This window comes from Taudactylus pleione, unplaced genomic scaffold (assembly GCF_031769625.1).
Source record: "Taudactylus pleione unplaced genomic scaffold, aTauple2 ptg000627l, whole genome shotgun sequence".
NCBI classification, from domain to species: Eukaryota; Metazoa; Chordata; class Amphibia; order Anura; family Myobatrachidae; genus Taudactylus; species Taudactylus pleione.
Window position 1 is genome coordinate 5,258,787 of NW_028285029.1, and position 144,179 is coordinate 5,402,965.

At 39.0% G+C, this 144,179-nt stretch overlaps 1 pseudogene; it reads right to left on the reverse strand.

Moving 5' to 3' along the window:
- Positions 1-26,929: 26,929 nt before the first annotated feature.
- LOC148479278 (extracellular calcium-sensing receptor-like) lies at positions 26,930-88,180 on the reverse strand (annotated as a pseudogene).
- Between the last annotated feature and the right edge of the window lie 55,999 nt (positions 88,181-144,179).

Here is a 144,179-nt window from a genome sequence, read left to right on the forward strand (position 1 = left end):
CTCCCATATGTTGTATTTCTATGATAATACAATGGATGATCTCTATGTCTTCCATCCTTTTTGTTTTTCATTAAAGTTCTTATAGTTGGTGTGTAATCGGATCTGGGTGTATGAATTGGACATGTTCTGGGGGTCTCCACTTCAATGTCACTGTGATTCTTTATTTCTTCCACTTCTAATATGTTGAGAGATTCTCTCTAATCTCTAATATATTTCTTATGCGGTCTGTTAATTAAATCCTTCTCTTTACATAATACTCTACCTTCCATTTTTTTCTCTAGATCCTTATATTCTTTTAATTCCCTTCATGGATCTATGAGGGATGTGAATTCATTTAATTCTTTCTTGCTTTGTTAAAGGTATGTCCTCCTTTCTTTAATTATGAGACCAATTAATGAAAAAGCACATCTATTCAAAATGAATTACCATTCTTTTTCAAAATCTTCATTCTCTGTTTTAAAAGTACAATGTTATGGATTTGTAATCCTTTGGGAATTAACTGCTCTGCTATGTATCTCTCTAGTGTTGCTAATTCTCACCATGCCTTACTTTCATTTATCAGAATTTTTTCCAATTTGTTCATTATACTCTCCAAGTTTTCATCATACACAGTTCTGTGCTCTCATTATTTAGATGTTTATCATCTACCATGAAAGTACAGAACTGTACGACGAAGACTTAGAGTATACTGAACAAATTGGAAAGAATTATGGGTATCTGGAAATTGGAAGGGAATTGGCGCACTAAGGGGGTAGAAACCCTCTTAGCCAAAGCTGAAATGAGAATAATTTATAATGCAAAAACCCTTGAACCACACAGATTAAATGCCGACTTTGAACCCAAGTGGTTTCTATAAACACTACATATACCATGTATTACCTACATTTTAATATATGTTGTAACATATGTTTTAACACATATTTTTAATTTTTCACCTATTTTTATATACACTGTTATGTACATTGTAATTTTACTGTGCATATTATGTTATCATTCTTATTTGTATGGTTTTACATGTTGCCTGGAAGAATTATTTTTGTTTTATGGGTGGGAACCTAACCACAATATATATCAGTCGTACCGCTTGATATTGTGAAGTATTTCTTCACTCATATACTTACCATAACCTCATCCACCTTTGTTAATATAAGATGGCAATTCTCATTTTAGATTTAGATACTGCATTTAAAATAGCATATCTAAGTTGAATATATAAGTAGACATGGCCATAAGAGGAGTTTTTCATATAAAACACGTGTAAGTGGAATTAAATCACAGCAATATCAAGGACAACAGGTAAATATACTTGTTGGATGAAATAAACCATAGAGTACACTCCTCTGTCCAGTTATAGTTTGAATTGTAATTCTATAGAATAATGTTATTGAGAGAACAAGTCTCCCTAATAAGAATATGGGAGGTGATTACAACACTGTCTATAAATACCTGGTTAAACATTACCTCCACATTCACCTTGAATTAGACCAGTGAATGGTTGAAACATGTTGGTGCAGGAGATTGAAGTGCTGCAATCTAGATCCATCCCAGGGAAGGTACTGCTCTATAGGGGGAGCATTATTCCCCTATATGTGTTTTATTGTATCTTTCATAAAAGGGCTCTGATGGTATATGGCCATTTTATTGTATTTTATACATTGAATAAATGTTTTTGGTTTTACACTATTTTGTGTCCCCATATTGTGTTTTACATATGCCATCAAGAACACTGTGTTGAAATTGAGGGGCTGTAGTGTTGAACCTTATTCATGTGATTGGAGGAATCAGGTCATTTCCCCTTTAGGGACTTAATACTTCAACAGGAACATTATTTGACTTCAAGTGAAGGACAGACTATCTTCAGAAAAGTGACTATACTCATTTTATTTATCTTGGGACTAATAATCCGGTAGACTGTACCTAGAAAGATCGTTTTTACTGTTTTATAGCTTGCATTTATTTAAGGTGAATGGTCAGAGTCACATTTGTTTCAAGCTGCCTTTTTGAATTGTGGAGCGCAAACAAGTATTTTAATTGTATGATGTTGATAACTGTTAGTTTTAATTCGTTTTGAAAATTACAACAAATCAATGCTTATTATATTTAGCTCTAATAGCCTATAAATACTATACTACTAAATAAACAACCTGGAAGGGTTGATTTCAGGGAGGCATGATATACCATGTGTGATGGAATTGACCCATTAACCATGGACCATGGCATGAGGATTATAAACTTAATAGGAAAATATAGAAGGTGGGCCTAACTGGGTTTTCATTATAGACATAATGTCTAAACATTCTACAAAGCTTTCCCAGTGCAGAGCACCTGCAGAGATTTTACCAACCATGCCATGTCTGTTAAGAAGCCTGTCAGGTGATTATGTGCCACTGGCTGTTGGCTAGCTTTCTGCTCTCAACTCTGTACTATATACTTGCCTGATTCCCCATGTTCTGTGTTCTAGGGGCTCCATACCTCTCCAAACCGTCAATCACTATCTACCACTGTATCTGTGCCCATGCTCACTGGCTCCCAGAGGACCAGGCTCACCCTCCTCATGGCTTTTTACTACTGGTGTGATCTTCTTCTGCCTACCTCTGTGGGTGGGCCATGGACTTGATTTGTAGGCCAAGACTTGTGACTCCACAATAACAATAATAGAAGTGTGGCTGATGTGACAAAAGGTGAGCTCCTGCTTATTGTGTTTGTATAGCTGCTCTGCCCTGGCTCAGTCCTGGTTCAAAAAACACATCCAGCTACTTTTTTTTATATATTTATTTTATTTATTATTTTTATTACTTATTTTTCTGGGCATCTGTGTGAGGTGTGGACTCTAGAGCTGGGTGATTGACTTTACTCTCTCTGAATGGCAGTTATAAAAACAAAGTTGCAATGTAACCGAATTTACATAGTTCAAACCATCAGAGTTTATAATGTATCTGAGAACCACCTGAGAGAGCCTGCATAAGTTATAGTTATTCCTCAGATAAGTCGGCTGCTGGGACTGGTTTTGATTGCTTACTACTATATCCCTGCTAAGCTGCTGTTATTTATTTATTTATCACCTGCTTGATTGTTACCCGCTGTATTGTTACTGCACTGTGACTGACCTCTGGGCCTCATAAACCTGCCCAGCTGGACCAATGCTGCATGGAAAACTCATGATCTCAATACTCTTGTGACAGTGGTCCTGGGTTATCTGAATTAACGGATTCAATAGTGTTAGGATGTGGATTGTGATCGGCAGCTACTCAACTCTGCGCTTGCGTCCTTGGGCTGAGGTGTTCAGTTGCTGGGAGAGGAGGTGAGTGGTGGCTGAGTTTTTCCCTGGGGTCTGCTAGGTCTTCTGTTCATGCGTCCTTGCTCCAGTGGTGGCAGGCATGGGCACAGCCATTTTGTTCCATATCACCTGACAAGTCTCTCCCAATGGCAGTCCAAAGGTCATTCAGCTGATCTCCTGATCCAATGACCAACTGCCTAGGGATATTTAGATCTGCAGGAACAGGATGTTGCCTTATCAACTTCATTTCTTCATTTACTTCATTTCTGCTGTGTTCCAGTGTCTGAGTACGATTTCTTCACTCCAGGCTCCCTGTTTTCTTCAATTTCCAGAGGTTCCCAGTAATTGTCTCTGCAGTGAGCAGTTCAGCTCTCAAGCTGATTCTCTGAGTTACATGTTTCTGCTGTTAAGATGATTACCAGTGTTCCAAGTTCACCTCTCATGCTGATTTCTGGTGTACAGTTCAGCTCTCAATGCTGATTTCCTGTATTACATGTTTCAGCTATTAAGCTGTTACCAGTGTTCCAAATTTTACCACTCCTGCTGCTTTCCCTAAATAACATGTTCAGTTCTCTCACTGTTCTCTAGTGTTTCTTGGAGCAAGTCTGCATATTGATTCCAGTATTTCCCAGAGCTAATTTGTTGCAGGATATCTGATATTTCATACCACCTTCTGTGTTTGTACTTACTATACATTTTCACAGCAAGTCAGTATCAGCATTTCCCTGTGTTTCCCAGAGCAAGCCTGCATCTGGCTTTTACCAGTATTTCCAGTGCCAATTTGTTTTAAGTGTTTCCCAGTGTCGTCCCATTTCTAGTTATTTCTACTACTGCCTCACTGCTAGTATCTCCAGTGATATAAATTTTTTTAGTAACTTTCACTGTTATTACATTTCAAATAATTCTCAATGCTTCTTAATTTCTACTATTTTACTGTATCTCTGTCTTTTGCCACTCCCAGATACCTGTCCAGAGGGCCAGGATCTGCTCACTTGGTGCAGCAAAACCCAAATCCACATAGGATGGGTCTCTGGAGAAGACCATCAAGTGGTTTAGACTCCGCACCTCTGGGCAGGTCTAGCTAAACCTGGGTTTTGCCACAGTAGGAAGATATTATCACTGACACCCCCATCAGTTGCTGCTCTACCACCCTAACTCCAAATTTCCTGACCAATACAGAGGTAACCCTAGTACCTGGTTGTGACAACAAGGGTTTTTCCTCTCTACTACCTGTTATATAGCCATGATGGGAGAGATGTAATTGGTATGATTCCATTGTCATCCACCAATGTTTTCTAAGTATATAATTTCTATTTCCACATGGGGTAATGATACCTAAACAATATTGACTCTACCTCAAGCCATCTTTCAATTTTACAGCAACATAAATCTCCAGAATTAACTTTCTGGATTTGTGGAGCATTCTGTGTTGCTTTCTCAGGTCCCTTCTTCCATCTCCCTTCATGCCTCCCAAGAAGATTAAGAAATGTGCTCCTCCTAAACTAACTTTTAGCAAACCAAGCGCCATCCAACCTATAGGATTTTATCCCCAGCTGCTGAGTTAAGAACATTGGCTGTAGCTAGTCCTGGATCCGAAGGCACCTCTATCCTTTTCTTGGACTTTGATGTAAATCAAGACTCTAATGCTTTACCTACTGTTAAAACTCTCTGCCCAGTACTGTCAGCATTCAGAATGAATCTTAACAAGGAACTTACAGCAGCCAATAGGGAGGTTAAAATTGATTTATCCACTATTGGTGCCTGGACCAACAATTGAAGCCTAATATGGATAAGTTGGTCACATTCTATTTCAGCACATGATCATCTGCAGTCAGAAATGGAGGCATTTCAGGAAAAAGTGGCAGATATGCAGAGTCGCTCAAGGATAAACAACATTAAGATTAGGGGAATCCTTGATTCAGTCTCCAACTCTGTACTAAAAGATTATGTTTTATTACTTTTTGGTAAGCTACTTCCAAATGTCAAAGACAAAGATCTCCTGATAAATTGGATACATCATCTCCCCATGCCTTGTTCAATCCCAAGCTCTCGTCACAAGGATACTCTGCTTTGTATCCATTTCTTTATGGTTAAATAATGTATCTTTCAAGCTGCATGGATGGCTTGGAAGTCCAATATTTTAGGTGACCTTCAACTATTTTTTGACTTCACCATACCTGACCATCTCTAAATGCAGATCTTTTGCTCCTATTTCTTTGGCACTCTGGGCCTGATTCAGACACGCTCGCGAGCACTGAGAGCTCGCAACGGGCCGATGGTGCCCTAGTGCACATGCGCACAATGGAGGGAGCTCTGCCGTGCGCATGCACGAGACCCGCATAGCGACGGCCAAGCCGTCACTATGGGTCTCGCACCAAAGGTGGCGTGCTGTCGATGGTGAGTGACAGCACGCTGCCCAGATGGAGGCATTCCCATGGGAATGCCTACCTTCTGGGGCCGGCCCCACTGACATCACAAGTGATGTCAGTGATAGTGCTTTTGTCTCTGATAGAGCCAAAAGCACTACTGGGCTTGCGGCAGCAAGACCCTAATGCAGGGTATCGTCGCAAGCCCGATGGTCACGATGGTATTGACAATCGCGACCATCTTTTTGGTTGCTTGCATAAGCTGTGGGTGGTCACCCACAGCAATGTGAGCGGCAAGGTGGCTGCTCCAAATTTAGGTAGGAGGGCCCTGATTCAGAGCGAGCTCTCTTGTCAGAGCATCCGGCTCTGAATCAGGCCATCTGTTCTCAAGAGAGCTCTTACTGATGGGGTTTCTTAATAAAAACTGATAGTTTAATACAATTGATCAACATAGATGATCTCCTTGTTCGATGGCGAAGTTAGATTTTCCAGTTCAACTGCCATTACTTGCAGAGAAGGAAGCCAATATACAACCAGATTGTTCAATCCAGTTGTTTGTTATTCTCTATTGCAGCTTTTATCTATGATTTTTAGTTTTTTATATGACATGATAGCATATTGTGACAGATACAGCAGCCTGAGGTGTGTTTGAGTGTGCAGGGTTGTTGCTGGAAACAATCCACGCTATGTGTTTCTTTTGGCTAGTGTTGAGAAGCAACTGATTGCAGACACCTGTCAGATTGTTTTAAAACTGTCTTAGGTAGTGTGCTCAGGGCTTCTGGTGGTGGTTTAACTGCCCAGTGTCATGTCCAGAGTGGGAAGTGGACCCGGACTAAGGCCCTGATTCAGAGCCGGATGCTCTGACTGGGCGCTCGCTCTGAATCAGGGCCGTCCCTCTTACTTTTTGGTGCGGCCTCCTGGCCGCTTGCATAGCTGTGGGTGACCACCCACAGCTATATTGAGTGGCCAAAATGATGGTCATGATGGTGAAGACCATTGCGACCATCGGGCTTGCGACGAGACCCTTGTGGCAGGGTCTCATCTGCCGCAAACCCAGGAGTGCTTTTGGCTCTATTAGAGCCAAAAGCACTCCCACTGACATCACTAGTGATGTCAGTGGGGTCGGCCCCAGATGGTAGGCATTCCCATGGGAATGCCTCCGTCTGGGCAGCCATGCCCCCGGCATGCCAACCAAAGGGGGCGTGCTGTCAATCACCATCAACAGCACGCCCCCTTTGGTGCGAGCCCTATAATGACGGCTTGGCCATCGTTATTCGGGTCTCGTGCATGTGCACGACGGAGCCACCTCCTTCGTGCGCATGCGCACTTGGGCAACATCGACCCACTTGCGAGCGCTCAGCGCTCGCGAGTGGTTCTGAATCAGGCCCTAAGTGCATTAAAGTCCTTGATAGTAGTTTCTTCATTTTCAAATTAAGCTAGATGTAAGAAGTATTTGTTTATGAATGTTTCAGCAATCGCAGGATAATGCGGAAGATCAAGATCCAGGTGAAACCAGACAACCATCGGGTATTCTTTTCATGGCACCTGGAGACACTGTGGTACAGGAAATAAGTATTAGTGCTGAGTATGGTTACTGGTGTAGGGAGGGCTCTATAACATAGCACTGTAGTGGTTAGGATACCAGAACTGAGATGGCTGACCAATTGGCAGAGGCAAAATGAATCATAGCAAGTAGCAATGATTTCTGCAACTGAATATTGCACACTGTAATCTAACGGGACAAGGGAGCACAGAGAACTAGCACACATATTGCACACAGATGTGGATAGTATTAACACTGCAACATGATGGTCTGCACTTATACTTCAGGCTACAAGTAGAGAATGAATTATACAATTTTCAAACAAATGTCACCATTATTTTATTTTTTAAATGGTGCATCTGTTTTATATGTCACATGAGTACCTTAACACATTACACATTATTGTGGCCTCCAAGATAGACGTTTTCAAGATGGACGTCGTTCTCAATAACAAACATTTTTTTTCCTTCAATACTAAATCATATGTGTATACAATGCAATCATATTTTCCTAGTGATTTCCCTTTCAGAACAGTGTTGCCACACTTATGTACTGTGTAATGAGTGAACTAGGACAAACAGTTGTTTATTGAACTGACAAGTAACAAAATCTTTAAGTTTATATGACAGATGGGCAGACTTCAGATTCCACCTAAAAAAATAGCTGCAAGGAGGAACCATGTAAGAAGAACAGTTGGTGGGACCTTCCATCAAACATTGGAATACACCCTAATAGAAGAACTGACATTGGTTTGTATAGAAGAGGAGGTAAAAAGCATGGCTCACACTGACATGCCAATGCATGACTTTGCACCTACTGTTGAGGTCCCAGATGCTGTTTCAGGTCTTTGTATTGTATTTTTGCAAAATGTACTTTCTTCATCATGGTAAAGCAAATGTAAACAAGCATTATTTATTCCATTTCAGATGTTGATGATGCTGTTCTTGAAGAGATTTTGGCAGAAGATAGTCCACCAGCTGCCCCACAAGGACCATCTGGGCTACCCATTCTTGCCAATGAAGATATTTTTTACCTCATGCATGAGGAATGCCAGAGGAATGTGGGAGTCTTAATGTGCCCATACACAGTGCGATTTGCATACGATGCAATCTTGTATGAAATCACCCTTGAACTCTCTCCGGCAGCAGAAGTGGAGAATGTGCAGCAAAAGCTGCATGATGTTCACCCAATTTATTGTGCAAGATCTAATGATTTGCATAATCAATAGTTTGAGTGTGATATGACACAGATGCACATGTAGCATGGACCAGGGAGATCCATGCTACATGCATCTGTATCATTGACACAGAAGCATGGGCGGGATCAGTGAGACCCATCGGTGCTACTGTGTATTTCCATGACACAGATGCATGCCCAGACAAGGAGATCTGTGGTACATGTAATTGTGTAATTGACACAGATCACGGATGGGATCAGAGAGACCCACCTGTGCTGCTGCAGTAAAAAAAATCCCTTTGTTAAAAAAGAAAAAATATGGTGTGCCCACTTTCAAAGAGAGCAACCAGCCACGGACTTTAAGTGATCCAGTGGTGGTTGTGCTTAGATACAGGGTACAAATGATATAGGCATCTCATGTACTTAAGAACAACCAGCACTGGGCTAGTCAGAACCAGCCCTAATTGCCAAAATATTTCACAGCAGCAGAACAATCTAGTTTCTCAGATCCCGTCTGTGCTGTGTCATGGACACAGATGCATGTAGCAAGGATATTCTGGTTTGTGCATGCCATTGTGTCATTGAAATACACAGCAGCACACACATGTCTCACTGACCAATCCATGCTTCTTTGTCAAAGACCACCACTTTTTACATGATTGGTCATTAAGAATGATCGAAAATGGCCAAACCATGTGAAAAAATTGCACCGTGTATTGGCCTTTTTAACCTAATTGCAGCATCATTGGACCTGAAAAATAAGCTCATGCTAAGGATGATTTCCAACCAGGAACAGCAGAACCTCTTCTTGCATAACAGCATCCAGGATGTGTCCACTGTTCTCGCCCTAATGTTTGAGGGATATAACAGCCAGGTTCCCACTAAAAATCCCTATACCACAAATCCCCATTAAAGCCACAGCCACTACCACAAGTGTAGTATCCCCCAGCCCTGGCCAGGTGTAGTCCAGGACTGGGCAGGCTACTTGCAGATCGAGTCAGCGATTGGCCTCTGTCACATTTTCTAGTATACCTGCCAAGAAGTGGTCCTTTAATTTTTTTTTTTTTGGTGCTATATTCTGTTATATATAGTATTTTGCAAAGGTCATAATTTAATTTAAACATTTAGTTCTGACTCCTTTGTTTTGACTTTGTAGCAAGATTGTGTGCTTATTGCAAATTTGTTTTTGTTCTGTTGATGTTTATTATTACATTTCATGAATCTAAATTGTTGTTTATGAAAGATAATTATTTCTAAATACAATATATAAATGGTTCAAAGCTTTAGTTTTGCAAAATATTATTTGGACATGATAGTGAAAATCTATACAAAATCAAACACTGTAAAAAAATTAGAGATTGCTTTTGATAAAACACATATGTGCATATTTGAGTTTAATATGTGCAAAAAAAATGTAAGACCTTATTAGTTTGTTTCACCGATCATACTTAACACATATTATATGTAACTAAACAAACAATGATGTAACATATTGGTTGGTTCACTGAAAGTGTAATGTATACATACTGTATATTCAACATACAGTGCATCCAGAAAGTATTCTCAGTGCTTCACTTTTTTCACAATTTGTTATGTTACAGCTTTATTCCAAAATGGAATAAATTCATTTTTGTCCTCAAAATTGTAGAAACAATACCCCATAATGACAACATGTAAAAAGTATAGATTATTGCAAATTTAATAAAAAAAAAATGCTAAGAAATCACATGTACATAAGAATTCACTGTCTCTGCCATGAAGCTCAAAATTGAGCTCAGGTGCATCCTGTTTTCACTGATCATCCTGTGGTAAAATCAGTTGATTGGACATGATTTTGAAAGGCATACACCTGTCTGTATAAGGTCCCAAATTTGACAGTGCATGTCAGAGCACAAACCAAGCATGAAGTCCAAGGAATTGTCTGTATACCTCCGAGACAGGATTGTCGCAAGGCACAAATCTGGGAAAGGGTACAGAAAAATATCTGCTGCTTTGAAGGTCCCAATGAGCACAGTGGCCTCCATCATTTATAAATGGAAGAAGTTTGGAACCCCCAGTACTCTTCCTAGAGTTGGCCGACCATCTAAACTGAGCGATCGGGGGAGAAGGCCCTAGTCAGGGAGGCGACCATGAACCCGATGGTCACTGTCAGAGCTGCAGCATTCTGTGGAGAAAGGAGAACCTTCCAGAAGGACAACCATCTCTGCAGCAATCCACCAATCAGGCCTGTATATTAGAAAGGCCAGACGGAAGCCACTCCTTAGTAAAAAGCACATGTCAGCCCACCAGGAGTTTGCCAAAATGCACCTGAAGGACTCTCTGGTCTATTGAGACAAAGATTTAACTCTTTGGTGTGAATGCCAGACATTATATTTGGAACAAACCAGGCACCGCTCAACACCAGGCCAATACCATCCCTACAGTGAAGCATGGTGGTAGCAGAATCATGCGGTGGGGATGTTTTTTAGTGGCAGGAACTGGGAGACTAGTCAGGACAGAGGGAAATATGAATGCAGCAATGTACAGAAACATCCTGGATGAAAACCTGCTCCAAAGTGCTCTTGACCTCAGCCTGGGGCGACTGTTCATCTTTCAGCAGGACAATGACCCTAAGCACACAGCCAAGCTATCAAAGCAGTGGTTTCAGGAAAACTCTGTGAATGTCCTTGAGTGGCCCAGCCAGAGCCCAGACTTGAATCCAATTGAACATCTCTGTAGAGATCTGAAAATGGCTATGAACCGACGCTTCCCATCCAACCTGAAGGACCTTGAGAGGTGCTGCAAAGAGGAATGGGCAAAACTGCCCAAATGTAGGTGTGCCAAGCTTGTGGCATCATATTCAAAACACTTGAGGCTGTAACTGCTGCCAAAGGTGCATCAACAAAGTATTGAGCAAAAGTTGTGAATAATTATGTACATGTGATTTCTTATTTTTTTTTTAATTAAATTTGCAAAAATCACAAAAAACTTTTTACACATTGTCATTATGAGGTATTGTGTATGAATTTTGAGGACAAAATGAATTTTTTCCATTTTGGAATAAGGCTGTAACATAACAAAAGCCCTCATTCAGAGGCGATTGCAAGAAGTGATCGCTCTCTCTGAATGAGGGCGACTGCTTCCATTTTTTTAGTGCGGCCTCCTGGTCGGTCGCTAAGCTGTGGGTTACTACCCACAGCTTAGCGACCAACCAGGTTGATGGTCGCAATAGTAAACAGTTCCGTTTGTGAAACCACCACCCCATCCCCGCCTACAAAACAGGGCAAACTGTCGATCAACATCGACAGCCGCCCTTTTAGAGAGATCCGGAGCGAGAGAGTTTCTCTCTTGCTAAAGGGCTTGCGCACGTGGTGTGCGGCCGCTGCGCGTGCACAGGGCTAACCATCGACCTGGTTGCGAGCTCAGCGGCACTTGTGACCAGGTCTAAATGAGACCCAAAATGTGGAAAAAGAGAACACTTTCCGGATGCACTGTATATAAATATGAAACAGAGTTCTGGCCAAAACATACACACTGTGTAATGACCATACTGTGGGCCTGATTCAGCCTGAACAGCAACTGCAGATGGCCGATTGTCATGCAGAGCGCATACATTGCAGTGTGCGTGTGAGAATGCAGCTCGGTGACAGGTCTGCGATTATGCAGAGCAATCACAGAGTTAGTGACAGATGGAGAGCATTTGGGGGTGGCAATGAGGGGGTGGTCAGAGAAATGCAGGCGTGCCAGTGAGGGTGAACACCATTAGAGGGACGTGCATAAATTAGCCACAGCATCAGCATACTCAGCTTGAGTCCTTACCGCATGCAGGAAAGTTAGCAATTTCTGAGTAAGGTCTGACCTGCTGTCAGGGCAGGATTAAGGTCTGTGGGGGCCCCTGGGCAACAAACTTGTGTGGGCCTCTATTTAACATATATATATATATATATATATATACATACACACAGTATATCTGTATATATAACTAACTATACACACACTCATATATAGGTGTTAGTGTGTGTATATATACATATACTGTGTGTGTCAATAAAATTAATTTTGAACTACCTTTTATTACACTTGTGTGTGATGTGCTTATTAGTACCAATCTATATTGCTGATAAGGCTGATACCATAAATGTATCTATCACATTAATGTCTGGTTGCTAATACTAATATAGCGGTGTTTTGGTCCGGCTTTTATCTCAGGATTTACCAGTTAATTTATCTTATCTTCAACTAATATATTCACCTATCCTATTACATTTAGCATAAGATGACAGCATATTATTGACTAATTATAGTCCGTCTGAAACCTATTTTCCTTTATGCTGTTTATGCTCTTCACTAAGATAACAGCATAAATTAATGACTAATTATAGTCTGTTTGTAATTCATTTTTTTCCTATGCTGTTTATGCTCTCCATCAATATCTAATTGTTTGGATTTATATGTTTTATGTTGTGTCATGTCTTGTTAGTCCTAGTCTTACGAAATATATTAAAAGTTAAGTTTTAACCTACTCAGGCAGATATTGTGCCCCGACACTAGAGAGTACTTTTCTCCTTTTTTCCTATAGCTTTACCTTACTCTCAAGGGTGCACCTCCCTTGTCTCTATTACATTTCGGAAATTTAATCTCCGTATTTAACTTTTGCCTATTAGTGGAGTTATATCTGCCTATGATATGTATCTATAAAATAGCACCAGTGCTCAGAGTTTCCCGTTACCCTTTTCCCTTCACATGTACCTGTGCCAACCTGCCAGCACCTTACTGAGTCACTCCCAGGCCATCTAGCTGTTATCTGTGCTGCACATGGCAGTTACTCTGGCTATTTGCCAGTGGTTATAAAAACTCCACTATATTTAAGAAGCCAAATATCTACGAATAATTTGTTTGGGGAGAGAAAGATGAATCAAACACAGAAACAGACCTAAGGAGTCCCACTACATCACAGGGGCAATAAGCTCTGCTGTCCTCAGATTTAATTAACCTAACTCAGTGTGTCAATCAGTACCACTGTAAACAGGCACAATTTGATCTGTATATAAAAATATATATATATATATATATATATATATATATATATATATATACATACAAAAAATTTGGCACTCCAAGGTATAATCCAATTGTACTCTTTTGACTGATGTCTGAATAAAAACTTCAGTATTTACATTACACCCTGGAGTGCAGTTTATTTAATTGTTATATTGCCTTATCCTGGCACCCTCTTTTGCGTTTTTGTTTGGCATGCCCATTTCTCCTATGACATATAAAGTCCAACTAAGCCTGGCACTCTGGATATCAAGTCGAACGGTTGGGTGCCCTCCTGCAATAAAGTATACTCTCCAAGAAGTCCTTAATTATGAGACCAAGGTGGCACTCCAATGCACAGCGTAGAAAAAAAATGTATTCAATAAAACATCAGAGACATAATCAACGTTTCAAAGTCCGCAGACTTTTTCCTCAGTATATGTCACAATACGTGACGTAATGTTTGTTTCACGTATTGTGACATATCCTGAGGAAAAAGTCTGCGGATTTTGAAATGTCGATTGTGTCTCTGATGTTTTATTGAAAACAATTTTTTCTAAACTGTGCATTGAAGTGACGCCTTGTTCTTATGATTAAGGACTTCTTGGAGAGTATATATATATATATATATATATATATTATAATATAACAAAGCCAATTACTCAGCAGTCCCCAAAGTTGTTAGGTAGTCATGCTTGCTGGGTGCCATCTAATTCCACCAGGAAAAAATATACAGTAATCCGGCAGCGCTCTCAGACTGAAATATCTTGGTCACAGCAACCTAGAGCTATAGTACAACTATTTCTGTTTATTACAACCTTCGTCAGGAACATACATATAATGAAAAAATCATACCTTTAATAGAAACACCATACAAGTGTCATCTGTATTCCCTCACCCACATTTGGGTGGCAAGATAAAAATAAAACATACTTTAATTTGTTCATCAAGATATGTCATCCACTTTATTAGATGCCCGTGCAGACAACTTTATGTGGGCAAAACTATGCGTAAATTTAAATAGAGAATGGCACTAGATCAGCTCTGAATGGTAATCACAATGAACAGCCAGTAGTGAGACATTTTTATGAGTACAAACACTCACTGGCAACAATGAGATATAAAATAATTGACTTTGTCTCTGAGGACCCGAGAGGAGGGGATAGAGAACGTAAATTTTATAAAGAGAGGCATGGTGGATTAATTATCTTAATACCGTAAAAACTTTTGGATTGAACAACTATCTTCCTTTGTCTTGCTTTTTGTGATATGTATAGTTAGTGCGCTTGGATACAATGTATAACTTGGATTAAGATTAATTATTTTCTGCATTACAGGCATAGCCTTGTTGTCATTGTGATGGTATTCACAATTGTTTCAGACCTTTACTCCCCTAAGCTGACATCATTTCCACACAGGTGTGCTGTGAGTGACGCTGGAGAGGAGGGGACAGTTTGAATTCAGCATTCACTTGTATGGTATTTCTTTACAAGGTTTGATTTTTTCATTATATGTATGTTCCTGACGAAGGTTGTAATAAATAATTAATAAAAAATTATTTTTATGTTCATAGTAAGCAAATTATGAAAATTGAATCTTCATTTAAACAAAAACCAGAGTTCAGTGTAAAAGCATGCCAATATATTTTTCTATTTTATTGTATGAACTTTGATCTATGAAAACTGACCACATTTCCTCCTCTTAATATGTGCCTACCATTTATCATGGATACATCTCTGCATATGGTTCTGATGAGTCATTTTTCATGTAGATATATTGTACTATTCAAAAGTTATTATAATAAGGGAAATTGGGTATATACTGTAACCGAGATTTCAGTTCCACATTAACAATACTGATGGAGTCATCTAAGTGATTATAAGATTTGGCACATGGGGAATACTGTATTACAGTATTTCTGAAGTTTACAATTAAAATTTGGATGAATGTACTAAAGTTTAAAATGAATATCCATTAAAAAAAATTATGTCAGTGCTACATGACAGCATACCGTTTCATTTTTCCATTGTATTTTCCATGTCTCAACATGTAACTGTGTATCACCTGAAACAGATCCATCATATTTTCCACATTTTGTTCTATAAATTGTAAATTTTGTTTCATTAAATGTTACCCAATTCTCGAGCTCCAATGTTGAAGATAATTCTCCATTTTCATCAAAAAAGGTTTCATTACCATATTCATCATTATAATGAACCTTTTTTATGTAGTTGTGAAACTTTCAAAGGAAAAACAAGAGAGAGAGAGACAGGACATGAACAAATATAATCATTTATGAGCATAATAAAATAAAGGATAAGTGAACTAATAACGCAGACTGATATAGAATTAAGACATAGCAATGATGGAGGACATTATTCTACAGATAAACTATTTATATTTATTATCTGTTATATTATCTGCTGTGAAACTGGGTGACAGCTCTTATACTTATTTCCTCTATAAAAGGACTGTTTAATAGTCCAATTGTTTTTTTTTTTTAATTTACTACTAATAATATTCTTCTTGGTCCCTTTCTTGGATAAAGATCCACCCCCAGCAGCAACAATAGGCGTAGCACTCAAGGATCCTTCTGAGGAATCACATATAGGAGAGGAGTCAGTCATGCTTATGAAATTGGATGCAGTACTACTTCCGATCACGATTGAGGATGTTGATGATAATGCAGGTGTTGGTGGTAAAGATTGCAGGCGCTTATATCAAGAGAGAAGGGAAAAACTAATTGACACTGGACAAATTGTTACTTTTTTTTAGCCAAAGTTTCTAAATTGGAAAAACACTTTTCAAATTAATGACTGCGCTGAAAGTGACATAACAGGGAGGAGGTTCCTAGATGTTTAAGGTCCTCACCTCTACTCACTGTTACTTGACAATGGTTGCAAATGGCTTGGCAAAGACTGTCCGGATTTGGGTGGAACTAATTCTACACATGAGAAATAGATTTTTTGCTCCTTTGCCCAAGCATGTCAACAAAGGGATTTTTACTACCGTGGGCTACAACTGTTGCCTGATTAACTGTTTTTAGACACAAATCTTCTGCATAAACATCCACATAATTCTTGTTGTTATCACCAACTACAAAAATATCCTCCTCATCCTCCTGGTGCAATTCCACATAAGCATCCTCGATTTCTACTTCAGCATTTTGACTTGTGCTGCTCATCCCCACATTTCCAGAGGGCACACAAATGGTTGATGGAAGATCCTCTTCAAGTACAATATTAGAAAGGTCAGGCTCACACATGGCAAACGCTGACACACTTGGACTTTCCTCGGGGGTCTGTGACTTTTCGGAGCACACTGGTGATTCCGGTGTCTTACTCTTCTTAACAATTTTATCTTTTTTACCTATCCTACAAGCAGAAAGGCTTAAATCATCACAACAAGACCCACCAGTCATAAATAAAAAGCCAAGGCCTTATCCATTCCTTGCCACTTCATGTAGTGAATGGAATATTGCCATTTTTTTGTTTTAATAAAGCTAACTTAGCTTTAGATTTATTTTTTCTTTAACAGGGTAACAGTTGATTTTACATGACTTAAGCCCTAGTGCATCGGCCTTCACAGAATATGTTGATAACCTTGTATCATCATCATGACTACTGCCAGCAGCTACAAGACTGGTATGTGGATCCGGCTCTACTCTCATGTGACCATTCTCCATATGCACTGCAGTCCTACAACAGTGTCAAAAAGCAATTATAGTGCAGCTAAGTTGTAGCTAATTCACACAACCATACAAAAAAATAATAATGTTTCAAAACTGTGGAAGGGCACCCCGGAATGAGGCAGCAGCCCCTTGATAAATGACACAGGCAGCACTCCTGCACAGCTACATTGCTGATAAGTGTGGCTAATGCACACACACACACACAAAACACTTTTATAAATTAATTTTTGGGGGGGAACTTGGGGGAGAGAGCACCCATGAATGAGGCAGCAGCCCTGCACAGCTACACTGCTTATAACTGCAGCTAACGTGCACACACACATACACAGAAAATAAACACTTTAATTGATTTATTAATTTTTGGGGAGTAACTTGGGTGGAGAGCACCACTAAATGAGGCAACAGCCCCTTTATAAATGACACAGGCAGCACTCCTGTGCATCTACGTTGCTGATAAGTGTGGCTAATGAACACACACAGAAAAAAAAAACTATTTCATTAATTAGTTTTTTTTACATTGCTGGGGAGAGCCCCACTGAATGAGGCAGCAGCACCTTGATAAATGACAAAAGCATCTCCCCTGCACAGCTACATTGTTGATAATTGTGGCTAATGTGCACACACACAGAAAAAAATAACTTTTTTATTTTTTTCACACTTGGTGTGAAGAGTACCCCTGATGGTCAGAGCACCCCCTGGACAACACAGCAGGACCACTTTATGGACTGCAGTGATATAGGAGCCATGGAAGCCCCCCCACAGCAGCCAGCCTCTATGGACAAAAGCAAGCCCCTATGGACAACAACCAGCCCCTATGACAACAGCAGTCAGCCCCTATGCAAAGCAGCCAGCCCCTATGCACAGCAGCAGTTCAGCCCCTCTCCTGCATCCTCTTCACTCAGTCTCCACAGCCAGAATGAAAATGGCAGCAAGCTTGGGGAACCTTTATACAATCCAAAACACATGAGAATCCAACACAGGGATGATGAAGTTTCGCTTTGTGATCTGAGTCAGGCAGTAAAACCCGAGCCAACTTAGGCCCTCATTCAGAGCCACTCGCTAGCGGCAGTACGCTCGTTCCGAGCGATGTTCGCACATCTGCGTACGGATCGTTATACGCATGCGCGAACCAGTCAGTGCGGCCGAAATTCATGTGCTCGCAAAATAGCGAATGCCTGATAATTTGAGTGACAGGATGAGGCGTATGTGGGTGGTAACAGGGGAAGGTGCTTGAAAACGGGGAGTGGTAATCAGAACGCAGGCGTGCTTAAAGGTCAAAACGGGCGTTTTATGGGTGTGCATATTTAAAACAGCAGCGTCATTGACCACGTCACTGGGTTTTTTTTAAGCCAGAACTGTTCGCAAAATTGTGGTAGCAAAAACCAACCACAAGAATAGCGAGCAGTTCATACGCTGGTCGATGTACTCGATTAATCTAATAAATAGCGGACATGACGTATGGTGCGAGCGGCCAGGGGGCGTTTTTAACAAATAAACGAGCGTATGTTTTGCTCGCTCGCTCAGACTTAGAGGTGTGAACAGACTGCAATTTGCGAACGGATCATTTGAATAGCCACCCCTTGTTTTTGAACGAACGACCGCAAATAGCGAACGGCTCTGAATCAGGCCCTTTAAAATGACTAAGTTTGGTTGGGTTTGGTTCTCAGAGACCCGGACTTTCTCATCCCTAATATATATATATATATATATTTATATATATATATATATATATATATATATATATATATAAAACCAGGTAGTATTACAGTTAGTAAAGTGCTTCAGTTTATATTCCATTGTGTTATCAAATTAATGGAAATATCATCTGTTGGGGTGTGCAAATTTTCAGATATTGCGATGTCCGCATTTAGAGAATCCTTCAGATTTAACCATGGGGTATTGAATGGTTCCACTATCCTTCTCCTTACACCTGCTAGGGGCTAGAAATTCCTTAAGGTTTCTTGGTTTCTTGAAAATGATGTCTGGTTTATTTGGGAGTATATTGGCCAGAATGGGATACGTTTGTAGAATATTTACATTTTTGTTGCGGGTTTTTCTAATTCTATTTTCTTCACAATTATATTTTGTAAAAAAGGGAACAAACTCATCTGTCTATTCTTTATCAATCTGAGTCCTAGTTTTGCAGAGTAATTGCTCTCTGTTCAGTTTTTCACTCCTGTAGATGGTTTTAGAAATATTCTCTTAGATTCAGAAATAGAGGATATTCCTATCAGTATATATGTTCATTTGTTCTTTGTATATTTCAGGTTAACTGCAATGAATCTTAATTCTATAGAATTTAGAGTAGGGGATTATATTTTTCCAGGGTTTTGCATGGCCACTTTTATAGTAAAGACTAAAGGTGCACATCCCCTTGCCAATTTTAATGAGAAATTGAATGATAGTGATATTGTTATCATTCAATCACTCATTAATTTGTGCATGAATCGGGCACTAAGATGTCTGAAATGATCAGCAATGCACGCTCCCGCTGGCCAATTCTGACATCAATCATCGCTCAAATCTGCTGGTCAATCTGCCGATAATGGCAGATTGAACATGTTCAGGGATGATAGATGGTGCATACACTAAATGATTTATCATTCAATGTAGGTACTGCAGGGTATGGGGAACAATGGTACAATTACGATGTCGTAATCATACTGTCTTTCTTGGGTCAGCAAGTGCATGTGTGCCTTAAGATTTATGGTAACCTCTTTGATGTAAATTTGGGTGATTATTTAATTGCCTTCACTTGTGAGGATCTAATCCAAAAATTCTACCTAAGAACTGCTGATTTGATACATCAATTTAAGATTATAATCTTTGTTATGGATTGTGACCGGACGCCTTTCGCCTAGGCCGTCCCTGGTCACAGGTTAGCACTTTTGGACTCCCACTCACCGTCAGTGACCGCCTGTCACTGACTCCGCCAACTGCATCGTGGGCATATAGCGATGCTGCCACCACCAAACTCTACCATCGGCATTTGGAACCTCTTTTTATGTACAATCAGGCTCCTGCCTCAGCACCTGGAACCGCTTCTGCTGCATATGTGTTTGACTAACTGCGGACACACCTCCTGTTTGGTGTCGGCTGTATCCTCCTGATCCCTCGCAATGGACCAGGTCTGCACGGTAGCTTGGCAGAGGGCTTGAACTTGGAGTCACGGAGCTCTTACCCTGAACAGCAGGAGAACTGAATAGCATTTTCCGCAATTCTGTTGGTCGCAGGATTGAGATACAATTGGATTCAGGTCATATCATAGGTCAGGACAATTAACATATCACTTCCTATATCAGGAGGTGAGAATCTCTCATAACCATTTTACTTAAATGTTACAGCCTTCTTAATCAAAACAACTTATACATTCCTTATAAGTGCATTTTCTCTTCAAAATATACATTTAAACCATATAGTGCATAGCCTATTAAATATATGTTGCTTCATGCACTAATGCATTGCAGATCAGCTGCAGTGCATTACAGCAATACATATATACTTTAATACAGTTTATTATAAACCATGTACAGTGTGCTTTTACACTGTCCTTTTAAAAATGGCGCAATGGCATGAGGGTTAATCCCCTCAGTGCCTTGGCAGCCATTTTAATAACGTGTAGTCGGCCTCCGGCCACACTTCTCCCCCCCTCAAGCGGGACACCAGAGGGCCATGTCCCAAAGATTTGGCTCCTGGTCCCGCAGTCTCTTGGGGGGTTCAGGGAAGCTACATGGGTGGCTTTGGCTCCGGCCCGGACAGTTCATCCATATTGCAGTGTGCCTTTCCTTGTCTGTGCACAATGTCAAAATAGTCACACTGAAGTCCAAGCCTGCACCAGAACAGTCTGTCAGTTTCCCTTTTGGGGGGCAGGTCGCACACATAGTGCTGAAGGTGGTCCAATGCTCAAACAATGGCCAACCACTATGTTCCAATTTTGCCATACCCCACCTCCCACCGTAGCAGTATCCTGCTCAAACAAGCCAAAGGGTGCTCCTGCCCATATGGCTCCTTATGGCTCCGTACTGCTCCCAGTCCATGCAATGACGCATTAGTTCATACCACAATGTCCTGGTCCTGAAATTGCACCATCTGCACTGGAGCTGGTATCAGACCCTCCTTCAATGACTGGAATGCCAACTCACAAGTGGGTATCCAGTCCACTGACTTGGGAAGTCCCTCCCTGGTCAATTCTGTAAGGGGTGTCACTACAGCACTAAGGTCAGGGACAACTCGTCCGTAGGGCCGGACAGTTTCTAAGGTCAGAACCTGTCTTGGGGTTGTGGGACGGGGACAGTTTCTGGTTGCCTCCACCCCCACTGATCTGGGTCTACCCCTGTCTCCCCCCACTCTGTACCCCAGGCACTGCACCTCTGTCATCTCCACCTGGCATCTGTCTGTACTACCTGTCAGACCTGCCCTACCATCCTTCTCCAATGACCTATGACTAAGGGAACCTACCCTGTCACCTAGGCCTTCTCTCACCACCTCATCCACTACCTGTTCCACAGTGATGGCGGACAGATCACCAGCCTCAGAACCCCGTGTGGCATTCACCACGGGTAGGCTGTGTGTCTTCCTCAATCTACTTGGCACAAGCAGGGGACCTTGCTCCATAACTGGCCTATCCCCTTCTACTTTCCGGGCTACCCTGTATCTTAACCCTCACCGCCAGGTCACACTCACTGCCGCTATCCCTGAAAGCCCACTGCCAGCTTGGCACGATATGCCTTCCAGATATGGATCAGCAAGCTGAGCTTCCCTGAACTTCTGTTGGTGGCCCTCACCTCCTTCTAAGTAGGGACAGTCTACAGGGGGATATGGGTTGGGATCGCTAGGGTCAGTTTGGTTGAGGTCAGTCAAAGGGAAGTCAGTGTGGTCACTCATACTCACCGTTGGAGATGGCACTAGGGACAGGCGCATCACTAGGCACCCTCACAGGATCCACCGAGCCAGAACCAACATCCTCTGTGTTGCTAGGGGACGTAGGCATACCAGAGGCAAAAGGCATGCTTGGTAGATGTGCTGATCTGGCCACTGTAATCTTTTCCTCTGGGCTGGTTGATGCTGTGGTAGGCTGTGCTGGCAGTTGTCTAGCTGCTGTGGTCTTTTCCTCTGGGCTGGGCTGTTCTGGTGCAGTTGATATAGACTGTGATCTGGAAACTTGACTCCAGGCAATGGCGTCAGCAAATGTGGTAACGATTCCACCACCAAGGTCATTCCCCAGGACCACATCTTTTGGAAGGCTATCCATGACAGCAACATCCCTCAACTCTGGGCCAGCTCCCCAGTCCAGGTAGACTCTCGCCACAGGTACCTCTCGCTCCATTCCACCTGCCACAGTCACTTTGGCACTGCGACCTGGCAGTACTGTGGCAGAATCAATTAGGCAGGGGCTCACAACAGTGATTGAGGCCCCAGAGTCTCTTAAACCTTTTCCCAGCAGGGGCCCCACTTGGACAGACTGCAGGTGCTGCCACATATTTTGGGGTGGCCCCTTGGCCATGCAGGTGACTCTCTCCGTAGAGTTCACCTGATTCTCTCCACACTCCATTGGACTGACTGGAGGAGGAACAGTCTCTTTGAGCTCATCTCCCCAGGTCAGGAAAAGCAAGCCGGGCTCCAGCACTCGGATTTGGGGCACGAGTCTGGGGTGCTTGGGGTGTGGGACAGTTCATTCTCAGATGTCCGATTTTACCACAATCATAACACTTCTTGACCAGTCGGGGCCCCGGTGGTCTCTGATGATTTGCAGGAACAGGGCGGGGCGATTGCTGGCCAAGAGCACCCGGGTTGGAGGATGCCTACTTTGGGGGGTGATGAGCAGAAGAGGGGTGTTCCCCTGGTTGTACAGTCCATTGGGGTCAGCTACTAGTCAGGCGCTTCTGCCCTTGTGGCCAAATTGCCACATACTTGTCCGCTAACTGGGCCGCCATCTTCAAGCTTGGTGGCTCCCGGTCTAGAACCCACTCCTTCACTCTGGGGCGCACTTGCGGTAGAACTGCTCTTGGCATAGCAGATCAATCAGTGTGTCCCAGGTAGTGGCACCAGATCCCTTCGCCCACTTCACCACATACTGCCTCAGCTGGGTGGCAAACTGTTCATGGGTGCTGGTACGGTTCTTGGGCAAGTCCCGGAACTTTTTCCTGTAGGACTCAGGAGTGACAAAGTATTGCTGTAGGAGGGCCCTTATGACTTCATCATAGTCACTGCAGTCCTCGGTGGCCACTCCTTGATAGTCCTCCAGGGCCTCTCCATGCAGTGTGGGCACCAGGTGTCTGACCCACTCCTGTTTGGGTAAATCGTGTAGTTTACAAGTTATTTCAAATACTTGCAAATGTCCATCAATGTCCCCATTGCTGTCTGCAAACTTGGCAAACTGGATACGATCTGATCCCGGTACAGCAGTCTGCAACTGTGCTTGGGGTACCATGGCCCGTGGTGCCTGCTCGTCATGCCACATCCGAATGATGAGCATACGTTCTTGTTCCGTTGCTTTTTCTCCCAATTCCGCTAGCTGATCTGCTATGGAATCCATTCTGTCCCCCCTGGGACGTTGGGATCCCTGCCATGCTGGGGAATGCTGAGAAACATAACTGCTGTGAGAGGGTGTGGGACTTGTTGCTCTCACCAGGTTCTGAGGGGCGTCCGTTGTTGCGCCGGCTGCACTTTCCACCTCCGTCTGATTCAACTCCATTCCACTGTAATCAGTCATCCTTCGTGTTCTCCTGAACTTCAGTTACTCCTCTCCTGAGTAACTTGGCTTCTCTCGTTGGGTGACCGAAAAGCTGCCTGGGATTATCCCACCGCTATGCCACCAGATGTAAATGGATGCCTTTCGCCTAGGCCGTCCCTGGCCATGGGTTAGCGCTTTTGGACTCCCACTCACCGTCAGTGACCGCCTGTCACTGACTCCGCCCACTGAGTCGCGGGTGTGTAACGATGCTGCCACCACCAAACTCTACCATCGGCGTTTGGAACCGCTTTTTACATACAATCAGGCTCCTGCCTCAGCACCTGGAACCGCTTCTGCTGCATAAGCGTTTGACTACCTGCGCACAATGGACCAGGTCTGCACGGTAGCTTGGCAGAGGGCTTGAACTTGGAGACACGAAGCTCTTACCCAGAACAGCAGGAGAACGGAATAGCGTTTTGAGCAATTCTGTTGGTCGCAGGATTGAGATACAATTGAATTCAGGCAAGATGTTTATTGCTCAAAGTCTTAAAGATGACCCTCCCTTCAGCCTGAAGGGGAATATCACACAGAAATCAAACAGCAATTCTCCACAAAGGATTTCCAAAGATGTACCACATACAGGAATCTTATCAGCAGCTCTTCTCCTCAAAAAAGTTACAGGGTTGTACACATACAGAGGCTCACATTCCCTGTATATATAGTCAGAACACATAATACAGCATGGTGACATCCACCCACAGTTGGTCTTGTAACCCAATCAGACCATCTATCCCAAAAGTAATTACAACTCACATTCCACAGGAACTGGTCATTTACTTTCATCCTTTGATACATTTATCACACAGTGACAAAATACCTATGTAGGATGACCAGCAATAATATTCGCTTTGGTCTTCCTGCAATAATCATGAAAAAACAAACACTTCTCTCCCCCAGAAGTGCTCACACACACACAAACACAGGAGAGATAGTCTCAGGCCATTTCACCCTCTTCACACCACACAGAAAAATTCCAGCCAGGTCTAATCTGGAATGCACTTCAAAGAAAGCTTTGTTACACAATGGTCTGACCACTATCATAGGTCAGGACAATTAACATATCACTTCCTATGTCAGGAGGTGAGAATGTCTCATAACCATTTGACTTAAATGTTACAGCCTTCTAAAATAAAACAACTTATACATTCCTTATAAGTGCATTTTCTCTTCAAAATATACATTTAAACCATATAGTGCATAGCCTATTAAATATACGTTGCTTCATGCACTAATGCATTGCAGATCAGCTGCAGTGCATTACAGCAATACATATATAATTTAATACAGTTTATTATAAACCATATGCAGTGTACCTTTACACTGTCCTTTTAAAAATGGTGCAATGGCATGAGGGTTAATCCCCTCAATGCCTTGGCAGCCATTTTTATAACGTGTGGTCAGCCTCTGGCCACATGGATCAAGTCAATTAACTTTTTAAAATGTCCTCATCCCTCTCCCATATAATAACAATGTCATTAATATGTTGTTTATAGAGACATATATTATCTATGTATGAGTTATTATAATAAATATAATTATTCTCCTACATCCCATCAAGATGTTTGCATATATAGGTGCAAAGACTGTGCTCATGTGTCCCACAGGTTTGAAGATAGAATTAATCTAAAAACTTACAATTATTGTGGGCTAGGATAAAATGTATTAATGTACATATAAAATCTTTAAGGAAGTTGTTTAGTTCTGGGTCCCTTTCCAGGTATTCTCTGCAGGTTTAGATACATTTTCCATGTGTTATTGAGGTACAGATGTGTCCTACTACATCATTGCTGCACCCATTAGCGGATACTTGCACTGCATTTGCACCAACTCTTCCATAGGATTGCATGGTGCGAATGCTGTTGCCATAGCGTATGCTGCTGTGGCTAATCACATAGCCTGATTTGTGCACACATTTGTAGTGAGATCTGATGCACACCGCACATCCCTGCCCCAGGAGAAGAATTCATGGCAGGGAGGAGTGATGCAGTGAATTCAGTTACTCCCTGCAAGCACTGTGTGGAGAACTGTACAAAGCACTTCCCTGATTTAAAGATGGTTCCCAAACCCAAATAGCAGAGGAGCTATATAAAGCCCATACAATAGGGGGTGGCCCAACAGTCTCTTCACGTCCTTTGAAGAGGTACTGAAGCAAGTCATTCCCTCTGAAGCCCTCCCAGGCAGCCATATTGATAACACAGACCATCCATCCACTCAAGAAGCAGCTGGTGAGTTATAAACAATATTTTCATGTTTTAAGGGTAAAATCATAATTCATTCTGAACATACACTTACCCATGTTGTTACAATTTGATAAACTTATACTGTAACAATTGGAGGTAATTTCAACACAATACCCTGATGAGTTTGATGAACCAATGTCAGAGTAACTGCTATTTGCAACTGTGTACAATGTTTATCAAGAATATAGTGGTTTGATTAGTGTAAATGACCATCTTGTATATTGATTTGCCTCAGATACTGATTTACATTAAACTCGCACATTGAACTCCATCCTAGATCAGTCTATTATTTTATGAGTTTGTTTCTGCAATTTCTGCATGAGTTTAGGGCTCGCAGCCTATTACATCTGGAGAGTTGTATGTTTAACATGGAAAACATCTGGATGGCATGTTTGTCCACAGTGAGAAGGGGTGATGAGAATTTATTGCAAATTTGCATGTTCTCATAGACAATTACATTGGTTGAATGGAAACTCACATGTATCCCACAAAAAAACTGGCATTTTTTTACAACCTTGAATCCTATTACATTTACCCCAATGAATACTAGTGCCTTATTGGATAGTATAAATTATCGCATACTGTATTTTGCTCCAAAGTGCAATGTTAGTGAGTCCTTCTGAGTATGTTACTGTTACTTATTGTCTATAAGTGATCATGTCTTTCTATCAGCTTCAGTCAATTTAAACTGCATCTCTTCCAAACTGAAGATTAGTTGATCCTTTTACCTGAGACCCTTTAAAAATCCATATTCATATATACTCCAGATTTAATAAATAGTGACAATTACTGTATGTTGATGTTATTCAGTGCAATATAATAATAATAATAATAATAATAATAATAATAATAATAATAATAATAATAATAATAATAATAAAAAATAATCACTCATCATATAAACTCACATGGTTCTGAATTACTTTATACTTGTTTCTCATTCCATTATTGCTTAAAAATAAATACATATCATGCAAAGCTTGAGCCAGAATTTAAACAGCACTATATATGTGGTAGGCCATAGGATCTTCATAATAATAGTCAAGACTTTTAAGTTTCTTGTTAGTGCAATTTCTAAGGGTTTTGTCAGTTAATATTGGAAAAAGCAAATTCTTTTTAATATTTTTAGACCAACATTGAAATTGAGTTATCCAGATATCCTCCAGTAATGGATTATTTGATTGATTGATTTGATTGACTGACATTATTTAGAAATATTTCTACCTCAGGGATAATACATACAGGAAGTGAAAACACAAGGCAGCCATTAATGGGAATTCCATATTTCCTGTCAAAAGCAATGTTGAACAATGATGACCATGAAGCCGTAAGAATAAAAGTCTTATTGACAATAAATTGAGCTATTTTGTGGATAAAAAGTAAAAAGTACATCGTATATGTGCCACAAATTATTATAATCTCAGCAGTAAAATGAGAAATATTCTCCATTAATGAAGTTTTAAAATTGTCATCAATATCAAAATGTTTTAACCTAAATTCAATACATATCCCATGAGTGATTAACTCCCAGCTCAGCTGTTGGAGCTCCCGCTCTCCAGTGTCATCATCTGATGAAATTATCACAACCCAGTTCCAGCCAAACAGTTTCAATAACCTGACAATTGCCAAAAATTGCATCTGGTCATTGGGAATTGTTTGAAAAAAATGTGGATAAATCCTTCTGTCACTCTGCAGAGGATCTTTTGCTCCATAACTGATCTAAAATTAACATTAATTTATATTTAGTTGACATAATAATCAATTAAAACAAACTGTTTTATTTTCATAATAGTGTTAAAACTGTAATATTGTTTTTTAATACTACAGGGGAACATGTTTAAACAAATAAAGGTTCACATTTTAGTTTTCACATTTTCTCTGCACAAATACTTGGTACATCCACTTCTGGGATCAGATTTGTTCTATGCATGTTGATAATGGTAACATAAGACAGTCACTACAAAATATTCATACTCTTTTAATCCTGGGTTATAGCCAACTCTTTATTATTGTCTTCACTAGTGCTAATTGGACCAGATGTGATATTTGTAAATTGTCAAAGTAAGAGGACATTGGGATTGTCTGTGTCATATGTTAAATTTCAAATTGCTTCATTTCTTTTGATTTTCAGAATACAAGTGTACTTTTACATATTCAGTGCATCTTGAATGGATCATAATAGTCTGTGTCTTTATGCTAATGTCATGGTCTATCTTATGAATAATGAGATGCCCACTTGCAGCATCTTGTGGCAGTACAAATTTGAATATACTGTTTGCACATAATTCACAACCATAATGGTTCAGAAGTGGCAGTGTAAGTGATAAATGATTGCCAGGTTATAAAAACAATGTAAATAAAAATCTTATCTAACTGAAGCCAAATACATAATAAAAACCCAAGTGCTGTAGATACAGTTTTTCATAACTTTCCAATGGTCATAGGAGGCAGAAAAGAATTGTAATCAAAATGGAACAGCTGAGAAAACATCAAGTTAAGCAATTCATTGAACCAGAGGTGGCAAGGCAGTTAACACTGTAGTAGGAACAATCACTGGTGTAGAGATGGTCATTGACCATCAATGATTTCAAAACATCAATAGTGGCGACCCAATGTTAACTAGTTTTGCCATCAATGGTAGAGAAACAATTGTTCTCCATCATCGATGGATAAGTGGGTGCTAATGTTTTTTTTCCCTTGACAGTATGGAGCTTAGCCCCACCCCCTTTCAGCCACTAAGCAACATATCCAGGTTTGATTGGCCCATGGCCCACCGTCACCCCAGTAGTGATGGCCATCGATGGGGTGCAAACAATTGATAGTTCACCATAAATAGTTTTTGTGCCATCAATGGTAATAACCAATTGGTCTGTAACCCACCCTCTGGGGAAATTATATAAGTGCCTCCACCCAAGCTAGTTTGTATATGTGTTCATGGGTCAGCTTGGGAAAACAAAGAGGAATATGGTGTACAGTTGTGAATTGATATATAATGATTTATCAATAATAATACCCATTCAATCACAACCTGTCATTCATTTGCAGATCCATGGCCACTAACAAACAGGGCTCTTCATCCTTAGGAAAGTAACTACTCTATGCTGATAGAAGTATAGGTTAATTTGTATATCTTGTACAAAGTGTAATAGACCACACAATTGAGTAAATGAAACATACAATACTAAGTTACAATGGAAATCAATATGTTAATACTGACATTGCAAGATATCTAATAAAATACAACGTGTACATAAAACTACCCTATCTCATACAATGTCTTGCAGTATATACTTGCAAAATGATAATCACAGTTGTGTGTGTACAATGTCTATATTAGTGAGATTAGAGTTGGCTATTCTCACTCGGAAAAGGAGGTCTAATTCTCCCTATTTAAATTCCTTACAATACTACTTCACTGTTTGCATAGCTGTTGAGCTAATTCAGAAGAAATAGTATAACTGATCTCGTTATCCCATTGCTGAAAAATATTCCCAAAACTTATAATGTAAGTACTGTATTGATCTTGAATTTGGCTAAAATGAAATGTCTTCCTCCAGTAGATGATGTAATCATTATATTGTGGATGATAGATTGGATAAACCGGGAGATAGTCAATTCAAGACCTGACAGTCTATAATAATATACATGTAGTGCAGGATTGGCAGAATAATAAGTCATTACATTTCTGATAATATAATTTACATATCACTCTAAGGTGATTGGTAACAGATTAATAAATTAGTGGTAGGCAACACATCATAATATAAATATCTTATAATTTTCTCTTGGCTTTTAGTGAAAGTATCGATCCACTCTCTTTAAGAACTGGCCCAAAAATCTTCCAACTCCCTCTGCTCCCTCAGTGTATCGACACTGGAATGAGGTAATATGATTTCTGACAATGTCTTGAAGGTGCTATGTCCCTCAACTTCCCCTCTTTGGCAGAAATAATTTCCTAGTAATGTCCTAGTAGCCTCTTCTGATTGACAGTAAACAATGCTTGCAATTTGTAAATATGCCAACTAGAATAAGCCCTTATAGGTCTGCGATCACCTCCTCCTCTAAGCTGAATATCTACTCACACAACTCAGCTGTTTAATTCAAAAGTGGCAGACTAGTGACCTGCTGCTGACTTGACTATGTTAATCGGCTTCACTGACCATCCTTGCTTTTAATCAGAGCTGAGGTTCTGTGATGCCTGCCAGTCTCACCTCAGGCCCGCCTCCTGTCAGTACTAAGTGGCTGCAGCAGTGCTGCCTGGCTGCTCTCACTAGACCACTGGAGGGGTCTGTCTGCTGCTGGTTGTTTATTTGGGTACCCCTCTGATCGAGTACCTCCCACTGCCACTATGCCCTCATTGGCTCAAAAAACCTGTCCCCTCAGCACTGCTAGCCAACACTCATGTAATCTGGTCAGTAGGCTCTCAAGGGGAAACCAACCGCTCTCCAACTGCCACAGCATTCCATCCTCCTTTGTCCCCACTGACTGCACAGACCCCTTCTCCCACTTTAGGCATGAGCCCCACTTTGTGCCATTTCTAGATCATTATACATGCATCCAGAATAATACCAACAATATCCCATTTAGTGCACACTGCTCAAATATGTACAGAAATGAGTTGCCCCACCTCTTTACAATATAAAGGCTTTCACCAAACAAATTATCTTAGTGGATAACAATAATACAAATCAATTATATATATTCCATACTCTGGCCCCTCTCATTTCTGCTAACACTAATGAGCTCTTTCTGACCTGGTCGCTAAGTTGTGCTCACTCACTCTGGGCAATGGTCGCCCGTCTGCGCATGCCTATAAGTCGCAGTGTGCATGCGCAAATTAGTCACTGCAATGTGCAATCATGCACTTTTTGTACACAGACAGGACACTATTTTGAGTGACAGTGCAGTTTGCGGTTGGTAACAGGGAAAGGTGCTTGTGAACGGGGGAGTGGTGCTGTGAACGCAGGCATGTATGACTGTCAAAACGGAGTTTAATGGGAGTGCATAATTAGCAAAGTAGCATCATTGTACACATGACTTGGCTTTATACTAAGGCGTGCGCTCACTGTGGTTGCTCTCTAATACATAGAGGGCATCCTTAAGCCTGACATTGCGATTGTGGGAATTGCTTGTCCAGGCCCTTTAGCCAGTGAGACAGCACAGCTTAGCTTCAGGGGTCTGAATGAGCTCATAAGTGTGTTACATGTTCATAGATGGTAAAATTTGATGGACACCACACTGATGGATATCCCTACACTGGCATGGAGTCTAACCACTCCCTGTCTAATTAAATCCTCCAGCTAATCACAGACTGAGCTATTATCATATGACCACTGCAGAGTTCAGCTTGTTCAATGAAATATTTATCTATACATAAACACAGTTGCAGTTGTGGCAGTTGCAGCATATTCTACCAACATAGATGAAACTTTTGGGGTATAATTTTACATTAATACTGATTCATTTTAGAATGAGGCTCTACCATAGAACTATTTTATAAATATATGTTCATGGGGGCATATCCAATTAGCCACAGGGTTTACCCAGCGGCTAATTGTCGCACTGGACGGGATCCAATTAGCGGGAATTCCATGCACGGGTGTCCCTGAGACCCACACGCATGAGTCCTTGCTGTTTGACTTTGCCTCGCACCAAATGTAGGTGTGAGGTAAAATCAGTGTGAGGCTGCCCTATTCAGCCTAGCACGAGAGGGTATTACACACTGATTCAGCAGTTCTCACAGAAGTAGTGTGTTCTTGCACAGGAGTCCCTGTCTACTGATGCAGGGAAATAGCTGTCTCATTGAATAGCTAAACCCCGCGTTGCGGGACTTTTGCCTGTCAATTAGCCACGGGGGAAATCCCGTGGCTAATTGGATATGCCCCATAGTGTTGAACATGACAAAAAGTAGTTTCAACAATTAGTCATTTTGCTCTGACCTCCTCAATATTGTATGGTTAAAAGAGTGTCAATTATATACTCATTGCTTCTTTGGACTTTACGCTGTCTATTAACTTCCTTTGCCTAAAGAGTCTGCACAATACTATGAGGTGGCATAATAATAATAATAATAATAATAATAATAATAATAATAATAATAATAATAATAATAATAATAATAATGTTTATATAGCACTTTTCTACTAAAGGACTCAAAGTGCTTTACATTTGCCTTTAAAGCACAAGAAGAGGACAGAAACATCTGGCAGCAGGTAAGTATGTGTGAGTGGTTAGGTGTATGCAATAAACTTTTGCTTATCACGGTGTGTGAGTTTTATATTTGTTTAACTATTTTTTTTACAAATGGGGTACAGGTGTTGCTCGTCTGCTGGCACTTGTAGTTCCACAAGTGCAAAAGGGCATGCATGCTGGCACCTGTAGTCCCACTGTAAAATACAATAGTTTACTAATATTTCCCACTTTGTTACCCCCATACCCAATGCTCCAGGGGTGTGGGGAAGAGACCCAGCCTTCAGACCAGGCCTGGGGTTAAGGGAAATGGGTTACCCCTTTTTTTCAGTGGTCCCCACCTCCCCTGGGATCCCCAGTTTGTCCTGATTGGCTTGGCCTGATAATTCTTTGGCCCAGGAGCCTCAGTGAAAGGTTCCCCCTGGGCTGTGGCATTACAGCCCAGCCATTTTGGGTCCAGTGTTGGTTTTATATATAGGGTGTACCCTATGCATTGAGTTTCCCCCTATAATTATAACTAGTACTGGCCCTGCAGCCTGGTGCTGGTACCTAAAATACAGTGGAACCCTACTCATTTTGTTCCCTGTAATCTTAGGCACCAGGATAGGCTGACAGGTCTGGGGCTGGTTAGGCTTTTGGGGGGACCTCACATTATTATTATTTTTTTTAATTATCCCTTTTTTTTTATTTAGAGGCAGAAACATACACGGATCACAGTGATCTGTGTATGTTTCTGCCAAACTCACAGGTCACAGGCAGGTACATTTTTTTCATGAGTTTTTATAGGAGAGTTTAGAAACTTTCTGCTTGGTTAATTCCCACTAGTGTAAAGTTTCTCGAGTTTTGCCGATGGTGAATTGAAAAGAGTTTGCTAACGCTCTAGTATTTTCCCGTAGCAAAGGAGACTTATCTCCCAAGTTTGACATTTGTAAATTTGTGAGTGGGAAAAAATGCCCAAACTCTCCAGAGTTTGAAAACTCTCCCAAACTCAATTCTTAGTAAATTTACCTCCTGAAATCAAGTGGGATAGTAGAGCTCAGAAGCTACTACAAGTACCTTGGATCCTGGTCATGCAGAGCTTTGAAAGACAGTAAGCCAATCTTGAAAACAATTTGCCATCTGAAAGGCAGCAAGTGAAGGGAGTAGAAAATTGGTGTTAGGTGGCTGGAACAGGGCTGGTTGGTTAGTAGCCTAGCAGCTGCATTCTTTTTCCTTGGAGAACAAGGTAGAGGTCATTGCAGTAGTATAGGCATAATGATATTAATGCATGTATGACTTTAGGCAGATTTAATGAGGGAATTAAGTGCTTGATTCTGGCTATGTTCCTTAGATGAAAGAATGAGGATTTGATTGTGGCTGATACATGATGTTTAAATGTCAAGCCACTATCCAGGACAACACCAAGCCTCTGCACATGTTATTTATTTTGTAGTTCTAAACCCCAAAAGTGTAAGTCCTTTTGGTTGGCTGTGCTGCAGACTTGTCCTGTGACATATCATAAATCATAAGGACCTCTGTTTTATCAGGGTTCAGTCACAGCCAACTGGCACTCATCCACTCCTGGAGGTCAGAGAGGCAGTCATTTAGAATTGCTATTGGGATCTCAGTACCTGGAAGAAAGTACATGTACAGTTGTGTATCATCTGTATAACAGTGGTAGACAAAGCCATGACTTCTGATTTTTTCACACAGAGATAGCATGTATACTGCAAAAAGCATGGGATATAGTATATAACTTTGCTGGGCACAGCATGGAAGTGGCACTGTTGCTGAACAGTTTACACCAGAAGAAACTCTCTGTGACCTGATAGTGAGAAATGATTTGAACCAGCTCTGGACTATGCCATACAGTCCACAGAAAATTTTAGGCACTCAATTAGAATCCCAAGATCCATGGTATCAAACTCTGTAGAGAGATCCAGAAGGATTAAGATTGAACACCTATGTCTCTTGCCATCAGAAGGTATTTAAGCACACACACCAGGGCTGTTTCAGTGCTATGTCTTCTCCTGAATCCTGACTGGAAAGAATCATAAATATCATGGGTAGACAGGCAAATTTACAGTTGCATTGCGACCACTTTATCAATGCCCTTTCCTAGAAAAGGAAAGTCTGATACCTGTCTGCAGTTGGTAATGCAGTCAGGGTCTAAATAATTTTTTTTTAAAGTGGTCTAACAATTGCTTCCTTTAGTGGTTCAGGAAAAATGCCTGCCTGCAAAGAGCATTGGACTATTTTTTGCAATTACAGGGCCAATCATGTCTATACACTCTATGAGAAGCTAGGTTGAGGCAGGGTCCAGATTACAGGTGGTGGAATGCAACATTCAGATAATGCACTTGAATGAGTGAGTAATTTTCCTTGGGTGGAACCTAAGTTTAAGTTATTTTTTAAAGCAGATGGTCATTCGCCCTCCCCTGCATTTAAGTCTTAGGTTGTGAATGACAAAGTAATTTGTTGAAAATACAGCTTCCAAGATATGTGCTGCATTTTCATTTAGCCAAGTCTCTGTGATATAGGCAAGATCTGAAGATTTAATAAGGTTAGCAATTGTATCAATCTTGTTTCTTATAGATCTAGAATTACAAAAATGTACCTGACTATGCATACCAGAGGACCTGTAGTTTCCTTTATATTGAGTGTTGAAGCTCTGGGGATGTCAGTCACAGAGCAAGAATTTACAGAACTGTTCTTCCAAACATAGGGCCATCTATACCACTTCTATGTGACTCCTATTTGAAATTGGTGGGCCTGAAGGCAAGGAACTTAGGTGGTTACAGCATATAAAATATTTTTGACCTCTCTTCCCATGACTGCTCTGCTGAGTGTTGCCAAGAAATTTAAGAAAGGAAGTTTGTGTTGGATCAATAGGAACTGCCACACAGGGTGGGTGGAGTAAAATCATAAAGCTGGATATGTAAAAATACATTGGGTCATCAAGGAGAAAGGAAGTATGAATTGCATTTGATCATGAGAGAAGATCAATAAAAAAAATATTTTACTTTTTTTCTCAATTCCGTGTGAGCTCCAAAAGTTATATTAGGATTCCTGCACAGTCTAATTTATTTTGGCTATTGCTATGTTCAGTTGCTTCCCTCTTGTAAAAAAAAGTATACTGTTAACAAGGAGTTTCTAAATAAGCTAACTCTTTTCAGTTGCTAATTTAAAGTCATACAAATTATTTCAGAACAAAGCAGGCTTGTGGAAAGGTTTTAGAAGTCATTACTATTGTGTAGGTGGAAAAATCCCAGTGTGAGATTCCTTTTGAAGTGGATATTCTGTGCAATGGTAAAGATAACATGTCTGCAGGGAAAAAGATGGGATCCTTTGTTTTAAAATGGACAGACCTCCAGATTTCAGAGGCTGGGAATATTGTATTTTAGATTATTAATGCAAGAAATCTTAGTAATTTGCTGAGCAGAGTACAGAAGTTAATGATGTATAAGGGGGAGCTGGATGGAGCCAATGATAGTTTGATGGCAATAAATGAGAGCAGAATCACTCAGTAATATATGGAGAGATGACAATTTTTATAATAACTGCTGTGATTGGTTAAAAATATGTTCAGTGTCTTAGTCAAATTGTGGGGGATAATGACAAAAGGTAATATTATATCTAAAATCTAAGGCAGAAGTTACAAATGCATTGAGATTCTGTGTGAAGTGCAAAGACAAGGTAACCAAAGTGGCTAACACACAGTATATTGCCTATACAACTTAGCTGTGTATAGTCAATATCGAACATCCCATTCTTTAACTGAATTGAGAAGGAAAAGCTTAGACAATGTTGATGATTTGCTTGTAGTGAACCTGCTGCTGCTATTAAACATTCTAGAATGCACAGTGCAAAAGTGTGCCCCCTTCTGGTCATGTAGCTTCAATAGCTTTGCATCTGAGAGTAATGTCACCTACTTAAATTGGGATATATAAATATACATCTTGTTGGGCACCACAATACCAATAAGATGTAAATACAGAGAATAATATAGATGAATTTACCCACAAATAGATCACATAAATAACATTAAAAAAAATCCAAACTTAATCCAAACAAATAAAATACTTCCCAAAGCAATGGAATATACATATACTGTATGATAGAGAACAAATGTACCAAGGACTCCAAAGCCTCTCACCCTATAAAGTGATTGCAGTGGGCTCATGCACTAGCAAACACCGGTCCTGGGTGGAACACCTCAGCACCACGCAACAAGTTTAAGATGAAAATAGGTGAGGATACAGGTTTCATATACCATCCTTTCTAGATTTAATCATGCCATCCAAATGATGCTTTTCGGAGCTATGCTCCTTCCTTAGGCTTGAATGACATGACTGTATGGTTCAAGGCTATTTATACCCCTCTCTAAGGATAATCAGGGCAATAATCCTTCAATTTCCAGATTCCGTCAACTGGAAGTGATGCTTGTGCTCCATTTATCAACTTCTGGTAGTGTTCCACATGAGAGAGACGTATGCGTTCCATACACTCAATTTCCGGGTGCATACCAAATGGCGACCATTTTGTTCAATACTTCCGCTTTGCATCCCGGAGCTCTATGAACTTTGATGCAAATTATGATGGCTTCTGGAATGACTTTTTACATGTTCCCAAACTTCCATTACCCTTACACTAGGCTGTACTTAGTATTCCAGACTAGTCCCTCCCAGTTACCAGAAGTAGGGAACTCTCCATAATTTCCATATGTAACATGGAAATATAATAAAGAGAGCAAATAATATGCAATATTAATTTAGTAAATATTTTATATTTAATAAAAAAACAAAATAAATATCAAAGGGATAATAATATCTCTATGAATTTGGAACAGGACATAGAATAGAAAGATAAAGAAAAAGTCCTCCAAAAATTGAAAAATATCACATTAAATACCCCTTTAAACAAAATGGGAAGTTGGAGACCCCCATATAGGTCAGAAAAAAGTAAACAACAAAGACTAAATAGATGGGGGTCTAAACAATGGAATTATTCCCAAAAAAGAGAGTATAAACCCACATATAGGAGGGAATTTGGGGGAAATTTTACCCCTAGATGGAATAGAAATGAAAATCATCCAAAAAAGGAGTACAATGTCCTTGTCAGAAATTGTTTTGCACCCTTGAGAAATGCAAGAGTACCTTTAAGGGAAAATAAAATGTCTTCTTTGAGATGAAACCAGTGGTCCCCGATATGGGATTATAGATTGAGAAGAAGAAAAAAAACAATTAGGGGGAATAGAGGAGGTATAGAAAACAAAAATAAGTATAAAAAGAGAGCTGCTGTATTTTTACCTATAAAGTAAATAATAAAGGAGAAACCACAAATTAGGGTAAAGTCTTCAATCAAAGTTGTTATGAATTATTAGAAGATTATTGAAAAATACTTGAAAATTGTTTAAAATTCACCCCACAGCTAATGTGAATCATTTTGGTATATATGTGGATCTTCAAAAATTCATAAGAAAACTCTGTGAAGAAATTCTTTCTGACGAAAGAAAAATCCAAAGAGCCAATAAGGGAGGAGAAAAAGAGAGCCACTTTTAAGCTCCAGACTAAATTTTATCCAAAGTATGTAAAGGGAGGAAATCTAGATTGTTTTAACTCAATTGTAACCAATGTATTAAGAAAGCTCACCAGTAATAAAAAGAAAACTATAACTGGAAAAGAATGGAAAGCAATTCAAACCTTACAAAGAATTAAAGTGTGATAAGTAAACTGGCATACAAAGGGAGGAGGTGGTTTTAATGAATAAATGTGATTACAAAGAGAAGATAAATAGGCAGCTGGGAGACCAGCTGACCTATAAAAAGCTTAGGGGTGATCCCACCGCAAGTATCATAAAAAAACCTCTTGGAATTCACTAATAGGGCAATTCAAAAAGGCACCATCTCCAAGGATGATGGAATTTATTAATGTGTCAAACCCTTCCATCCCCACAATTTATGTCTTGCCAAAAATCCACAAGGATCTCACCAATCCCCCAGGTTTCCCCTTTAATACTGGAATCAACACTATCACATCTAATTTATCTGCTATGATAGACTTCTATCAACAAACCCCTGGTTTCAAAAACTAAATCTTTTTTAAAAGATACATTGGAAGTTTTAAGGAAATTAGAAGGTTTTAAATAGGACACAAATTGTTTTTTTTTGCCAGTGCTGATGTGAGAAGTTTGTATACTATGATTAAATGGGAAAAAGGAAGAGAAGCAGTTACATTATTTTTAAATTGCAGTGAGTATTCTCATGATCTTAAGAGTTTTTTAATAGAAGTGATTGATTTTATTCTTAAAAAAAATAATTTTATTTTAATGACACTTTTTTCTTGCAAATAAAGGGTACCGCCATGGGCACCATGTTTTCCCCAATTATGCCAATTTATTTATGGCCTACTGGGAGGAATCCACAATTAACACCTTGTTGGTGGTGGGGGCAAACCTGGTGTGCTGGTGGTAGTTTATAGATGACATTTTTTTTTTTTGGAGAGGAGAAAAAGCCTCTAGATCGATTTTGTATTTTTTAAATAATAACTCTTTTAATATTCAATTGATTTTTAACATTAGCAATAAAGAGTTAGTGTTTTTAGACTTGGTCCTATATATGGAAGGAAATATTTGCACAAAGACACATAGGAAACCAACAGATTTTAACTCCTATATTGATATAAGGAGTGAACATCACAGAAGGTGGCTAGAGAATATTCCCTTTGGATAATATGAGGTTAAAGAGGAACTGCACTAAGGAAGGCACTTTAAAGGAACAAATAGAATAGATGACTATATGTTTTGAACAAAAGGGTTATCCAATGGAAGTATTGGAAAAATGAAATGTAGGGTCCATGAAATAGAGAGAAAGGATCTGGTAAAAGATAAAACAAAAGAACAAAGAAATTAACACAATGATAATACCCATCTGTGGGCCTTTATTACTGAATATGGGGACACTATAGAAGGATAGAGGGTATCATCCAAAAGAACTGGCAAATCTAAGAGATGACCCAGTTCTAGGAAAAGTGATACCAGAAAATCCGAGATTCATATATAAAAGGGCCCCTTCTTTAAAGAAAATTTTTGTAAAGAGTGCACTTCAAAATGATAAAGGTCCTAGTGTGAGAACAATAGGATTCCACCATTGTGGATCCTGTCTGATGTGCAGGACCACTACAAATAAAGATGTGAATAGGAAAACCACTGAGTTTCATGTTAATGGCAAAAGATATAAAATAAGAGATTTCATCACATATCACTGTAGGAATGTTATTTACCTTTTAGAATGTAAATGTGGAAAAATTTACATATATAAAGCTTCGAAAAGTCTGAAATGTAGGTCAGCAGAGCATATATACAATTTTAGGAAGGGGCTAACCAGACATCCCCTCTCCGAACATTTTTCAACTACTCATGATAAATGTGAAGGTGCCATTATAAGATTTTTAGGCATCCAACAGGTGAAAAGCAATTGGAGGCATAAAGATGTAGAAACTAAGGCCCTCATTCAGAGCCACTCATAAGCGGCCGCTCGTTCGTTCTGACCTATGTACGCACATCTGCGCATGCGTACAGATTGTAATACGCATGTGCGAACCAGTCAGTGCAGCCAAAAATCGTTTGTTCGCTATATTGCGAATGCCTGTTATTTTGGGTGACAGAAGGAGGCGTATGTGGGTGGTAACAGGGGAAGGTGCTGGAAAATGGGGGAGTGGAATTAGAATGCAGGCATGCTTAAAGGTCAAAACGGGCATTTTAAGTGTGTGCATAATTAAAACTGGAGCGTCATTGACCACGTCACTTGATTTTTTTTTACTCAGAACTGCTTGCAAAATAGCGGTTGAAAAAACCAGCCACAAGAAAAGCGAGCAGTTCATACGCTGTTCGATGCACTCGATTAATCTAATAAATAGCGGACATGATGTATGGTGCGAGCGGCCAGGGGGCGTTTTTATCAAAATTACAACCGCAAGTTTTGCTCGCTCGTTCAGACTTAGAGGCGTGAACAGACCGCAAAGAGCGAACGGTTCATTTGAATAGCCACCCCTTGTTTTAGAACGAACGACCGCAAATAGTGAACACCTCTGAATCAGGCCCTAAGTTGGCTCAAAATGAAATGAGATGGATTTTTAATATAAATACTTTACACCCGAATGGACATAATTCCAATTTTGAGTTAAAATGGTTTTTAGATTAATTTATAATGTATTTAGTGATCTAACACATTTATTCATAGTGATATAACATATTTATTTATATTCATATTGTATATAGTGACCTAATATATAGTGACAAAATATATTTTAATATTTTAAAATATTTTACTATATTAATATTACATAATAATTTCTCTCTTTTTTATATTTGCATGTTACATATGGAAATTATGGAGAGTTCCCCACTTGTGGTAACAGGGATGGACTTAATATTCCTACCAAGTACAGCCTAGTATAAGGGTAATGGAAGTTGGGGAACATGTAAAAAAGTCATTCCAGAAGCTGTCATAATGAGTGGCATCAAAGTTCATAGAGCGGAAGTATTCAACAATTTGGCCACCATTTGGAACGCAATCGGTAGTTGAGTGTATGGAACGCATACGTCTCTCCCATGTGGAACACAAATTAAAGTAGACAAATGGAGCTCACGCATCACTTCTGATTGATGGAATGTGGAAATTGAAGGATTATTGCCCTGATTATCCTTAGAGAGGGGTATAAATAGCAATGAACCATACAGTCATGCCAACTAAGCCTGAGGAAGGAGCATAGCTCCAAAACATGTCATTTGGATGGCATGATTACATCTGGAAAGGACGGTATTTGAAACCTGTATCTGCACCTATTTTCATCTTAAGCTTGTTGCGGTGGTGCCGAGGTGCTCCACCCAGGAATGGCATTAGCTTGTGCATGAGCCCACCACAATCACTTTAACGGGTGAGAGACTTTAGAGCCCGTGGAACATTAGTTCTCCATCATATATATATCTTCCATTGCTTTGGGAACTTTGTTTTTGTTTGGATTTTGTTTGGAATGTATTTTTAATGTTTTTTTAATGTTTGTTATGTGATCTATTTGTGAATAAATTCATTTATATGATTCTCTGTATTTACATCTTATTGGGATCGTGGCGTCCATCATGATGTATTATTATATCCCATTTTAAGTATTTGTATAAGGAGTGAGGTGTCCCCTTATTTATATGACTTGGGAAGCCTGATCCCTAATAGATGTGCACCAGAAAGGATACTATATTTTCTACTCTATAGTAATGTCACCTACAAAACAGCTCCAACAGTGCATAAATAGAGCAAAATATGAAGCAAAAATGGGTGTTCTTAGAAGAGGAGAGTTTAAGGTTGTCCAGGAGATCTATGTGTGATTCTTATATTTGAGATCCTCATACTGAAATAGAGCAGTTCCTTCCACAGGTTCTCAAACATTTGTATAAGTGAAGATAAGTAGAAATGATTATGTTGATTTATACTCGAACTTGAGGATGCTGTTTTGGAAAATGCTCAATAGTATGAGGGGGATAATTGTGGTTCTAACAAAAATAAGGATACTTATGATGAAAATGTTATTGTTGAAAAAAGCCAATGAGTATGATGTTGATTGAGTAGTATCAAGGCAAAATCCAGTGGTACCATTTCAGGACCATAATTATCATGCTTAGGAAAAGACAAAAAATCTTAGCATGTGGAAATATTTTATAATAACCAAGACAATATTAGTCATGTCTAAGTAAGTAGGGGTTAGGATGGTAACAATATATGCATCTACTCACTGTTTGAAAATTTGCTGCAAATTCATTTCAATGTTTCATGAAATGCTGATAAATCATGTGTACTGTAGTAACAAGGAGTCCAGCATCATTTATGGTTAGCAGCGATTGATACCACAAGCAATCTTCATGGACAAAACCTTCATTAGCAACCTCCTCATTATATTTAGAATACATTTTGTGCTAGGGCTGCTTTAGCTGCTGGGTATGAAAAATCATTACTAAATGGGACCAAGACTAAGAATATTTTTTGACTATTGTCTGATATAATAATTTGCAAGATAAATCATTATATCAGCACCCTGTTGCACAGTGGATCACTAAACCCATGACATCCATGTAAGCCTTAGCACTGCATCCAATTTATGACATCAATGTATCACAATGTGCCCATGCTATGAAAATCCATTTCAATTCCATTGCCTCCAAAATACTAATTTTCTGCATTCAGCAACTGCATGTAGAAAATTGCTGGAGCTCAAAATTAAATATGATGCCATGGCATCAAATGAAGTAAAAGTGACTGATATGCTTCAGTGACCTATAAAGACATACAGGGCCTGGTTCAGTAATGATCACTGATGTAATTGCGGCTGCAATTGCGTACACAGGTTTGCTGCAAAAGTATGCTAATATGTGTAATCGCAAAGGAATCGCAAAGGAACCGTGCAGACGCCCACTTCCCCTCTCGTACATCCATAATACCTTGCAATCCAGCCAAAATATCGGTAACATCAAAGTACATCGGAGCCTTTAGCACATTTACAGCAGGTCTGACCTCACTAATAAAATGCTATCTTTCCTGCACGCAGTGATTACTTAAGCTGTGTATGCCATCATAGTGGCTAACTTATGCATGCCCCTGTAACGGTGTCCCAATGCACTGGCATGCCTGCATTTCTCCAACCATGCCCCGTCACAATCCCCAAATGCTGACAACTCACCCTGCAATTGCTCTGTGTAGTCTCTGTCATTGCAGTCCAATCACAGTGGAACATTCACTCATGTTCATTGTGAAGCATATGCATGCACCCTGAGCAACAATTGGCCATCTGCGTGCACGATCACAACATCAATCCTTGCTGGTTCAGGCCCATAGTGCAGTGTTTTTCAACCATTTTTAACTAACAACACAAGATTTTAAAATTGCCAAGGCACACCATCAGTCCTCCATGGGAAAAAAAACAACACATATACATTGGCCTCCACATAAACACAAACAATCACATTGCTCCCCACTGAAAAAACAAGATTGTTTGCTTTTTTCCTTTTTCTATGGGGAAAACAATCCCATTGCTCCTTACATAAAAAAATCACATTGGCTACCACAGAAAAAGAAAAAAAAGTTAATGAATCCTATCAGTCAGTAGCTGCGATTGTCGTCAAAGGGCGGCTCCAGGGGTGGGGCTGCAGCACAGTCCAAAATTCAAACAGGGAAACCAGACCAACAGGCATTTCAAATGCTGTCAAACATAGATGGCTGAGACTCAATGGCAGTTGGTGTGGCTCTCCTATTTGAATTTTGGACTGTGCTGCAGCACCACCCTCAGAGACATCACTGCTTTAAACCCTGTCTTGTCCCTCATTGGCTGGGGTTGCTGCTGTCACACTGAGCTTGGCACTGTGTACTCAGTCACTGTTTGGGCAGCTTGCAGGTGGGCTGGTCAGCAGGTCTGCATGCGGGCTAATGAGGCGTGGGTGACCTATGATGTCATGCCACCACATCTCTGTAGGTCATGGCCCAGGCATTTCTGAGCCTCCCAGAAGAGCCCAGACCCACAGTACAAAGGAAGGCAGCACTGATTGCGCTGACTAAAGTGTGCATGGCACATTTGACAAGCGCTCACAGCACACTACTGTGTCCCCATGGTTGGAAAACACTGATATACTGGATAGCCAGCCATGACATAGTTAGATTATGGACATGTTATCTTACTGTAGGACAAAGAAAATTATTGTGTTTTAATGCAAGCTACTTACAACAATTAAAAATGTAAAAAATAAAAGTTATTTGAGCAGTGGCATAACTAGGGTGTTTGGAGCCCAGATCAAGATAAGAAATAGAACCCCTCTACTATGTGCATGCACCCAAGGCATGCATGCTGATGTAGTGGGTATGGCCACATACTGCAATGGGCATGGCCACTGAAAAATTGGGACATGTCAACATTTCGCACCACCATTTCTCATCACTCTGGGAACATTCCTTTCCATTCCATAAGAACATTAATGCCCCCAGTAGTAGTGCCACTTATGCAATGTCACTAGTACTAATGGTGCCCCTCAGTAGTGGTATTTGTTTTTGTGTGTAGTGCTGCATACAGTATGCAAATGTTGCAGACACAGGAAGAGGCACTAAGAGGGGGGGTGAGTGGGTACTAATTATCCAGGCCCAAGCTTTCTGAAAGGGCCAGGTGGGGGCCTGGGTCTGACGCCACCGCATCCTTCCTGTCAACTGAGCAGCCCAACACAAGCTGCTTTTTGTTGGGCTGCAAAGGGAGACTGCTTGCTGCTGCAGTCTCCTCTGCCTATGGTTGGGAGCAATCAGCCTGATCACGGCCCCCATGGATATGCACTGGGCTGAGGGGCTCACAGTACCCCCTCCACAGTGCTCAGCACCGCAACATGATTTTTTTCTTCTTAAGTGGGTGCGGCCATGCCTCCCAAAATTAGGCCATGACCCCTTCATCTGGGACTGGCATGGTTCTTGGCAGCCCTGGCCACAGGAATTTGTAAAGTACCTGTGGCTGCAACCTCTGCCCACTGTATTTTTATTTTGTTTATTTTTTTACAGGCAGGAATATACAACACTACAATTATCAGAGTCTCCTTTATTGAAAGCTGAAAGTGCATCTTTACACCACCACCAATTCCATGTTATACAGTATGTGTACTGATTAGCATCATTTTGAGCAAGCTGCTAGCACCAATGTCTATAGTAGTTAGCAGCAAAGCTGTCTATGTGTCTTTGCATGGAAATGAAGGCTGGGGGATTGTGTGTAGCCACAGTATGCAGTTAGCTATGCAGCAATACCCTGCAAATGGTCAGCATGAATGCATCTCATTTTAATGAAAGATCAAAGTGCATATTTGCTGCTGGGGTGCATTGTGACTTATGCTGTGTGTTTGCGGCTTACTCTGTGTATTCAAATGCACAGTAAGTGTGAGTTTGTGTGCACCTGTATGCGTGTGGCTTGGGCAAGATGCTTTACAGTGAAGTAGCAAAAAGAGAAGTCACATGGTGTGTCCTCCATTTCCACTCCCCCAAAGAAAGCATAAGATAATTATATACAGTCATTAAATAACATAAGGCAGACATGTTTTGGGTAGCCATACATGCAGTAGACAAGTGTGTATTGAAGGTGTACATGTTATGAGCCACCATCATGGCTCATTACAGGCATGGGTTTCAGCTGTTAATAGGTAACCAGAATGCTGCATCTCTTAAGCCACAAAAGCAGATGGTCTTGCTGTTTGCAAAGCAACCAGGGAATGCCATGTGGTTGCAGAGTATTGTGGTCCTGGTTAAGACAGAAAGTCAGGATGCCGGCTGTGTGAAGCTTAGAAGCTGCACAGAATTATCATTTTGGGGGATGGGCTCATTGGAGATCTTTGTGCAGGTTCTTATTAAAAAGCAAAAAAGGGGAAAACGGGTGTGGGGGAGACCCCAAGCACTGGTACCAGACAGTTTATCAAGCAGATTTAAATAGAAAAACTCCAAAATACTATAAAGATTCTTAGGTAATATATTCTCAGAAGAGACGTGTGTCGTTCTGTCGGGAGCCTCCAGAGTGCACAAGGAGACTCCCCTCTCCTGGACACACTGCAGTTGGATGGTATCAGGTACTCCTATTTACTTTCAAGGGACACAAGGACTGCACCTCCTCATCCAATGTTCCCACTGCACTGTAGCAATACATCAGTTGGGTGAGAGCACTGCTTGCAGATCCTTTTGTTGTTTTTCCCTTCTATCTATTTTCAGGTGTGTGTAGGTTGCTATTGATGTCTGCCGTCTGCTTATTGAGAGATATCTCTTAGTTTTTTGGCACTGACATCTCTTTGATTATCCTACTATCACCAATTATCTGTTGACTATAATTCTTTTCTATAGGTACTCTTATTCCCCCACTGTCTTACTGAAATAACCTGCCTGTCTAATCGGGCTTACAGTGGATGCATACAGGGGAGATTAGCAGATACCACTTATTCTATATTATACCCTCATGATATATGCAGTGGGTCAGCTCATGTACTATTCACTACATTTGCACATGGGATACAGTAGCCACCTAACCCCTCACCTCAAATGATTGGTAACTTTTATATCATACCTGACACCATATCCAGATATTGTATATCCTCTCTTGGCACAATTTGCATATAGAGAAACTTATTTACCACACAGGTCATTTATAAAATCAGTACCCTGATATATGTTGATGTGTGAAGTTTGTTAAGTATCAATGTCATCTTGTGCTATACCATAATATCTATTTTGGTGTTATACATCTATAACATGCCCCTTGGTTGGGGGAATTGATATATTATCATTTAAAGAGGACATCTGAGGATATGCATTGAATTATAATTGTTCATAATATTGTCCTATTGCGGCATATGGATGTTCCACTGTTTATTTTAGGAATATATCCATCCATTCATTTAATAGCCTATTGAGATATTTCACCTTGAATTGTATGTTCTCAATAACAGCATACAGTTGATGAGATTTACAATATATTACCAAAATTATTTATTCATACATGTGATTATCATGACTATTAAGATATTTCACCTTGAATTGTATGTACTTTAATACCACATATAACAGCATATAGATTACATGATTTACAGCACACTGCTGAAATGATTTATTTATATATGTGATTTTCAATTAAATATTCTATTGATTGATCACTTTGATAATCACTAAATGATGTCAATCATCATTTAGCTATTTTTATCAACAGGATATCTATGTTTTGTCCCTGCTGACACTATATATATTTTTTTGTTTGTCTCTTTTTCTTTCTTTCATATATTTATGATGTTTTCTTAATTGATACTTAATAAAGGTTATATTTTATTTTATAATATAATTTGTGCCCCAATCAAAGAGAGTATTTTCCCTGCCCCTTTTGCTGTCTTATTAAAAGGCAACAAGACATGCACACCAATGCCAGTGATAGTTTTAAACTCCTGTTTAAACCTCTGGTCTGTTATTGATTCCTGTGTCCTGGTGATTTTTCCTGCATGCACCTTGCATGATCTGTGTATTTGGAGACCCCCAGTCTGCTTGGAAACTGTATAGTATATTGTCCCTACATCCATGGGCCACTGAATATTAATCTTTTTCATTCATATATATTATTACTATATGCAAGATATATATCCTACTCCTAAGGGTTTATCACACTGCTCTTGTATATTATTGCAGGTTACACCTGCTAATTAGTGTTATCCACCTCTGCTATGTTACCATTTGTTTGTAATCTATATTACCAGCACTGCTCTATAGTTACCCTGCAGGTACTTTTAGCATCTTGTCCTATTTTTGTCTGTTTATTTTCTGGTTTAGACTGCTCCAGCCAATTGTTCTGTGATAACCATAATATTTTATAAGTTTCTACTGTTCTGAGTTTTAAGATCTGGCAGCATCCTAAGTACGGATGAGAGTGCTTTACTCTAAGGGATCAATTGGCGGCTGTTAAAGGTGATCACCTCGGTAGTGTTGCTCTAGGAATCTTATACAAATATACTGGTGTTTATAAACAGTACATTCACTAAAAAAGCAGTATGTGAATAATGCAGAAACTATTATATACTTGTGGACATATAAAAAATAGTACCTTCACTGACATGTTTGAAGTGCAAAACAATGGTTATGATTTAACTGCCTATTGTGCATAAAGCCTCTTGGACAATAGCTTAGGGTATCCACCTATAACAACTGCCTTTACTCCATTAGAGAACAACACTCTCAATTGTTCTAAGATGCTGTCAGGTATTAAACTCAAAATAGTAGAGGTATATCCAAAAAGGCAGGTGATAACATGATTTAATTGGAACACTGAATAAACACTTTTATTGCAATGTTATAGAATTGTTCAATGATGTGTAAACAATCACTGCAGGTGTAACAACAAATGACTGTCACAGATGATAATAGTGAAAGCAATCCCAGAAAGTGTTGCAAGAAATGACTTTACAGTAGCAGATGATGAATAAACCAAAAAGTCACTGTGTAAAAGTAAGTAAATATATACTTAACACTAGAAATATTAGCAGAATGCTGGAGAACCAGACTGGCCAGGCACAAAGCTATAAGGAAATCCAATTGTTCCAAAGAGACCAGGATAAGTAAGCTACTGTAACTCCAATGCAAAAAGCTATAACTGGCAGGGAGTCTAAGTCTGCCTTTTATCAGAAACTAAAGCCAATTAAAGCAAAGGTCTCCACATATAATAGCAAGGTGTCCTGGCTGCAATCAGACAGCATGGACACAACCAATCAATTTACCATGGATCCCCTTGGTAAAAGCCAGTCAGGACCATCATCCTTTGTATCCTTTGGTACACAGTGTCCTGGTCACCTAACAATGGCCAGGACATGCTGAGATCTGACATGGCTACTAAAAGGTACCCTCCTTGAGGATGGGTTAAAGAACCCCGAAACCCAGGCTTATCTGTAAATGTTTTGAAGAAGTCCTGCTTCAGTTCTTCAGTATGAAAATTTATTTTGGGTACCCACGATCTTTCTTCAGATCCATAGTCCTTGCAATGGACAAGGAAATGTACCTGTCCTTTAACTCTCTTGGAATCAAGAATCTTTTCCACAATGAATTCCTGCTAACTTTGAACCAGGGCTGGAGACGCTATTCTTGGGCATACAAACTTGAATTTTTTTAAAGTAATGATAGGCTTAAACAGAGAGCAATGGAAGGTGTTAGAAATTGTAAAAGGATTTGAGCAGCTTAAGGTGAGAAGCAACATAATGCACGTATTTTACAATCTGAAAAGAACCAATGTACTTAAGCCCAAACTATTTTGATGGTTGACAAAGTAATGTTACAGGTGGATTACCATACTTTGTCGCCCACTTAAAACATACAAGGTCTATAATGAAAAAAAATCAGGAAAAAGAGGCTTTGCTGAGGGTGAAGTGCACTTTCTTCCAATGGCTCTGAGGTGAGAAGCAGTGTTTAAATTTAATGGCATAACAACAGGTACTAATTAGGGAAACAGTGTAAAATACAGACGGGATACTGATTGTCAGAATCCCGATGCCGGCAACATAAAATGATTAACATACCAACACTTGTTGGTCGGTATGCTAACCATTCCCCTCTCCCTACCATAGCCCTCCCTGCCTGAAACTAACCTCCCCGCACCCTACACTAAACCCTCCCCCCTTAGTGTATAACCCTAACCATAAACCTAACCCTCCCCACAGCCCTGTTAGTTACCTTCAGCATCCCGACAGTCGGGATGCTGGTGACAGGGTTCTGAGAGGCATCATTATTCTGGCACTGGTAATATAAGCATCAGCAATCTGACCACTGGGATGCAGAATGCATGTTCAAATGAGGACAATAATTATGCTTTGGGGTGATATCCAAATATAGTATATATACAGACAGAAGAATATAGTGGCAGAGTTTCACGCATTTGTATAAGTAAATTCCAATAGCGGCAAGTATACTTTTCAGTTGTTAACTTTAAAAATATAACAATGAAGGTATTGTTTCAAAGATTGGTTGACTCATTCTGTCTAACCATTGGAACTTAGATAATTTCCAGAAGACATACTAAGGTTAATACACAATGAAGAGCAGAAAGCTTTCTAAAAGCAGGCTGAGTGTTTCTATTGGATACAATGTCTGAAGGCAAACCATGCAACCTGAAAACATGTTGGATGAATGATGTAGATAGGTCTTTAGCACTGGGAAGCTTGGTCAGAGGAATAAAAAGGTCCGTCTTGATGAAATGATCCACAAGCACCCAGATTGAATTACAACCAGAGGAAACATCCACAATAAAATCCATTGAAATATGTGACCATGGCTTGGTGGGAATGACCAAAGGCAGGAGTAGACTAGTTGATAGAGTTTGAGGAGTGTTATTCTTGGCATAGACTCCACAGGCCTGAACAAATTCTCTGACATCCTAAGTGATAGTAGGCCACCAAACAGATTAAGACAATAATACCAGAGGCATAGAATGTCATGGATGCCAGGACACTTTATTATAATGAAAGTCTGATAAAACAGTACCCCTTAAATGTTCATGATGTGTCTCAGAAGGAGACTGATTTTGCAGAGATTGAAGCTGAGTGGAGAGATCCAATACTAGACCGGCATGAATGGATGCTACAGATATTATATGCACTTTAGAATTGGTGGACTCATGCTCCCTAAGGAAATTATGTGATAAGGCATTCACTTTGACATATATTTAGACCCAGGTATGTAGGTAATGTTAAAATCAAAATGGGTAAAGAACAGTGCCCAGCATGCCTATGTGGAGTTAAATCTTTGGCTGACTCAATGTATAATAGATTTTTATGGTCTGTAAATAATGTGTGCTTAGCACCTTCTAGCCAATGTCTCCAGTCTTCCAAAGCCATTTAGATGGCAAGTAGTTAATACATTTCCTACATTATAATTAGCTTCTGCATCAGATTATTTCTGTGACATGGAAGCACAAGGATGTATCTGATTATCCACAGAGTCCTTTTGGGAGAGAATTGCTCCTATACCTACTTTAAAAGCATCCACTTTGATGATAAAAGGCAAGTCAGGATTCAGATGGCAAAGAATTGGAGCTTAGATGAATGCTTGTTTAGAAGCTTCAAATGCTTGAATAGCTTGTGAGGACTAAACAGAAGTTTCTGCTTTCTTGTTAGTTACGTCAGTGTTTGGAGCAACCAGCACAGAAAATGAACAAATTGCCTATAACTGATGAATCCCAAAATCCATTTAATGGCTTTTATGTTAGTGGGTTGTTTTCAGTCAATAATGAACTTAAGTTTACTAGGATCCATGGAGCACCATTTAGAAGTGATGATGTATCCCAAAAAATAAACTTTTTTGACCCTAAACTCACATTTCTCGAGCTTAGCATAAAAATGGTGCTCACAGAGTTTTCCCAGAACCTGATTGACCTGGCTTTGATGCTTCTCCAAGTGCTGGTAATAGATCAAAATATTGTCTAAGCAGACAACAATACATTTTTCTAATTCATGAAGGACATCATTTATCTTTTCTTGGAATACAGTGGGTGGTGTTTTGGAAGAAAAATATGGCATAACTAGGTTTTCGTAATATCCAGAGTTGGTATTGAATGCCATCTTCCATTCATATTTCTCTCATTTCATTAAGATTATAAGTACACCACAGATCTATCTAGGAAAAGATTGTTGCTTCATTAAGGTGGTCAAACTATACCTAGATAAGAGGTAACAGAAGTGTTTTTAAGGGCCTAATAATAACCATATTGTTATTTACATCCCACCATAAGATCTATTACATGTAACCTGTCACAGATGATAGACTACTTCCTCCAACCCATTGACTGTAAAGGCAAAGCATATCTGAGATATACAATAGCTGCAATTAACAAACTGAGGGAGGTAGAATGGCAGGAAGGGGAATATGTTAATAACGGCTGATAAAGGGTCATTATATACATTTATTAAATATGATGAAGGTCTCCAACTGGTTAAGGAGACACTTTTGAAAGAAACATTGTCTAAATACACAAGTATTTATTTTAGAAGGCAAATAATTTATTTTAAAAAATAATCACTTTGCCATTAAGGACAAATATTTTATGCAGCACTACGGAACTGTGATGGACACTGGGTTTGCCCCCAGTTTTGCCAATATTTTCATGGGCTTGTGGGAGGAGCACCATGTTTGGCAAGAGCTGGGGGTGTGCCTCATGTCTTATCATCGGTATATAGATGATGTTAATTTTGTATGGAGGAGTGGTTTAAATACCATCTCCAAGTTCCAGGAGTATCTGAATAATGATTATGGGATTGTCCTTATTTACACCATTGATAATTCTTTTTTTAATTTACTGTGTATATTGCTCAATCTAAATTCTGTACCAAAAACTTTTTTAAACCCACAGATAGCGGCCATCATTACCTATAAATTAATTGCTATCATCCTATTTGGCTGACTAGAGTACCCAATGGGTAATTTTAATGCATAAAAATAAATTGCACTAATTAATTGATATATAAAAAGCAAGTATGCCCTTTAAAATAATAATTTTTAGATAAGGGATATAAAGAAGAATTTTTAGACAAAGCCCTTCATAATATTGATTCCATCTAGAGAGATGACCTTCTTGAAGAGAAAATAAAAAAACAATAAAGTTTTAACCTTTAACAGAGATTTTTAAGTTTTCCCAATGTTTTAAAAAACACTTTGGCAGTTTTAAAGCTGACCCTATTTTAAAGAATAAGCTTCCTGAAAAACCTATAGTGATATATAAAAAAAACTCCAAATCTAAATAACTTTTTAGTTAAAAGTTCTTCTTCCCTTATAAAAAGAATAGATGGTAGGATAAACACAAAAGGTTTCTTCCCTTATTGTCTGTGCTTTGCTAGCAAAAATTGTTACAATAAAGAAGGTAAAAAATTTATACATTTATTTCTTCTGTGACAAAGAAGGAGTATAGAATACATATTTTTTTAACTTGCAACAGTAGCAATGTCATTTACCTGATACAATGCAAATGCAATAAACAATATGTCGGAAGAGCAAGCCATCCTTTTAAAATATGTATGGGTGAACACCTATGAAATATTCGTAAAGGGGTAGAAAATCATTGTATGGCATTACACTTTAAAACAAATAAAATTGTTAAGTAAATGATATAATGAGCTTCAAAGTAATAGAACAAATTAAAAAAAATGGAGAAAGGGAGATTTTAATGCAGTTTTTAGCACGTGCTGAAATAAAATAGATTTATGAGTTAAAAACCCAACAGTCATGTGGTTTAAATGGTGATTTCAAATTGAAGTGGTTTCTTTAACCCTGGTCTTTTATTTAATTTTTTTGTTTTGTACATTGTTCTAATGGAAGATAAATATATGTGTTTGTATTATTTATACACCCTTGCCTATATTTTTATTACTTATTTTTTACTGATTCTTGATTGGTTTTTGCAGGATATTTTTTTTAAATGGTCCAAATATAGGTATTAGCATATATCTATACTGTATGTAGTTATGTACTATACATATGTGTGTGTATATATATATATATATATATATATATATATACTATTCAACTTATAATACACATTGGAATACTATTTTAATCATATGTCTTTTTTTTAGTATAATGTGTCTTGGGAATATGGATTATGTATAAGCATGTAGAGAATGAGCACACCGGAATTGTGGGAGGTATAAATTGATTACCCTGACCCTATTAAGCTATGCTTTGACAAAGACCACCTTAGGATGGCAATGCTTTGGAAGCCAGCTTATTGAGTCAGTGAAAATATTCTATATTGTTTCCCTGTCACACTCTGTAACAGTGACATTATAAGCATGGTAATCACTTGGGAGGTTAGGAGAGAGCCAGGACAGCTTTATGTTTGGGAAAACAATGGAAAATTCCTGTTACTGAGGCAGTAGACCTTCAGGTGCTGTACCTGCTGCAGAATCCAAACTGGCAAAGACAAACAACCAGCAGCACATTTAGACCCTCACTGGATTATTTCTCCTGTCTCCCAGTTAATCACAGGATGATAAACTTTAAAACAAGGATGGCTTAATATCAGTGAAACCATGGGACAATGAACCAGAAAGAACACTAATATATCAATATGCAAAGAAGCTTTGGCCACCAGAACAGAAGTAGTTTGGGATTTAATTTGAATATTCAAGAGTGAGATAACATCGATGACTGTAGATGGTAATTGCTGGTGTTTATTCAAGACAGGGAATGCCAAGACACTGAGTAAAACTAATGTAAAAAAAATTCCCTGCAGCTCCACTGTCCAAGTAAGCAGATACATTGTCCATTTGTTGGTTAAAAGAAATCTTGGCTGGAAGTAACATAGAATTTTTGGAAGATATTAGTTTAAGGCCTATATGAACTCCTTCCTCATCCATTAGGCCCTGTACTTTCCCAACTTACAAGTACAGTCAAGAGTAAGATGACCTTTGCCCCATAGTATAGCCATAGCCCTAAAGTCTGTCTTGTAATTTGATTCTATTTAACATTTATCTAGCACACAGGTTCTCAAACTTGTTCCTCAGGACCCCAAACTGTGAATGTTTTCCAGGTCTTCTCACAGAATCACAAGTGAAATAATTAGCTCCAACTGTGAATCTTTTAAAATGTGTCAGTGAGTAATGAATACACCTGTGCACCTGCTAGATGACCTAGAAAATTTGACCTTTGTGGTGTCCTGAGGACTGAGTTAGAGAACCACTGATCTAGCACCTTCTAGAAGATAATAGCTAGAATCTGATTGGTTGCTATGGGCAAAATATCCTGTTCTAAAAACCTACACTTTAGTAAATATACCCCACAGTGTGATTATTTCCAAACAAACTCAATTGTTTCTTAGATTTTTTGCAGCAGAAAAAAAGGTGTGATCTGGCTAAAAAGCACCATATTTGTTCCTCTATGTTTTTACTTGGTCTTGTTAAGTTTGGGTTTAGTACAGATTGCTAAGCACAGGCTGCTAGGAAAAGGTGTATCTGTGTTAATCTGTAGTGCCACATGAAGAAATGCTTTGAATTTATTTAAACAAAAAGACAACATGGTACAAGTAAACCAGGGAAGTATGTTCCTGTGTGTATTGTGAACAAATAATTAATTTGCAAGACTGTTTAAACCCACTTTAAGGTGAAGTTTTTTTCTTGGTGTTTTCTGCTTTTTTTGAAGGTAGTTTGCAGTGGCCGTTGGCAGCTAGATTACATCAAAAGCGGTGGAAGAAATTATAAGAAGTGAGAGATCTACTCTCATAAACGGTCAACAGAACCAGAAATATAAAGAAAAAAAGGAAGGGGCAAAAGATAAACAAAAATGGGCTCTAATAACGAGATACCATGTACAACATAAACAAATTGAAAAATGATTTAAGAAAAACTGGTATCTGTTACAAAAGGACCCCATACTGAAAAAAATAATCCCGGATAGACCCACCTTCATATATAGGAAGGCCAAATACATAAAAGACCATCTGGTGAGAAGCATGTTACCGGTCGCTTCTAGGCAGTTGAAAAGAACAAAAGGATTTCACCGGTGTGGCTTATGCATAGCATGCAGAAATATCATGGACACTCAAAATATATATAATGAAATTCAGGTGAATGGAGTAAATTTTAAAATCAGAGACTTCATCACATGACACACGTCAAATGTGGTTACATGGTGGAATGTTCCTGCAGACATGCATATATTGGACGGACTACAAGACCACTCAAGACCCGTGTAGCTGAACACATAAGAGACATTAAGAAAGGACTAAAAACATACCATTTGTCTAACCACTTTCTAACATCCCATCAATGTTCAGTAGGTCATGTCAATAGATTTATAGGCCTCAAGCAAGTTAAAGCGACATGGAGGGATAAGAATACAGAGAGAAACCTAGCGGTTGCAGAGATGTAACTTATTTTTAAACTAAAAAATCTCAACCCTAGAGTCCTGAATCAGGACTTGAATTGAAGTGGTTTTTATAGAGATATTAAATAATCAAACCCTGGAATCCATAATTTTATGGTTTTATTATCATTTAGTAACCCCTCTTCTTGCCAATTGTTTTAAATTTAAATTATTCATTTGTTTGTAATATGTCGTTTATGATAACATTATCAACCAGGTTTTATAATTTTAACAATTTTTGCAATGTATATTGTTATACCTATCATCCTCCAGATCGCAGTAAACTATACTAAATCCTTTATAGTTTGGAGTAATTATCCCTATTTTATTTCAGATTATTGGTCATTTAGGAAACTACAAATCCCATCTTTCCTGTGATACACACAATAGAAGTAGTAATGGACTTCCTGTTTTGAGACATTAAAATGGCAGAGAAAAAGAACTAAATTTCTCTACTGCCTCAGCGCGTGCTGAGAAAACAGGAAGTCCTTGAAAAGACTGTTTATAAGACAGCCAAGGGCTCCACAGGATAAAAGAAGAACCTTCTACAGCATGGGCAGCAGTATTAAGAATAAAGGAAAGAGCTATGTTGTCCGCGAGTCCCGGAATGCGGTCGCGTGCACACTGGTCGGAACCTGAAGTGCCACCATCTTCATTCCAGCATTAGCCCTTATATAAAGAAGCTTCATAACAATACTCCCTGGACCTTGATAAAGACGTGATACACGTCGAAACACGATGGTTTGGGAGTCTTTTATTCGGGGATCCTGTGCTGTACCCTCACTTTAAGGTAAGTGTTTACACATTTTTAATTGGATGAGAACTGGCCCCATCTGCTTATCAGAATCTTTGAGTTTGCAGCACAGACCCCTATTTTTTACATGTGATGCAGTATTTCCCTAGCTATATGTGGGATGATATGTAAAGACATTTTTTTTTTAATATTAAAAGTTATATTTTAATATGGAGGATCTCTTCAGCTAAGAGCGATTACCTACATAAAGAAACTGCTATGTGCTTGAAAACATCTACCCTAACGTGAGTACGGGTACGTCACTCCTTTCAACATTCCCTGGGGCTGCGCTTACCTGTAATAGGAATCATCACCTGTAAAGAAACCCATATATATGCATATATATTGCAAAAGGTGTAAGTACGGGTACACTATACCCCTTCTTCCGTTAGGAATTACTGCTAAGTAAACAACACAGAATATATTTAAGGATACCTTTAGAAGTTTAAATATGCACTCTTATGTGTAAGTGAGGTGCACTGACAATGATCTCATACATCTTTATGATTACATTCTGATCCAAAACTATACTAGACATGTTGTGCTTTGTTTTATCCCCTTTTTCCACATGTTATGAGGGAACATCTGTGTGAGAAAATCACTTTATAACAATGAAGGAATAGATACCTACATATAAGTATTCCTTAAATATTATTCACATATTTTCTGTGCACAACCGGATACAGTGCTATCACATTTTACTAATCCCCATTGTTTACATCAAAACAATGGCTGGCCAGTCTATAATAAGAGAGGCCCAATTTTTCTACTCAGATAGATTAGACAGCAAGATGGAGGAAATCCTCTAAACTTTAACTAATCTAGCTTCATCACAACATGGCTAAGCAAGCACAGATGCCACCTCCTCAATGACTAGTAAAATAAGGTCTAAGGAGCACTTATTAAGTACCACACACCACCTTGCACAAAAGACAGGTATGTCCTTCCTATTGCGGGAACATTGTGTAATCCATGTGTAATCCATGTGGGGATTTTTTGGATCTGTGATAATTGCTAAGAAATTGCCCATGTAATAACAGATCTGTCTCCTTGTTCTTTTATCTTAATAATTTGTGATATAGGTGAGAAGGAGGCTTAGTCAGGAGATTAGCAAACTCTAATTTGTCAAAGTAAACCCTCTTTGCATCAACATCGGTCAGTTTTATAAAGAAGGTTTGTGCAGCTGACAGGAGTTAATCATCAAGGATAGAGAACATTTGTTGAAACATAGTGTAAAGAACAGGTAAGTTGCTATTTAAATAAGTTAATTTATTAGTTAATGTGTTATGCAAACACAACATAATAAAGCAATAGTTGACATATGAATATAAAGCAATGGTTAGCAAATGAAACATGTACAGTGAGTGGATCAATGTATCAACTTATTAGACAGTGTAATCACATATTTTGTCAGCATGTATCCACAATTCCCAAAAGATGCTTTAATGGAAAAAACATTTTTAAGGTAGTTTCTGAGGTAACGTTTTTGATGGGTGCAAGACAAAGTAGTCCACAGCAAGATGGACACAAGATATGCAAAAATAAGTAATTTTCATTCACAACCAAAGCCTGTGCAGCTGCAATGGGCTTCTCTATGGAACCCAGGAGAGATTCCTTTTATTTGTCCATAATTGGCTTTAAACAAGCAATGGAGGGTTCTTACCAATTTTCATGCAAAAATGGTTATTTATTTGTTCTGACATCATCATACAGGTGAACATTTCAAATCTCTGGGGATCTTTGTTAATACAGGTCACAAAGAGAGATACATCACCAGTAGTACCAATAAAACACCATAGTAAATCTAGGACAATAGATGTGTTTATATAGTTTTCAAACTATTCAGTCTTGTTACTAAAAGATAAAATCCAAATGTACCACAGAACAAAAATATGTTAATTAAATATTATTTCTTGAGCAAAGAAAACGTGGACTCCTCTATGTATCTTTTTATACTTCTTGCATCAGCCTTTTGATCATAAAATCATATGACCAAGGGAAATAACAAAAAAGCCAATCTCATGCAACATTGTAAAACTCTTAATTATTTTTTCTGGATTCACTAGGGTGTTTTATTGGTATATAACCTATTGTTGTTTTTTATTTATTTATTTTATAGGTTATGTAGGAATTATCACAAAATTTCACAGCACCAACAGATTAAATGTAATATAATAGAAGGGATAGTTTTAGGCTATTATATTGCTCTATGGCTGCAGTGAAAAGGTTCTCTGAGAATCTTATATATTTTTCTATACTATGGCAGAGATTTTTTTACCTAAACATGTTTCCTCCTTTTGTGAAGGAGATCAGGGAGTAAATTAATTAAGATGGGAGTTCTTTTTAAGAAGTGATGTTGCCCATAGCAACCAATCACATTCCAGGTATTATCTTAAAGAAAGTTCTAGATAAATGAGAAGTAGATTCTGATTATTTGCTATGGGCAACATCACTTCTTAAATAGAACTCCCATCTTAGTAAATTTACCCCCAGGAGTATTCAGCACCTTAGTTGCATCTGGCAAATATGCCAAGTTTATTTGAGGTAGTTGGGCAAATAACCTATATGGAGCTCTGCATTTCAACCATCCAGCTATGCAATTCCATCCATGCTATCTCAGGTAAAAGGATGGGATAACCTTTGCAATCATTGGTCACATTGGTGGATGGCACCAGCCAGCTGAGTAAGCCTCGGCTTATGCATACTGGCAGGCGTGTAAGGCCACGAAACTGTGTGCATGGACACAAATCCTAGCCTTGCCACTCGCAGAAAATGAGGCAACATGGGGCATTAGGCAACCCACAGGAAGAGGGGGATATCAGACTCCCACAGGGGGAGGGGGGCCAGATCGGACACCCACTGTGGTTGGAGGGGGGGCCAGATTGGACACTGGAGGACACAGGGGGGAGGGGTTGTAAGACAGTGGGTGGTAGAGAGGGGGAGACATGCAGCAGTGCGGAAATACTTGTAGATAATTCAGCTGCAGGGGAAAAGTATCACTTTTCCAAAAACCTGACTCTCCAAAAAGAGCAGTTTTTTGGAAGTGAAACATATGTTAGGGAGGCATGATGAATGAGGCATGATGAATGAAGCATTCTGAATGCCTCCAAAATATTTTTTTAAATAACAGTTAGTTTAAAACTTAATTATCACTATTTATGATTATGCCATGATGAATAGGCCCCTGTGACTAGCTCTCTGCATATATACAGTAAGGATCTCTGCAGTGATTCTAGACTATTCGTCAAGCACCCTCAGACTGTTAAGCCTGATAATTATATCAGAAATCCTGTGGAATGCAGGTACCCCCGACAGTGCATTTTATTTAATTAACAAGCTTTACTCACTTTACACTTATGATTGTATCATGCCTATTAAATCTAACTTAATAGTTAAATATCTTGATGACACTATTGTTGTTGGTTTGATTAATGGTGTCGATAAGTCTGCATACAGAGATTAGATTGTGCTCCAATCCCAGAGGAGTGAAGTGAATCCTCTGTTCGTAAATACTACTAAAACTAAAGATGATATAATTGATTTTAGCTGTTCAAGGAAAAACATCTGCAGCCTCTAATCTTACATGGTAGCAAGGAGGAGGCAGTGAAAACTTTTAAGTTGCTGTGGACATCGCTGCAGATCTTTCATTGTCTACTAACAACTTTTTTTTTGATAACTAAGATGCAGCAATTCCTCTTCTTTTTGATATGGTTGAAGGCTGTAGATCTGCTGAATTGTTGTACATGTGCTGTAGAGAGTATTTTTTTTCCAAATATATCATGGTGTGGTTTGGAAAGTACATTCTGGGCCTGATTCAGCAAGGAAAGCAGCCACAAATTTGCATGCATTGGGTGATTGTGTATGCATTGCAGTGCATGTGCAGAAACCGGCCACTGTGATTGGGTAGTGATCGCAGGGAGCACACATTCTCAGCACACATTGATTGACAGGAAGTGACCATTTGGGGGTAGTGACAGGGTGGCCAGTGAAATGCAGGCATGGCAGTGCATTTGAATGCCATTACAGGGGCGTGAATAATTAAGTACCCATGATGAAATATTCTGCCAGAGCTCTAGATGCAAACAGGAAGTTTAGCAGTTTGTGAGTGAGGTCTGGTAAACCACATTTGTTCGTTTGGGTCCAATGGTTTTCAATGTTACTGATGTTTTCACTTTCTAGCGAGGTATTGCAAATGTGAGTAATGGGAAGTGGACGGCATTATGTATTGCTGGGTGTCGGCTTATCGTGCTGTGTCGGCATCTTGGTTGGATTTATTAGCATATTTTTGTGGTGGCCGGGTGTATGTGCAAACTTGTGATCTGTGCTGAATCAGGCTCTCTGTCAGATTGTAACGTGCTCCAAAGGGTAGTTACTTTGTTATCATTCAAAGTCTATCTATGATGAAAGACATTTCAAATAAAAAGAGTGTAGGGAATGTAAATTGAATTATTAAGGACAATAACAAATGTAGTCATGGCCTTTTCAAATGGCTGCTTTTTAAAAAAACACTTTAGGAATATTAAAGTGCATACTAGTTGTTTAAGAAATAGTTTTTACTTATCTGTTATAGCTACTTTGAACTCATGGTTAGTACTCTCGTTTTTAGAATTATTTCCTTTCCTGGAACCTGGCAAAAAATTTAATATGTAATCCTTTGAATTGTTTGATGTTTTGTAGTGTGAAATATAAATGTTGATTGATAAAACTTTTAGGTGGAAATGTTATACCCTCTGAGGTGCAGGCATCGGCGAGTCTGCCCATTTTTTTTAAAGTGCCAATAATATAAAATTCAAAACCATGTTTGTTTTCTCTTTTTAATTATTGACACTTAAAAAAACAGGCAGACTCACAGGAATCACACTTGATACCAGCATCTCGTAAATGTTATGATCACTTGAATAATTCCTCTAGAGTCTTACTGGTGATGTATTCAAGCCAATAACTGCCCCACATTGTTAATTTAGAGCTAAACATGCTCACCGGTACTTAGATTGCCACCTGGACTTATGCTCAGGCAGTAGTGGATTACATAGTAGTTCAAAAGATCACTATCAGTTTATGCAACTAATGACTGGATGCCAGTACTGATGAGAACCAGGAGATGCTAAACAATATTTGTATAAATGAATAAGTAAGGCTGAGTGGTTAGACCGCAGACAGTGACTTGGCTAAAAGGTGAAATGACACAATGAGGCTGATAACTGAGGACACTGTATATGGGTTGATTATGTGGCAATGCCAAGGTCAAAGCAAGCAGCTTCCAGCTAGTATGGAGTAGCAAGGCCACAGCACAGGTCACAATAATCAGATGACAATGGAGCAACAAGGTCATGGACAGATTCCTCAGCACTGTGATAAAAGTGGAGCAGCAAGGTTGTGGGCAGAATTCACTGATAACACAAAAGCAAGGCAAAATCCAGAGGGTCTAATATAATTTAGACTGTTAGAGATTTTTCAGGAGTATGGACAATTACCAGAGTCTACACACCCGGTATAAACTATAACGGGCAAGGTAGAGCAGACCTGACATTAACAGAGAGCTCCACTAATCAGTGTGAAGACAATCAAATTCCAAATTAGCAAGCACTGCAGTATTGTACAGCTATCTGGCAATTCCTGCAGTACACATGGCCGCTCTCCATCTTAGTCTCCCAGCATCTTCAGGTGCCATCCCAGCTCAGTTTTCATGACCAGTGAGAGTATCAGACCCTGTGTCCAGAAGACATCCTGATTGCCCAGTGACTGGCAGAACCTGAGAAGGTAATAACCCATGGCATTGGCTTGTTACAGCAGACATTTACATTTATCCCTTCAAGTCATATTGGAATACATGTAACAATCCTTTCATTCTTGTTGGTAATCCAAAATGGTCTCAGTGATACTCTGCATGTTTCATTAAAAGTGAGTTCTGTGTTGCTTCAACATTCATACAAATAAATAACTAGATTGCATCAATATTTCTAAATAAGATGTGATGGCACTTACCTGTGTATAACCCAATACATTCAATGTGTCTGCCATTGGAATGGTGGTGTGAGAGTTGAGATCTCCAATAAAACCGGCTACTGTGCTTTGCCCTGTACGCATGTAATTTGGAAAACATTTTTTATGTCCAGACAATATACATAAAACATCTTGTACAGCTTTATTCTCACTTCCACAAGAATCATACAGATGATAACCCAGAGTCATATTAGTTAGGATGTCTGAGTTCCTGTTAATCTGATCAATTGCTAAGAGAAAAGCTCTGAGATGTCTGTATTGTCTTTGTAGTATACTGTTAAAAATAATATATTGTCTTCAATTAATAATAATAATAATAATAATAATAATAATAATAATAATAATAATAATAATAATAATAATATTTATTGTTTACACTGTTTTTCACAATATGCAATATGATTATCTCAAATTAAAAGAACATAATAAACTTACAATACTATTCAAAATTCATGTTTATACACAAAACCCACACTTTAAAAAAATAATCAGTGCCCAGACTTAAAAAACAGACAATATCATTCCTCTCTCACATTCTTGTGACACAGTCAATTATGTCAGAAAGACCTCTCTCCAGATCATCACATGCAAGTGGATAAATATACTGTACCTCTCAGGCAAATATCTACATATTTATTTGAATGACAGATACTGCCATTTGTGGGTGGTAACAGGGGAAGGTCCAGGAAAACGGGGGAGTGGATGAGTGAACGCAGGCATGTCTGAGCATCATAATGGCATTTTATGGGCATGCATAATTAGCATGGAAGCATTATTATACATGTCACCTGGTTGTATTTCACACTGCAATGAATGCAGTGTTTGCCACGAAGTAGGGTCTACCTCAAGGGTTGAGAGCAGCTCCGATGAGACTCGATGTTACTGATAAATCATACACTTTCTTGAGTTGATGTGTGCTAAGTAAAAAAAGTAGGCATCATTACACCACCGTACAATTGCTCTGTTATCGCTCTCTAAGACATATAGGGTGTCCTTAAGCCTTGCCATGTGATTTGCATACCCTGCCCCTGATGGCTGTGAAAGTGCACTGCATTGTGACTGGGTCTGAATCACCCAATTAGTTTAAATGTAATTAACACACTGTATATGTCAGAAATCGGTCTTAGCCTTGGTGTTGTGCTGATTTGTCTTTGAGGGAGCCTGGCCTGGGTGTATATGGAGTATGCTGTCAGGGAGTTCAATGCATGGAGGTGGTCCCAGGGATCTGGAGCTCTGGTAGAGTTCCTTCTGGCTATGGGCACTGGATGTGGCCATTGTGGCTTCTGTTTAGCTAGGTGAGTTGCTTTTAGATTCTTGGTGTTGTGGTGGTCTCAGTGGACATGGGGTACTGAAAGGCATCCCTGCCAACCATGGACACTGGGCATCACCATGTTGGTTCTTGTCAGCTGATTATTAAGTGTCCAATGCTAACTAGGCCAGTGTCCAACCGACTGCACACAGGGTATATATTCCTGGTCCTGACAGCAATAGGCAGCCTGAGCTTTGTTGCTGATACTTCTCCTTGGCTCCAGCTCCCATGCTAGTTTTCTTAGATGCTCAGAAGAAATCCACTCCAGCTCCAGTTGCTAAGTCTAGTCCAACTATGGCTTCAGTTGATAAGTTTGGTCCAACTCTGCTCCAGTTGCTAAGTCCGGTCCCACTCCAGCTCCAGTTGCCAAGTCTGGTTCCACTCTGGCTCCATTTGCTAACTTTAGTTCCTGTCAAGTTCCATTTTGGATCTAGTTATATAGAAAGTTCAAATTAATTCCAGCTGCTTTGTGAACTCTCAGCCTGGCTCCACTCCAGATCTCATTTATATTTCAAGTCCTATTCCTTTTCAGCTACTTTGTATGTAGGTAGTTCAATCCTCGGCTGGGTCCACAGGTTACTTAGTGCTGACTGCATTAGCTTACCTATACTATACTACTGCCTACTATTTTTAATCTTTACATCTATGAGCAAGAGTTATATAAAACCTTCTTTATTAAAGACCTCCCAAGCTTCCCTCAAACTGCTATCCAGCTATTCCTTGGGGAAACCAGTGTCCCCAGCCTTGACAGTATAATAGTTACAATTATTGTTTAATAACTGATTTTGTTCATGAAGTTCATGAAAATGTCTATTATAAATAGGATGTGAAAGAGAAAATTTATGGATCCTTTCTATGCTAATGACATCCTAACTGGAGATCTTCTCTAACATTAGGAAACCCTTACTATTATTATTATTATTATTATTATCCTTTATTTATATGGCGCCACAAGGGTTCTGCAGCGCCTGACAAAGTACAGAAACAAATGAGCACACAAGACAACAGCTATTAACAGTACAGACAATGCAGTGCAAGTACATGATTTATATACATTGCTGCATAACACCTAAATAAGCAGCATGGTGTCAGTAATCAGTTTTAGGTGCCATTGTGAATGAAAGTAAAAGTAAGGCAAGAAGAAGCACGTGAGGAAAGAGGGCCCTGCTCGCGAGAGCTTACATTTTGAGGGGAGGGTCAGACAAACAGGGGTGACACAGATGGGCTAGATAGTGAGGAAGGAGCATAGAGTAGTGGGTTAGGATGAGCGCTGGAAAGCATTGAGGAAGAAATGGGTCTTGATGGCCCATTTGAAGATTAAGAGCCAGGAAGCCAAGTGATGAAGGAATTTTGCAGGAGCAGTGGTGTCAGAGGGGTAAATCCAGGGTTTGGTGATGGCTAGGAGAATCCAGGCATTGCAGATGAAGTGCTCATGAACGGAGACCAGTTTATTATAGACAAAACTGGCTTTCCAGAGGGAACAGGAGAGAGGGACAGAGTTAAGAGGTGAGAGGAGAATGAGATTATTAGGGTTGATGCAGTGTGGAGGTGATACTGATCTAGAGAAGGGGAATAAGGAGTGTGGGGTTATGTGGCTGGCTTCTGAATGAGGAAGGGTGACAGCAGGTGGTGGGTCAGGTGGAGGTTTAGTGTGGTGTGGGGGGGGGGGAGGATAGGTAACTTGGAGAAAAGAGAGGGTGCAGGGTTTAGTGGTGGTGCAGCAGGACCATGGTGGAAGAGAAGTGAATAATACTGGAGTTGTGGGAGATGCAGTTGAGAGAATTATATGTGATGAAGAGAGACAGAGGAGGGGGAGAATGTAGAGGGGACTATGGATGGAGAAAAGAGGTGAAAACTGGTGGTAGAGGAGAAAATAATGTAGCGGCTGAGTGAGGGTGGAGTAGAATAAAAGAGACATCGTGTAGATGAGGCGGTTGGGGGTGAAAAAGTCAGTAGTAGTAATGAGTTTGAGATGAGGGAGCAGTACAGGTCAAAGGTCAAAATCAGAAAAAAGAAAGAACAGTGCTGGAAGATGTAAAGGCACAACTACAATAGTAAATTATAACCAAAAAAGGAGAGTAGAGCTGTTAAAGTAGCAAGACTTGAGAATTAGTCTAAAGTATGAATATATATATATATATATATATATATATATATATATAAAGGTATAGGTGTGAAACAATGGTAGATACTACAGTAAAGATAAATTGACAGTGGTATTGGAATGATTTAAACAATGTAGAGAAGAAACGCAAACATACAAGTATTAAATGTTCAGTAAGCAGGTAGTTGCTTGCAATGCTGAAGCAGGGTGTTGTCAAAAGGTGTGTCCAGGTTATAATGGAAGCTGGTTGCTGAGTAGCAGGGTTTCCAGAAGCTCAGAAGATCCTTTGCTTTTTTCCAAGTTATAGAGAGTTCTTTTAAAATATTGTCCTCCTGTCTTCCTCCTGCTTAACTCCTGACTAACTCTTGAAGTTATGCTGTACATGTAGTCCCACTTAGAAAAAACCCACTTTGAAATAAAACCTAGCAGCCTTGTACAAGCCTAAAGCCTTGTGACCTACTGATTATATAGTTAAGCATAACATGTGTAGTCACTGATGACACCCACCCTCATTACCCTCACCCACATCAGATACAAGTCATAAAATTCTAATACAAACAAGCAAGGCCAAAACAGCATCCCATGAAGCTAGGAGATAAGATCTGACTATATAATTAAATTTAAAGTTACTCTGGTGTTTACAGATATTAAATAAAGACAGTATACCCAGCAAATCAGAGAATTCCAAACAGCATTGGTTTTTCTATAATAGGTGCCTGGTGCAAATATATGATTACCCAGCAAATCAGAGAATTCCAAACAGCATTGGTTTTTCTATAATAGGTGCCTGGTGCAAATATATGATTACCCAGCAAATCAGAGAATTCCAAACAGCATTGGTTTTTCTATAATAGGTGCCTGGTGCAAATATATGATTACCCAGCAAATCAGAGAATTCCAAACAGCATTGTTTTTTCTATAATAGGTGCCTGGTGCAAATATATGATTACCCAGCAAATCAGAGAATTCCAAACAGCATTGGTTTTTCTATAATAGGTGCCTGGTGCAAATATATGATTACCCAGCAAATCAGAGAATTCCAAACAGCATTGGTTTTTCTATAATAGGTGCCTGGTGCAAATATATGATTACCTGCAATGAAAGAATGGAAAAATCCGTCAAATCATCATCCATCACTGATCGCAGAGGATATAGCTAGTAAGAACTCCTGACTAACTCTTGAAGTTATGCTGTACATGTAGTCCCACTTAGAAAAAACCCACTTTGAAATAAAACCTAGCAGCCTTGTACAAGCCTAAAGCCTTACTACAATTGCTATTCGTGGTGTTAAATTGTGCTGAGTAGGTTTACATGTAACATTAAAGCACTCAGATTTAATTGTCCTATACCCTTTAAAAAGATAATGCTAAAGTGTTGAAAGTTATGGGGAGATCTTTTATAGCCTATTTGCACAGCTTTTGTGGTATTTATTTGATGGAAAATCACAAAGGCAATTAAAAATGATAGACACAACTCCAGTGACTTACAGTTTCTATTCCACAGACAAAAGTGATTTTTGTTTGAATTCTTCATAAACATATTGTCTTCCACTTTGGCAAAAATGTAAAGTAAAATAACTTTAGGGTGTCATAAAATTAACAAAATATAGTGAAATATACTGTCACAATATCCCTGAATTGCATTTTCAAAAGTAGGCAAGTATGGATTATAAATAGGTCAGCCTGCTCTACTCTCCAATTGTTCTTATATGATTTTTTTTTATTTGTATCAATATATTGTTAATTGTACAATGGTGGTAATTATATGCGATTATAGTAGAGGTATATAGGTTAGACTATGACACTTCAGAGTTACCTTTGATAAAGCTGCCATTTTGGTGCAGTGAAATGCGTTAGCCACTTTATTTTTAATGCTTTATCTGCTGGATGAACTTCTGGCTTGCAGTGCAATACCATGACCCACCTTTGCTTACTTTACACACTATATGCTGCTAGAACAAACTCCTTGGCTCACAGGTGATTTACACATGCATGCTCACCGTACTATTTGAGGATACAGTGTGGATTTACCATCTCAACAGCAGGAGACCATTCCTATATCAGTGCACTGACAGGTAATTGTAAAAACCAACTTGAATATTGACTAATAAAGTAGGAGCAACAGCATTACTGTTTGGGACTTACTACAGCAGGGGGGTATATATAGGAATGGGAGTGGATATCACATCTGCAAAAATATCCAGCGGGGTTGCTTAAATGTTTTATATTGTGTGTATTATTTTTATTGCTTACTAAAAACAAATTTACTAATATTATATTCACTTGTAATTGTGATATTCTGTTACTTCATCATAGCTCTACCACTATTTCCTCTATCAGACACACAGGATGATCACAGAAGTTTACTCTGGGATCTGCTTTCCCTTTCAGCAGACAAGGAAGGGTTGAGCTAGAGTAGAAGAAATAGGGGGGCCCTGCATAACCCCATTTCCACAATTATTATCACAGGGTTCCCTACTGGTAATATTTTACTTTAATAAATTTGAACAGATCACATTTCCCAATAAAATTTTGGGAATTATGATCTTCTTTAGTAAAAAATGTGATAGTGAGGGCTTTTAGGAGTTTTTTACAAAAGCTCCTCCAATTACCCTTTCATACATTTAAGTGATACTAGAATATTGTTACATGGGTGTGAAAGCACCAATTTCACATTATTTTAGTAAAAATAATATTTATAAATGTGACCCTTAGTGATTGTTAGTCTGCTAATGCAACCTAGAACATAACTGCAAATGATACTTTTTTGAATCTGCGGAAATAACTAATGTGCCATTAGTTTTTAATAAACTGTTAAGTTTAACTCTTAAGGTTCCATTTCCTCTTCTTCCAAAGCAGACCACATTGGTATTACAACCAAAATATCCTAAAGATGTCATGACCATTGATATATCTGCTCCTCAATGACCTACTGTATTCATATTTGCACAATATCTCTCATTTCTTCAATTGAAAGCTTGCTGAAAAATGCTCACATCAACAGACCATTCCCATGTGAGTTTACTTATATAAGAAAGAACAATTTTTAACTTTACCTGTTAATGTATTTTTGAATTCATTTTCTTTTCCATAAATATTTCAGTCTGTGTAATGATTGTTTCATGCTAATAATTTTAGTATGTGTGTTACTGTAATCTACATTTGTGCAACCAAGAAGGGGTAATTTATACAACCGCTCCTGTTGACCACAACTTGCATCAACCATTTTTTAGTCATGGTTTAAATTTCTCCTTTGCTTAAAAAAATATTAAGTTACAGTATGTTTTATTGTTACAACCTTGGAAAATCCTACATACCATTACAGTGATACACTTCTCAGTGCCCTTTCTATAAATATAAGTTCCTTTTTGCTTTCCCTTTTTGTTATAATGAATTACTATTCTGGGTGTTTCATTGCAATTGTCATCATACTATATATGCATGATTTAAATTCTACTGCAATAAGTTTTTACTATATATATACATTTTATGGCATTGGGCTTTTTTATCTTGAATGAAATACATAAACCTAGAGCACTTAATTGCTTCCTCATATTTCTTTTTACGGGTGATGATAGAGACCACAGGACTTTTGGAGATGGGCTTTTGTAAACAGCCTTACACTGGCTACAGGAAGTAGATGGAGAATTAGGTACCCCTCCTACAGATGAGTCCTCATACAGCTAGCCTCACTATGCCATTTGTTGTGACACACCATGTACAAGAGAGCAGTGCTACTCTCTCTCTAAATTTATATCTTGTTCACATTGATAAACTCTAGGAAACACCACTCAATCTGTACCCAGGGTCATAATGAGGGTGATGCAACATGGGAGGCAGCACAGGGCACTGCAGGATGGGGGGGGGTCAGTGCTGTTCTGGCTTGTCAATTTTCTGTTTATAATCATCCTTACTTGTAGCTTCTTATTTTTTTCCCCCAGCATCTCCTGGCCCTTTCACTGGCCCCCCAGCTGTAGCATCAGTCCTGATCACTAGTCAGCCCAGGCCAGGGATCCCTGGGGAGTAGGGGACCCCCCAATAAAGGGATCCCCTTCTCCAGGGCACCCCTGGTCTATGCTGATAGCCCGGGGCTATCCCCACCACTCTTGGGCATTGGGTGGCAGGTTGATGGTGTAGGTGTGGTGTAAAATAAGAGAAGTATCAACATTGTTTTTACAGTAGAACTGCAGGTCCCAGCAAGCCTCCCCTGCATGATGGTACTTGGAGTACCACAAGTATCAGCATGCAGGACATTAAGGGCCCGCTGGCACCTGTAGTTCACCTGTAAAGAAATGTCTAAAAAAACACTAAACACTGATAACGTGATCGCTCTAGATTACTTACAGACCTATAACCTTGTTTTAAAGAGTACTGAAATAATTCACACAAATACAGATCCTAAAATAAATGACAATGTTTTACTTAAAAACAGCTTAATCATACATTTATATTCCCAGTGCAGACTTACAACAAAAAAGATATAAGTTAGACCAACAACAGTAGGGAATACTTCTAATATAAATGTGTGACACCCAGTACAGAATACCAGGATATCAGTCAGTCAATACTTCATGCATATGTAATGGCAATGGCACCCCCAACCCCATTCTGTGCTGTCTCCTCTGTTCTCCGACTGCTCCCCCCTACCTCTATCTCTGGTCATAGCTATATCTTAATTTTGTTTATAACTTCAATTAATTAAATTAGTCCAATTTATCCAATTAATATTTGTTTGTACTAGGTCCTCATTGGTCATCTGCTTTGGACATAATTTTGACATAATTCTGTGTTATCTTTCTGTTTCCATGTATGAATCAGACAAGGTCTCATGTAAGAATCAGACATTTAGCCTTCATTTCTGCTGATTGCAGTAAAATGCTATGTCAGGTAGGTCATTTGTTTATATAAAAGCTGAGACTTGCTACTATCAGCTATTCTGTGTGTGTTAAAACTTACATTTAAAATCTATTATTCTTATTGCTAAAACCATGTTTTACCAGTTTAACCTATACATATCTCTACAGTTAATCACACTTGCAGAGGAATAAAACACTAATCTCTACCCACTTGTTAATATATCATTTAACATGCTTTTAGGTAAAATATAAAACAAGATGGCTACTGCATCAGTCACACACTTGCTTACCTTAGGGAGGAAAGGGTAGGCCTTATCCTTTCTAGGCCTGAGGCCATTTGACAAGTGTGGCCTTCCGCAACTCGCACAACAAATATATATATATATATATATATATATATTCTCAATCATTTCTATATACTCTAAATTGCAGTGCAGGAAAATAAAGTAACATAAGCATGCATAAAGAAGTGAATTGTTAAAGGAATATGTACGTCCACATTATTATCATCTCCATCCTCTGAACATTCTACATAACTCCAAAGAAAGTTCATATCTCTCATAAATTGCATTGTCTAATTTCTTTTTAATGCATTGGAAAATATTCTTGAAGCATTTCACTAATATTTAGAAAATCAACAACATTATCAGTACAAAAAATATTAAACTTCCCAATGTGTGCATAATATTGATCAACCAATTTCAAACCCATGCAAACAAGGTACTGGGGTTCAACCATGTGAACCAACTGTCAGGGACCACACCTTCACATTTATTTTATTCAGCATAATTATTTTTAACCCGAATAAATTAATTTAACCTTTCTTTTGTTATTTTTTCTGCATCACAAGAATTTGTGATGTATGTATAACACTTTAACCCATATACCATTTGTAAATTAACACAATATTCTGAAGTTGCAGCTATAAGGTAGTCTGTGCTGCATTCATTTGTTTTTATTGCTTGAAGCTCTCTTTCCACAAATCTAAAACAACACATGGGATTTTCTATCTGGACACAAATTCCTGCAGAATTTCTTTGCTGTGAATGATGCTGTACATGATGTATGATTCCTATGACAATATCTGGATAACTTCATCAGGAGACTGTGAAGTACAGTACTCACAAACAATAAATGGTTAGATAAATGCAAGGTATCCAGGACACATTGAACTTGCTAATGATAATGAGATTAGTTGCAGAAGGGACACGAACATCAGTGATGGTCATCAATTGAATCAACTGAATCAGATTCAGCAGTTCACTTCTGGGGATTGGTCATAAACAAATTGTTGATTAGGATAAGCAAGCATAGATATAGTAGTAAGCTTAAGCATTAAATCCACATCATCAGAGACAACAGTCTATGAGGTACAAATCTTAGAATTGTTAGTTAAAACATGCAAACATAGCTATAGCAATAAGCTCAGGCATTACATCAATATCATAAATCATCAAAGACAGCAGTCTTTGAGGTACACATCTAGAATAAAACAAATTAAAAAGACAAAACAGGAGAAAAAAAACAACATTTAGGTAGAAAGGAGGTAAGAGGGTTTGAGGGAGGAGGACCTGTGAGAACTGAGGGAGAAGGAGGAAAGAGCTGTGAGGGCAGTGGGTGCCGTTGGCTGACTGTCATCCCGCACTGTAGGTGTCATTGTGTAGCTTCTTGTTGCCACAGTGTGAGAGATTACAATTGTTTAACTCTGTTCTTGGCCAATTTGGATAAAATAATTGTTGCTTTAACAGCTTATAAAAAAGATTGGTTAGATGTGCTAAACATTGGGAAAGTCTGGTGACCATTTGGACATATTCACACTTTTAGAACCAAATTTCACACTCTCATCATCATACAATTCTTTCATAATTGCATACATAATTGTCATTCATAATCACATATGCATTTTTTCCCTAGATCCTGCATTGCACTAACCTCATTACCAAGCTGCCAAGCTCTAAACATTGTTTTTTAATTACTTGGTTAACCCCCTGACTCATGGCACTACACTCTGTGCCATTCACAAGAGACCTTTTATTTCTCTGATACAAAATAATACTCCTTTATTTTCCTTTTTATTCCAGTCAGTCTCCTGACCTCTAAATGGGAATACTCTTTCCAGTCTCAAAGAAACATTATACTTACAATGAGAAACATAACATTCTTTCTAAGCATAAGTTTTTAGTGGGATACTAAACAATTATGTGGTAATATACCCTTGTATCATTTGCCATTTCACCAAACGAATTCACACAGCTTGCCCCTGTACTCTGTAGCGTTATTGCAGGCCACAATTAGCTACCTCAGCACTTTCAAATTACTTGCTCATACCCTCTATTTCACTTACATAAACTCTCGTCAATCCCATACAATTACTTATACAGTGTTACCCTTTAAAAAAACAACTGAGAATAACCTTTTTTTCACTTAAAAATTGTGACACGTCTGTCATAATGAAAACCCCAAAAAAACCTACCCCGTGTTACCTGTCTTTGTTATCAGATCAACAATTTCCCTTTGCTTTCTGTCCATTGTTATCAGACCAGCAACTTTACACCACCTATTACTAAAACCTACCCTGAGTTACCAGTCTTCATTGTCAGATCAACACTTTCCATGCGCTATCTGTCCGTCATTATCAGATCAACACCAAAATTATCTTGTTATCAGATATCTGCTGATCCTTTTCACAGTATCGACCATGTGGATTTTTCCCTTTGACTATGATATTACCCCTGCAACTCACATAACCAGATTCACGTCTCTCTACACATACTTCTCATAAAAGACATTAAAGAAATCAAAAAATACCTATGTCACCAATGCCCATCACCCTAACCCCTAAATAATTACTTATATTTCAATCTATAAGCAACAAAAAACCTAAACAATTTATCTGTCACAAAAAAACAATATTTCAATTTATTTCCATTAATTAGTGGAAAAACAAAATCAACTTCCAAAAAAGTTATTGAACTTAAAACATCAGAATTCTTGAGTAAACAACTCAGTATTACATATATCATAAAATATCAGCAGACATTGATCTATGTTAATCAGACCATCCGCTAAATCTAACACAGCAAAATACAAATAATTAAAACACATTTAACACTTCGCCCAACAAGGGGTTTCTACCAACAGAGAGAAAGGTAGGAGAAGGAAAGGTGAGAGAATGTATGTGCAACCTTATTTTGATGGATTACTCACACGTGTTACATACACTGCTATCTATGGGCTAGTAGTGTGTGTGTGTGTGTTTTCCACTAGTGACAGACGACCTCTTCTAATCCTATGTCTGAGTGGCAGCCAGAAGTGATACTCAAGTAGGATTCTTACCAGAAGCTACTGCCATAAAGGTCAGTCACAAACATGCACACATCTCTCAAACACAAATCAAAAACTTTGGTTTGCACAATTTTTTTTTCTGAGAATGAGCAGAAAAAGAAACAGAATATATCAATGCAATTCCTTGATACTTACAAGTTCAAGACACTTTACTCACAAGAAATTATTATAACAAAAAGTCTGTCCAATATCTGACAGATAATGCAATACCTCAACCATCCATTAATAATTTCAGAAATCAATGTATCAACAAAAGAATAATTTAAAGACAATCTCTCAATTAGCAAATTTAAAGAATACCAATTTTTATACACATCTCTATTTAAGGAGGGAGGAAAAGAAAAGCCACAGAACAAGAATAAAGTTTGTCATATACCAACATGCTGCCCAGAGTATCAAAACAAAAAAGGGAGGAAGAAGCAGGCAGAGGTGGAGCAGGAGAAAAAACACTCAGAACCCACAGCACAAATTTTTACACAAAAGCTTATACTTAATTATAATTTATAAGCGAAAAACTTCAAACTAGAATGAAAAAATCCAGAACTCTCAATTAACACAAGCAAAGTTTAACTTACTACTCCATCAGAGACCGAGAGAGGAGGGGGAGGAAAAAACAATACCGCACTAAAAAAATTAATTTATGAGTAAAATAGCATACCACCTGCAGACTCTCTCTCTCTCCCTCCCTCAATCACTGAAATATAGTGGGCGATAACTGTGTTGAGATCTTGCTGGGGCCTCCATGATTGATAACGCAATAGATCTGGATTACTTAAAAACCTATAACCTTTTTATAAAGAGTACAGAAATAATTCACACAAATACAGATTCTAAAATAAATAACAATGCTTTTACTTAAAAACAGCTTAATCATACATTTATTTTGCCAGTGCATACTTACAACAACAAAAAAAATATTAGACCAACAGCAGTAGGGAATATTTCTAAAATAAATTTGTGACACCAATTACTGAATAGCAGGATAGCAGTCAGTCAATACTTCATACATATATAATGGCAACGGCAACCCCGAACCCCATTCTGTGCTCTCTCCTCTGTTCTCCGACTGCTCCCCACTCCCTCCCTCTGGTCATATTTATATCTTAATTTTATTTATACCTTCAATTAATTCAATTAGTTCAATTAATACAATTAATTTCCTATGTAAGATTCAGACATGGTCTCATGTAAGAATCAGACATTTTGCCTTCATTTCTGCTTATTGCAATAAAATGCTGTCAGTTAGGTCATTTGTTTATATAAAAGCTGGGACCTGCTAATGTCAGATGTTCTGTGTGTGTTAAAACTTACATTTTATAACTATTCTGCTTATTGCTAAAACAATGTATATAGCAGTTGAACCTAAACATATATCTGCAGTTAATCACACCTGCAGATGAATAAAACACTAATCTCTACACACTTGTTAATACATCATTTAACATGCTTTTAGCTACAATATTAAACAAGATGGCTGCTGCATCAGACACACACTTGCTTACTTTATAGAGTAAAGGGTAGGCCTTATCCTCTCTAGGCCTGAGGCCATTCGACAAGTGTGGCCTTCCGCAACTCACACAACATATTTATAAATTCTCAATCATTTCTATATACTCTAAATTGCAGTGCAGGAAAATAAAGTAACATAAGCATGTTATGCTGAAGGAATATGTATGTCCAAATATTCCTGTTTTATCAAAACACACACCATGAAAGTACAGTTTTATTACATAAATACACACACACACACACACACAGACATACTCAACTATATTACTAGAAGTGGTCCCCCTGTCCAAAGTAGGCATCCATGGTCTTCTTAAAACAAAAAAATGAAAATCACGATCTACGCCCTGAAGAGGGGGACCATTCTATTGGGGGGTCCCCAACTCCCCAGGGTGCCCTGGCCTGGGATGACAAGAGTTCAGGACTGTTGCTGCCATTGGGGGGCCTGGTGAAAGGGCTACCCTGGCTGTGGCATCAGCCCCCCCGCTAGAAAGGGTCCAGTGCTGGTTTTTATTATAGGGGGACCCTTATGCAATTTTTCCCCTTATAATTAAAACCAGGACTGGCCCTGCAGTCTGGTGCTGGTACCTAAATTATGGTGGAACCCTACTCATTTTGTTCCCCATTATTTTAGGCACCAGGACAGGTTGACATGTCTGGGGCTTGTTAGGCTATTGGGGCGGACCTTACAAGTTTTTTTCTAAATTAAGCCTTACAACACACTTCCCATTAATAAACATACATAAATCACTCAGATTTGTGAATGTTGAATGGCAACTCACAGCTCAGGAGGTGGTGCATTAAAAACAACTCCTGAGTCCCTGATTTGAGTGGAAAATGGCCAACTTTAGCAAAACGAATAATGGTAAATTGACAATTTGGATGAAATAAGTTAAAAGTACTTACGAATTTAGCCGATGGTGATATAATTTATATTGTTCAAAATGGCCAAATTTGCAGCATTAAACCACCCGATTTCAACACCAAAACAAACACAAATCACTCTACTTTAATGATAGTAATTTCCTGATTTGCAAAAAAGTGATATTGTCACCCAAAAATGCAAATCGGGACCAACACAAATCTTAGTAAATATACCCCGTAGAAAGACAGGAGAAAGTGTGTTTGACGCCAGCAGCATGTCTTCCAGGACACTACTGTAGCTAGGCAGCAGAGAAGGATGGAGGAGCAGGGGGAGAAGGTTGTTGTGGGCCACCCTTGCAGGTAGGAGGATGAGGGAGGTAGTGAGGTGCCGGAGGTGGAGGTGGTCAAATAGGAGGAGAAGGATGAGGTGGAAGAAGCTGATGCACCATTGCCAGGGAAAACCTGCACTGGCAGAAATGTCAAAGTAACCTATGAGAATTTTGTACTAGTGTGTGCAATGGTGAGAGTTTTCCCACCACCTTTTAAGGGACTCCCCTGGCCCAAAGGAAACAGATGTGGGAGGACTTCATTGACTCTGTGAACATAGTAAGCTCAATCTAGCATGATTTTGCCAATGTTATGAACATATTTTACAATGTAAAGCATGTATTAAAGCTGAATTTGGCAGATGAACAGGAACAGGCCAACAGGACAGGGGGTGGCAGACAAATATTAACCCACTTTACATCATATGTGGAAGAACTCAATCAGATTATTCAAACTGAAGTCCTCCCAGTGGTTCACATAGAGGACACAGACTTACCTCCAACCCAGGACCAATCAGTTTAGTAAACAATTTTAATACCACATTATCTATAACTTATAAATTCAGTTTGTGCTGCAAATATACCAGGCCTCACCAATATGCACACCTCCTGCTGTTGTTAAACAACATATCCCAGCATATTAAGACAACCTTTCACCATTGACTTTGGTTTGCACTGTCACGGCATGTTTGTGAGGTTTTGTTTGAAGTGGTTGCAGGTTAAATCAGAAAAATTGGGAACACTAAAATATAGTTTGTAGATTAGTATGCAACAGAAATACATTCATTATGTCACTTAACAGTAATGAGGGTAGTATCATGACATGTATTCACATATCTGTAACACCATGTAATGTGGCCTAAATAATACCAATGATTTCTCGGCAAAATATTTATTTCATATTAATGTACTTTTGCCACATACAAATTCTTTATGAAAACATTTGTGGTTTAGCCAGGATATAATGGGTTTAAATATTAGGCACTGTTAAATGTTTTTTTAATTATGATTTTGTACCAAATCTTTAAAAATATTTCCATCACAGCCACATCCACCAAGTCCAGCTCCACCAAAGCTAGCTCCATCAACACCAGTTGTCCAACTTGATGACCCTGATCAATAGGACATCATAATATAGCCTGTGGATAGCCTGTGGAAGACAATAGGGATGTGGTAACTGTGGCACTCAGTAATTACAACACACATCACCACAGCTCACACCCACACCATAGAATGCACCAACTGTGGAGGAATTGTCACATTCCAAAATACAAAAGTGGCATTTATAAAAAAAGCAGATGGAACAAATGGATAGCATTAGTCATCAACTGTGTAGAATCTCAAATGCCAACAGAGTCGCTCAGGATATTAGGATTAGAATGGTCAGTAATATAGATTTGTCCCTGGTTGTAGATTACACCGTGAATTAGTTGGTCAAAGAGCTGCATTTAAGGCACCATCAGTATCCACAGTAAGCAGTGTGCCACCATCCTCAGTGTCTGACACACCTACTACTTCCTCCCAGCGTAGGCTGAATAGTCCTGGAGGCCTAGGTAAAGATCAAGGTAGGGGGTGTGGAGCCTCTGGGACAAAAACAAAAATATGTAAAATTGTATGTCATCAATTGTTATAGCTATGTGGCTGACACAAATATTTTGAATGTCACATGTTTCTAAAGACATTGCTTGTCACAGTAAAAACTTTAAATCTATGTTATGTGCTTTTTTAAACAGATTCATAACAGTATATTGTGTGCAGTCAAAAACACAAAAAGTTAACATTGATATTTTTTTACTATGTTTTAAAAGTGATTATGTTATAAGGACCTTATACAGGTTGGATTGCACAGCTGCATTTGAACGCAGCGGGTCAATGTTTGTGCTTTGTGCATGCATATGCACTGCAGTGCATGAACCAGCCTTTGCAATTGGGAAGTGATTGCAGTGAACACGCAGTCCCATCTCATAGCGATTGACATGAGTTGACCATTTGGGGGTGGAGAGGAGGGGTGGTTGGCAGAAAGTAGACATGCCTTTGCATTTGAATGCCATTACAGGGGCATGCATAATTAAGCCCCCTCAATTGCATACACTGGCAGAGGTATAAATGGCGACAAGAAGATTAGCAGTTTGTGAGGTGGGTTCAGGTCAACCACAACTGTGCATATGGTTCCGATGTTATTCAATGTTACTGATGTTTTTCACTGACTTGTGGATGCATGTCATGGGAAGTGGGCAGCTTTATACAGTGATGAGATTATTGGTATAGTGCTGAAGTTGCCGTATGATTGCATTCATTAGCATATTTTCACAGCTAGTGGGTGCATGCAAACGTACCCATGTGATCCGTGCTAAATCAGGGCCTAAGTACCAAAGATTAGTGGGTTGCACATATATTACACCAAACAAAACACATATGTACAGTAGTTTGCTTTTTGTGTTAAACAGCACTTACCAAACATTCACTGACCTCAAAACTTAAGCAAGTACATCTCAAGGCCCTTCTAAAAATGACCCTATAATGACAGTATATTTTAAAAGTAGTACTTATTAATATGCACTAATAAACATATGTCTCTATATTGATATTTACTAAATTCTCACTTACTTGAGATATTCTTGTGAAATATTGTCCTGCTGATATCATTCCCCACCTCTGTAGTGCCCACGTCCTCTGATGGGATAGGATTTGGCTCCTCCACAACTGCTTCAATTTCAACAAGGTCCTCATGCCCTTGACCTAGGGCAAAGTTATGGAGCATGCAGCATGTCTAGATTATATCTCCTACTTTCCAGGCATCAAAAAATATGGACTCCATATGACCATTTCAAACAATACAACAGGCTCTTGAGCATGCCAAATGTCCCCTCGATGACTTTGTGGGTGGCAATGTTTGCGGTATTGTACCGGAGCTGAGAAGAGCCTTGTGGTATCGATAGAGGTATCATGAGCCAAGTTTGACACCCATATCCTAAGTTAACTGTATTTTTGAAGGGATTGTAAATGAAAAACAAAATACTGTCCAATCAATAAAAAGCACTATAATAACTTCTATAGCACATGTGGTTAATTTAAAGGATAAGTAGCATTTGCAGTTGCAGATTTTTTAAAGTTGCAGTACTGCATATTTTGTGGTATTAAATATGCTTACAAAACTACCTACACTTATATGGGGTAATTACATTTGCTCAACATTAAAAGGGCAGATTCAATTTGGGGCGAGAATATCAAAAATCCGGCACCTGCGATGTTTTCCTGCAGGTGCTGGATTTTTGCTATTCAATTAGGTGCATGTTTTTTTTTTATTTTGAGCCCCGGGAGGTTTTTATTCTCGCACCTCTAGAGCAAGTGTGATTTTTTCTAAAATCGTAAATTTTAGGAAAAATCAGTGGGACTTGCTCTGGGACCCCAGCAGCACCCTCCCTGAGGACTAAGGGCCTGATTCAGACCAGTTGCAAGCGCTGAGCGCTCACAACCGGGTCGATGGTGGCCCACAGCGCATGCGCACGACGGAGCCGACTCTGTTGTGCGCTTGCGCGAGACCCGGCTAGCGATGGGCAATCTGTTGCTCCAGGTCTCGCACCAAAGGGGGCTTGCTGTCGATGTTGAGTGACAGCTCGCCCCCTTTGGTGGGTGGGCTGGGGGGGTAGCTGCCAAAATGGAGGCATTCCCATGAGAACGCCTACCGTTTGGGGACTGCCCCACTGACATCACAAGTGATGTCAGTGGGAGAGCTTTCGGCTCTTTTTGAGCCGAAAGCTCTCTGGGGCTTGCGGCCAGGAGACCCTACTACATGGGTCTCGTCGCAAGCCCAATGGTTGCGATGGTCTTGACCATCGCAACTATCATCCTGGCCGCTTGCATTAGCTGTGGGTGGTTACCCACAGCTATGCGAGAGGCCAAGAGGCCGCTCCAAAAAAAAAAATGCCCGGCCCTGATTCAGAGCGAACACTCTGTCAGAGCGACCAGGTCTGAATCAGGCCCTAAATAAGTAATTTGAAGATTCCAATTAGCTTAATTATTCCACAATTATTTACCTTCTGCAGTGCTGTATTCTGCATCCAATGTCGGAAGCCATGTCTTCTGCAGCAGGGTGAGTATGTCAGAATGTGTGAGTGTTTGTAAGTGTGTATAGGTAAGTGTCTGTGTATGAGTGTTGTATGTGTGCTACCCCCGGTGTGTTTGGCCCTCCAGTGTCTATGTGCCCTTCCAGAATGGGTGCTGATAGAACTACATCTCCCAGCAGCCCTTGCCCTTCCCAACAGCCCCTGGAGCCTTCCAGAAGCTTCTGGGACTCCCAACAGCCCCCTCTCCAGTGAGAAGATAGAGGGGAGGCCACCAGAAGCCACAAAGACCACCAGAGACCCTCGAGGCAGGTGAATAGTTTTCAGAGCTAAAAACCTAATGACCCCTTTTTTTAATTGGATGCTGTGTAATTTCTAGGTATTCCTCACAAAACCTCATGCCCAATTGAATATGTCCCATAGTGTGTTAGCCATTAAACTCATGCTTGTTCATATCTGTACATAAAGAAAGTAAAAGACACATGATACAGTAAAAATAAATGTTTTGGGGATACAGCAAGTGCAACATACCAAGTAGCCAGCCCTCCAGCATGTGTCCTTCTTCAAACTTCTCCCACAGGAATGACTGGCACAGGATATAGGCATCATGGCAAGACCCGAGGTAACCTGTAACCACAGGTTAGTGTTGCGGACCACCTGCACATTGAGGTAGTGGTAACCATGTCTATTTACATAGACATATCACCTCATGTGAGGTGATCTGATCCCAATGTGGGTGCAGTCTATACTGACTGAAATGAGCCTGTGGCAAAAAAAAGTGCAGGGCACAAATTAATGTATGCAGCCCAGACACTGCATAGTTGCTACTAGCCAGAGGCTCCAAATCATCTCTCATCTGCTCATATAAGTTCAGGATGTTTGTCTGGGGTTCAACCTAAAAAGCTCAACCACCTCCTGATCTGAGAGAGAGTCCAGGTCCACTCTGGCATGATAGCCTAATAGGTACCTGGATCTGGTGCTACTCCTGCCCCCACCTCCTGCACATCTCTTACAAACTAAGTACTCCAGACACATACAGCTCAAAACTGCTCTGTGAAAACGCCATTGCTACAATCCACACAGGTGCAATTACTGTGGGTGTGATATATATAGTGTTGTAATTGCCCATTAGTGTGTTCTCCTGTGCAAATCAGCCTCACATGTTGATTTACAGTCAACTGAACCTCTTGTATTGTTTTGCGATTCTTGGTAAGGTTTCGGGTGCAAGTTAATAACTTGCACTCTATTACATTGCTGAGTTATATATTGTAAATTGGAATATATTTGAAAGCAATTTTGATACTCATGAGTTGTGGGATTGTGGGAAACATGTGAGTTTATATGATCTTGCACCCTATTTCATTTGCGAGTTTACCAAAAACTTGCGGCTTATTACATTTACTCCTGTATTTGGCAGTGACACCTGGGTAACAATGGTATAATGGGATCTGTACCCTTTCATCATACAGGACAAATCTCATTTGTCATGGCCCTTCCCCATGAGGCCACCCCTCTATTTTAGGCATTATTATGATGTCCCTATTTGAATACTTGTGTATGTGGGGGGAGGCGCCAATGCTATTTCTGGCCCAGGCACAATATAGTCTAGGTACAGCTCTGTCTGTGCCAGAAACACCAAACTGTGACTTTCAATGAACTGGAATTAGTTTTAAATATGCACAAAGTCACAAATCAAGCACAATGATACTTGCACACAAATGTACAAGTGTTTCATATAAATGTAATCAGTGCAGTATTGCACAGTGGTTTTGTCACATGCATCTAAGGTGCACCTTCAAGCAATAAAAAATAGAGGGGTAAATTATGTTTATCACAAGCCAAGTCACACAGGACCTTGCACCCCCAGAAGAGGTGCTGTTTGGAATGACTGCAGCAATACTCTGAGGACACATCTGTAGTCTTCAGCATTCCCCTATGTTCTATTGTTTATTCCTGTGCGTGACCCTGACTTATTCCTGACCTCTCACTAGTTTTATCCCTTGGCTCTAATCTGTACTGCTCATTTTTTTTCTTGGCTTGTGACCTGACCTTCCTTTTGATAGATCATTTTGAATTTAGCATTTATTTTCCATTACCAGATCCAAGTCCTGATATAGCAGCAGATGCAATACCGATTTTTAAGCAAATTGTTATAGAGTACACACATCTCAAAGTGAGTGGCAGGTTGCCAGCATTTGTGGGAGGTAACGAGGGTGTGTGGTGGGGGGGTTAAGCAAATGCAATTGTATCTGAGCATTCAAACACTCTTTCATGGGAGTGCATAAATTAGCTATTGCAATCGCCTTTGCAGCATAGGGTCTCTGGGCCTGATTCAGACCCACTCGCGAGCGCTGACCATCAAGACCATCGCGACCATCTTCCTGGCTGCTCGCTATAGCTGTGGGTGGTCATCCACAGCTATACGAGTGGCCAGAAGGCCACTCTAAAAATCAAGAAGGACTGCCATGATTCAGAGCGAGTGCTCTGTCAGAGCGTCCGGCTCTGAATCAGGGCCTCTGTTCATTTTTGCAGCTAGTCAGACCTGCCGCAAGAGCTGGATGTGCATTGATGATACTGATATTTATCATTGTGAACATCATCAGATGGATATGAGTAGGCAGTTGGGTGTCCATATGTTCGGGTAAGTTTTGGAAAGCATAAGCATATTTTTGCAGCTTTGTTCCATGTGTAATCACAGATGTCATTGCAATAACATATGTTGCTAAATCAGGCACCCAGTTTGCTGACTACTCTTTGCTATCCTGCTTGGAACCAACTTTGGCAGTAGCATCCTGCGTATTGGGTGAAGCAAAGTAAATTGCTACTTGTGTGGGTCCCTGGTGAAACCCTCCAGTATTTTGGACTCCGTAACCCTGTTTTTGATTGTACCAATCTTAGTAGTTCACTACATTCAACATTTTAGTCCATAATAAAGACAAGGGAGGGAACTGCACATCGTGGGTTTAGCCTGAACAATTCAGCAAGCATTGGGAGAGAATGACAGGCACAGCAGGTGTGGAGAATAAAGGAGTGGTTGAGTTTGGAGTTGTTAATGTAATTAGAAAAGTGATGACATTTTGTTAATGGCTTTATATGCTAGTTGAAATATTTTTTATTGCATTGATAACCAATGTAAGTGCAACTATACAAATCTGTATAATGGAATATTTTACAATGAAAATTAGTAAAGAGTCTACATGTAAAATATAGAACAGCCAGGAAATCTGGTAAAAGGAATCTCAGTAGAAAAGGAAATGCAATAGTCAATGAAGAAGCTTGACATGGAGTAACCATAATAAAATGTATCTCACTTAATTTCACACATTACTAAATAATTAATAGTAGTTGTTCCTCTGGTCTGGTGTTATTATACAAAAACTGCATTGCATAGGTATATGTAAATTACATGACTTCTATAGTTTTCAAACAATTGAGATCCACACTATAATCCCACACAGGACCACAGTATCACATAATGACCTGCTTAAAATCAGAGACATCCCTATATTTTTAAAGTATGTTACTTACCCTAGACACACTGATTTTTTTTTTTCATAATCATCATGAAAAGATGTAACCCAGTTATGGCATGTAATTATTCCACCTATAATGATGTGTCCATCTTTAAAATATGTATTTTCAAATATATATTTACTTTTCAGAGAAAGATGACATCCAGGTGATGGGGTCTGAGCCTCAGATGAGTAGAGCATGATGCTAAGGACACACAGCCAGATCATTTTATATGGAAACATGAAATATAATATTGAATGGTAGAAATGTAGTTTTAATATTGTCCTCTTCCTTAAATTGCCTCATTAACAGCTGCATAATTGTAATAAAAAATAGATAACACTCAGGAAACTAAATTTGGCCAGTTACATTTACAGTCACTTTGTGTAACAAATGTTGCATATGTATTTAAATATATTTTTCAGATCATAGCACCTTTAATAGACAGAAAGGAAACATTCTATGCATGTACATTACTATAGTTATATTAATATTGCTCATGACCAATGCTGGCACGGTTTTTATACTTGACAATTATGACTTGTATATTTTGTCAAATTAAAAAATGTAAAAAGGAAATACAGATATGTATGTTTGTATATATTGCACAAGCACAGTCATGTTCTTATATTAAGGCAGAATAAAATAATTGAAAGTAAAAAAAAAAATAAACTGACATTTTTTTTCTTCCTCTTCCTGTTAGGACAAAACTGACACTTTTCTGCTTTAGTCTATGAGAGATTTTGAGAGATTTTTGGTGAAGGCAAAACTCAGGGTAGAGGACGAATTCAGACTTGGGGTTTATTTTGTCAGGTAGCTCTTGTTCCAGTTTAAGCCCTTTTGAGTTTAAAGTCCTTGAAAAACTTACAGTTTTTTTAACAATTAGCTAATATATTTCCCATTTTCAGTATAGGAAATTCAATTTGATTCATATATCAAGTAGTTTTCTCCAGGGGTTGTACTGTAAATGGCTTCAGTTCAGAGCAGCAACATGGCTGACTTTTTCCCACATCCAGTTTTTATTCTATAAACTGGAGGGGAATTAAATATATCTAAGTGATAGAGTCAGGGGGATGCTTTGGGGTTGATAGGCTCACATTGTCACTATAACTAGCCCTTTCACCGCTCTCATTAATGAGTTTTATTGTCCACTTCGAGAGGAGGCAGAGGTGACTGTTATAGCATGAGCTCATGGCATCACTATTTTATTCATGGCTGGGAGAGGGAAGTTCAAAGGTGCTTTGTAGTATATATATATATATTATCCTGCTGGCTTGGTTGGGCATGTTACTACCTCACATAACACCAGGGCAGGACACCTAACAAGGCTGACAGCATTACTATTCAACCCCACTGAGCTCATTGTATGGCTCACCACCATCCCCCACCATCATTCACTTCTATTCAGTTGTCACACATGCTGAGTCTGCTATTGACATTTTACACATTCCCTGCTGTAATTTGCACATTAGACATTGTGTTGTACATATTGCAGGGCATCCTGCATCATCATGCTGCCCTGATGCTTACTCATTTCTAACAATATGGCTGCACATTATAGGCCGTATTGTAGGGGCGAGCTGCTGATCCTGGTGCATTGGCAGCACAGGGTGCTCACCAACAACAGTGAAAAACAGTAGATATACACTGATGCTTGCCATGACATACTACATAAGCATATATTTCATCTGTGGAGATTTGTTGCAGCAGGGATAAAGGTCTTTTTCTGGCTGAAAAGCACTAAATGTGTTCTCTGTGTATTATTTGGTCTTGTTAAGTTTGGGTGTGGTCAGTGGTGTCCCTTCCCTTGCTGACACCCAGTGAGGGGAGGGATGCCATGCATGCGGTGAAGTCATGCGCTGCCAAAAAAGGGGTGTAGCCTTGCAGGATGGGGGCATGCCCTCAAAGGTAGGGGCATAGCTGCATGGAAGGGACGTGGCCTCGTAGCTCAATCATAGGCCGGTGGTTATCACTGGGGTGGTGGGGGCTGCTGGAGGTGCGGAGTGCCTGCTCCTTCACTGTTACAAGAGCCAAGTACTGAACTTAATGCTGCCACTGGGTGTGGTATAGATTTATAAGCTCTGGCTGCTAAGGTAAGAGTGTATCTGTGTTAGTCTATATAAGTCCAATTAAAGAAACAGTGCTTTCATTATTGCAGGGTAGTGGAGTGTCATATGAATAAATGTGTTGACTGCAAAGAAAACACAATGTAGTTCAAGTAAACCAGGGAAGTTTGTTGCTCTCCGTATTGTGAACAAACAATTAATTTGCAAGACTGTATAAACCCACTTAAAGGGGAAGTGTTTTGTTGGTGTGTTGTGCCTCTTTAGAAAGTAATAAGCAGTGGCCACTGGCAGCTAGATTATATTAGCATCCACACACTGTCTGTTGGTGTATGATAATTTACATTAGGCCCAATTTTGCTACTTAGTCAACTCAGAGAGCAAGAGGGAGGAAATCCTCCAAGCTAGTGAGCAACAAACTGTTGCATACAGAGCTCATTTAGCTGTGACTGGGTGAATGCAGGACTGTCATGATGCAGAAGATGACCCCATCAGTCTATGTTGAGGCATTTCTGTTGTCCTTTGAAATGATGGCAACTTGGCTTAAATAGCCAATGAAGGAATGGGTGGCACAATTGGCTCCTTATTTCTTGGGTGAAGCACAGCGAGCTTATGTGGAAATGCACAAAGCTCTGATTGCAAATTATCAGCAGTTAAAAGCTGAAATTCTGGTGCAGGTAGGGGTGAAAGGGCCTGGGAAAGAACACTGTTTCTATGAATGGTAATATAGGCCAGGATCTGTAACATGTGCACTGCTAGTCGATCTGGCAAAGTTAAACAAGAGTTATTTAGAGCCTGGACAAATACAAGATATTTCTTTGGAATCCACACAAGTATTCAAAATAATATCCAACATGAAAAAAGACCGAGGGTAAATGTAATAGGTTGCAAATTTGTTAAAAATGCGAGTTAAGCACTAAACTCACATTTTTTATTCACTGGCAAATGTAATAGGGTGCGACTATAGTAAAATCTTTACTATAACTCACAAAAAACATCTTGCATCCAGATGGTTTCCTATTTTCTAGATAGAACTCGGGCAATGTAATAGAGTGTGAATGCTTCACTCGCACATACTACTGCCTAAGAACTTGCAAAAATACAGGTCGTAGTAACACAGAACCATGCACCATGATATATGTGCATATTTCTGTTTATAAATATTTAAATAATTTTGTACTAAAAAAAAAGACATGCACCCCCTCTCCAGAAGCATAACCAGCAACGGGCTCTGTACTGCCTGTCCTGATTCAAAAAATACAGGTGCCAAAATGCATAGGGGGCCACTGGGTAGTGTTGTGTAAAAATCAGAATTGAAAATATTGTTTTTAGCTGTAGTACTAAAGGTCCCTGCAAGCCTCCCCTGTATGCTGGTACTTAAAGAACCACAAGGACCAGCATGCGGGCCATTATGGGCCCACTGGTACCTGTAGTTCCACAGCCAAATAAATACTTAATAAACACAGAACACACACACCATGTCAGTAAAAGTTTATTATAACATACATGCACACTTACACTCTCAAATACTCACCTAGTATCCCTGTTGCCATCATGTCCCCTTGTCCAGTAGGAATCCATAGTGTACCTATAATGAAGAATCCATACTCACCTCTCCTATGCATATATGTCATCTTCAGTCTATGTAGGCATCCAGGGGGTTAAAACAAAAAATGCAAAAACCCAAACCATGCTGCACAGGAGGAAAGGTATGTGTTTACACATACCTTTCTCTGCGCAAGTGACTGGCGCCCACGTGTATCCAGTCATTGCAAGAGCCTCCAGCCAATCAGCTGGCATCTCCATCAGAGCTGCCTACTGATTGGCTGAGTGTGGTCAGCCTGTCTCCACCATAAACTTCAATGGTGTGAAATCTCTATTGAAGTCTCACGGGAACCACTACATTGTATCCAATTTTGTAAAACAAGGTTACTTGAGGAGAACTAATCACACAGATTTGCATAGTTTAGTAGCCTTGAGCTCAAGATTTTGCAGGCTATTACATTTGTGAGTACCAGCACCAACTGGTACCTTCCTACAATGCAAGAAAATGTGAGTTAGATTTTTACTTTAAATTGCGACCTGTTACATTTGGCGCCTTTAGTCAAAAAACAACATCATCTATTATAAATAAATCTTTTATGACACTTCGTTGGTGGTGCTCCCAAAAATTATTTGTGTAAAACACATAGACAATATTTTAGTAAGAAGCAGAAGAACAAACAAGTCTTTCTGGGGCACACTGAGATATATATGAACATATGTAAATAGAAACTGACATTAAACATTACCTTTATTATAGAAACCCCTAATATAAAACAAGAGTAAAACACTAAAGGTGCATACACACACAAAGATTTTTTGAACGATTATCGTTAAACGATATCGTTTAACAATAATCGTTTGAAAAATTTGTTCACTTTCTGAGTCAAACGATGAACGATTATTGTTCATGCGCATTCACATTTGTAGTTTGTAGTTTGTAGTTCAGTCAGACTTGTCAACTCAACGATTTTCATTAAGTTAATATGCAAAAATCGTTTGTAGTTCATAAAAATCGTTCATTACATTTAAATGAACATAGTAAATGAACAACTTTAGTAACCGATTTTTGTTCATATTTTCAAGGTAGAAAATCTTTTACTAAAATCGTTCATTAACTAAATTGTTGTGTGTGTATGCACCTTTAGAGGTAAATTTACTAAGAATCATTTTTGGTCGAGTTTTGCCAATTTTAAACTCAAATTGACATGCTGAAACTAAAACACTTAAATTAACAAGAATCATGTTTTGCTGAGAGTGTGTTTTCCAATGGTGTATTTTATTGAGATTTTTCACCTGAGTTTGCAGTGTCTGATTGCAACAAAACACTCCCGAACAAACAGCCTCCACATATCAGTGAGATATGTGAAGGCTACTTGTGTGTTTAAGTAAAAAAAAGGGTTATTTGAAAAAAAAATTCGTAGGTTCTACCTTAATAGAGCACAACCTACCCCGGTCCTAGTTCCTAAAAATACAGGGAAAAATATGAGTAGGGTTCCTCCATATTTTAGAACCCAGCACTGGGCTGCTAAGCATGTCCAGGTTTTAAAAAGTTGGGGAAAACATTGCGTAGGGGTCCCCTTATTTTGAAAACCAGCACTGAGCTCAATTCCTGCCAGGGTATAATGCCGCACCCAGGGAAACCTTTCACCAGGTTATCTCGACCAAAGCATTATCACCCCAAGCCAGTCAGCCCAAGCCAAGGCTCTTAGGGGAGGTGGGGACTCCCCCCAATAAAGGGGTCCACCCTTTAATGTGCACCACAGGCATACACTGAAGCCTGGGGCTCCTCCCCGAACCCCTGGGCTGTGGGTGCAAGGGTAATAGTTTTGCAAATAGTATTAAAGTATTGTTTTTTTAAAGTGGAATTACTATGCCAGAAGGTGGCCGGCACCCATACCCCAGCTGTAAAAAAATTGTTAAAAAACCACAAGACACACACTGTAGATTGTACAATTTATTACATACCTACCACACTCACACATACTTACCTGCTGCTAGCTGTTTGGATGTAGAATTCCAATGGGTTGCCTGTAAAAAAAAGCTATACTCACCTACCTCTTGGCATAGATTTGGTCCTCTTCTCCATGAAGCATCCAATGGTTCTTGGCAAAATAAAAAAACAAGTGACCAATTCCACCTCAGACAAGTATAGGTATATGTGTTATCACATATATTTATACAATGTGGAATGATAGAAGATGTTACTCTTCTTAAACTCTCATGGTCTGCAAGCCAATCAGAGGCCACTCTCCATATACCAGCTACTGATTGGCTGTGACTAATGTGCCTGTCATTTTTCATGTAATCAAAGTGACTATTCCTTACATTGAGTGTTGTAAGTTTCATCACTGGAACATTTGCGATGTATCCTTAGAAATACCCCTTTTGGCATATTTTTGATAGTTTGGGGGAAGTCTAAGCTGCTGTAGGGTAGCAGTCTGTTGATTAACATCTCTTTCCTAAAAAAAATAATATTATTTGCATTATTCGCCCCCCTGTAGATCCTAAGATCTAAGAATGAGATGCTGGTTCTGCTGCTTTTATATGTCAATCCCCAATTAAGTAGGTTATTATTGAGAGAATTAACAAAGTTGTCTAATTCATCCTGTGTTCCATCCCAAATTAACATGATGTCATCAATGTAATCACATGTTGCATATGCTCATCCTCTCAGAAAATAACTTCTTGCTCCCACCATCCCCGGAAGAATTTTGCAGAAAAAGGGGCAGAGGCTGCCCCATCACTTTACCTCTCTCCTGGATGTGGAAGTGTTTGTTGAAGAAGAAATAGTTGTGATGCAAGACAAAATGCTAAAGTTGCTAAAGAAATTCTTGGAATGCATCTATCCTTTCAATGGTTAGAAAGTATTTAACCACTTTAATTCACAAGTCATGTATGATGGATGTATAAAGGGATTCAACATCTAAACTTACAAGAACATATATTTCTTATAGGAATACATAATATACTTTGCACAGTACATATGTTGTGTCTTTCACATAAGAGGGCAGACTTAGAACATGGTGCCTTAAATGCACATCTAAAAAGCAACTTGCTTTATGTAATAGTCCAAAAATTTTCAGATATTATAGGTCTCATAGGGGATTCAACAGATATTTATGAAACTTGGGTAATGTCACAAGCCGCTGCACTGCCAATGCTGTGCGGGGTGAATGTTGGGCAAGCATTCACTGAAGTCCCCTCCTTCCTCCTGTTAGGATCTGTGGTTGCAGCATTTTGTTTGCAGTCCTAGTCTTGATTGCTGCTAATGCTCTACACTAATTACTGCCTTTCTGTGTGCAGTGTCAGGTGCATGCTGATTGATTCTTCTGTCTGTGCACAGCCCAGGTGCTCACTAGTCTCTCATTAGGGAGTCTTGCTCTGGTTGGGCCCTGCTTTTGTTAAATTCCAGCCAGCCCTTCACTCCATGCCGTTGGTAGAGTTGTTCCAGTCTCCTGTTTGTTCAGTCGAGTATCTGTGTCCAGTTTAAGTATTACTTACTGCTGTTTGTTCCATCCAGGTGGCACAGTCTGCATTCCATCTGCTGCATGCTTCTCAAGACATCTAAGCAGCACAGTGTGTATCTCTGCCCTCAGCAGGATGTGTCATCCCAGCAGTACAGAGTACACCACCTTCCCGGTGCATGCCAGAGTCCGATGGCTAGTATCAACCCAGCGACACTGGTCGAGTCTCAGCCCTCAAGGCTGCCTCCACAGCCCAAAGACTGCATCACATCTTCGGCCACAACAAACCACAGCATTCCAGCCCTCAAAGCTGCCTCCACAGCCCAAAGGCTGCATTTAATCTTCAGCCATCAGGCCACAACTAACCACAGCATTCCAGCCCTCAAGGCTGCCATCACAGCCCAAAGGCTGCATCACATCTTCAGCCATCAGTCTACAACTACCACAGCATTCCAGCCCTTAAGGATGCCTCAACATCCCAATGGCTACACACACATCCTCGGCCATCAGGCCACAACTAATCAAATCAATTCAGCCCTCAAGGCTGCTGCATGGCCAAATCCAGCCAAGGTATACCAGCTCTCAAGGCTGTTGCAGGACTATTCCCTACTATCATGCCCACGCCTTATCAGGTAATTAATAGTATGTTATGGTTCTAAGAAAAGGTGTCTGTAGAAACTTATACTCTTTTTTGGTGATGGCCGTATTAATGGTCCAGAAATATAGATCTTTAAAATTAGTGGTCAAAAAATGTAGTATGGTAGCATGATGTGTCACTTAGCTGTCTATTAGCATCTTTTATATAAATGTCTAATGGTCAAATTACTATCTTCTCATCTTTATCAGATGGTTTAATTAGAAAGTCAATAAGATCACTGATGTGCTAATAAAATGTAGAAGAAGTACAAAGGACCTCAGTCACAGCCACTCGCAAAAAGCGAGCACTCGCTCTGAATGAGGGCGCCCGCTTTTCTTTTGAAAAGCTTTAGAGAGTGACTAGGTGATGGTGGCGATGGTTGAGACCATCACGACCATCGGGGCTTGTGACGAGACCCTTGGGGTAGGGTCTCATCTGCTGCAAGCTTCAAGTAGCTTCCTGCTCTAATGGCAGGCATTCCATCTGGATTGCCTCCGTTTGTCCGGCCACCCTTCCACCCAGTGGCGGATTTACCGCTAGGCAACAAAGGTAGGCGCTTAGGGCCCGGCAGGTCCAGGGGGTCCCACCAAAAGGGCTTTTATATAGAGGGCATTTCTGAATGCTGCACTGGCTGTGTATGGAGTCCCCCCAGCAGGCTGTCGGCACAGCTGCTGGGTGCCTGCTCCAGCGAATGCCTGTGTCCTGAGTCCTGCAGTGTGTAGAGCGTGTGACATCATGATGCATGTGTGTATGATGTCACATGCATGGAGAGAGGAGCGGGGACGGCAGTGACAGACCTCTTTGTGGGAAGGACATCAGGCACTGGGTGGAGCTGAGGGAAGGGCCAAAAACCATGCGGGACTCTGAGTGGTGAAGTGGGACCACGGGAGATGATGTGGCTGCGTTGAGACCACTGGTGACGATGCTGCAGCAGCAGGACCCCAGGAGTGGATGCGACCAGCACCAGTGATGGCTCTCCGGCAGGCTTACAGCAAGAGACCGCGACATGCCCAAAGAAGAAAGAAGAGGCTGAGGTTAGTGCTCCTGGCATAGTTGCTGCCTGCTCCTGCCAGTGCTTTTATTGTCATTTTAATTTTGTATATGCCCTCATACCAGGAGAGGCAGGTAAGTGTTATTTTAAGCACAGTTTGATCCATCATCTGCCTGTTGTAATGGAAGAAAGGGCAAGGTGGGTGAGCTTGTGGCACACACTGACTACGATATTTTATATGAGAGCAGACAGGCCCCCATCTCCTATACATACACAATACTCTAATAGTATTGTGTATGTATAGGAGATGGGGGCCAGTCTGCTACAATCAGGAAGGGGCGGGGGCACTGATGTATAATACAGTCACACTAATGGGTGTACTCAAGGGTATTATAAGGGATGTGGGACCTGCTAAGCTGCTACTATCAGTGAGAGGGTGGGGGGGGTAACTGATATATAATGCAGGTACACTAATAGTTGTAATAATAAGTATTATTTCAGTGTCTTCCCCTCATTGATTGTAGCTGCCTAACAGGTCCCACATCCCTTATAAATAATACCCATTATATTACACTCATTAGTGTGACTGCATTATATCAGTGTCGCCATGTCCCCACTCCACACTGCTTAATGCCCCATAAGGTCTAAATCTGCCTCTGCCTCCACCCCACCTACAAAATGGGGTGAGCTGTAGATCAACATCGACAGCCACCCCTTTTGTAGCGAGCCCCGGAGTGAGTGCATTTGTCACTCGCTCTGGGGCTTGCGCACATGCAGTGCAAGCGCTGCATGTGCACAGGTCCTCACCATTGAATGTGGTCCAAAGAGCAAGGTGTAGCTTAAATGGGAACAGATGCCTTATGGAAAATGTACACTGTATAGGGGGAGAAGTAAATTGAGGCGGTGTGGGCAGAGGCAGAAGACAAATGCAGCTTGCACAGATCTGGAAAATCAATGATGCCTCCATCTGTGTGTGATATAAATAAACACAGATGCACCTAGGGGGTCAGTGAGACCTGACTGTGCTGCTGTGTTTAAAAAAAAAATGTAAAATTAAGAAAAAACAAAAAAATGGTGTGAGCCCCCATTGTGTACAACCAGCATCGGGTTTTGCAGACCCACTCCTGGATGTGTTAAAAACAGGGGACAAATTACATAGAAATCCCCCGTATTAAGCACAACTAGCACTAGGCTATTCAGAACCAGTCCTCGTTGCCAAAATATGAGGGGCAAAAGACATAGGGGCCCCCCATATTCAGTGAAATCATAACTGGGCTCTGAGCTGGTCCTGGTTCTCGAAATACAGGGGGAAAATGTGTAGGGTCCCCCTGTATTATCCAGAACCAGAACCAGACCCTTTCTAGTCAGGGTAGGGGAATTACACAGCCAGGGGAGCCCTACCACCTGGCCTTCCCAGCCAAAGCATTACTCCTTACTGCTAGTCAGCCCAGGCCAGGGATCCCTGGGGAGCTGGGGACCTTCCCCAACAAATTGACCACTCTCCAGGGCATCCAAGGCTATCCCTGGCACCCCTGGCCAGTGGGTGCCAGGTTGGTTGTGTATAATGTGGTGCATTTCTTAATAATAAAATGTTGTCTTTGTCTGTGGAACTGCAGGACCCAGCAAGCCTCCCCCACATGCTGGGTGAACCACATGGTGGTTGAAGCTAAGGGGGAAGGAGTGTGGCAAGGGCAGCACAGATCTGACATGGTTGTACAACTGCAGGTTGTCAGATCCAGGCCAGGAATTTTGTGTGTCAGCTTGAGTTTGGAAAAACAGCTGATTACAGACCCCTGTGTGAGGCTGGTAAAAATGCTGCAGAGACACTGGGAAACTGATCCTGACAATGATTTTATCACCCAGGTTATAGGCCGGGGGGTGACTAGTGTTAGGAATCCTGGAACTGAGGGTCCACTAAAAGAATTGTGTTGCTGTATGGAAGACTCTGAACCTGCTGTAATATATTGTCTGTGAACACTGCACTGACCTGTATACCTTCCTGTGGTGAGAAAATTTACTTCTGTTGGATTTTTCTCTGGTCTATGTGATTCTTGTCACAATAATTATTGGTGGGTATTAGATGATTTTTGGATTATAGAGAGTCTATTTCCCTCTCCCTGTCACCCTCTTACCATCACCATCTGCATCTCTCTGTCACCCTGTTCCACTCCCTATAACCCACTGTCTCTCCTGATCATCCTGTGCCCCCTCTTTCAACCTCTCCCCATGAACATATACATCTCCTGGTCACCTATTGCCTCACCCTATCATCCTCAATCTTTCCATGCCACCTTTCTTGTCAACATCTGCAACTCCCTGACACCTTCTGCCTCTCCCTGTTACTTTTCTTGTCACCCTCTGCCTCCCTGTCACCTTCCTTGTGACCTTCTCCCTGTTACCCAATTTACTCAGCTTGAAACTCACTCCCTGTCACCCTATGCCTCTGCCAGTCACCCTCTCTGTTACCCTTTGTCTCTCCCCATCACCCTCTTCCTGTCCCCCTCTCCCTATCAACCTGTATGTTATCCTCTTTCTCTCCCTGTCACCCTCTGCCTCTCCCTTTTAGACACTTCCTATCACCCTCTGCCTCTCCCAGTCACCCTCTCTGTTACCCTTTGTCTCTCCCCATCACTCTCTTCTTGTACCAATCTCCCTTTCAACCTGTATGTTGTACTCTTTCTCTCCCTGTCACCCTCTGCCTCTCCCTTTTACACATTCTCTGTCAACTGCCTCTTTGAGTCACCCGGGTATTCCCTGGGTGGTGGCTTATAGCAGTGCTTTGTGGTCACTCTCCACTCACAAGTTCCATAACTCATCAGACTCATACACTATAGTATGCTCTGGTAATTCCATAACTAAGAAAGGATGTTGTCCAACCAATATATAAATATATATATATATATATATATATATGAAATTTAAGTGTGTAAAGCAAGGTGTAGGGTTTTAATGGAAGAGTAGGATGGCAGAGGAAGGATGTGAGGGAAAAGATGTTCTGCCGATTTTTGTATGTAAAGGATAACCTGTTTGGCCAGGGTGGCTAGTCAAATTCTTTGTTTCTAAATTTAAAAGCATAGATACTTGTATTGTAACTTAAAAAATGCTATGAAATTCCATAGACAAACCTTGCAGTTTTGTATGTACTATTAAGACATGTCCCATTTCATAAAACTGTCAAATATATATCACTCAAGCTTGAAAATGCAATGAAATTATCAATGGGTATTTCAGTGAACACACAAATCTGTGAATTAGCAACTCTATCATTTTGTGTGTGACAACAATACAGTCCATGAGTGTGCTGAACCTGCAGTTAATCACAGGGTGTGATTGCATACCATATCTGGATTGCACAAGGAACATATCCATTAATGATAGGAAATGAATTGCTTGTTTGAGCTCAACTGGTAAAGATTTTTCAGTACTATGAAAATTTAGATAATGCGTAAGAAACCTTAATGGGACTAATTAAAATATAGATATATATTTACTGTATATCTATAAAATAAGTGAGAAAGCGTGTTTGTCTTTCTGTCCATCTATTTATCCTTTATGCTTGGTCAGAGTTTTGGACCTGGGTCCACCAAATCTGTCAGAGTGGTGTAGTTTGATCAGGTTTAGGTTTTTGCCTAGATTGGAACTTTGTCGGGGTTACACATTCTCACACAAACTCTACAAATGAGGACACTCTTAAATTACACAAGTTCCATAGCTGGCTCCAGGTGAAATTGGCAGTCTGCAAAAAACCTGTGAGAATACAACAAAAGCAAAATTTTAACCTCAGCCTGAGCAAACTTGATGAGTCCTGCAAGATCTTATTAAATCCAGAACCTCTGTATTTGCAGGCAAGGGCACAATTAGAAATTTGTGGGCCACAAAGCAAGACAATAAAAGGCCCCCCCAGAGGTAAAAAAAAAGTACATTTACCCACACACAGAATCCATTTATATTATACTTCAAAGATCCCATTCATGTTAAACCACACAGAGCCCATTCAGGTTATGTCACACAGTAGTACACCTTATCTACATTATGCCACATTATGCCATGCAGTAGAAGTGCCCCTTATACATTATACCACACAGTAATGCCTCTTACACTACATAGCATGCAAGGGCACATTTAGAAAATTGTGGGCCACATAGCTAGACCAGAAAAGGGCCCTGCAGAGGTTAAAAAAAACATACATTTACCTCCACACAGAGTCCATTTATGTTATGCTTCAAAGACCTCATTCAGGTTATGCCACACAGAGCCCATTCAAGTTATGTCACATAGTAGTACACCTTATCTACATTATGCCACATTATGCCATGCAGTAGTAGTGCCCCTTATACAATATACCACACAGTAATGTCTCTCACACTACACAGTTATGCTCCTTGCACAATATACCACACAGTATTGCCCTTTACAGATTATAAACTACAAAAAAGAGGATAGCACTTGAGGGGGGAATTCAGCAGAGATTATCTATATAATTTTATCACTTGAAGGAAATGGGAGTGACTCCTCACAGAAAATGAGTATATTGTACCATATATATTAAACCAACATTTGAATATATTTCTGTACAATGGATTGCTCAGTTGGTGGTGCTCCCCAAAGCCAAAACATGAATGTAAACAGACAGGAGAGAGAGGGCTCTTTTTACTGGGGCACTCTTGTGTAAGTGATGTATATTAAAATGTAACATTTAATAATTCCATTAAAATAGTATAACTCTAGAGATTATCATGAAAAATGGGTCCAAAGTCACTGGGACTATCAAAGAGAATATATAATACACAAGGACAATTTGACAAAACACACACAAAACATACATAGCAAATATTGGCAAAAATATTATCGTTAATTTTAACGGTCTCCTTTTATGCACACCAAGAAGTATGCATTTATACTGAGAGCAGAGGTTCTCTACCTATATGTGGGTGAACAAGCCCTATAGATGAAACGCGCGTCCCCGAGCAGCACAGCAGTGGTAGCAGACAAATTGGTCAGGCAGGAGCACATGCTGACCATCTCTCCCTTCCTGTCCTTCTACAAAGGATAAAAGTATCATCTCTGTGGGACTCTGATCCTGCGTGTATACTCTGCTACCTTGTCTTATGTTATTACATTTACTAGTGACTATGATGACACAGCAATAACTTAGCTGTAATATCTATGACTATTTTGGCAGCTACAAGTGTTTTTGTCTATTAATGATATGCATATCTGACTGTTATATCTCATGCTATTTCACTATATAAATGACTATGGCTGTATTCTATATTTTGGCAGCTATAGATATTTGTGAGTATGAATGATCTGTTCATCTGACTGCTATGCTTCATGCTACTACATTGTGCAGGTGATTATGGTTATATAGCACTGCTTAATTGTTGTTTTGGAGTCAGACACATTTTAGGCTAAGAAGGCAGTCAGACCCTGACATTATGCAGGTGATTATGGTTATACAGCGCTGTCAATCTTTTGGTCTGGAGTAAAGGCAATATATGCTAAGAAGACAGTCAGTTCCTGACCCTAACGACCTATGATACACTCCTTTATTCTCATAGGAGATATATTTACATATCTATATGTTGTCATTTTATTATTTTTTGTACAAATTATTTATACATCCAGTATGGTGCTATTGATAATCGAGTAAATACTTGGCAATTTTTTCACAAATGGAATACCAATCTAACATCTGATAATTGTTATATATGTTGGGATAGCAAAGCACTCCAAGCACCGCAACATTTCTCCAGGGGTTGCATACTCGGATTTTTTTTCCATTTGAATGACACAAGTATACGCCTGTGATCTCAGACAATAACTCACAAGCCAATACAGGTAGCTACTTTTCACGCCCTTTTGTTACATCTGGTGATTGCCTACACATACACTCTGTAGAGAAGCACACAGACTATAGTACCCCCAACACTAGTACATTTGTATATTTATGTCATAGGTACTTATTACATGTTAGGGGAACCCTGTATGAGAATGTTTATTCTCTATTTATTAATTTTTTATACAATAATGTTTTCACTGATATCTCCTATGTATGTTTTGTGCGTGTTTTGTCAATTTGTCCATATGTATTATATATTCTCTTTGACAGTCCCTGTGACTTTGAACCCATTTTTCACGATACTCTCTAGAGATATACTATTTTAATGGAATTATTCAATGTAATATTATCACTCAACTGAAAATAAAAATATTTCAGCAAGGCTTCTTATAAATACAATACACATTTATTATACAGAATAGAAAAAAAAATCTGAAGTGAGATATACAAAGTATATTAAAAATCTAAATAAAAAACATGACAAAAAATGTTTTATCTGTAATAAAAAAATCTAGCTTGAAATAGGCAAATATAGAATAGTGTCCTTGTAGCTGCAATGTGCCTGTAGACTATTTCATATATAATAATTGTCCAAATGGTAACAAGAAGCTGCCTTCTCATTCATTTGTTAAATGACAGTAAGTCTCCTATGTAAAGAATTTAGCACAAACGGATTCCTTAGGGTGCTGTACGTACACAATCCAAATGCAATACCTCATTAAGCATCTCATTCAAATGGATCTCTCTATGCCAGTTTATGGACATTGGCAGCTGAACGCCACTGAGGGATGTAACGTCCTCCTGTGTATGTGGACCTAAGTGTGTACTCACTGCTAAATAGTGTAGAATGCCAACATCAGTCGCACCGGGACTTCTAGTGAAGCACTTGTGCTGTTGCTTTGGCTGGCAAAAGGTAAATGGAAGCAGACTGATGAATTTCCATTTGATTGGTATTTTCAATTTTTTGGAGAATACTCTAGAGCGACAGGGCAGGTTTAACTAGCACCTTCTAGAAGATAATAGCTAGGATCTGATTGGTTGCTATGGGCTACATCTCTTCTAAAACTCACTTGTAAACACTCTCACTTAACTAAATTTACCCCTAAAACACTATTGGAATTATCTAGGCTGTCCATTTGGCTTCTATATATCAGCATTAATCCAGCCCAAGGGCCTGATTCAGTACGGGATGCAAGTGGGAGATCGCACGGAGCCAGCCGATGTTGCATCTCTGTGCATACATATGCACAGAGATGCAACGTATGCATCTCGTATGCACTGCGGCCGTGTAAATGTTTGCACAGCACATGCAGTGAGGACAGAGACCCCTCCAATGTTGATTGACAGGAAGCACCATTTGTTGGTTGTGACAGCGGTGGCTGGGTGAATGCAGGAGTGCCTTTGCATTTATACACCTTATAGGGGCGTGCATAATTAAGGCAGTGCAGTGGCATACACAGCCAGATGACTCGATCAGAGCCGTAGCTAGACTTTTTGATGTCCTGTGCCATAAAAGTGTTTGCGATCTCTCAGATGTGTCTCTGGCTGAATCAGGCCCTAAGTTGCCAGTGGCCAATTTTCTCTATAGCACAGAAGTCATCATTGTGTTTTAGTGAAAGACCTCTCTAGGGAAGAGGTTGATGTTTTCCACTGAATCTTCTTTGCTTCATACTGTATGCATCAATACAGTAGTCTTAGGGGGGTATTCAATTAGTCTGCAAAAAGTCGGAATCGGCGATAAATTATCGCCGTTGTCATTTTCGCCTATTTCAATTATCTCCATATTCAATTTCAAAGACTTTTTGCAAGTTTGAAAAGTCTTTGAAAAAAAACGGGGGTAAGTTTTCACCATGTTTTACATGGCGAAAAAAAATGCAGAATTGGGGTTTAGGGCTGCTGGCTTATAACAATTAGCCTGCACCCCTGCTAATGTCATTTATAAATGATCTGTGTCAAAAAAAATTAAAATATAAAATCGGGACACCCCAAAAAATTAACTTTAATTTTGCGGTTTAAAAAAAAAAAGAGTATGAAAATAATTATTAAATTAGCGGAATAGCCTCAGGGGGCTCCCCATGTATGTGGCAGGTGTTTTCTAGAATGCAATTGCTAGCGGCAGGTGCATTTTTGCAGAATTTTGAAAAATCATTTTGTGGACTTAAAAAAATGCTTACCCCCATTTTCATGTACCCGAAATTTGATGGGACCACTTAAAAAAAATGAAAAATATAACCTAAGTGCTCTTCTACATCACTTCTTCAATGTTGGGAAAAAACACCTTGCGCGGCTATTTAAAAACTAGACTTTCTTTTGCAGACAAAAACAGGGTACCCATAGTGAAACCCCATGTCTGAACATCTTTAGGGGGGACCCAGGCATATTTCCCGAAAATTCACATTTTTGTTAGTAAATGGGGTGAAGGGTCAATTCTAAAAAACAGGGATAATTTTTCAATTACCTATAGCAGGTGAAAAAAAGTGCAGATTTGGGGTTTAGGGGTGCAGGCTTAAAAAAATAGCCTGTACTTTTGGGAATGCCCCCTTAAAACAAAATGTTCAAAAAAAATAAAAAAATAAAAAATTGGGACACCCCCAAAAAAAAATTCTAAATTTTGGGGTGGAAATAAAAATAGGGAAACAAAATGCCATACTAACTAAATTAATTCTGGTCTGGTCCCCAAGTATGTGGCAGGTGTTTTTTTTCAATACATAGAGTAGCGACAGCTGTATTTTTGCATAATTTTTTAAATTAGCTTTAGGGACTTCAAAATATGCTTACCCTCATTTTCATGTACCCCAAATTTGTACTCTTCTGCATCACTTCTACAATGTCAGGAAAAAAAACACCAGCCACATCTATTTAAAAAGCCGACTTTATTCTGCAGGCAAAAACGGGGGTACCCATAGTGATCCCCCATGTCTGGACATCTTTAGGAGGGTGCTACAATTAAAAATCCTAGTTATTTTCGCTGATCCTAATTCGCCGGGTCCTGTTTTTGTTCATTTTAAATTGAATACGGAGATAAAGCGGGCACGCGCCTGATACTTTATCCCCAGAAAAGCTCTGACGTGGAGCGACAAGTCCAGCACAGACTTTTCGCTCCCATATTGAATACGGCTTTGTGATGATCAAAATTTCTTAATGGTTCATAATGTATACTTAAACATGAAACTAAATGTCAATGTATGTTTTGAATGTTTTTTGCCTCTAATTGTAAATAAACTGTCAAATAAATACAATGTTACCAATAAAAATAAGCAAATAGCCAAACACATTGTCAATAGTGTGTCCATTTTGAGATTTTTGTATAACAATGTCTACATTAAAACCAGTATGCCTATCACTTTGAGGGGACCATTGACTTCACAAAAATATATTTAATAACATCAGCCTCCTGTCAAAATAAATGTGGCCCTACTCCATCTTTATATTTCTAGCATTGTCATCTAATGTTGTGTGTGCATGTGTTTGTGTAGAAAGGATCATTCTGTTTGCGTCACAATATTTTGTATTTTTATACCGGAATATCTATTATACCCCAAATCTCCTCTTTACAGATGACAGAAGCAGCAGGCTATGTTCCATATATGAATACTATGATATAATATGCTACAGTAGGTATAGTGGAAAATATTCATTATGGGGAGGCATGAGAACACTTATTAGATTTGATCTATTTTAAATTGCAGTGATCACACAGCAAAACCCCTAAGAGAGTATTAGGATAATCCAGTTAATAAAGCTGTAATAATAATAATAATAATAATAATAATAATAATAATAATAATAATAGTAACAATAATAATTCATTAATTTACTTAAAGAAAAATACATATAAAAGTAAAACACTTCTTAAATTAAAAACATGAATCACCAAGATACAGTATTTAACCACATGTACAACTCATTCTAATGTCTGAATAGAGGGGGAATGAATATTACAACAAACAAGTTAAGTAAAATATGTCTTTTTTTTCTGTACATCTAGTATGGTATTCTTAAGAAATATTATACTCTACCATTATCAAGTTTTTATTTAATGACATTTATAACTTAAATGAAAGTTCTTACTTATGTTTTTAAATTAAAACCTTAAATAAATAACTAGAAACTTACACAAGAAGATGTAATGCATAATTATTATTCTTTAATCATGTAGCACCATAGTGATATACTGTACAGTGAAATCAGATATAAGCTTTATTCTGAATAGGTCCTGAACAAATCAAATTTACAATTTAATTAGTTTACCAGTGGCACAAAAACACATCAGGCAATATGTTCTGAAGTTAAGTTACCTAACACTATTCATCTGAAAAAAAATGCACATGGCCAAGGGGAGGGGAAACATATAACCTTTGGTTATTGCACAAATTGATTGTGTAATGATCAGATTTCAGCCCAGCAACCCAGCACTAGCAGGTGGTAACACTAATCACCGCCCTACTACTTAGGCTGCACAGTGTTATGGGAACTGCAAAAACAAAGCATTATCAGATTACTGGAAACAAATAAATGTAAGCATAATATTTTAGCTTGATTTTAATTACTTAAGGTCTTGTAAGAAATAATACAGTAAAGCAGAAATCATGTAACAGCAGATGAGCAGAAAGGAATTGATCACAATAACATTATTTGGGGACTAAACCTGCTTTTTTCTTAAAATGTTTAGAAACAATGTAATTTAGGAATATACCTCTGTTTTTGCTAAATAACAACAAATAAAAGTACAAGTAAGAGACAAATATAATCTGTTTGATGTAAGATTACACAGAGATGTGGTCAGTTGTATTACTAATGTAATGCACAGAATTTTAAGAAATGTTCTGTGTGTGTGTGAAATGTCCATGTAAGTTATGTAGCATCTAATGTACTTACATCATGCAGATGACACCCATAGCTCTGAGAATATAATCTTGTACGTCAAGTAAATAATCCTTCAATAATGCTATCTTCTTCCTGAGAATACTTATATTTTAAATGATTAATAGTTGATTACAAGGGGACATCCAGGTCTAGAGTTCCATGTCTCAGCCAGATCTGCAGAGTGTTACATACAGGACCAGCAACAAAAACAAAATGAGTAAAAAGTTACGGAAAATAAAAAACATGTGAAAGGGTTTCTCCTCTCTGTCCCAGCTCAGCACTGAAAGCTGCACAAATGTATTATGGAATATTCAGGACACAGGGAGAAGAGGAGCTAGTGAGAGCTTTATATTCACTGCATATTACTCTTTTGTCATAGACTAATAAAAATACATCAGTGTAAATAGAATAATGTTCCATTTCAATTGAACAGAAAAAAAAAATTATTAAAAAAATAAATCAATTGCAGCACCAGGGGCCACCATACATAGATGCTAGATTATGATTTTTTTTTAACAATATAATCATCAATTTTGTAACAGGTGTGCCCATAAGGGTTTTACAGTGAAATTAAACAAAGTAAAAAAGAAATGAATAAATGTATTGTAACTTTATACTGCTGCTGTACATGACCTGGTACCAATGGTACTGACCACTTACAGCATTGGTGAAAAATGTCGGTCTCATTCTGAGCAACACACAAATGGCCATAAGTGCGTATTGGGGCCCATACATCAGCAACACCCAAAAAAAAGGATTGTGCTTTTTTTCCCCGATTTCATGAGTCTCCAATCCACCAATCTGTGCCCCTATAATACATATAATTATGAGATCATTTTCAGCAAATAACAAATCTTCCAGTCGTGAAAGGCTCATCATTATTTTGTAATAGCTGGCAAATAGGCTGATTTTTACCATACACTAGCCATATACAACATCAATTGTTCTGGGAATTCCAACATGTTGGACAACCTGATTTACAGATTCATCTTGTCTGAATTGGCAATTGGTAACCCCATGCTTTGCAAATATTTTTAAACAATTTCAATCACAACTTGGAGTTGCCCCAATTGTTTGCTGATGTATTGCCTCCAGGGCCGGATTAAGGGGGGGGGTGACAGGGGCAGTCGTCCCAGGGCCCCCACACACAGAGGGCCCCCACACTACTGCATGCAGCAGCACAGTCAGTGCTGCTGCATCAGCTTGGGGCAGGGTGGTAGTGTGGATGGCACATAAGCACCGTCCGCACTACACAGCACAAACACACAGCTGCAGACACCGGCAGCTTTGTGTTTATTTAGCAGCTGATGAGAATCACACAGACTCTCATCGCTGCTGCGCTGCAGCCCACTGCTGGAGCCTCCGTCTTTCGGCTCCCGCAGTGGCTGATGGGAGAGATGATGACATCTCTCCTATCATGCACAGCATGCCGGCCCGGGAGGATGCCGGACGGAAGAGCAGATGCCGGAGCGGGGATTAAGGTAAGTGGAGATTTTTTTTTCCTGTGTGTGTGTGTGTCTGGGTGTGGGGATGACTACTCCTAGGCACACTGATGGGGGGGAATGAACTACTACTAGGTGTACTGCTGTAGGGGGGAATGGACTACTACTAGGTGCACTGCTGTGGGAGGGAATGACTACTACTAGGGGCACTGCTGTGGGGGGGAAAGGACTACTACTCGGGGCACTGCTGTGGTGGGGAAATGACTACTTCAAGGGGCACTGCTGTGGGGGGAAAGGACTACTACTAGGGGCACTGCAGGGGGAAGTATAAGGGGCACTGCTGGGGATACTACTGGGGGCACTGCACACTGCTGGGACCACTACTGGGGGACACAGCATAGAGGGGGATTACAACTAGGGGTACTCCTGGGGGGACTACTGTTGAGGGGGACTGCTACTGGGAGCACAGCTGGGCTGGGCTCGGCTCTGTGTGGCTTGAAGGGGCCCCCAAAACTTAGTTGACCTGGGGCCCCCACAAGCCTTAATCAGGCCCTGGTTGCCACCATTAGACAATGTCATCCAGGTTTAGGGGGAGATTTATCAAAGCTTGGAGAGAGATAAAGTGTTAACCCATCAGCTACTAACTGTCATTTTTAAAACACAGGCCCTGATTCAGAGCCGTTCGTTAACAGCAGTACGCTCGTTGCGTTCCGATGTTGAGTAACCGCGCATGCGTCAGTGTTACACTGCGCATGTGCGTACGGCAGATTGCGAGTTTTTTTTGTGTCGTTCATCAAATAGCATACAGGAAGTGACATGTCAAATGTGATTGACAGAACAGGCCGTTTTTGGGCGTTGTTGGGGTGGAGATGGAAAAACGCAGGCGTGGCGAGGCTTATTTGGGGCGTACATACATTAACAAATGCGAACATCAAATGTGTTCGTACCAACTCATACGTCACTGGATGATCCTCTTTCCCTTCAAAATGCTCGCACAGCTTAGGGGCTGGATAACTCGACCACAGTGGCGATTGCCTTCTCCTCCGTCCCGGTACTCCACGATGTTGCATCGATTAATCACAGCTTGTCAGAAACTCAATTAGTGTTGGATTGAAAACCGGCATGGTATGTGTTTGGAAAGCAGTTTTTTTGGTTAGCACACAACCAAACGCAGGTGGAAATCATAGCTGCTAATGTAAGGATTACACAATCAATTAGCGTACATTTGTGGGGGTGTATTTTGGCCACAATGTGTTCGTTTTTGGACTATTGTAACAATAATGTCATCATGTTTAGGTTTGGTCCCTCATTTTGTGTTTGCAAGGTGTTTTTTCCTCCTTAGGTAATGTTTAAAACGTTCCTTAACGAGCACTTTTGTTACAATGTGTAATTTTTTTTTTGAACGTTGTTGGTTTGTGGGCCCGGATTAAAAGTAACCCAATAATGTCAGAATACAAAGTCGTACATTTTTGGCAAATTTATTGGTATCCACCCAAAAAAAAAACACATATTGAACTCCAACATTTTGGGCAGTGTTCCACAATATTTAGTAATTGTGCAAACAATAATTTTTGGGTAAACGTAAAAGCAAAAATGAAAAACAATTCACAAGAAAGGAATATGAGGCAAGCACAGAAGGAGTGTGGGAAAAGTAGCCAATGGTGTCACCGTTTTTTCATCCGTTTGGCTGGGGGAGGGAGGGCGCTAGACCAGGTCTGGGATGTCATCGGGCTGGCCTGTCCAGAGGCAGATGTTGTGGCCTCTGGACTAGGCACAGGGCTAGGCACATTTGGAGGATTGGCTGATGTTGTGCCAGAGGTGGAGGATCCTGATGTTCCGGCAGGAAGGGAGGTCGGCTCCACCATGTGCTGGCGAACGAGCAGCTCCAGGGCAGTGGTGATGCAGATGTTGGCCCTGGTATTTTCCATCAGGGCCTGACCAATGGTCATGTTGGCCGCAGCATTTTGCTCCAGGGCCTCAGCCACCCGTACCAGACTGGCGTCCATCCTCTGCAGAATCTCCGTATGGAAATCCGATTTAAAATTGAGTTCTGTGAGGAGGGACACTGCCTGCGAGGGGGATTGCCCTGGACTGGCTTCTGCAGGGTCCTCAGCCGGATGTACTGGTTCCTCCCCAGAAGAGCCAGCAGAAATTCTGCGGCCAAGGCTCCCCTCTGGAGCAGACTCATCTGCCTGTGTCTCTGTTGGAAAATTAGAAAAGACTCACATTAGAATCGACATATTGGCACAATAACATTTCACAGTTGGTGACATCACAACATTTACCTTGGACAACATGAGGAGCCGCAAAGTCTGGCATGTCCGTATCCATGTTGGACACACCAAACACCTCCACAGGCTGCACACGCCCCTGTGCCAGCTCTTCTAAATCCGTAAACTCCAATGACACAGGGGTAGGACCTCCACCTGTCCCCCTTGCATGACTAGCCCTGTGTGCCATTTTTTGTTTCAGGCGATATTTGAAGTCTTGCCATCTGTGGGTTAAATTGGAACCATTACTTTTTATTTGATTTTGGTTTTAGGGTGGTCAAGTGTTTACTTACCGCCGTTTGACATCCCGGGCTAGACGGACATAATCACCCACCCTATTGACATCCACGGCTACCTCTTCCCACATTCTCCACTTCTGGCTTGCAGTCATATTCCTGTCTGCCTGTGGCAGGATGTCCACACATCAAAACCTCCATCTCCTTTCTTGTGAATTGTGGCTGCCTTTTCTTTTTGGCAGCTTTGGCCGGAATACTGGGCCCAGCTGCCTCTTCCATGTCATCCTCCTCACCTATTTGGGTAAATTTGCAGAATTCTCAACTTCACAACTTGCACAATATTATGTTTATAATTAATCATTGAGTCAAAATGCATGAAATACTTACCGCCTGACTGTTGTCCATTGTTTCCCTGGTCTGTATCCATGTGTGATGTTCAAACTAGAAATACACCAGAATTGTGTTTTTGTCTCGTGACGTATTTATACATGTGTCCTTCTTTTGCGGCTGCATCATTGATTGTGCGTTCCTCTGATCCTTCCTTAATTTGTGCGGGAAACGAAACACTATTTATGGCTTGGGCCGTCTCGACTCGAGGTGGAGTTTATTGAATGTTGGAGGTTACGTTGGTTGGAGTTGATTGTTCGCTGGTTTCGGATATTGCGTTTTTGGTGTTTTATTTTTTTTTTTTCATTTTTTCTTTGTTTTCCTTTCCTTTTTTTTCCATTGTGAATTTTTTGATCGTTTCCAGTTTTGGTAAGTTTGGGGAAGTATAACTTTGGGTCAGTTTGTCTCTCATTCTGGTGTTGATTTTTCTAATAAGTTTTTCCCGTCATTTCATCTCTCTTAGGTTTTTTTTTGGCTCTGCCCCAAAGACATTTTGGTCCGGTTTCTTATATATTAGCTCTTGGTAAGTTCATGTGTTAAACTGTTTAGGAAATGTTCTTGTTTGTCTGTACGCAACTTTGGTTGGCCTTCCACATGTAACGTTGTTTTTTGCATAATTGAACTCTGTGTTTTTTTAACATTATTTATGCGGCGTTATTGTGCCTTGTTTTTGCGAACTAATTAGCGCATTTTTACTACTTCCTATTGTGCCATGTATTTGCGAACTAATTAGTGCATTTTTACTACTTCCTATTGTGCCATGTATTTGCGAACTAATTAGTGCATTTTTACTACTTCCTATTGTGCCATGTATTTGTGAACTAATTAGCGCATTTTTACTACTTCGTATTGTGCCATGTATTTGCGAACTAATTAGCGCATTTTTACTACTTCCTATTGTGCCATGTATTTGTGAAATAATTAGCGCTTTGTGAAATGTGTCTTCATCCCTTAAAAATGTTTTTTTTTGCCTGGAGCATTGGTTGCTTACATTTGGCCTCTATTTGACGTAGTGTGCGTAACGTCGTTTTGCTCTTTGCCCAAATGTGTGTGTGTCCCCTTTTATGTTTGTCTTGCTTAAATTTGTGATAATGACATGGCCAGCATAAAATGATGTATATTTTTGTTGTTATTATTTGCAGTTACAACAAATCATGACAATACCCCGGCATGTAAGCATCAATGGATGGTATTTTCAAGCAAAGTTACATGTATTTTTATTGGGTAGGGTAAAAAGGCTGACATTCCAATGTTGTCAGTTCAGGTTGATATGGGTCGGATTGTTATGGCCCTGCTCCCGGAAGCCGACCAACCTCAATCTCATCCCAGGCATAGGCATCGTAGGCGTGCAAGGCCCCAGATATTTCAAACACATGTCACCCTTTTTGGAATGCCAGATGATGAGGTTTTAAGATGATACCATCTTCCTCCAAAAATCATCATAGACACTCTCTCATTAATAGAGAGTGATCTTGAGCGGCAAATTGACATTCCAACAGCAATTCCACCACTTACGCAATTAATGGCGGTGTTACATTTCTGTGCCTCAGGATCGTTCCAAACAATGGTGGGAATAGTGGCGGGCATCACACAATCCTCCTTTTCCCGGATCCTGAGGGCAGTGATGGAGACACTTTTCAAGCACCTCCATCATTTTATTCAAATGCCTTTGGATATGGGTGCCCTTAGTGTGGCCAAGGCCAATTTTTACCAAATAGCTGGCTTCCCACACATCATAGGGGTTGTGGATGGTACTCACATACCACTTCAGCCTCCAGCATGGCTGGAGGCAATATTTAGAAACCGGAATCACTATCACTCCCTCAATGTAATGGTGGTATGTGATGCCTCCCTCCAGATCCTGTCCCTGAATGCAAAATTACCAGGAAGTGCACATGACTCCTTCGTCATCCGGCAATCAGGGAAATGGCACAAATTAACCAACCTACAAGCTGGTGATGCGTGGCTTCTGGGTAAGTGGAGACCTTTAGTACATAACAATGTTAAGCTTCATACAGAGTGAGCCTGATGTTGTCTTTTCGTTTTCACAGGAGACAGTGGCTACCCTTGCATGCCCTGGCTGCTCACTCCTTATTTGTCTCCCACACCAGGGCCACAAAGTGAGTATAATTCCGCACTTACAGTGCTCCACCACTTGCCTGGTTGCTGTATCGGCCTTTTAAAAGGTCGATTCAGATGCATCCACCGCTCTGGTGGTGAACTCATGTATTTGCCGGATATGGTTTCGAAAATTGTGGTCCTGTGTGGGATATTTCACAACATCGCCATAAGGAGTGGTGTCCCAATGCAGCCAGAGGATGCCTTACCTGAGGATGGCCCCCCCGAGGTTGGTCGGAGGTCAGTATGTGGGGGGGCCATACGCGATGATGTGGTGGCCAGATTTTTTAGGTAATTATTTGCCAAAAAACTGTGTTGATACCTAATGTGTTTGGGTTTGATTGAGAACATCTAATTTTTGGCTAATTTTTTTCTCCCTCTTCTGTTTTTTTACATAATCTTGGGCACTCCAATGATGACTACTTCCTGCTACCCTTACAAAACCTGTATGTGGATATTTTGTGGCTATATTCTGGAACACTTATTGCCACGCCATATATGTGGAATCATGTTGGCATGGTCCTTCGTCAACCAGTTCTTGATTTTTTTTTGTGATGTTGGTTTTTTGTATGTGTTGTATTTGAGATTATCACTGTGTGTTTTGTTTGTGAGTGACCACTTTGAATTTTCAGTTATGTTGCTAATAAATGTTTTGAGAGTGAAATGTTGTCCCTTTTTTGGAACGTTACCACCAAGTGTAACTTGGTTCACACACGTTACATTTGACTAAGGGGTAATCCAGTACTGACGCCATTTGAGCAAAAATGTTTTCTTTCTTCAGGGTCCAAATGCAACACCAAAAGGAAGCCTGTACAATCCTTTTGCTTCGTAATATTGCCCTAAGCTGCTTGCACACCAACTAGGATCCTGTAAAATGTCAAAATATATAATTGTGACTACACCAAAAAAGGGAAATCAGATTTGTACTGTTTGGTGTTTCTTGTGGCTGTTTGACAAAAAAATACCAAACACACTCTTATTGCCCAAAACTTGAAATCCTTGCAGGAACACTCTACTTATGTCAGGGTAAACAATATGTGGTTTGGACAAAATGAATGAACCAGAACGTAACTTCAAACAAAACAATTTATTTACAGAATGGGGAAATAAAAACCAACTACTCCCTAAGGAGGACCGACATACGGTCAAGGACCACCAGCACCCCGATGATTTGGCTGTGCATCTGGGCCACACAGCCGGATAAATTGGCCCGAAGCCTCTGTTCCTCTGTGGGTGAGAAAAGTTTGGGGATTAATACAACAATAGTGAAACCACATTAAAAAAAAAATAAAAAAAAAAAAACAACAAAAAACATTTTAAAAAAACAGCAAGAAAACTCATCACACTAAAATGGTGTAGGGCAAAAATACAAGGCCTATGTCCAAATTCCGACAGGTGTGCTATGTGTATGTTGAAAACAGCAGTAACAGGTTACGGCAATCGGCCAAAACCACTTAATTTTGGAAAATAAACACAAAAAACAAAAATAAAAAAATACATACAAACAGTTTTTGACGATAAAAAAGTGCCAAAAATATATACCGGAAGACCCAACGCCAGCTACAGAAGGCCCTCCATCGTCCTCCTCGGAGGTGGGTCCATTCCCCAAAGATCGGGGCGGTGTAATGACCGACTCTGGGGAGGGGGTCATTCGAAGAGGGGTGGTTGGAGGAGAGGGGGAATTGGGACGGAGGGGAAGGAGTCAAGAAAAATCTGGCTGAGGGTGTAGGAAGGCTGGGGAGGAGTGGGGAATAGGGGAAGGAGTGGAGTTGGAGTGTTGGCTGGGGGTGGGGGAGAGTGGCCATGCTCAGCGTCTGGCGGGACACTGACGGCGTAGTCTTCGCTGGGCCCCTAAAAGATGGGAAACAAATTGGGGTTAGTTCCAGCACAAATCCGCGCACAAAACCAATTTCAAATGCACCCCCAAAAAAAAAAAAAAAACAAATATGAGGAGAATGAATAAATATGAAAGACAGGGAAAACATGGCCATGCAGATATGAGGAGAATGAATAAATATGAAAGACAGGGAAAACATGGCCATGCAGATATGAGGAGAATGAATAAATATGAAATATAGGGAAAACATGGCCATGCAGATATGAGGAGAATGAATAAATATGAAATATAGGGAAAACAGGGCCATGCAGATATGAGGAGAATGAATAAATATGAAAGACAGGGAAAACATGGCCATGCAGATATGAGGAGAATGAATAAATATGAAAGACAGGGAAAACATGGCCATGCAGATATGAGGAGAATGAATAAATATGAAATATAGGGAAAACAGGGCCATGCAGATATGAGGAGAATGAATAAATATGAAAGACAGGGAAAACATGGCCATGCAGATATGAGGAGAATGAATAAATATGAAAGACAGGGAAAATATGGCCATGCAGATATGAGGAGAATGAATAAATATGAAAGACAGGGAAAACATGGCCATGCAGATATGAGGAGAATGAATAAATATGAAAGACAGGAAAAAATGGCAATGCAGATATGAGGAGAATGAATAAATATGAAAGACAGGGAAAACATGGCCATGCAGTTAGGGCCTCAAAGACAAACATGAAAACCACAATCAATTAAACTTACTCTCAGCGATCTGCATGCGAAAGCATGCCAGCAAGCGGGTCGTCCGCCGTTGCAGGTCCGACCACCTGCGCTCCAGCTGCCCGATATGGCGGCGTGAGCCGAAGGAGTGCAGGCGGGCCCGAACCTCCGCATATGCGGATCGCTTCTCGCGGTTGGCGATGGGTGGAGGCCGGCTGGTGATCCACCTATCCATCACCTCCGTAAGCACCAGTAGCTCGCGCCTGGTGAATGCGGAGGCTCTCATGATGGCAATGGAGTTTTTCATAAAAATCATTTTTGATAAAGTGCTCCCAAATTTAATGATAGGCTAATGTATTTAGGAAATTAACAGGAGCAATTCTATTGGTTAGTGTATGAGTCATGTGTTCGACAGGGCCAGAATTCTGTGGAGACTTATGATAGGCTTAATGCAGTGACATGCGTAAGGAAATTTACATAAAGAAATGAACTCCAGGAAATATGCGGGTCTAAAAACAAATAGACCAATTATTTAATAGGGGCTAACATGTATTTTGACAATTAAAGCGAATGTTTAAGCTGTACGTATTCTGCGGGTAAACACGGACATAAATAAAGTTTACTGCATTGTGTAAAAAAAAAAAAACAATTAAGCTAATTGATATATTGATTGGCATGTTACGATTGATGGAGGTAGGCAGAATAAACGAGCAGTTAATCAAAATGTCACAGTCCAACTTCCGGGTAGTACTAGTGCGTGCGTTCCCTTCAAACCACTTCGGGGAAGTACGCTCGCTATTTGGCACGCTCGTTAGTTAGAGGAGGGGTCGCCTGAGTTTTGATGCGAATGAAAATACGAGCGTGTGCCTGAATTTAAATATTTTTTTACGTTCGCCTAACGTACGAACGGCCACTTGCGACCGGGTCTGAATGAGGGCCACAGCCTTTATGTAACATGGCAGTTAGAAGCTGATTGATTTATCTCTCCACTTTATCTCTCTCCAAGCATTGATAAATCTCCCCATTATTACCCTGTGCTAATGTGAGTATCTGTATAGCTTCAAGGCAGAAGCCGCACTGCCCGTGGTTGTTCCATCTACTGTCTCAACCCCTATCATTAGTATCATCGATTTCACCAGCCCCATGCTATGTGCAGGATATGTGTTGTAAACAATCTTCCTTCCATAGTATGTGTGCCTCAGATTAGCATGGAACACTAGCTACTGTACAATTACCCAACACTCCAATGAGACTGATATCTTGGGCTAGATGTAATAGGGTTTAAGTTTTTTGTGTGAGACAAACTCAGAGCTTCTGTCACATTTTGGGGTAAATTTACTAAAGTGAAAGTTTTTAGAAGTGATGTTGCCCATAGTAACTGTGGAAAACTAATTTACAAGAAAAAAATTTACATAATTCCATATTTACATATGCTGTATGCTTTATAATGTAACAGTTCATGAAATTCAATATGCCTTTGCACATCCATTTTAAACTCACATTTAAATGGAGAAATTAGGTAAGGTGCCTTTAAACCCGCTCCCAAGGGAAACTGTTTATCTAACAGAGTGTACAAGAGCTTGTGCATTTATGTATAAACACTCTGACCACATATAGGGATGCAGCTCAACATGACCATCTCTTAAAGGAATTTAGTTTCATTTTCATTGATGAAAGAAATAAGACCATAAGAGCAAACTTTGTCTATTTGATTATGTCAGTGGTAGTACAGGGGAGTAGTACCTGAAAACTGTAATAGAAGGTATAAGTACTATGTAACAAAGTCAATGGGTGTTGGTTTGCTGCATTAACCCTGAGAGACATGTTCCCAGCTAAAAGGGCTAGATCTATTTATTTAATTAATTAATAAAATAACAAGTTCTTAAGTATACTGGATTGGACTTTATTACTATATGCAACAATGGAAGATCTGATAAAAGGTACATTTCTACAGTAACCAATCAGATTCTAGTTATTATCTACAAGAAAGTGCTAGTTAAATGTTAAGTAAAATCTAATTGGTTGCTATGGGCAACATCACTTCTAAAACTCACTTCTAAAACCTCTCGCTTTAGTAAATTTACCCCTTAGAGTTTAAAGTCGAGTTTGACTCAAAACTCGCCAAATATAATAACCTGCAAACTGATGAGTTTGAAGCTATTACATTATGAGAGTCCGGGAGAGTTTTCTCTGAGGAAAACTCAAACTTTTAAATGTGACTAGCATTAAAAGGCAATACAAAATCAAGTGGAGGAGGTATTTGGGAAGCTTTCTGCACAGTATATGATATAATGTATTACATATACCAATGGTTAAAAATCATGAGTGAGATTGTAAATCTTTTTAGTAATATATGATTTGTTGGTGGTGCTACCTCGAGTCAATGAAACAGTCACATATACGGTATACAAAAAATTCCTTGCACAGGCAAGTAAAGTCAACTCCTTTTTCCGGCACTCTTTTTAGTTCAAAATTACGTGCGAAATAGAGATCATATTTAAACATAATTTTTTTAATATTCTAAATTAAAAATGTATAAAAAAAATATATAATGTTTTTTCCAAAAGGATTATTAATGTTTATTGGATGGTCAAGAGTTGGCCATCAATAATAGTAAATTGGGTAAAAATATTAAATAGGTAATCCTAAATTATGGTATCCCACAGAATTATCTTTATTGTTATATATACAGCAAGAATTACCTTTAATCACAGGCAGATAACATAAATTTTATTAAATTCCACAGTGAATTGTATGAACACAGTAACTCCATCCATAAACCAATCTGAAAAGGTTCAATATTTATATCTGTTGAATTTATTATTCACAAGAAATCCAAAATCTTAGATCACAGTAGAAACATACAAAATAATAAACCAAAAATAATTTTGTAGCATTAAAAGTTCCAAGTTATACAGAAGCATTCACAGATCAGTGAAAACTATGAAGGCTTCTGTGTTGTAAAAAAAAAAGTAAACTGAAATAAAAAATGTGCATCCCTTCCCCAACAGCATAAGAAGACCCGGGCTCTGTTGAGCCTGTCCTGGTTCTAAAAATACAGGGGAAAAATGCATAGGGTTCCTCTGTATTTTATGAACCAGCACTGGGCTCTGTTGAGCCTGTCCTGGTTCTTAAAATACAGAGTAAAAATGCATAGGTGTCACCTATATTTTAAGAACGAGCAATGGGCTCTGCTGAGCCAGTCATGTTTGTGGAAATACAGGGGACAAAATGAATCAGGGTCACCTGTATTTTCTATAACCAGCCCTGGACTTTTTATAGTGGGGGTGTAATGCCACAGGCAGCAGATATCTTTCACCGGGTCTCCCGGCCAACGCATTACATCAGACCACTAGTCAGCTGAGGCCAATAATGGGGTCCTTCTTACCATGGCACCCTAGGCCTTGACTGATAGCCTGCAATATCCTCAGCACCCATACCTGGTGGGTGCCGGGTTGATTGTGTTAAAGTGTAAAAGAAAGATGTATTAAAATTGTCTTTTGCTGGAGAACTACAGTTTGCAGCAAACCTCTCCCTTATGCTGGTACTTGGAGAACCACAAGAACCAGCATGTGAGGCATTAAGGGCCCACTTGTACCTATAGTTCACCTGCAAAATATATCTGAAAATAAACACAAGACCCACACACCATGAAAGTAAATTTTTATTAAAGCATACATGCACACTCACATTCAAACTCACATTCACATACACTCACATAGAATTCCTATAGCCATACACATTCTCTTGTCCAGTAGAATCCACAACACCTGTAAAATAAATTCCATATTCATCTATTCCTAGAGTAGATCACATCCTCTTCATTCCAAGTAGGCATCCACAGGGTTAGAAACAAAAATTTAATACTCAAATCCAGCACTGATAGGAGGAAGGGTATATGTTTACACATACCCTTCCTCTGCATGAATGACTGGGACCCACGTTTGCCCCATCATTGCAGGAGCAGCCAACTAATCAGCGGTTGCTTCCATAGGAGCTGCCTGCTGATTGTCTCTAAGCAGACAGGCTGCCTGTCCGAATTTCCCCCGTAGTCTTCAGAGGTGGGAAAGCACCATTGAAGTGTACGGTGGGAACCACTACATTGTAGTCTATAAAGTTAACTGCAAGGTTACATTTGGTTGTATATGTGACAATCACTCCTAGGGATACACAAAAAACATATAAAACAGAAATGGAAACCTTCATTGGGCTTTTATATTTGTAGGGAGCATTATTATTATTATTATTATTACATTTTATTTATAGGGCACCACAAGTGGTCCGCAGAACCGTACATACAGTAAAGGGTATACAGAACATTACATTACAATACAGTAATCAACTTATAAACAGAGCACAAGCAACAATTAGCAACACAATTCTCCATACACAATACAGCTGGGAAGGTGAGGGCTGTCATAGAAGTGCTAGAGAAGAAGGCTGTGACACAGTGGGGAGGAGGACCCTGCTCCTAGGAGCTTACAATCTAGGGGAAAGGGGACACAGACAGATGATGTGAGGCATGAGTATGTAGAGGGGGACCTGAGTGCAGGAAGTAAGCAAGGTAGAGATGGCTGAGGCGGGAGGGACAGAGACCTGGTAACATGGTTATGTGGTGGAAGGGTATGCTTTGTTGAACAGGTGGGTTTTCAGTGCAAATGATTGGGTTTGTTTTCAATCTAAATGATTTGTGGGATAATGAAAAAGTTTGATTGATGATGAGTCTCAAAAGAATTTGGTTCATACTTCAAATGTTGAGATTTGACAACAGAGAAATCAGACAACAAAAACAAATAGACCATCTAGCACCTATTTGAGACTTATCCAAATTATTTTTGAAAAGGTGCACCCACACCTGAAACAAAATTGACAAAAATATATATATATGTGTCCAATCCTGAGTGCTACCCTTCTTCCAATATCTTCTTATTGTAACAATATAACACAATATCCACTTGCAAAAGGTAACAAGTACAGATTTATTAACATTCAAAACACTATGATAAAATTATTCAAAGTATTACAATAAAATTATTCGTTAATCCATAATTTCAGTGTTTGTAAAGCTGCAAATGTTGATATACTGATATTGATATATAAAACGTAATGATAAGCTGAATATCTTTATATGAAACAATGGTAAGATGGCTGCTTTACCAGATCCCAGACGTTAGTGTGCTAGGTAAAATGGTATGAAGATTAATCCGGAATCCTCCTCCACCTTCCTGACATGTTCCTCTGTCCCGGTAGCAGATACTAGAATGAGGGTAGCGCTCAGGATTGAACACATAAGCATATTGTTCTGTTGGGGATGATGTCACAATAGACGCAAAATTAGAATCCTTCAGAGGCAGCTGTCCTTTTATACAGTATATCGTTTTGAAACGAGCAAAATATGGTGACAAAAAATTTACTTTATTCGATTCAAAAATGTATTACACCTGTAATATGGAGATTTACGCAGGTAGACAACTGGAAGGGCCTTTTCAAGTTAGTAATATAAGTACAGATGTTGTGGAGCAATTGATATCCCCTATTAAAAGTTATGTAACAGCTGACAACTAGCTCAGTAAGGTTATTCTTCTTCAACTTTTGTCTGAAAAATATTGCGTGTCCTTCATGGTTTCTTACTTCCCTCAAAATAAGAACAAAAAAAGTCATTTTAATCTCCAGTATGCACATGGATGAAACAATTGATGAAGACACTGAAGGCAAAAAAGCCTGAAATAATAACATAACACAACAAACAAAAGATAGGAGTTGATATGGTGGCCAAAATGTGTTCTATTTATAATGTTCAGATTGGCACTAAATGTGGCCAATGATTGTTTTCTTCTCGTTGCTCAGCATTGCAGTAATTCTCAAATTATTTATTTGGGAAATGTAAATGATGTCCAATCACATTGGAAGTTCCTTCAACAACTGGGAAGAGAACTAATTGATGGTCAGTTTCATGAAGTGATTGCTCCTTCCCAGCCTACATCGGACAATTTCTGAAAGGATTCGAGAACTTTTGTCCAAAAATCAGCAACCTGAGGTATCTAGTGGGAACAGTTCAAGCAACAAAGACTGAAAACCAAGAAATCAGTATTGACAAAATATTCCTTCCAAATGTGTGAACAATATTTATGCTTGTAGCACTGTGTCTTGTTTGTCCCAAAGGTTGCAATTTGAGGGTCTCCAAAGATGAACAAGAATTGTGAAAACAACACGAGTAGTGTTCTGTGAGATCCAAGTAATTTATTGTTAAGTTACCCATTGTATACAAATTATATTGTTAACTACTTTTTGTTTAATAGTAAGTTGCTTAGGCAAACTTGTTCTACACTAATGAATACTACTATATGTGCCAAAGGCTGGTAAAGTAAATGTAAAGATCTCATTCATTTTATATAGTTTATCTAAGAGTTATTTTAATTTTATGAGTCATTTTCTAAATACAATAGTTGCTCTTAATATTTAATTTTATATTGTTTCCCACCATTTCCAAACATTATTAGAGAAATGTGTAATAATATCTTCAGAATTGGCGACATGTATCCTTACAGATATGATGCAAGCACGTCTGTTAGTTCAAGTGAGGTGAGCAGTGGAGTTTTCATTCAAACCATGAACTCCACTAAAGTAATGAGAGAAGGTAGAATGTACTTTATATACAGCCAATCCAGGTTATTTTAAATGCCAAAACCATACTCCCATCTAGATGACATTCCAAAGACAAGCAATACAAGAGTTATACTTCCTAACCTGCGAAAGGAAAAGCAACCATTTACTATTGAAAGTAAGGCCACAAATACTACACACCAGCAGACAGATCCAAACCCCAGCAGTAGTAATTGTCATATCAGCAAGTCACAAAAAATATGGAATTATGGAGTTTGGATGCTTTTTAATACTTTTATGGCAGAAAATTGGTATGATGATTTTTAATTCTAAATATTGCTGTCTCTATGGGATTGCATCAGCTTTAGTAAATTGGTGAGATGTAATTCTGCTGAGAAAATGCAAATTGCCAACAATATTTAGTAAATTTTCACTCATATCTCTTCTCTCATGTGGTGAAACTGCTCTTCACCAAAGGTTTAGAGATTTAACATCATCTAGCATAACTGCAGCAATCAAACTCACTTCCCTGGTTTACATCAGTGAAGCGTCTTTGCAATAAAGCACAGACACAATTAAAAATTTGCTGCATAAATTTAATTTCATTTGTGTAAACTTTCTTGAGTGAATGGGCCGAACATGCGCTGCTGATAATGATATTCTAGCATTGGTAGCTTATTACCACAATTGTAGGCCTGTATAAGCAGCATCTTGTGAAAAACACCTCAATAGTTTATTGAATTTATCCATATGAGTTAGTATTCTGAAACCTGCTCCTTCTTATATGTTTTTTTATCATTTATTATAGGTAACTCTTTTTGACTGTCTTCCTAGCAAACCATGATTTTTGGAAGTCTAATTTGCTCTCAATGACAAATAGTTTTTTTTAATCCTAGTTCTTAGTTGACTATCTTTTCTGTTTCTAGAGCTTTAGATTTTCCTGGAGTTTGCTATATCTGAGTTTACATATTTAATCTCTGCATACACATGTACAGTATAAGTTTTTCACTGAAACTTGTTCCTATGACAGGAATCCACAAAACTAGTACCCACTGTATTTCTTCCAATAACTGGCATGGATAAAGACATAGGATGAAATAATTTCTTAAATTAATCTAGCATGCACCACAGATCCTAGATAGACAAAATACCCAGGGGTTAACTGAGATCATTGTTTTGAAAATGCAGAAATTCCTAGACAGTCTTTGGATCACCTTGAAATTTTTACCAAGAGATGTTACCCAAACCTATTATTATAAAAAGCATTTAGTTAATAAAATACCTCAAATAGAAAATATATTACATATTTTTCAATAAAGTTACAAATGTATTTCTTCATTAGTATAACAGTAATTAAAAAATATATAGTTTATCAAATTTGTAAAAATTGGGAACAGAATAATGAATTAATTAAAATCTGTAGTATGAAACAAAATATTGTTTCTAAAAACAAATAGATAAAAAAAAACATGTGGCTATCACAAGGAATACAACATTTTCATAAATGTAACAATTTGGTATGCAATTAATGCTAATTTGTTAAAAAGAGTGTAGCAAGAGTTTCATGAGTCACAAATGAGAGCTCCTCAATAAAGCAATTTATCAATTGTGAGGTGACACGTGTCATCTCCATTGTATTGGTAGGATTAAAAGATCACTGAAGACATGATTAGCGATAACAATCCATTGTGTGTTCTTTAAAAAGCATAAAAATGCTATCATGGATCTCACTGTTTTTGAGAAATGAATAATTCACAATTACAAATAGGGAAGAGATACATTTACTAATTATGTTTTGCAGAAGCCAATGGACTGCAAAGCTCTGAACCTTGACATCAGATGAATTAACTGTAACATTAGGGGGTAGATTTAATAAATCATCTAAAAATGTAAAATAATGGTGTTACCCATAGCAACTAATCAGGTGTTTGCTATAATTTCCATATTGCATTATAGAAAATTATACAAATAATCTGGCTGCTACAGGCAACACTACCATTTGTCTATTTAAGAAGCTTTATTAAATCTACCCTTATAATGCAATATTCTTGAATGATGTGGGAAGATAGATTTCTGAAAAATATATAATACAGTATATTTTTGAGTTGATTCACCTTTTTATTCCTTCAAATTAAAGTCTTCTTTGTATATTTTCAAATAATAAAACCAAAATTAAGAATATAGACTTCATAGTTTTGAAATAGAACTATGCACCAATTACTCAATATTATTGGAGAGAAATAGTAATTATAAAGCCAATTTTTGTCATGCAACAATTGTTTCTCTTACATTACTTCTCTAAAATATACTGTAACTACATTTGAAAGTTAATAATATATATGCATTACAAATAAAAAAAAGATTAAAAAAATAGATAAATGAGAATAGGTAAAATTAATTATATAATAATTGGAATGCAATATTTTCTGGTACTGTATGTGAAGTAGAAATAAACATTTCTTATATGATTAAAATAGATTTAATATTCATGTGTAAATCTTCATTAATTTGTAATAATATATAATTCGGTCTTTTAATTGAAGAATTCATATTTATTGTAATTTCTGAATAAAATCCACTATGGCTAAGACATTTTATTATTATGTAATCTAGAGAGAACTGAATCTGTTTAAATTAGTTTTATTGTGTTGATGGCATGCACGGAATAATATAAAACAAATTCAACAGAGGTAGAGTTTATAGAACAAAGTTTGAAGAAAAATAAATAAACAATATAATAGCTGCTTACACTGTGAAAAAATCTTATATTGGTTCGAGGAATCGAGTAAATTGAAATCAATGTGCCATTACCCATTAACTTGGATAGAACCATATTGCATCAGTTGAGGATAGGGACCAATGTTTGGAAAAGCATTTTTAGTGGAGCTGATAATCATCAGTCACAGATGGCAGTTACATGACTGGGACACAATAATACAAGCACAAAGATAAGGAACATAAGCTGGACTATTTAGTAATTCACACTCTCCACTGTCCTAAAGTTTTATCTGGAAATTTGTATTACATATGCAGCCATTTGTTGTGATGACACCAGAATGTTAACAAATCTGAATGTCAACTGTTAGAATATCAACATGGACTTAAGGTCATTGTGAACATGTTGGCATTTTACCCATGTCAACATTTGTCAACATTCTGGTGATGACATTTTGAACATATATTTGTCATATCACACCCACCCCCTACATCTAAGGCATCTACCTCAACATTAAAATAGAAGTTGATGATGTGGGTATCTTATTTCTACTGTTGATATAAAATTTCTCTTTAACTTTTCAGATGCATGGAAAATGTTTGGAGGCCAAAAGATTGTATTGCTTTGTTCTTATTGAGTGTCATATTAAAGTAGGTGTATCAGGATGCAACCTTTGATCGGCTATTACTCACATCTGCGATGGAGTCTTTGGGCTCCTTAGTGTCCGGATGTCAGCCCTAGAGAAGAGTGATAGCTGAGTATTCTGCCCAGGGTCTACTAGAGACTTCAGGTGTGCGTCCTGAGTTGCCATGTTGGACTCCTGGGGGGGTGCACTGTTGATTCACGTCATCTGATCAGTATTCTCCTATGGTATTTCTGTGGTCAGTCAACTGCTGTCTCTGGCCAATGGCCAGCTACCAAGGGGTATATTAGGGAACTTCTGCAGCAGGACGTTGCTTGTACAACTTCACTCCTATAGTGGAATTCTACTGTATCTACATTCTAGGCTCTGTAATTTACCTCTCCTGTGTACCTTCTTAGTGTCTTCTGTTATCATTGCTACTCAGCATCTCACATCAAGTGCTGGTTATCACCGCTACTCACATCTAGTACTTGTTATCACAGCTAATCAGTAACTCACATCAAATGCTGGTTATCACCGCTAGTCAGTGTCTCACATCAAGTGTGGATATCACTGTGACTTAGCATTACATATCTAGTGATGGGTATCACCACTACTCGGTGTCTCACATCAAGTTCTGGTTTTCACCAGCATTCAGTGTTTCATATTAAGTGCAGATTACCATCGCTATCCAGCATCTCATATCAAATACTGGTTGTTATTGCTATTCTGTGTCTCATATCAATTGCAGCTTACTATCTTTATTCAGCAGCTCCTATCAAGTGCTGGCTATCATTGTTATTCAGTGTCTCACAAGTGCAACTTACCATTGCAATTTAAGCATATAAGTTTCCAAAGTATCTTTCTCCACTCATCGGTTTCTCAATCATTTGTAGCTAATACTCCAGCCTTGTAATTGCTTATATAGTCCTCCTATATCTAGCTCTGTGTGTTCTCCAGCTACCTGCCCTAGGGGCAGTGACCTGTTCACCTTGTGTAGCAAAACCCATATCCAGCATGGAGGGGTCAATGGTAAAGACCATCAGGTGGATTAGACTTAGTGCCTTGAGGTAGGTCTCGCCAACACCTGGGAGAGACATTTGAAGAGCATTATATGTTGCCTTCCTAGTTATTTTCACCCACTACACTTGGCCCTCCGGTCCATGTTTCAACTACAGAAGCCAATAAACACCAGAGCTTGACAAGGTGCTACTATAGAAGAAAATAAAAATGGAATTTGATCTTCTTTTGTAGTTAGCAAACCCAATGAAAAATTGGATGGCTCTTAGAATGCTTGGTACTGCCCATTTCAAAATGACTTGTAACTTGACTGGGTCTATAGCTTTTCAAATAATCCTGGATTAATGGAAGTGATCATTGTTTTTTTAAGTGTGATCTTCCTTAACTCATGTAAGTCTATACAAGATTCAAATTCTCCATCTTTTTTAAAACAAAGAAAAATCTTTATCCTAAAGGTGACTTAGATGGGTGTTGGAATCATTTCTGTAAATTGTCTTGAATATGTTCATCCATAGATTTGACTTCTAAAGCAGATAAATCATACAGTATGGATTTTTTTTGTGTAAGCAATATTTATTAGCAATCACCAATATTCAAAATAAGTACAAACATATGAATGCGCTTTTCAAATATATACCAAAAAGGAAAAAAGGACACATTATTTTTGAAGGAAAGAACAGTGAGGGTAGGAGAACCAGGAAAAGGAATGGGAAAAGATGGTGGATTAAGTTAAGTATATAAAAATAAAACAACATTGGTACCAAATACAGCATTTAAGAAAAATAGAAAAAAAATATGGTGTCTAAAGCCACCTATTTTATCTGGTCAGATGATCACAAAATGCAGCAGATTCTTTGTATTAAAGCCAGGCAAACCATGCAGTAGTATTCTCTGGTAAATTTACTAAGATGGGAGTTCTATTAAGAAGTGATGTTGCCCATAGCTACAAATTAGATTTCAGGTATTATCTTCTAGAAGGTGCTAGATAAATGAGAAGTATAATCTGATTGGTTGATATTGGCAACATCACTTCTTAAATATAACTCCCATCTTAGTAAATTTACCCCTTGGTGTCTGTCCTGGCTGGATTGAAATAGATCCTCCATATCCATATATAAATCAATTATGTGCAACAAAGAAGATATGGAGGTGTGGAGTGCTTTCAAAAATAACAGAATATTGGCCTTTGCTGCATTGATAAATTGTTTGAATAAAGATTTATTATATTTATTATTATATTCAGAAATTGGTAAATGTATCAGATTAAGCAACCAGGAGCCTAAGCCAGAAGGCATCCACTCCCCAATTACAAATTAGTGATCTGAAAAATTGTGCTCCATAACTCTTGGAGTTTAGGGCAAGTACACCAAATATAAAAGGGGTCACCTGTTGTACCACCACAGTACCAACAGGAAATGGGAAGATCCTGGATCATATTACAAAGGACACTTTACCATTTACCACTTTGTACCATCTAGTGAGAAATTTCAAATGCATTTCAATCACGGAGAGATTTTGTGAGGAGACTTGAGTGTACAGAAAGAAATTATCCCACTGTCGATCAGATATTGTAAGACCCACTTCTCTCTGCCAGACTGTGCTTAAAATGGGGGTTGAAGTAAACTGTGCTTCAACCAACTATGTATATAAAACTCAAATAGTGTGTTGAAGCACTGTAGGAGAAGTGCATAAAGATTCAAAGGGGGAGAGAGCTTGAGAGAGTGAAGTCTCCCTGAGGCATGTTTGTAGAAAATGTTTTATTTGTAGGTATCACAGTAACTCACCTGCTGCCAGAGTCCTACTTTGTTGAATGGTGGAGAAGGGAACAACTGCATCTTTCTCCACCAGCTGAGCAAGATGTTGGGGGTGAGATGTGCTCCAGTGTGGGAAGGAGTGTTGATGGAGACCCAGTGCAAAGTAAGAGCTGTCAAAGAGTGAAGTAATAGATGAAGGTGAGGAAGAAATGTATGTGACGGTCCTGTGTTTTTTTAAATAGGACAGTAGAGGAGAAATCATCAGGAGTGTCAGGCAAGGGGGGAATCAGTATCCAAGGAACTACATCAATTGGGATAGATAAAATAACATTTTGAATAGTGACCAATTATTTAAAATCAGTTCCTCTTGCCCATTGAATTATCTGATTTAAGAAGAACAGTATGGTGGTACAGTTAAACAAATCAGGGAGTTGATTTCCTGTGGTGGTGTTTAAAAAAAGAAGTAGGAATCTGTATGGGTAAAGTCTGTAATAAATAAAGAATCCTAGGTAAAACATTCATTTTATTTATGTTAATATGTCACAGCCAGGGGATTCATAGAGAAACCCAATGTTGTTAGCAGGGCCGGATTGACAGGGGCGATCATCCCTGGGCCCACACATGTTAAGGGCCCCCACACCCATCGGGGTTAAAGTGGACCGGAGGAGGCGGAACCAGTTCCTCCTCCTCCGGCCAACCTAACCCCAGTGCCACAGGGAGGCTCCTATTGCAGGCGCCAACTGTAGACAGCGGGCTCCCGGCTCCCTCCCCCCAGCGGCAGCCGGAGTCAGAGGTTTGAGCTCACATAAGCTCCACCTTCCGGCTCATGCAGAGCACTATGGCAGAGATGTCATGATGTCTCTGCCATAGTGTGGAGGAGCAGCCGAGGGGACTGCAGCGGACACGGAGCTAAGGTTAAGGGAAGTATGAGCTTTATTTTTTTTTAGTGCAAGTGGCCTACTGGGGACATTACTAAAGGGGACATTACTCGGGGGGGAGCATTACACATTACACCTGGGGCATTACTTTGGGAGGGTGGAGGAATTACTACTGGGGGCATTACAGGTGGGTGCATTTAAAGGAGAGATAGGGTTGGAAAGGAGGAGGGTGGTTATGGTTCATAGAAATGGTTTGTAAAGGTAATAGAATTGGCCCCACATAAAGTCACTGGATTCAGGCTGATTAGCAGCCAGATTAATTCTTAACTCCAGAAGCCCAAATGGTAAGTTTACCCTTAGCAAAAGTAAGTACCCTTACCCTAATCCCTCTCCAAACCTTAATCCTAATTCTGTTTTAGTAGTGTCAACCCCTCACCCTCTCTTGCAGGTGGCATACCTTAATCTCCCACAAGGTGCCCCTAAAACAACCCCTCCATCCCCAGGTAAAGTAACATATTAGCTGTTATCAAAATGTTCTGGGTTCTAGGGTTCTGGAATGCCGATGACAGTATCCTAATCTCCTTTGGGATATCTGCAACAGCATTTTGCTGAGCTCCAGAATTCAAACATGAGTATATTGACATTAAGATGTATAAAATGTATTGCCATATATTTTTTTTAAATCATTATTTATTAGTTTATTAAAAAAATAAAAAACTTGGTACTCAAAATATTTTTTGAAAGCAAATTTGTTTTTATTCAGGTTACAAGGAACAAAAAAACAAAAATGGATAGAGCGCGCCGTGGTAATTCGTTCTAATATAATGTATTGGTAATGTCTAAATAGATCTAACTAACAGTCTAAATGATGTACTGGTGGGCAATATCTTTGGGCTGGATGTTCAGGACAAAAATCCTATTGTTGTAGAAATAGTCCGGTATCCAAATGTAAAGTCCCAAATGATAAGATGATGTATATTTGTCCCAAATGGGAACATTGTAGTCTAATCGTAATGCCTCACTGGTGTGCAATAACTTGAGGCTGGTTGTTGCCGGCAGATGATATATATAAATCAGGTTGGCAACATCTGTCGGCAGAATATTCACATGTTTGAATATTTTTACGTGTATCAGTAAGGTCAGCAAAACTGTAGGCAGATTGTTGCTCTAAACGAAGTCTGGGTATTTGTGAATGCAGTCTCCTTCTCCTCCACTTTCCTCACCACCTCAGAAGAGGAACGCAGTATCAGAGTGACAAGTATCACAGATTGCAGTAATATAAGGTAGGAAAATGGTGACTTACCTGACCTTGTAGTCTGCTGGTCCTGTATCAATCTTTGTCCATAATCACTGCATGTGAGTGTATGGGAGGAGACTGTGCACTACACCACTATGTCTCCCTGCTCCACGTAGTCCCGTCTGAGACCCGATAACGTCATGGGCATACGAGCCACCGATGGTCGGGAACTTGGGGTGTGGCCATCATGTGTGACTGTTACCAAGGTGACAGAAACAACGCTCTCCTCCCTGGACTGGGTGAGTAAGGACATTTTTGAAAACATATTGGGAAATGCAATCCTCTTGCCAATGCACTGCTCTCTCTCCATTAAAATAGGCCATGTATTCCTCCCTGACCTGTTTCTCACATACTGTTGATGCCTCGGGAAACCGCCACATATCATTGTCATATATGCGGTCAGTATGTTCTGGTAGTGATGTAGGTATTGTCATTTGTTGAGTGGTTTTATGCCAAAGTAAATTATGGAGGGCACATCAGGCCAATACCACTCAATCTTATCTATTTTGCCCAGTCATAAGTTATGTTTTGTACTGAAAACTATGAACCTAATGCTAAGGATTTATGATGGCCATTGAGACTATACTACAAAGCCTTTACAAATAAAGTACATATAACCAGTGTTGCCAGACTGTATAATCCAGACATGCTTCCCATCTATTGGAATTTCCACCTTCACTAGTAATCCTGTGAAATTAATTGCCAATCCTCATTTGTAGAAGGAAACTAGGATTTTATAGAAAAAATTATAAACACATATCTGTCCAACATCATACAGTATACCATATAGGCAGCAAGCAAAAAACATTTATCGGCATCAGTGGCAAACATTTAGGGGGCATAGAATGGTTGGCAGCAGCATACAGCATAAGTCAAGTAAGCAAATAACACTATGTGGGCATACAGTGTGCTCCGGCAGCATATAGTATAAGTGCTGCAGCGAATTGGGGGGCATACAGTGGTGTCCAGCAGCATATAGAATTGACAGACATTAAAAAAATATATTACCTACACTTATGCAACTATTAATTAATTACAGGACCATTAATGTACAAGAGAAACAAAAAGAAATATAAGAAATTCAGAGAGAACTTAGAAATGTAGAAAAATGCCCAGGTTATACAGACAGAGACATGAGTATTAATCAAAAAGAGTTTGAAAAGAACCTAGTAGCAAGAAAGGAAAATAAACTAGAAATAGACAGGGAAGACTATGATGATGATCAAGTTCATTCATTTATTAGAAGGTTCAGGACACCGTCCAATCAAAGGACTCCCAATAAGTATAGATATAAGACACTGCCATCTATGAAATATAGAAATACATTTTAAGGGAAATCAAGAGACATGTCCCATTAAGAACAAGGGCAAATTTGATATATTTTTCATTCTTGAAAGACTTCACCAAGAAGAAACAAATATACCGACTGGGATCTAACAAGACATAATAGATTTGGGAAACAAAAAGAGGAGGGGTACCCCTGGTGCTTCACCTGTGGACTTGTTTGTAAAATAATATATATCATGGATCAGGGATTATGTATACAAAATCTGCATTTATTAATAATGAATAATAACAAAAAGGTCAATCTATAAATATATAAAATAATTCCCAAATCAGGGTAGGTTATAAAATCTTAATGTGGATGATTGGACAGACTACTACCAGTAGACAAACAAATTATAAAGACAACATATAAAACAAATAACACACAGTGCAATCCCTATTATGAACTTATAGGAGAATGGCAGACAGATGTGAGGAGAGATATGGCTAAGGCATTTTACTCTGAACTCCTGATGTCTGGAAATGTTTAGCACCCACTAGGGTGTGTTGCTCCGATTTGTTATACCAAGGGAAGTCAGTGTCAGGTAACATTTCAATACATTATTTTCCTGATGTATGGCTGAGTGTCCAAATGGATATCAAATGTCCTCATTAGTAGGGTAGTGAATCAGAGAAGTAAAGGTTGTTTGATGGCGAGTCACGTCTCTGGATTACCCTTACCTCACTCGCATCAATGCGTTTTGCCCACACATTGGGCTTTGTCAGGATGATGAGTGTGTCTGCCGCTTGCTCCTTAAAAACCCATTGGTTGTCTTTCCTACTTCTGCCGAGTTACGTAGTTGCTTCCGCCAGCTGTTAATGATGTGGTCTCTGTTCAGCTTTCATAGAATGACTTCCGCCCAATTCAAAGGTTCTGGCTGTTTAGTGCAAATTGGGCATAAGGGATGTCTTTTAATCTGTCCTAAATCAGCTTAATAAAGCTTGTAATGGGTTTGTAAAACCTTATTAGACAATACATATGGATTCTGCGCTTCTACATAAATATGGATTGCAATATGGCAGAAAATGAAAAGGTCAAAAACTTGATCTTAAACAGTGTACATTTAATGACAAGTAAAATGAAACTAATTGTTTTTTTCAATAAAGTACACATATAAAATTACAATGAATATAAACATGTGATATCAGACATCCATATTTATACATAAGGACTTGTAGTAGTCTTATCTCCAACACATGCTGCAAATGTCACAACTGGATATTGTGTAGATAATATTGACTAAGACTTATTGAATTGTCTCTGTGTGTAAGTGAATAGTCAGCTTTTGGCAACTTGGCTTAGGAAAAATGGTGTCACTTGTAGCTGAGAATCTTGCTAAGGATATATCTATCCTATTTCCAAAGTTAAATGATAAATGTCACTCTGTGTGGTGAGTCAGCCGCTGTTATTGTCTTACCTTGACCTACATGAGATCACAGGTCCCAGCGCTCCTGCTGCACGCTACGGCTGTGTACACACAGTCCTGCGGTCTAGCAATCTAGGTAGCCACTCAATTGTGGCTGGGTATAGATGAGTGAATGATGTCTGGATCAAGTAACCAATATATATTCCAGTTAGACAGCAAGCAGTGCAGGAGTCTCTTCAGTAGCCTGCACAAAATGTATGTATATATATATATATATATATATATATATATATACACATACATACATATATATGCTATACATATATAATATAGATATATATATATATATATATATATATATATACGTATAGGATATATATATATATATATATATAAAATCTATACTATATCTATATATTATCTATACACTAGTGGTGATGTGCAACACCACAGAAGAAGTCACTCACAGAGTACAGCTGTCAGTGGCACTTGCTCAGCTCTTCCCTCAGTCTCACACAACAGTTCGAGCTCCTTATTCTGACTGCACACCGCCACACACAAGACTGCCTACTAGTGCCCACGCCCATGATCTCCCAGGCTGCCTTTCTGTTGCCTTGTTCCCACCTGCCACCCAGAGTCCGGAGCCTGGAGAATAGCAAGAGAGAGAGATCACCTTATGAGATGATGATGACATCATCTTGCGAGACTACTAGCTCCGCAGTGGTGCAGCTGCAGATGTGAGTAAGTGAAACACCCCCAGACCCCTGGACTGCCGCTCGCTGCTTGCGGAGGTTTTAATAAGAGAATATTGAAAAAAATAGCTACTGGTGTGCTGGCTCAGGCCCCCTGGCATGGCCTTGGCCTTGGTAATCAGTACCCGCTCCCCCCTCTCGGCGCCCCTGCAAGTGACACAATTTTTACTAAACCAAGGTGCCAAAAGCTGACTGTTCACTTACAGACAGAGACAATTCAATAAGTCTTAGTCAATATTATTTACACAATATGCAGTTGTGACATTTGCAGCAGGTGTTGGAGATAAGGCTACTACAAGTCCTTACATATAAATATGGATGTCTGATATCACATGTTTATATTCATTGTAATTTTATTTGTGTATTTTATTGAAAAAAAAATAGTTTAGTCTCACTTGTCATTAAATGTACATTGTTTAATATCGAGTTTTTGACCTTTTCATTTTCTGCCATATAGCAGAATTCATATGTATTTTCTAGTTTAAGAATTTTCTATTTCTTTGAAGCAGCACACACTAACAGAGGGATTCGGCAGCCATAAGCTAATCAAAAAGCAACCCATGTTGTTTACTTAAAGTATATACAGTGCTGGAGCAGTTTTTTCTGATGACATGTAAAAATTTATTGAAATTATAAAATTAATGGATTAATGAAAGAGTATGTCCTTGTTGTGTTCTTCATTTAGGTTATTGATCCATCTTTTGATGTATAAATTAGTTGTGCCCTGAAAAAAGGCTACGTGTAATGCACATACAGGAAGACATACTATATAAAACACATATAGACATTAAATATAAAACATATGGTACATGATGAGAAAGGCTATATATTTTTGGATATATATAATAGATCTAGATAAAGAGAGTTAATGATGGAATAGCCTAGTTTAAATAATACATAGTAAGTGGGTGTTAAAAGAAAACCCTGAAATTAGGATAGTAGCATGAAATTGGTGAGGATAGATTTTATAGATTATATCTAAGAGGTGGAAGATTGAGGTGGGGTTGACTTAAGTCTTCCGAAATTGTGCAAGCTCAAACTCAATAATTCTGGTTTCTTCTTTGGATAAATGAATGCTTAAATCAGAACCTCTAAAAGGGATTATTATCTGTTTGAGCCCCATGAAGGAAAGATTATATGGATCACTGTTATGTGCTTCCTTGAAGTGTCTAGGGACACTGTGATTATCCTTCACATTTTTTATATTATTCAGATGTTTGTTTATATGTACTGTCAGTTTTCATATGGTTTTTCCGTACATACTGGTAACCACAGGGACAATGGAGTAGATATATAATCCCTTTGGAATGGTAGGTAATTTTTTATTGACTTTGGAATCTTTTCCCTGTTGTGTAAGATTTGGTGAAAATAATGGGTCTGGTGGGGCAGCTGTTAGTCTTCTTACGAGCACTGCATGTTCTGCAATTGTAGAATCCTGCTGTATCGTCTTTCAACCACATCTTATTTTTATCCTTATTTTTTCTTAAATGGCTCTTAACTAGATTACTTTGTATTGTTGGGGCTTTCTTATAGATGATTTTTGTTTTATTGGGGAGAATTATCTTCAATCCATGATCTGCCATGAGGATGTGCCAATGTTTCTTGAGCAATTTTTCCAGGAGTTGGTTTTGTCCAGAGAATTCAATAATAAATTTTAAGTTTTTTTCCTATCCATTGAATTGATTCTCTTTGTATTGTAGGTGAGCTTCTCTCTTTAGTTTGTGTACCTCCTCCCTGTCCTCTTCCATTTTTTTCTGTTATATTTCTTATCTTCAAATTGGTGATTGTTCTTCCAGGTCTTCCTTCTTTGAGCAATTTCACCTTATTTGTTTTAGTTGGCCCTTTGGGATATTAAATAGCCATTACTGGTGGTGATTGCTCTTGGCATCCAGATAGCCATTACAGTCTACTTTCTTCTTATAGGTCTTCATCTCTATTCTGTTGCTTTCTATAAAGATGGTTAAGTCTATGAAATTTGTTTCGGTGCCACTTATCTCACTTGTAATTCCAGGTTATCCTTGTTCTGATTAATGTTGTGAATTAATTCTTCCAACTTCTTGAGTTCTCCATCCCATATTATGATAACATCATCGATATAGTGGGCCCATAGGATGAGGTTTTTGCAGTAGATGTTTTCAATCCATATCGTTTCTTTGTCCCATTGGGATAGGAACAGATTTGTGTAGGATTGTGTGAAAACTGTTTCCATCGCTGTACCCTTTTTTTGAATATTGAACTGTTCCTCAAACCAAAAATAATTGTGTTTAAGTTTAAAGAGGATTCCTTCTAGAATATATTCAATTTTCTGTTGTTCAAAATTGGAGTCTTCTTCCAGGATCCTTTTGACATTTCTGCAGCATTTTTCATGCTATATATACCTCTAAAGTGACTTGATGTCACAAGTTGCCAGAATGTTTCTTTCCAAGCTATATTTTGTAGAATACTCAGGACCTGTGTGGTATCCTTCAAGTGTCCACATTGTGATGTCACTAGGGGCTGCAGGAATAGGTCAATATAGTTGGAGAGATTTGATGTTAAGGAATTTATTCCTGCCACTATGGGCCTCCCTGGTGGATTATTAGGATTTTTATGTAAATTTGTGAGGTGGTAAAAAACAGGGATTTGGGGGCAAATAGGGTATAGATACTCATATTCATTCATTGTCAAGATGTTATTATATTTGCCTTTCTTCAGGATTAAACATAATTCCTTTTTGAAGGTCTCAGTTCGGTTTTCTTTTAGAATTTGGTATGTATCTTCCTCCTTGAGTAGGTTTTCTGCTTCTTTAATATATGTTTCTCTGTCTAGCATGGCAATACCCCCTCCCTTGTTGGCTGGTTTCAGGACTATCTTTTTGTTCTTACTCAGGTGCTTGAGGGCTTGTATTTTAGATGTTGTTAAATTACATTTTGTATGTTGATTTTCTGGCATATTATGGATGTCACTTTCTACCAGCCAGTAGATTCCCTTTAAGGTATTGGGGGTAAAAAAAATATTTTTCTTTGAGATCCATGTGTTTGAAGTTGGTATCCTCAACATCTTCCAAGGGTTGGTTCTCCATTTTAGCAAATAATTTTTTCAAAGTAATATTTCTCAAGAATTTTTGTAAATCTATGAAACTGTTAACTTTAACTGCTACTTTTTTCTGATGAGGTTATTGTATGGTGACTCAAGTTGAATACACCCTGTGTATCATCTTTCTGGCTGTTTTTCTTTCCTTCTTACTGTTCATCCTTTGTTCTAATTTGTTTTCATCCTTGCTTTGGTGTTGATGAGCTTCTTTTTCTGCTTAATAGTGGGTTTGGTAAGGCCTTCTGGATAGTCCCTGTATTCCTCAGTGTTTCTTTGGTTTGGACCATTATTATAGCTGTTGACCAAAGTTCTGGTATCTGGGTATATATTGGTATATCTGTCTGTTTTCCTTTTTCTTGGGGGATCTGAGATGATGTTTCTAGTATTCCTAAAAGGTCTTTCTTCTCCTTTATCTTCATGTTGGTGTTTTCTATATGGCGGTTGTTCTTTCTCCATTTCATAGGGATATTTGCATTATCTGAACCTTGATACAGTTTCAGTGTTCTAAATTTTTCTTGATCTGTAGATATTTTCTCTCATGTTTGGTTCAAGTCTTGTATACTACTGTTCCAACAAGGTGTTTTCACTTCTTAGATAGGAGTTGCTTAATCTTAATATTTAATTACAGTTTCTGTAATCACCTTTATAATCTTCTACGTCCCGTGAAGTTTTTTTTTTTCTGATCAATTACATCACTCTCAATTTTCCTTAGTTGATTGCTTTGTAAGTCTTCCAGATTTTTGAAGTTTGGTAATTTGTCCAATGGTTTAAATTTCCTTATTATCATCACAATCTGCTGTTCTAATGATTGGATGGACAACTTTCTTTCTTCTATTATTAGTTCCATAAGTATAAAGGAACACGAGTCTAATATTTTGTTCCAATTTATTAGAGCCACATTTTCCATCAAGTATTAAGCTTTTTACCATGCCTTCCTCTATTTACTATGATAATATCCCAAAGGGCCAAATAAAATTAATAAGGAGAAATTGTTCAACGAAGGAAAACAGGGAAGAACAATCAAACTTCCTTTTAAACCATTTCAAAGACAAGAAATATAACAGAAAAAAACTGGAAGAGGACAGGGAGGAGGTTCACAAACTACAGAGAGAAGCGCTCCTACAATGCAAAGATAAACAATTCAATGTATGGGAAAATTGTCACCTTTATTACTGAATTCTCTGGACAAAACCAACTCCTGAAAAAATCTCTCAAGAAACATTGGCACATCCTCATGGCAGATGATGAACTGAAGCTAATTCTCCCAAAAAAACAAAAATCATCTAAAAAAGCCCCAACAATATGAAGTAAACTATTTAAGGGCCATTTAAGAAAAAAGAAGGATAAAAATAAGATGTGGTTAAAAGATGATACAGCAGGCTTCTACAGCTGCAGAACATGCAGTACTTGTAAGAAGACTAACAGCTGCTCCACGAGGTCCATTAATTCCATCAAATCTTACACAACAGGGAAAATATTCAAATTTGATAAAAAATTACCTGCCATTCCTAAGGGATTATATATCTACTCCATTGTCCCTGTGGTTACCAGTATGTAGGGAAAACTATATGAAAACTGACAGTAGAGGTTGTTACTTAAACATTAAATAATCCAAAGAAGAAATCAGAATGATCTTTGAACTTGAGACATTGCAGCCTAAGTGTCTCAATATTGAGTTTGAGCTTACATCATTTTGGAAGACTTAAGTCAACCCCACCTCAATCTTCTTTATGAAGACTTAAATAATCCCCACCTTAATATTCCACCTCTTAGATATAATCCATAATCTTTTCTCATCAATTTCATTCTACTAACCTAATGTCAGGGTTTTCTTATCCGCCCAATTACTATGTATTATTTAGATTAGGCTATTCCATCATTAACTTTCTTTATCTAGATCTATTAAATATATCTAAAATATATAGCCTTTCTCCTCATGTACCATATGTTTTATATTTAATGTCTATTTGTCTTTTATATAGTGCTAGATGGAGTACCCGGCATTGCCCAGGATTTTAAGAATGTTTGTTTACAAAAATCAAATTAAATATTAAACACACAGTATAAATAACATAGTATAAAAAAGCATGGAAAATGTTATACACATCAATAAAATGAAAACCCAATTTAAAAATATATAAATTTATAATAAACTACTTAAAATCCAGCTAGGAATTCAGCTAGCTTACTTTCATCTTTGGAGCAAAAAAAGCTGAAAAGTAAAAATGTTAAACATACATGTAAATAGCAAAGTAAATATCATGTCAAACATTCATGGACCAATAGAAGGTGAAAAGTAAAAATGTCAAACTGTCTTTGAACTGTACATGATAGAACAAACTGAAAAACAATTACTTTAAAGTAGCTTCCTAAACTATATTTATTGTTTCTTGATTCGGGGCAAATACATACAAATTTCTTGAAGAACCAACTTTAGAGCACGCAATGTAAAACTGTCCATGAGAAAAGCAAAGTGATTCCAAGTTGACTCCAGCTACATGTAAAGATTGTCCTTGGGCCTTATTGATGGACATGGCAAAAGCTAAATAAACTGTAAATTGTAGAAGCTTGAATTGAAATGGCATATCGGATGGAATGAGGGGTATGCATGGAATGAAAGCATTTCACTTTTTGCACAGCCTGTAAAATTTGTTGCTTCAATTACATGATGATGGAGCTTCTTGACTACTAATCTTGTACCGTTGCAAAGTCTTGGTGGATTAAAATTTCTGATAAGCAAAATGGGTGATCCAATCTTCAGTACCAGGTTATGTGGTGGCATTCTGGGAGGTTCCAAAGAGTGTAAAAATTCAAAAGGGTAGTAGACAGCCTAATTTTCTTCAACAATGGTATCTATTGATTTGTACAATGTGGATTCTCCCGGAAACTCTTCTTGAATCTTCAAGTTGATGTTGTTTACACTATAATTTTTTGGTGCAAGAATTGCACGTTCACAAAGCCAATTATGGTCTTTTAAATGTTGCTGAATATTTGGAAATACTTTTGCCTTGAGTTCTATAACAGACACAACTATGTTACAAAATTTTTCTCTGAGTTTGAAGAGACCAGTTACTGGATGAACCGGTATTAAACCCTTCCCAATATTTAACAAATTGTCTGCAAACTGACCATCCATTGTGTTGCCATGCAGAGGAACTCTCATAATTGTAGTTAGTCACAAAGTGTGAAAATGCCTCCAAAGTTGTGATGATTTAAGCCATGCATTTATTTCATCTGCCATTGTTCCTTTTGGAATGACCGGCATTGTTTGTCTGAAATCTCCAGCCAATACAAGACTGACTCCACCCATTTGTAAATCATTGCCTCTTAAAAATTGAAGTGTTTGAGGGCCTGTAAAGCATTCTTGTGTGACATGGTGCATTCATCCTATATAATGACCTGACATTCCTGCCGAATCTGAGCTTTTTCTGTTTGTTTAGTGATATTGCAGATGGGAGTTTCACTTCAGGCCAGATTAAGTGGTAACTTGAAAGCTGAATGTGCTGTTCTTCCACAAGGGAGCAAAGTTGCAGAAGAGGCCACAGCAATAGCTGTCTTTGAATGTTCTTGAATATTAGCAAGTAACAACTTGATGAGAAATGTCTTACCTGTTCATCCCGGTGCATCCAGAAAAAATATTTTCCCTTTTTTATGGTGCTTATTCCAAGATGGTAGTGTAAACAGCTCTTTGATCATCCATCAGAAGTGGTTCAGTCTGTGATATGTGACTTCTCAATTCTTCAATGCTGTAAGATGTGGGGAGTAGGAAGGCTGATATCCTGGATTATTTGCCTATCATTCCTTCAATAAGGATGAGAGTTTGATTGATTATTGCAGGGGTAAATTTAACATTGGCACCAGAATTCATCATTTGAGCTTGGAGACATATGTCTTCAGAAAGACTCTCTTTATGTGTATTCCATATTTTCTTGGGATCTGCAACTCCACAATTAATGATGATGATTGCAAATAAAATCTTCAGGTTTTTTGTTGATTTATTCTCATCAGCCTCCAATATAGTTGCATCCCAATGTGCATCATCCTCAAACAAACCTCTCCTTAGGCAGGCCTCTCAAAAAGTGTGACAAACTTCCCCATCAACAGTCCTAAGGTCTTCGAAGGAAGTAAGACCTGTAATGGTGTAAAGCAAACTTCGGAGATAGAAGCATTCAAAATTTATCAGATGTAAAGTGTAAACATGGTCAAAAGCTTCTGTTGCTCTGATACCAGGATGACCATCTACAGCTGCTCCCTGTATTCTGTGCATAAATATTTTCGAGAAGCATTCCATGTGTAATATTTTGGCAGCTCACAGTATAGCAGGGTCCTTCCAAAGTCATCATTTTGACAAAGTTCAAAGAAAGAAGTCATTGTTGTTTTTGATGGATGCATAATCCTCTATTGTACATTTTCTTCAGTAAATAAACATGATGGCGATTTTCCAGGTGTACACTGAGGTGAAGAACATGAATTGGGAAATTAAAAATTGCCATTTGGTAGTTTTCAATTTCGTTGTTAACAGATCTGTTTTTTTAAATGAAAAAACTGCTTGATCACTACCCTTATTGATATAATTGCAGATGTATTTGATGGACTTGACAGAGCTGCAGTATTCAACATTAATGTGCGACTGAAATAACCTTGACAGTAAAGGACAGTAAGGGACAACCCACTTGTTGTGAATTTCAAACTCTCTGTAGGAAATTCCAACTTTGTCCTTGATCTTCGTAAGTCTTCCACCATCTTTAGGACTTCTCCTTCTGTTTAGGGGATAGCCATTTATTCCAGTCTGAGTTTCCTTAATAAGATTCCTTTGGTAATTCTTTGTACACTTGCCTTCTTTCATGCATGGAGAAGTAGGATTTATAGTTCCGCAAGGTCTGTGAATCATGTTTTTGATGATGACTTCAAAGAGGACAGTTTCTTCTTGAGGATCTGGAATTTCAGCTAATCTTATCAATGTCACTCGATACAATCTTGTTTTTGAGCCACACAAAAACATGTGCATGAGGCAAACCTCTCTTCTGCCACTCAATAGTGTACATTCAACATCAAACTTGACCGAAGGTTTGAAATTTTGTAATGGAGTTCAGGTACTGTATGAGCTTCTGGAGAAACACTCTTGCCATCAAATCATGCAGATCATATTGTTTCTGCCCTTCCATCAATTCTGCCTGAATTTTAGGCCAACTGGGATTGCAAGTAAAGTTATTAAGAGGTCAGGTCTCCCATAATTCTTAACATACAGTATCAGTAACATACAGTACAGTTTGGACACACCTACTCATTCAATGGTTTTTGTTTATTTTAATTACTTTCTACATAGTAGATTAATACTGAAGTCATCAAAACTATGAAAGAACACATATGGAATAATGTTGTAAACACAAAAGTGTTAAACAAATCAAAATATGTTTTATAAAGGTGTGTCCAAACTTTTGACTGGTACTGTACGTCCTATCATCCTGTGTATATTCATGCATCTGACTTCCAGTGAAAGTTGAGTGCAAAATAACCAATTGACCTACTTCTGTAGAATTAACATCATTGTTCATAGCATCTAAGAGATGGATGTACTCATCGGCACGGAGTTTCTTCTGGTTGAGTTTGACATACAATAGTCATTCACTTTCTATTTTGGCGAACTTGTCTACAACAAATTGAAGGAAATGTCGGCGGCATCATACAATAAGGTTGAAATAATTTTTTGCACCATCAACCAACAGTATCAGAATAAAAATTCATACCAGAAACTTTTTTAGCTGAAGGCGCCTCTGTTGTTGTATCAACTTTCTTAATTTCAAAATGGTATCCATCTTCTCCCTGCCAAAAGAAATGCGTATATTACAAGGCATCATATCATCTATGAGTTTCACATAAACATTGAAGGTGATTGTCTTTTTTATGCAAAACTATGTCCCTGTGATTAAATTCATTTCCTGCAATAACAAATTCCACCTCATTTATAACTGGGGCATTGAAACGTCACTCGTGCTCTCCAGCCAGTGTCCTGTCAGCTCGAATGACTAACCTTTAATTATCTGTCGGCATTTGATTCAGTGCAGTTTTGAAGCTTTCTACGTAAAATGACTGTAACTGTAAGATAATATCTGCACGTGTTCCTGTCATGGTGGTGCAATGATGCTCTGCCTGTTCCCATTCATCTCCCATGACATATATTTGAAGGAACTGGTGCTCTTCATTTTCAAGGGGTGATATGGCTCCAATTATATGATAAACTTGCCCTGAACTTTGAATGTCAGCATAAATCCCCATTCAGCAACAATGCTCGTTGAGCCAAATGAAGTAATTTGAAAAGCAGAGTTGTACTGTCTGATGTTCTGAAGAAAAAGTTTTGACGCATTTGTTTCATTGACCATAAGTGACTTTAGTGGTTCTGGAGGTGTTTGAAGTACAGGCTGACTTACTTTTCCATTGCAGCAACACATGCCTTTAGTTTCACCTCTCCACTTCAGAGCACCACAATGAGGGCAGGCATGTTTCATCCTTCCAATGACAAACCTTTCTGAAATAGCCGCTGCACTTACTTTATTGTAAACAAAAGCTGCACCTTGTAATTCTAATATGGTAGATCTCTCAGCAACTTGTCTTGTTCTTTCAGCTTCCAGCCTTGCATTTCTCTCTTGCTCAGATTCTGCTGCACTGGCAACAGCATAATCTGTGCGATCAGCTTCCTGCCTAGCAAATCTTTCTTCCAGAGACTCCCCAGCTCTGGCAACAGCATGAGCTGTGCGATTATGTTCCCGCCTTGCATTTCTCTCTTCCTCAGATTCTACAGCACTGGCAACAGCATGAGCTGTGCAGTCACGTTCCAGTCTTCTGAATCTCTGTTCTTGAGATTATGCTGTCCTAGAAGATTGTTTATTTGCCGCTAACATTTTATTCATTGTGGAAATATTTTTAATTCCACCATATCCAGCTCTTTTCTTTGGTGTAATTTTATAATTTCAACTTCATGCATACCTGAAAAGAACAATAATACAGTATATTAAAGAAGATAATATGTGGAATGAAATATAAAATTGCACAACTGCTAACATGTTTCTAAATGAAAACAAAAACAAATGCACACTTGTATGTAAATTTCACGATCTTCGCTTCATTTTCAAAACAATAGAACATTGTGAAAATCATTTCTGAAGTAATATTGGCAACAAACTAAGTTTGTTTACATACAACTTCCTATTGTGAAGCCTAATTTGGTATAGTCAGAGAGTTGAGAATGCTGGCAAAGTCTGCCAAAGCTCTCTTCGATAATAAACCTTAACATCATGACAGAACATGACAACACAAAACGCTCACTCCGTGGCCCTATCCAAATGCTGTGAGGCCCCACAATGAGCGGACAGCAAAAATTGTGTTTTTTATTTAATTAAAAATTAACAGTAATTAATATCGATTTCAAATTTTTTTTGTTGCCTCGGCCATGTTTTAATACGCTTATATGTTTAATTTCACGATCTTCGCTTGTAAACTCTGGATTTGTATAGAAAGACAGAGGGACAAATTTTTGCATCTATATATTAGAAGTTGTCCTGTATGTGCTTTACACTTTTTTCAGGGCACAACTAATTTATCCATCAACAGATGGATCTATAACCTATATGGAGAACACAGCAAGGACATACTCTTTAATTAATCCATTAATATTTTTGTTTCAATAAGTTTTTATTTACCCATTACACCCTGACAGTTTGCCAGCAAATGACCTTCACTTCTCCGACTCACTACCCTACTAATAATGACTTTTGATATCCATTTGGACTCTCAACCATACATCGGGAAAATAAGTTATTGAAATGTTACCGACATTGACTTTCCCTTGGGATTACAAATCGGAGCAACACACCCTGGTGGGTCCTAAACATCTCCTGACATCAGGATGACAGAGTAAAATGCCTTAGGCATATCTGTCATCACATCTGTCTGCCATTTTCCTATAAGTATATTATTGTTATTGTACTGTGTGCTATTTGTTATTTATGTTCTCTATATTATTTGTTTGTCTACTGGTAGTAGTCTGTCGAATCATCCACATTTAGATTTTGTAACCTACCCTGATTTGGGAATTGTTTTATATATTTATAGATTGACCTTTTTCTTATTATTCATTATTAACAAATGCAGATTTTATATACATAATTCCTGATCCATGATATATATTATTTTATAAACAAGTCCACAGGTGAATCGCAAGAGGTACCCCTTCTCTTTCTGTTTGAAAGATATTCTATACAGGGAAGGTGAATCCCTGTAAACCTCATAGGCAGCATCCCAGAGGTCTTATAGAGTTTTAGTGCAGCCATTGAAACCTTGTCTATCATAATAGATTTAGTGTTCTCCAACATGAAAACAGTGATACCCCAGACCCCAAAGTAGATACAAATGGAGATTTTCTAGAAAACAAAAGACAACATTTTTTATGGAGAGAGCGATGGACTGACCACCCTCAGTCATCACAAACGCTAAGAGAAAAGGGCCCTACCATAGATTGGAATGGAAAAAGAGGAAGAGAAGAAGAAATAGAAGAGTTAGAGGAGGATATGTCAAAAAGAAATCTTTCAAAATATAAGATGGAGATAACCAGTAAGGGAGTGTATTATTTATCAAGTAAACAGTTTTTAGTAGATGAGATTTAACTACTCAATAAGGGTTTGAAATTTGCCCCGCCATGAAACCTAATTTGTTTGATCTTTTTATTGAATTAAATAAATTTGTAAGTACATTAAGTCGCAAATTATATTTTGCACAAAAAACATTAAAACAAAAAAAGATAGATGGTTTTCAAATTGTCCTAGATTCAGAGGATGAGGTTCCCCTTGAAATCCTTCAAACCCTTCTTGAAGAAAATAAATCATCACACAGACAGAAACAACTAAATTATATGATGCCTCATCTCATAAAATACATTTTAAAAATCCATCAAACTTCTATCCATTACAATATAGAGGCCCTTATGTAGAGAGTTTCTATTTGCCCACTATGGAGGGTTTTAGTGATCTCTGTAAGAAAGTGAACACAAAGAAAAATACAGATAATTTGACAAAACAAGAAATAAGGCTTTTGAGAAATTTACTATGGATCAGTCCATTGTGATTAAACAGGCTGACAAAGGGGGGACTTGTGATTCAGAATACAAGAATCCTAAAGACAGGATAATTACCTTGTCTTTTTTAGTAAGCTTATGAAAGACCCAATGGAAGAATATAAAGATGATTTGCATAATTTGTTAGACCAGGGAATATTAGAAAACATCATAACCAAGGATATGTAGCATTTTTTTTATTTATTACACATCTGGTGATCCCTAGTTATTATCACTTACCTAAGATACACAAGACCCTCACTTCACCTCCTGGGCATCCCAATATTTCAGCTGTTGGGTCCCTTACCACAAATTTATCTTTGTATGTTGATTCACATTTAAAGGTTCACATGACATCTCTGCACTCCAATATCAAATATACTAGACATTTCTTGGAAAAAATAATAATATAATATGGAAAGATACATACTTACTTCTTACATGCGATGTAGAGTCGCTTCATACTAACATACCACATGATCTAGGGATTTCAGTAGTTAAACAATTCTTTTGTCAAGATCCAGGGCTAACAGAGACATCACGTGAGATTATGTCATCTATTAAGTTTATTTTGGAGTACAAATTTTTTTGTTTTGGAATTACAGTTCTACTCCCAGACACGTGGTACTGCCGTGGAAACCAGGTTTGCTCTGAGTTTTGCTAACCTCTATATGAGGTGCTTCAGGGAGTGCAACATGTGCAGTGGTGATTTCAGGGCAAGCCTGGTTCTTTATGACAGATACATAGATGGTTTATTATTTTGTGTGGGATGGGGATGCACTTTCAGCCACTAATTTTGTTCATTTTCTAAATATGAACGAATTTGGTCTTAAATTTACTAGCACTTTGAGTAAACAAATTATAAATTATTTGGATATCACAGTTAGTGCCCAATATGTCACTTGATATATACACATATACAAAATAA